At 36.7% G+C, this 144,179-nt stretch overlaps 1 protein-coding gene across 2 annotated transcripts; it reads left to right on the top strand.

Moving 5' to 3' along the window:
• The first annotated feature begins 12,593 nt into the window (after positions 1 to 12,593).
• LOC131067349 (uncharacterized) lies at positions 12,594 to 109,718 on the top strand. 2 transcript variants are annotated; one of them, XM_058002318.2, is made up of 14 exons: positions 12,594 to 12,767; positions 12,872 to 13,469; positions 30,236 to 30,304; positions 30,842 to 30,949; positions 32,689 to 32,754; positions 34,934 to 35,083; positions 35,659 to 35,742; positions 68,498 to 68,604; positions 68,704 to 68,802; positions 87,898 to 87,949; positions 90,716 to 91,395; positions 91,749 to 91,964; positions 92,059 to 92,179; positions 109,223 to 109,718. In XM_058002318.2, exons 2-14 carry the CDS (start codon positions 12,933 to 12,935, stop codon positions 109,292 to 109,294), a joined length of 2,361 nt encoding a protein of 786 aa, XP_057858301.2. In that variant the 5' UTR covers positions 12,594 to 12,767; positions 12,872 to 12,932; the 3' UTR covers positions 109,295 to 109,718. The 2 variants fall into 2 exon arrangements, with proteins under 2 accessions (XP_057858301.2, XP_059077609.1); XM_059221626.1 differs by having other exon boundaries at positions 12,594 to 13,469.
• Positions 109,719 to 144,179: the final 34,461 nt, after the last annotated feature.

The following is a 144,179-nucleotide window of genomic DNA, read 5'->3' on the forward strand; positions in this document are numbered from 1 at the left end:
TTTTCTTTCTCTTGTGAAGAAGACAAACTCATGATGCTTTGTGGAAGTCCCTGGATGGTAGGAAAGACAACCTTGGTTTTTCATAAATGGCAACCGAATCTGAATATGAAAGACTCTCTCTTAACACAAGTTCAAGTTTGGGTAAAGCTACCAGGCTTGCCTCTGGAATATTGGGCTGAAAGTATCTTCTTTGGAATTGCAAACTCTTTTGGTGAACTACTTTCTATAGACCCAGTAACAGCTTCAAAAAAGAGACTCACTCATGCTAGGTTTTGCATAGGGGTAGCCCATGATGCAAATATGTTGGATCAAATAGATTTAGTATCAAAGCTGGGAACATGGAAGCAACATATTGAATATGAATATATTCCCTTTGCCTGCTTCCATTGTAAAAAAATAGGGCACTAGGCAAAGTCCTATCCCACCAAACCCAAGGCAGAATCCAGGCAGCCTAAGCCCCATTCTGAGAACCAAAGGGCACCAGAAAAAAAGGTATGGCAAGTTAAAAACTCAGATAGTAAAGAAGAAAACTCAAATCGTTTTAATCCCTTGGGGGAGAAGAAGGAAGTGCCATTAGCCTCTATCTCCAGTCTTACAACCCAAGAAGCTCTGAGAAATGATTCAACCAAAGTCAACCTCCCGATTACTTCTCAAACAAGGGAGCAGAAAGATCAGACTGATTACCCAAATTATATAGTTGAAGTGGTGGCTGATACTTGTGAAGGAAATGAACTGCAAGAGAAAAATGATCAACCAGAGGAAGGGGAAATCCCTGTTTCCCAAGAAGAAAAGATTGATTCCTCTCTGCTCATGCCTAGTCTTGAAATACAAGATGCCCAAAAATGTTCAATTTTGGGCCTGAACCTCTCGGACTCAGTCTGGAGTTCAAAATCAGCTAACAATGATTTAAATGATTCAAATGCTTCTAGAACCCCTAACTAGGGAAATGAAGAAGAAATTTCCAAAATCCTAAACAACCCGATAGTGGCTCCTGAGATAGACGCTGAATGGAAAATACCAAAGCAAAGGAATAAGAAAGGAACTACTCCCTCAACTTCTCTTCTAAGGAAATCTAGCAGAATAGCTCAAGTGGATGTCAGGTATACCTCCTCCTCCCCAGGTTGTCCCTCTAATCACACAGTTGGAATCAAGGGGGCCAGCAAGAACATTGCAAATGGAACCCATAAGACTCTTAAGGAGTTAGGAATTGGTAAGTATCTATGAAGATTATTTCTTGGAATATTAGGGCACTTAATAACCCCCATAAGCATGACATTATCAGGAACATTATAAGGGATAGTAAACCTGATATCTTTCTAGTTCAAGAAACCAAAATGAGTAAAGAGAAAGTTGAATCATTGAAGTTTTTCAAAAATGGAAATGTTAGTGGCGGCAGCTCTGAAGGTGCTTCAGGAGGCATAGCAACCATTTGGAATCTTAATTCTGTCAAAGGGCAAGTTATCATCCAGGACAACAATTTCTCGTGTATCAAATTTGAGCACCTAAAAGATGGTACTTCATGGGTCCTCACCAACATTTATGCTCCCAACACTTTGAAGGCTAGAAGTTCCTTCTGGAAAAAACTTATTCAAGCTAGGGACAGCTTCAAGAATATTAGTTGGCTAGTTATGGGAGACTTCAATACTCCTTTGAGAGAGGAGGAAAAATATGGAGGAAGCCCCCCTCAGCTGGAAAGCAGGTTGGCCCTTGTGGATTTTATTAACTCTCAGGCCCTCAATGACTTGGAAATATAGGGATGTAATTATACTTGGACTAACAGAAGAACTGGTAATGATCTTATCCAAGTTTGTCTTGATAGGACTCTCATTTCCGATGACTGGTTTAGTCATTATTTATGTTCTCTGTCGGCCCACATTCGGGTTGGTTCGGATCATTTTCCCATCACCTTCATTGCTGATTCCATCAACAGAAGGAGAAACTTCCCCTTCATATTTGAAAAAATGTGGACCCTCCACCCAGACATCAAAAGTAATATCCAGAAATGGTGGAGCATTCAAGTTGAGGGAACTGCTATGTATAGAGTTGTTAAGAATCTTAAGAGTGTAAAGGACAACATAAGAATCTGTAATAAATCCAACTTTGGGAACATTTTTTAGCCCAAAAGCAAAGTCTAGGAAGACCTCAAAGAAATACAAACTCAAATCCAAAAAGATGGTTTCAGAATTGTGTCCATTGTTGATGAAAATGAGACTCTCAAAAAATATCATGATATCATTGCCAAAGAGGAATCCTTTTGGAAGCAGAGATCCAGATGCATCTGGCTTAAGGAAGGAGATAGGAACACAAGATTCTTCCACATGTTGACTATCAAGCATAAAGCAGTTAATAGGGTTACCAAACTCATGGTGGATAAAGGGGAGATTATCAAGGAGGAGGAAATTAGAAAGGAAGCAAAAAGGTTTTTTTCGAAACTGCTAAAGAGGGATAATAGATTGGATGTTGAAGCTCAATCTTCTTTTCTTCTTAACATCCCTTGTCTCATTGATGATTGTAAGAATGCCTCCCTCTCTTCCATTCCTTCTAATTAGGAAATAAAAAATGTTGTCTTCTCCTTTGATGGTAACAAAGCGCCAAGCCCAGATGGTTTTCCAATGTTATTTTTTCAAGATTTCTAGGACATTGTCGGGAAAGATGTTACTAATGGAGTCAAGGAATTTTTTGGGGCTAGGAAACTTTTGAAAGAAATCAATGGTACTTTTCTGGCTCTCATTCCCAAATATCAAGGCGCTGACTCTATGGAAAAATTTAGACCTATCAATCTTTGCAATTCCTTTTATAAGATTATCTCTAAGGTTCTTACTTCCAGATTGCTTTCTGTCCTTCTTGCTCTTATTAATCACCAACAAAATGGTTTTGTCCCTGGTCATCAAATTCTTGACTCTATTATTACTGTCCATGAGAACATCCACTCGCTTGTTAAAGCTAAGAAGCAGGGTCTCATCCTTAAGCTTGATCTCTCCAAAGCCTATGATAGGGTTGACTGGTCTTTTCTCTTGAAGGTTCTCATGTCTTTTGGTTTCTCACCCAGAGTTTGGGATCTCATCACCCAAGTTATCACCTCTGCTTCTTTTGCTGTCCTTATCAATGGTTCACCTTCTCCTTTTTTCCAAGCATCTAGAGGTCTTAGGCAAGGGGATCCTATTTCCCCCATCCTCTTCATTATTATGGCAGAATGTTTTGGAAGGAGTATGGAAAATTTGGTTTTGCAAGGCTCCTTTAAGGGTCTCCACCCTTCCTCTGTGGATCTTGTTTGTTCACATCAACAATTTGTCGATGATACTATTATCATGGGGGAATCTAGTATTTCTGAAGCTAAAATTTTGAAGAGTACTCTTTGTAAGTTTGCCTTTGCTTCGGGTCATCTTATCAATTGTGAAGTTTTTTTCATCAATACCCTGGAGAGAAGACAACAGAGAATTAGTAGAATCCTGGAGTGTAGGATTGTTGATCTTCTTGCAAACTACCTTGGTCTCCCTATGGGCACTGCCCCTCCTAACTCCTTCCAGAGTTCTCTAGTGGACAAATTCCAAAAAAAGTTAGCTGGCTGGAAAAGGAGCCCTCCTAAGTCAGGTTGGAAAGCTCCAACTTCTTAAAGCATCTCTTCTAAGTATTCTGATATATGCTCTTAGCCTTTTCAGAATTCCAGTTAGTATGCTGATGCTATTGAGAAAATCCAAAGAAGATTCCTTTGGTCTGGGGTTGAGGACAAGAAAAGAATGTCCTTGGTGGCTTGGGACCAGGTTTGTAAATCGAAGAGCCATGGCAGTTTGGGCCTAAGGAGGATCCGAACCCTAAATGAAGCTCTTATGTTCAAACAAGTCTGGAGAATGTTTCATCTTGATACCGAATGGTGTAAAATATGGCGAAGTAAGTACTCTCTTCAGTACTCTTCCCTTTCTTCTTTTATCAATTCGGATATCAGTATTAATGGTTCCCACATATGGAATTGTGCCTCTAAATGTAAAGAAAGTATAGCTAAAGGAGTGATTTGGAAAGTTGGAAATGGTAGGAAAGTTAAATTCTAGGAGTATTCTTGGCTTTTTGATAAACCTTTGATAGAAATCAATGAATGGGCCCCCTATGCTCCCTCTTGTATAAGATCTTTTGGCTCCTTAGTTGCTGAGTACTGGACTGGTAACAAATGGCAGAATATTGAAAGCATCCACCCAAGCCTTTCTAAGCTCAAGATCCATTTGTCTGCGGTTTGGTTGAACAAAGAGGTTGACTCCCTGATTTGGAAACATGATCCCAAAGGTACCCTAACTGTTTCCTCTTTGTATTATGTTCTATCCCCTGATCCTTTAGGTAATCCCTTCTGGTCTAAAGTCTGGATTAGAGGCCTTACCCCCAAGATCAATTTCTTCTTCTGGACCGTCCTCCATAATAAAATCTTGACCCTTGACAACCTGAAAAGCAGAGGCTTTGCTATCCCTAATAGATGTGCTCTATGCCTTCAGGAAGAAGAGTCTGTGGACCACCTTGCCATTAACTGCCCCTTCTCAGCCTCAGTCTGGGAAAGATTTCTCAATAGTTTTAGCATTGCCTAGGTGTTTCCCAATACCATCACAAATTTGTTTTCCTCCTGGAACATAAAATGGACTAATTCTTTTTTGAGATCTTTGTGGCAACTCTCACTTCCTCACATCCTATGGGGACTATGGAAAGAAAGAAATAATCGAATCTTCAGGGATGTTTCCCTCAATCAGGATATTGTGTTCCAGAAAATCCAATGGGCGATTCAAGAAAATATAGAGATCATTGAGGGTCCTTGTTTTTCGAACAATTCATTGGAAGCAAATATTTTAAGGGTGTGGAACATGAAGAGTACCGATGGTCCAAACCTCAACCATAATAAAAGGCTTGAAGCCAAATGGCAAACCCCCCCTCATGGTTGGTTCAAAGTTAATTTTGATGGTGCTGCCAAAGGTAACCCGGGTCCTTCAGGCTGTGGAGCTGTTCTAAGAGATGACAAAGGAATGTGCAAGGAAATGGTTGTTGTCCCTATTGGAATTCAAACTATTCATAAACTATGGCAGCTCTCCAAGGTATCCTCCTAGCAAAAAAATGGAATTGTCCCCACCTATGGATTGAAAGGAACTCAAACAATATTATAAATTGTCTTAAGGGGGTCTCAAAACCTTCATGGTCGATCAACAACATAATCATCTCTGCTAGAGACCTTATTAGTACCTTTAAACAAAGCTACATTTCCCACATTTACCAAGAGGCCAATGGCTCTGCTGACTGAGCTGCCACTGCAGCGGTTAACAAGGAAGCAATTACCACGTGGACGAGAGAACAAGGACTCCCCTAAGATGTCAAGCAAATCATTTTCTATGATCGTTATAAAAGTACTCCTAATGGACAGGATAATTATGAAAAGAACTGACTTGAGTACTTCGAGTCATTATAATAATGAGAGACTCATTCATTATATTACCAATGCCAAAAGTTCCCACGCTTTGTGGGTGACTTTAATAGTTCTGAAAAGCTCACCGACTAATTTGCTATGCAAGTTTCAAAATTTGGTGTTGAACAACGACAATATGGGTGGTAACAGGAGGCGATATGAACCAAGTAGCTGTAAAGAATGGAAACAGAAGGAGGAGGTTTGGGGTATTCTGCAGAAGGGTGGCTTCTCGAAATTCATGGAGAGACTCCACGGTCGAGATGACATGGTCACCAGTTTTTTCTGTAAAAATTGGAAAAAGGGCATGCTGAAAATGGGAGACCAAACTATAGAAATCAATGAAGATTTAATTGCCCAAGCTACGGGCCTCACAAGAGAAGGGTGCAACTTCTACAAAGATAGGAAAGTCAGTAGGGAAGCTATTGAAAGATACCCAGATACCGAGAAAGAGAAAAAACAACTGGTAAAGTTGAGCAAAACCTACTACCCGCCCAGGGCTTTTGCCAAACCCTAGCGGGAAGTCCTCTTTGTTTTAATGCGATACATCACTCTAGATGGCCTACAAAGAGAACCCACAGGGTGATACAGTCATGCATCAAGGTCTTATGGTATTAATCTATGACCATCTTAAGGCCAACCAAATTGCTCGGATGCAGCCCTCTATGGATTCCGAGGATGAGGGGTCTGACCCTGCCTTCTCAGAGGAAGAGGAGTCTGAAAGTGACCCTTTGACTGATACTGAGGACATCATGGATTTCTCGAATTATGAAAGTGGGAAGAAGAGGAAATACATCAAAACCAGACCCTCGTCCTCTAAGGGCAAAAAGCCTAAAGGTAGACCCCTGATTAGCATTTCTTCAGAAGAGGAGACTTCAGATGACTCTGAGGAGGAGAACCTTCAAGGGCGGTTGAAGAAGAAGGCAAAAGCTCACACCCAGGCCAGGAAAATGCATAAGAAGAAAGAGGAGACTGTTAAGGAACCGAAAGCCCACAAGCAAGTAAGGGCCCTAGAAGATGATCAGAATCTGGAAAAGGAGACCATGGAAGAGGCTCTTAGGGTTGTTGACACAACTACCATCTAGCACACCCCTAAAGAGGAAAAGGCAACCCCTAGAAAAGTTGACCCCCCCTCTAACCCTCCCCCTAAGGGTTTGCAAGGTTTCATGGAAACTATGGAGTGGCTTATCAATGGTTACAAGAAAGCTATGGATGAAAATGAAAAACTCTGTAATAGAATCTTGGTCTTGGAAACCATCAATACAGGGGAAGGGAAGACCATGGCCAACTTCATAGAGGACCTGAAAAGCACCATTGCCAAAGCTGAAGACATAAGAGATGCTTACAACCCCAGGTTCAAAAAAATTGAGAAGGATTTGCTAGAAAGAAAGAATCTTGCTGACACTAACGACCACACTCTCATGGAAACTGTCAGCAAAATTGGTAAAATTGAGGAGTGTCTGAAGAACATTTCTGAACAGAGCCTTAGCATCCTGAAGATTTCAGCCAACAACACCAACACTCTCATCAGCAAATTGGATGATGAAAAGCAAACCCTGGACATTGACCCAGAAACAGAAGGAACAGGGGAAGCTCAAGGCCCTAGAACCCGCACCAGAGGCAAAAAGAAGGACAAAAAACCTAACAAGGATCTAGAAGACCTTAAAGCTGTTGGGGCCACTTATGACAAGCTGGTGATAAAGGCAGAGGACTTGTTGAAGAAAATTTATGTGTAGCGCCTTCTTAGTTTCTTTGTTGTTGTTAGTTTTGTTGTCCTTTCGGTTCACTAGCTTTTTGCCAGCCTTTTTGTATGCGGTTCTTAAGCACTGATCTTTTTGGTGTCTTATCTTAATATCCTTTGTTAAAAGGTTTCGGGTCTTGAAAACCTATTTTTTTAATTAATTGGAATATTTAGTAAAGCCACTGATCCTTCTAAGTCTCCACTTGCCTTTGAACATGCAGTGCCTTGGCGGGCCTTTTGCAACAAATAATTCTTTTATCTCTTCAAAAATCCACAGCATCACCACATGGCACCCTTCGACAAAAACCTTTGAAACAAACATGTGTGAAGGCAATAAGTGGTGGTTGTGCATGCCTTTAAAGAATACTTGAGCCACAAACTCTTCAAAACTCCATTGAATTGCGAAGTGACACCTTGACATGTTCCAATTTGGGAAAATAAGTAAAACTCATAAAAGCCTCTTAAGGCTACTATAAACTAGTCTACAGTAACTAACACCAAAAGGAAAGGTCCCCCAACTATTTTGAACAAAAATAAGAGGAAAATGTTGTTATATAGTGCAAGGAGATGATTGTTGTTGGTTGTGGTATTGAAATAGAGAATTGAAAGATTGAAGCAGTTTAGATATGCCAAACAAGGATAATTTTAGCACAAGATTGACTACCTAGTAAGTCTTGGTGGAAGTTTCAAAAAATGATATCGTGATCTTAATTTGAGGACAATAAAAGTACTTGATAGAGACATTACATTCAATTTGAGACATGTAGTGGTTGCAGTGTTTTATGATCACTATCAAGGGATTATGCAACTAATCTATATGGTCCTTTCAATATTTAAAACTACATGATGATATCGACATTCAATCCAATAGAAATGGGGCAATGTGGGTGCTTGTAGAAATGGGTTAAAAAAGTGTTTCATACATTATATTCAAGAGTAGAGAGTGGATAACAATTTTATATTGTGTCAATGCTGGTGGACAATTTTTTTGGTTTTGACTTGTTTAAGAGCAATAAACAACTTAAACATTGCATTGCCAATTATAAACCAATTATATGCATGGCTGCTTAGCCCCGTGCATTGATGACAAAAGAGCTCTTTCTCAATTGGTTGCACCATTTTGCAAGATCTATATCTGGGGGTGTTTCGCCCATTGTAGACACCTATAGATATTTAATGCTCATGAAAGCCATGTTGCCTTCTCAACTATTTAATAGGAAATGCCACTTGGTATTGACCTACTAACCTTATGAGTCCACGTGTCCTATAAGTTACAATCACTAAATGCAAGTGTCTTTTTAACTTTCAAGACATATTTTAAGAGTGAAACAGTAACATGGACAACTATGTATCCCAATTTAGAGATGAAAAGGGTAGAGTTGGAAACATTTGACAACCTTGTATTTCACAAACCATTGATTGTTGTTAACATAAATATGACTTAAGAGGGTAGGTATTTGGCTTGTAAATCCAAATGCATTAACAAAGGATATAAGGCCAAGTGAGACATTTGAATTTACTCCCCTGAATGAAGCTTCATTTGAAAAAAAAAACTATTTTGTCTATTAAGAATTGACGTGACACATTCAAAGGTGGAAGTAACACATGCAAACCTTATAGACAAAAGAGTTGAGCCATTGATGGAGGACATATGTTCTCTAATAAAAACGCCTTTTGCCAGACCAACATACTAGTATAGAAGAACAACTTTCTCTACCTATTGAACAAAACCAACAATGATGGTTGTTGGAGGGGATGAATTTTTTTGTATTGATTTCAATCTAGATGAAGACCAAAGTCTTTCATTGCCATCGAGCCACCAAACAACATGGGATCATCTACCTTAGTGCATTTTTATGTTGATTATGGAGAATGTGAAATTGTTGAGTTGGGACGTGGTTGAGATGTGGATGAAAATATTAGTGAGGTGCAAGTTGAAAACAAACAAGAATCCAATGAGCCATTGGGAGGTTTTAAGTCAGTTCCAACATCACCCATTTTGAAACTACTTGTACATCTAGTGAAGGATATATTGAACCATCAAGTTGATTGTGGGATTCAATTGAGAAAACAAGCTTAGCTCCTCGCCAAAAATGATGACATGAAGCTATTAATGGAGTAAGAGGATGGGAAGAAGGAAATCCAAGAGTTGAAAGTTAGGAAGAGAGAGAAAATGGAATATAGGAAGCTTGAAAGAATTGCAACAAGAGACTTGAAGAAGCAATTGAGAATGGAAAAGACCTTTAATGACAAGTAATTAAGCTATAGAGAATTCAACAAAGATGAGATAAGGAATAGAAAAGGAGCAACTAATGATTATATATGAATAAGATAGACAAGAGAGAATTAGAAAGGGCTTAAAAAGAGTTAGAGAGGTAAAGGCATTTGAGTAATCCTTTAAGTTCCTTGCCTAAACAACATGCAATATTTAGAGACTTGGTATCTATTCACTACTCTTAGTATTGTACATCAAAACCTAACACAAATTTTTCGTTGGCTCATTCATGTAGCAATCTTACAATTTAGATAAATAACCATGGATGACCAATTGGTTGGGCAAGGTTCACCAAGCAACAACACAACAACAAACCCAATGCCCTCATCTAGATTCTCCTTTTCAACATGGTTTAAATAATAACAATGTTAGATTGTTATTTGGTTTGAATAATAATAATAATAACGATATTAGATTGTTAGATGGTTTAAATAATAACATCACCCATTTTGAAACTACTTGTACATCTAGTGAAGGATATGTTGAACCATCAAGTTGATTGTGGGATTCAATTGAGAAAACAAGCTCAGCTCCTCGCCAAAAATGATGACATGAAGCTATTAATGGAGTAAGAGGATGGTAAGAAGGAAATCCAAGAGTTGAAAGTTAGGAAGAGAGAGAAAATGGAATATAGGAAGCTTGAAAGAATTACAACAAGAGACTTGAAGAAGCAATTGAGAATGGAAAAGACCTTTAATGAAAAGTAATTAGGCTATAGAGAATTCAACAAAGATGAGAGAAGGAATAGAAAAGGAGCAACTAATGATTATATATGAATAAGATAGACGAGAGAGAATTAGAAAGGGCTTAAAAAGAGTTAGAGAGGTAAAGGAATTTGAGTAATCCTTTAAGTTCCTTACCTAAACAACATGCAATATTTAGAGACTTGGTATCTATTCACCACTCTTAGTATTGTACATCAAAACCTAACACAAATTTTTCATTGGGTCATTCATGTAGCAATCTTACAATTTAGATAAATAACCATGGATGACCAATTGGCTGGGCAAGGTTCACCAAGCAACAACACAACAACAAACCTATTGCCCTCATCTAGATTCTCCTTTTCAACATGGTTTAAATAATAACAATGTTAGATTGTAAGGGGTGAACAAATTTTTACGACTCATATGTAATTCTCGTGTTAGCATAGCATGATATATTACATGCTAATTTTGTTTTTGCCATTGTTTTAGAGGTAATCTGTTTATATAAAAAGAACCAAAATCTCTATTAAATACTTTTATGTGATTGATTGAATTGTTCTTGACAATACAATTATGTAATGTGACTAATTGAAATGTTTCTTAGAATACTAATATGTTCATCTTTGTGGTTTGTTTGATGTGGACAACCACATCAACATAGCACACACTACCATCCTTTTTCCATAGATTTATATATCAATATATGTAACCCTCACTAACATAGCACATGCTACCATACTATTATGACATTTGCAAGAGTGTTTATATAACCAACGTGCAAGGAAGTAAGAGTGATGGAGCACTTTGACACTATTGATGGGGAGGTTGGGGGCTAGCTATAGTGATGCATTTTTTTGTTTCACTGCATTTATCAACACATTCAACATCTAAGAAAAATGGATCCATCAATGTTGTATATCTATAGGTTGGATTAGTATAACATTTGTAGGAGTATACAACTAGCATGCAATGAAGGACAAGTGATGGAGCATTTTGGTGTTATCAATGGAGAGGTTGGGAGCTAGGCAATATATGTGTAAGTGTGTAACCAACATGCAATGAAGGACGAGCGATGGAGTACTTCCCATGTTGTTGAGGGGGAGATTGGGAGCCAACTATGGTGATGCAATGAAGGATGAGTGAGGGAGCACTTCGACACCATCGATGGGGAGATTTGGAGCTAGCTACGATGATGCATTTTTTGTTTCATTGTGTTTTTCAACACATTCAATATCATTTATTTCAATTAGCTTCAAATTAAGTTTTTTGGTTTTGTATTTTATTTTTCAATGCAATTTATATATGTTTAGTTGCAATTTTTTCATACCTCTCATTGTGCACACCATAAATGGCACAAAACCCATTTTGAAACCACTGGAAATGATCATATTTGCTCCATCATATGCTGCCCTTTGCATATATGCCTTGAGCGATACAAAATCTATTTCAAAACCACTTGAATGCCCCCCTTTGCATGTACATCATGAGTGACACAAAACCCATTTTGAAACCACTTGAAAAATCATATTAGCTCTATCATATGCTCTCCTTTGCGTATATTTCGAAACCAATTGAAATAAACATTTAATAGAGGATCATTACCATAGTGAGGTTGGAAGACAACCTCATTTGTCATGGTTGACAATTCCATTTTTCTTAGATGTTGAATATATTGTAAAACATAGTGAAATAAAAAATGCATCACTGTAGCTAGCTTCCAACCTCCCCATCGGTAGCACCAAAGTATTCCATCACTTGTCCTTTGCTACACTCTAGTTATTGAACATACAACCATATAATGGGGTTACAAAGAACTGAATAAACACTCTTACAAATGCCATACCAATCCAACCTAAGTGCAAAATGACCACTAACAAGTTGAAGATGCAAAGTTAGTGCAGTAAATGTGCATTTAGTATGTAGTGGCGTGGCAGTGAACAAGTAATCGAAGAACATGCATCTACCATTGGTCAATGTGACAAAAATCATGTGGCAAGAAGTGTTTTCGAAAAGTGAACAATTATTTAAGGAAATGGTAGGAAAGGACATTTGAAAAGAGATTTGTAGGTGGTTGACACTTGGCAACAACATGGACAATTGGGCGATTAGATTGCTATGTCATTCGATGATGTGAATAACCACCTCAACATAACACACACTACCAGCCTTAAAATTCCATAACCTTAAAACAAATATCGAAATAAACATGAAGATGACATAAATTTGGTGCCGTGTCCCTTAGACTGTTGATCTCGTAGACATTATTAAAATTCTTTCGTCCATTAATTCATCAACCCTCCCCTACTCAACTAAAAAAATTCTAATATCCAAAACAATAAAATTAAAAATAAAGGTCTCACAAAATTTTCGCAAAACAAATCACGGAAATTAAAAGAGAAAAAACATGTTCCAACCTAAATGTAGGGCACGTAAATCAAACAAGAACAGTGAAAGATCAGACCTTCAGCCAGAGTCGATCTAACAACGATATAAGATTTACCCAAACCGACAGCAACAAAACCTTGGAAAATTTGTTTGAACCTCCTAACAATTTTTTCAAACAGGATCGCAAAGGTCTCTGAGGAAAAAAGTACCGCCTTTACCATTCGAAAGCTGGTTGATAGCCACTCTACCCCAGAAAGATTTTTTTTTTCCTGTGTTTTTATTATAGCCATTTTACCGCAGAAAGATTTTTTTTTTCCTGTGTTTTTATTGAACAGGCGTTTGCATAACGAAGGCCGTGCCGTAGCAAAGAGTGAAACGCTTATATTATTCACGGCCATGGGTGATGACAATGCGAAGAAGGAGAGTAAAGATGACGTTTCGCCGTTCGGAAGCTTGTCTGCAGTTTCGTTTGATGTTTTTATGCAGCAGAAGGTTGAGGCCAATGTTCCCGCACCAAAGCCTAAATTCCAGCCCAAAGTTAAGATCAGAAATGCAGCGCAAAAGCCATCTGCATCTTCCAAGGTCAAAAAAGAGAAGGAGAAGGAAGATACGAAAACTGTTGTTACACCAAAATTGGAGGCGCCAGTCGTGGTCGTAAAACAGGAAGTGCCTGACGCAGATGATATTTTTGCGGTTGCTGACGGGGACACAGTCATGAACGATGTGGTGAAGAAAGAAGAGACAGAATATGATTTTGAAGTTAAAGATGTGGACATGGAGGTCAAATTGGAGGAGGGCGCTGAGGTGAAGATGGAGGAGGAGGTTGGAATTAAAGATGAGCCAATTTCGCCTGTGCTTGGTGATGCCGTGGAAGACAAAGTTGTGAGAGAAATCGACGTTTATTTGACGCCCTCTATAGACCCTGACACCAAGGTGAGAGATTGATATGACAATATCTTATTTTTTGTTCAATTATTCTTTTAATTGGTAAATTAAGTGTAGTCACTGAATCCAAACCCATGAGAACAGTGGTCCAGTCAGTGCACCAGACTCGCAAGTGCACATGCCCAGTGGGGGATTTGAATCTTGGTAGTCACTGAAACAATGGCTTACCTTAACCATCACAATATGCCCTTAACCACATTTTTGTTCAATTATAAACACCTTATTTGTTACAGCATTTGGGGAACCTCAATTTGGGATCGGGTCAAGCTCCGATGTGTACCTGCTCAGTTAGTGTTTGAACCTGGGTAGCCTCTTAAACAACATCATACCTTAACCATCACACTATGCCCTTAATGACATATTTGTTTAATTATTAATGCCTTAGCTGTCGTGGCTTCTTGGGGGCCTCAATTTGGGACTGTATTGCATCTACTGATCTTTCCTGACAAAAAGATTGCATATTTTAAAACCCAATATATTTTGTAACCAATGCAACATACGTGATCAGCCAGACAATGTCTATTCCAAGGATACTGAACAAATATCGATTAAATTCCGTTGTAATTTAATTGTCAATTTAAACTCTCAGGAGTGTTGTTGCTTGATAGCTTTCTGTTTTCAGGTGAGAGTGCTTCAAGCATTGCCTAGGTCTGAAACGCTAAGATTAGGGCTGTTATTTGAGATGAGACAACATTTAATGCCCTTAAGGCCAAATTCCTAGGACCTGCCAAGTTTTTTCTGCTGTAGATGGTTTTAGGTGGCTTGGTTTACCTATAATGCCCTTTAGGTCAAATTGGTACAGAGGACCTATCAATATTCTCCTGGTGTAGAATGATTTATTGTTGAGCTTAATCAAGAAGTTGAAAACAAAGAGGTTCAAAATTTGAACAAAAGTAACAAACCCTAATATATTTTGTCCAAACATAGCTAACATAGGAAATTCCCCTTTTACATTTACACAGTCACATTAAATACCCAATGTTTGAGTTTACAAACAAAGATGGATAAATAACATATTTAAATATAATTTTTCATTCATTGAATCTCCAAATTTACAAATTGGGTTTAGAAACAAGATAAATGTGTACAACTATTCATTTACATTATGCGGGATTTAAACCCATTACAAAATGTGGATAGGGCAACAACCACAACATGGAATCAGTGTTACAAGATTTAGAGTTGGCAAGCTGATTTTTGACTTGGGAGTTGGACTTGTCACTCAAACTATGCAAAAAATCGGCAAATTGAAAAACCCATGAAATTTAGAGATTTTTAGTGATTTAAAACTTGTTTCATGCACCCTTTAGTAAATAAACCTCAGAGATGCAACAATCTCATGAATAAAAGCTACTTTAAACACATAGAAAAGTATACATTGATCACATAAGTATAAATGCAAATTTTATCTGAAGGACATAACACATTAGATATATAAATAGAGTCAAATGTCTACAAAAGTCATGGAATATAAAATCCATGGCATCAAAAGTTCCAAACAAATATCAAAATAAAAGCTAGAAGTCTATTGTTTAGAGGAGCCTATATCACTCGGCATGTTGAGCCTCCTACGTGTGTGTCTTACATAGGTCCCAGATGATGTTGTAGCCATGACATCTGCACGTGTCTCAGGTTGAGGCTGAGGCTCAGTGAGATCCACATCATCCCCCAATGGGTTTCCTCGTGCTCAAACTTTCTCCTTTGCCATGGCTACTGCCTATGCCTCTCGTTCCACATGATCAACCCATGCCAAGTCATCATCACTGAAGACAAGATCATCAATCTTAGTGATCCACTCTAACTATGGATCAACCTCCTCTAAAGTGATAGGAGATATGTCATTGCCCAAGATTTGTTTGTGATGAATGTGAAGGTTGTAATGAACATACACAAGATCATTCAACCTTTGCACTGACAACTTGTTGCGCTTTTTGGAGTGTATGTGCTCAAACATACTCCAATTGCGCTCACATCCTGAAGCATTACATGTCTGGCTCAAGATACGAACTGCAATCCTTTGTAGATTTGGCACCTTAGCACTAAACATCTCCCACCATGCATCTGAAATGAGAAAAAATAAAAATCAATTCTATTCTTCAACTTTGAGTTTATTAATGTAAAATGGTAAAAGTTAGAAAAGTTTAGTATTTAAATTTTAAATTATGCCTTGATTAGATTTTTACCTAGCTACGTTTCTATCCGATTTTGCTTGCATATGTCTCGTGCAAAGAGGTCTCCTTGTGGACTCTTGAAGGTCTCCGTCTCATGTACTATGTGTGCTCCAATTGATGAATTAGATAACATTCGCTCTACAACTGTGTAGAGCCCACTCAACATGCTCTCTTCGGCCTTAAAATCTTGGTGAAATTGGAATCCTAGATTAAGGTAGAAGGCAGCTGCATGTAAAGGCTTGTGAAACTGATGGTCCCATCGTTGATCAATGATGTCCTAAATGGGAGCATACTTAGCCTCATCCCCTAAATAAATAGATATGATGACCTCATTCGCCCTATCCATGCCTTCATATATGTAGCCCATTGCAGGCCTCTCTTCATCAACAACTCGTAGGATGACAACTAGAGGCTCTGGGAATCGCAATCATTGTGAAATATTGAGTTTTAACAATGAACATAAGTAAGTGAACAAAAATAAGCAAATAAAATGGAAATAAGAACAAAAATATAATGAAAACTTACCTCCACAATCTCCTTTGCTAGGGGAAAGGACCCAGTAGTTGAGCATGTACCAATTGTTGTGAGGGTTGTTGATACCTTTTGTTCCAAAAATTGAACAAATAAAACCTATTGTTTGAAACAAAAAATATCAATTTTTGTTAGGAAATGTACCAACAGTTGTTAGGAAATGTACCAATAGTTGTTAAGAAATGTACTAATATTGTAAAAAGTAACCAATCAGGCGATGCCATGTCAGCTGCACAACTATTGGGGTCTCTTTTGCACGCCTATTGGTCTCACTTTTTTTTGGGGTTGTTTTGGACACCTTGGCAAAAAGCATGCTGATGTGGCATCATATTTGATGACGTGGCCCTGAAACCTTAGTTATTAGCAGGGGACTTGCCAAGTAAGCTGCTGTAAAAAAATCGGAGTGATTTGAAATTTCCAAGTAGGATTTTGAGAAGTGCGAAGTTAGGGTGCACAACTACTGGGTCCTTTCCCCTAGTTGCCAAAAACTTTGCTCAGCAAAAACTTGATCAACCACGTCAATCCTTGCAGTTGTCTTTGCATATGATGATGTAGATGACTCCTCACTGACAAACATGCGTCTCAAAGTGGCCTTGGATTGAAGGAAGAATTGCAACATGATTAAATTGGTTGCAAAGTGAGTAATTCCTAGATGAGTCAACACTTTCTTACTTGTGAAATTCCTCATAAGGCTGAGGACCCAAGTATGATTATATATGCATTTTCAAATATTTATTGCGTGCTCTATACATGTTTTGATCCAAAGAAGTTTGCCAAGATCAGCCAATATGAGGTCAAGGCAGTGAGCAACAGAAGGAGTTCAAAACAAGGTGTGGTGCCTCTCCATAAGAAGTCTGCCCACAAGAACATAATTTGCTGCATTATCTGTGACTATCTGTACCACGTTCACCTCACCCACCTCGACCAATATTTCCTCCAAGGCCTCACAAAGAAACTCAGTGTTTTTGTGTTTCCCGAAGCATCAATTGACTTCAAGGACATTGTGCCACTTGAGAGAGAAAAAAATCAGCGATCTAGTAAAATAAAAATTAAAAATCTCAATCACTAAATCAGTGGACTTTACAAAGTACAGTTACTTTAGGAAGAAACAAGAAAATTCAGCAGTGTTCTACTTCTTCTATCGGTCCAAGCATCAGTCATGATGGTGCAACCCTTCCTCCTCCATATCTCACGCTACTCATCAGTTGTGGTTTTGACATCAGCCGCCTTTTGAGTCAAAATAGCACCTTTTATCTCCTCATCATTAGGGACTTTGAACCCCACACCACAATCAATAATGGCGTCTATCATATTTTGCCAATAAGGAGACCTAATACAAATTAAATAAACAAAATAAGTATGAACTTTAAAAATAAAAATCTTCAATGCCACATACTCTTAAAATTAAAAAAATCAATAGATAGAGAAATCAAATTATGTATTTTAAAACAAAAATAATAATGATTACCTGGCTGCATGGAATGGAATGGCGTAGTAGAACCATAAATCTCCAAGTAATTTTTTAGAGCATCATGCTTCTCCTTATTCCAACCCATGCTTTCAAGTGATGTTTGGGTACCTAGAGTCGTGTGTGGAGCAAAAAGTAAATCCAATTGGGAAGATTTATTTTTACGAATCCGAGACCCAATACTCACACCGCACACTTGCACTATCACTGCCTCTACTCATAGATCCAGGAAATGGAGGAATTAAAGAACCCTCTCCACCAATCCCTGCCATTTATTCCCTTTGCTTTCTTTTTAATTTTTTTTCTCTTTAGAATCCTCTAGTTGACATTGTACTTCATGTACAACATCAAGGGGAGCTAATTTGCATGGTTTAGCATCAAGGCATGGTATGCGTGCAAGGTGATAGATACTTCAACCGATTAATACCTCCCTCATTGTATTTCGTTTTGTAATGAAGACATAATATTTGGCCTTTTTTTTTGTCCTGGGGATGGCATGTTTCCAACAAGGGTCCTTTCTAACTAGGGTAGACATTATGCTTCAAATTTTGGATAAATTTATAAATGAATGGTAAGCTGCAATAAATAACAAATGAAAAAAATAGCATTCACACTTTCAAATTGAATTAAAAAAAAAGGTTAAAAAGGAAAAACTGAGAACAATTAGGGTTTGCAACTAAAGAATTAACGAAAAAAATTAAAAATAGCTAGGTTTTTTTTTACATTAACCTAAAATGAAATATGTAATGTCCTCTATTTAATTACTTGGAAAGTGGGGACAATTAACTAACACTTTAATCACAGGTGACTACTTTTCTAAGTATTTAACACCAACCTTGAAATAGATAATAGTAAATATCCCTTATAATAAGAATTATAAGTCACAATCTGCTATTTGAATATATCTATTTCTCTAACTTGATGTAATTGACATCTGGAACAATATATATGCTCTGCAGCTTTTATTTGGTACAGTGGATATGATGTTCAGATTTCAGAATTTGTAATATCTATAATCCTTATCAAATTGGTATGATGTAATATCTTTGCTATGTTTGATATTAGGGTGGGAATCATGCAATGACTGTATACTATGAAATACCTTTCTGCTGTTTCTAATATGACTGTATACTTATGCCGTCAGTCTTCTCCTTGTCACCTATAGTGATGATAATTAATTATTGTATCTGATCGTTCCTTTGTAGTCTGCAAATAATGGTGCTGTGCCTAATAAACAAACAATCTTAGATGCCCCCTTGGAATGAATTCGTATGCCTTCTGATACCTCGTTTGTGGAATGATAAGCCACAATGTCAAGGAGACACGTCTTAATAGCATCTCCTTTCCTTAATGCTAATCGCACCATTTCGATACTAATTCACTGCATTATGATCCTTTATGTTAACCACTTCCTTTCATTATGTTATCGTTTAGCCTTCTTACTAATCGTTGTCTTCTTAACATATCGCTAACCATAATATCGATATTATTATGTCCTTTCTAATTATCGATTAGATAATATAGTTAATGGATGTGGAGTTGTAAACATCTGAGGGTAATCGACGTTGTAAGTGCGTAGCGGCCATTAGAAGAGATTGTCGCTGTTGATCTTATCAATATTCCCTTAATTCTGCATAAACAATCACTCTTTGCTTAAATCAATAGTCTTTATGACTAATCAATGATATTCAACGCTAATCTTAATCACTCCTAGTAATGTTCGAATCACTATTAATGTCTTTCCTATCAATATCGCTGCTTATGACAATAATATCATTCCTTACTTGCTGACCACATGACAATCGATCGCTGTCTATCAATTATATTAAAAATATTATTATAGCTGGTCAAGGGTGACATTCATTTGGTCATTCTCTTCAACATAGCTATGGATGATGATTCTGTAATGTCCCCAATGTATATTAGGCTTGACAATTCATTATTGATGATAATAATACGATCAGCCTTTTGAGGTTGATGAAGGATGTTGATGAGTTTGTTAATTCTTATGATTGTCGATACATATGTCGACTGAGCTATTTACTGTCTCTGTTTGAGACTCTTCCCTGGTCTTCGTAATGGTTTATTCATGTCTTCTAAGATAATACAAGGAGATTTCTTTAATTGTTTGGCTCTAGAGATATAGTATTGGGATAGGGACATCACAAAATAGAATAAAACAAATGTACAACAAAATGGAAATTTGAAATTAAAAAAAAAAAGCAACAAAAAATACATACTTACCTTCAAATTTGCTCCAAAAACGAAGAAATGCAGCTCCAAGTTAGTGGTGGCCTCCTCCAAATTCTTCTTAAGCTCCTCTAAATACATCAATGCAAGCTACTAACCTGCCCAAATGATTTCCAATCACTATTTTGTCTTCAATCAATCTGCTGGTTTTCTCTTCAATGGCATACTATTTTTGTTCAAAGGGCCGTTTTTCTCTCCTCCTTGTGCTTGAAAACAATAAGAATGACTCTTAAGGGTTGAGAAAACAATTAAAAGGGCTTTTGTTTTGAGACAAAAGTGTTTTTCTAAATTTTTTATTTTGCTGACTTTTATTTCCACCCAAGCAGTACAGTTAGGGGCTCAAGACTTGCTAAGTCTGGTGAGTCTGCCAAGACTCGGCTAGACTCAGCCCGAGTCTAGAGTCTTTGAGGCCCGGCAAGGTTGACTCGCTTCTTGACCTGCCGAGTCTGGGCGAGTCCTCTAACACTCCATGAAATACAATAGTGTGCCATAATAATTGAAATATTGTTTGCACAACCACAACACAAATTGGAAATGTAATGATTTACTACCAAGACAACTTTCAAATTGAATTTGGTTTGATATCACTGAAGATGTGCCACCAGTAAAGCTTGAATGTGCCTCAATGTGAGATTGCTCCTTTAGCTGAAGGGGTTTTGTCCTTCGACGGGATATCTATGGGGTTTCAGTCCCTTTAACTCCATAGATCTATGGGTTTTGTCGTAAAGGACGCTTTAACGACAAGTGCTTACAACAATTTTTGGTTAGGGTCTGTGTAGTTTTTATCGTGATTCATAATAATTTTCCATCTAGTCTATCAGCTTATTAGACATCCATAGAGATATCAATTTTTGCAACAATGGCTTCCATTTTGAGATGGGCATGTGATAGGGACTGCCCATACCTATCAGGCATAGTTTCCCATTGAATTGTGCTTGTAATTATGCTTATGTGTTTGGAAATGTGTTTGGGAGGCATGGAGGAATGCCTTGTGAACTGCAACTATCCTTGTCAATAATGGTGAGGGATCTTTTAGGGTTTGAAACCTAACTACCTCATTAATGAAAGCTGAAGTTGTTTTCTTTGTTTGCACGGTTGGGTATACATGTGCAACCACATCCTCATTATTGAATGATACTTTTGTGCCCATGGGAGCCCTTTTAGAAGATGTGTTCTAGTTGTTCAAGGAGGTAGATGGAAATGAAGTGAAAAGAGGTGGGAGTGTTGGAATTCAGGTGTCGGGAACACCCCATGACTCATGTTGTAAGTTGGGGTTTAGGGTTTGGAAGGGATGTATGTTGGTGAGGGGAAGTCTAACTCTTTAACAAGGGTTTGTGAAGGAGTGGGGTTTGGAAAAGAGGTACAACAGTATGGAAAACTTTGAAGTTTCAATGGAAGGGTGAGTGAGTGTGGGGAACCATAGGAGGGCATGATCGGATAGGGAAGTTTGATACCCTAATAGAGATACAAGAGAGAGTGGACTTGGGAGGAAAGTAATGCCGAGAAGGGAGAGCAACTCCGACAGCTTACACAAACTTAGAAGATTGGCCATGCCTTCGTACTTAGAAATTTTGGGTATCCTAGAAAGATGCATGGGGGATGAAGGGCAAGAACATATATCCAAGATTAAATTAGATGAGATGTTGGAGTTAGGAAATGGGCATTTCGGCCCACTGCATAAATTATAGAAAAAAGGGGCATGGCACTTATGCAGGTGGGTGAGATGCTCTAGGTAAGGTTTGATATTTTGTTTTACTCACATATCACAAATTGAGAAAAAACTTTTATTTCTTGTTTACAAGGAGATGTGTTAACAAAAAGGCAATCCTATTCATTAGAGGACACTGCCAATCTGCCTGCTCAAGATTTCTCTCATTTATTTCGAACTAAATACAGTTTTTGAAAAGAATTGAGACTGACCTTGACATCCAGAGCAAAAGGATTTTATTTTCTGGAGTTGGAAAGAGTATAATAGGGATAAATTAAAGGCATTAAACTGAAACATTCAATGGAATTGTTTCTTAGCAGCTTCATAAGATCCGTGCTGCTGTCTATGCACAGGCATAAACTAAAATTATCACTTTTATAAACCAATAGATGTTTAAACTTGAAAGCTAATAAATCAGGCTATATTAACAAAACAAAGTTATTTGCTTCATGATTTGATTTTAATAGGAATTCAAATATTTAATCATGTCACTTCCTCACATTTCCATGATAGCGATCTCATTGTCACCATTGGCTGCTGGCTTTAGACATAGTCACCAAGAAAGGCCAGTATAGGGACTAGTACCTTGTCGCTGTTCTTGTTCTCACATCCTCATGTGACTATATGTAATATCCCATTTAAATTTTTTTACTTAGACAATGAATTTCTATAGAATGGATAACCAAGTTATTAAACCCCAGCCCTTTAGGAGCAGTTGTATCTAAACTTGCTACATATTAAGCACACACATGAATTCTCATTGAATTGCAGCTTGCTTGGATAAGTCTTTATTGGTAGAAAAGGGATAGGTTCCTGAAAACCCTCGACTCTTCTCCTCAAGGATGAACCACTGATCCACCTTGGTTGCATGTTTTCTGCCTAACAGCAATTTGACTTTAATCTGTTGTTGATTTATTGGCTGCTGCACAGTGATACGTTGCTGGCCTTTGATGTGTAACAAGAGTCATGAATCTTGTGATGCGTTAGTGAGAGCTTCAACCCTCTTAAAAACTTTGAACTGTCCCTTGGGTGGATTTGATATCAAATTCAATCCTTGCACCAGTACATTGGAATTTGAACCATAAACCAACATAACCTGTGCTTTGTGACTACTGCTTAAGGGATAACATGATCAAACAGCCTTCACAATAAATTTTTATAGAATTTCTGATTTACAATATGCAGCATTGCTTCCTTCTTGTGTGTTATTGTCTTAGTTATGATGCAGATGCGAATCACTGTGTATAGGATTGCCAAATAATATCAATCTGCCTGTTATATAAAACTCATATGCAATCCGTGGGTGAGTTTGCTCAATTCTGGATTATGGGGGGCTTCGTCCACTATTCCAGTAATGGATATCAGCAGGTTTTTGTCCTCTAATTCCAGACCTAGAGGGGTTTCATCTTCAGATAAATTGAATTGAAGTTCCATGCTCCATAAGGAGTAGAAGGAAAAATATAAGTGTTTTATCCTTGTTATCTCTTGTCCTTTCTTGTTCTCTCTTAAAAAGTTTATTTTTCCAAGTGTCATAACTACTCAAATGTCTCTTGTTTAATATAAAAAATGAACTTCAGTTATAATCTAATTTTATCATATTACTTAATCCTTAATGGAAGTTGCTTTGATTCCTTTGATATCTGATTTCTTTCACTCTTCAATATCTTTTTTGTCCTCTTGCGCTTAGGATTAAAAGCTATGACTACCTTTTTGTTTTGACTTTGTTTTATTCAACCCCTCTCAACTTATCAGCTCCTCTGATCTTGTTAGGTGGCTGCTGGAATCAGCAGCGGCTAAAGTGTAAGTTTTCCTTTGTCCTATAGCAGCTACTCACAGTGTGTCCCTTTTAAACTGCCTTAATAAAATATTCAATAGTTCCGAATATTTCAAAATGAATTGAATGTGGCACTCTTGCAATCCTCAAATAGGATTACCAAATGATTTGGAGGGTTTAGTTTAGGTTTCATTTTGAAGAGGGGACATTATAGTGCACCCTTCCCAAGATTGCTTGTCCCTAAGTGATTTCAAGTTAGGATGTTCTTGGAAACACCAGGATCCCAAGTTAACCTTGGAGATTTGTAATTCCCGATCCTCATTCCCCATTGGGATGTAGTTAGCTTCTATTGTGCCACTTTGTTATAATTAGGAATTGAAAACTCTGCATCAAATGACGCTTCTCCAATTGTCTCAGTTATGCTTGAGTCTATATTAAAGTGATGTCCCTGAAGAGTCATTAACATGCTTGCCTCAATTTTTGTGCTAAGATAGTCCTTAATGCCATAATAAGTTTGATGCCATTTGTATGCAGTATCATACCACTGAAACTTTGTTATGCTGACTCAAATACCCTTGAGCCAATTGTACTGCCTTAGCCAAAATGTTCATGGATGCGCCACCATCTTGGAGAGCAACAAAGTATGTTTTGGCAATTCAAGCAATTAATCACTGTACACCTTGTTTGCCCATTTATGGAATGAAAACTCAGTACAACTGTACCCATGTATCCTCTTTTAAAGAAAAGTGTTGCAACCTTTGCAATTGATGCACACTTGCTAATGAGTTATTCAGTTCATGTGGTGAAGATGAATGTTATCTAGCATGTGTCATTTCTTCCAACATTCCTCAATCTAGGATTAGTGAAAACATCCCAATGAGACCTTTCCCCAAAAGTATCTTTGAAGTAGCACTCTCCTGGGTTACCTTTCTCTCATTGCTGGTTACTTGAACCAAAGTTCCCAGCTCCATAAGGTTTAGAAGTCAGATAATAAATGTTTTCTCTGTGTTCTCCCTTCCAACTTGCACGGTCTCTATATATAGATTATTTGTCCAAGAGTCATAACTCCTCAAATGCCTCTTGATTTATACTAATAATAATTTTTAAGTATAATCTCATTTTATAATATTACTTAATTGTTTTTGGAAGCAGCTTTAATTCCTTTAACTAATGTGATTTCTTTCACTCTTTTATATCTTCTTTTGTCCTCTTGTGCTTAGTATAAAATGCTTCAACAATCTTTTTGTTTTTGACTTTGACTTATCCGAAGCCTCTTAACATATCAGCACCTCTGATCCTGTTTGGCAGCTGCAGGAATCAGCAGTTGCTAAGGTGAAGTTTTCCTTTGTCCTGTAGTGGCTACTCACAGCTGTGTCCCTTTTCAACTGCCATAATAAAACATTCACTATATCTGAATATTTCAAACTGAATTCAATGAAGCACACTTGTAATCCTTGAATAGGATTACCAAATGATTTGGGGTTTAGTCTGTTTATTTTGAAGAGGGAACACTACACTATGTTAATATGGGATATTGCTGAACCTTTATTCACTTACATAACTATATCAATATGTATATATGATAAGGCTGGACGCTTATTCACTTACCTTGATACCCTGGTTTGAATGCTGTGTCCATACGTGTACCTGTACATGTACATGTATCCGTACATCTCCATGTGGCCATGCAGACTGTGGAGAACTGTTGAAATTATTGGCCAATCTCTTCAATGTCATTGTCCTTGGGTGTTTCTGATATGTTTTTGTATTTCCATTCCTTATCTTGGCAGCTCTGATGGTTGTCCCACTTTTGTTTGTTTTCTTGCCCTTCGTTTGTCCTATTGACCGATTCCTGATTTAGCTGCTCTTTACAACTCTATGTTACCACTTGCATCTGGTAAACCCCTCATTCAAGAAGTAATATCTATAATTGAGAAAGGTAGATAAACCTCACAGAGCCCTTGTTTCAAGAATTGACAATCTTGTATTAGACAACTCACTTTTTCACAGGAACTCCTTACACAATTAGATTGCTGAGATTACTGATTGGGTTTTTCTCACATCTAACACCTTGTGCAGCTTATCATTGCTGCCTCTCAAACCCTTTAGGGTCTGTACTCCCAAACCCCCACTAGTTATTGGGATGTCCTGTTGTATATGAAATTTGATTACAATGGGGTGGTCTGAAAGTGGAATTACATAAATGAGGTTAAAGTTGTCAACTAATTTCTTTTTTTGCCGAGTCTTTCCCGAGTTTTTTTCCAAGTCTGTGGAGAGTCTTGAGTCTTGTTGTGACGTTTTCACACATCGCCCCATTGCAAATGGGGACCCCCACTTTTTTTTGCTCTCTAGGATAGTGGTAGGGTCCTTTGCCATTAGGCTTTGCATTGAAGAGGTATAGTTGGTAAGGTGGCCAGAAGTTAATCAAGTCAAGAGTGAAGACAGCCAGTTATCAAGGCTTTTGGAATGGATGACTCATCTTTTGCTTGCAGGGCTAGGAATGAAATGAATTACTAAGGCATTATCAGCAACTTCCTTTGCCCTTCCTTGGCATTGATTGCCTTCCTTTGCCCTTCCTGTGAGATGTGAAATGAAGCGATGTGAGATGAGTCGTCAAGTCAAGAGGGTTAATTGCACTCTGTTGAGAGGTAGGTTGCATAGGGCAAAAATTGTCTAAGTATGGGAAAATTTCCATTGCCCTATGACAGGGGCAATTTCCATTGCCGAAGTTTTGGAGCGAACTTCCTTTGCCTTGGTTTTAGAGCAAATTTCTTCCTTGGCCCTTCCTTGGCATTGACTGCATTCCTTTGCCCTTCCTGTGAGATGTGAAAAGAAGCGATGTGAGATGAGGAGTCAAAGTCAAGAGGGTTAATTGCACTCTGTTGAGAGGTAGGTGGCATGAGGAGAATGAGGTTAAGGTTGATGAACTTCCATTGCCCCCTCCTAGGAGTGAACTTCCATTGCTCCTTTGGAGGAGCAAACTTCCATTGCTCCTTTGGAGGAGCGAACTTCCTAAATTGCTGATCTTGCTCATTAGCTTGGTATAAACAAGAGTTTGATAGAGGAGTCTCTTAGATCAAGTCTAGTCAACTATGCAAGTGTTTCCTTGTCATCCGGGTGATCTGATCATACTTCATTGAGAGGTTGCAGGAGGAAAATTTGACTAAGTATATGAAAATTTCCATTGCTCCTTCTTAGGAGCGAAATCCTCTTCCTCTGCCCCATTCTTGGAGCGAATTTTGCTTCCTTTGCTCCTTCTCAAGAGCGAATTTCCTCTCCAAGCCTTCTAAGACATATGAAATTCCCACTAGTCATCATATGATGTCTTAATCTGAGGAGTGAATGCAATCCTCAATCAACAATCTTGAATTTGGCTAAGTATAGAGGTCATTTCCTTTGCTCCCTCTTAGGAGCGAACTTGACTTCCTTTGCTCCTCTTCAAGAGCGAACTTGACTTCCATTGATCCCCTTTAGGAGCGAACATCCCTTCCTTTGCTCATTCATGAGAGCAAAGTCAACTCCAAGGCATTTGTTGAGGGTGATTTGATGACCTTTTGTGCATGGAGACTAAAACTTAAGACATGAGTTGATGGAGCATAGCTACGTGGCAAATTCGAGACTACTTCCTTTGCTCCCCTTTAGGAGCGAAATCTACTTCCATTGCTCCTCATTTGGACCGAATTCACCTTCCTTTGCTCATTCATGAGAGCGAAAATCTTTCCTAGGCACTCTTTAATGATGATTCAGAGCATTTCAAGACACAAGAGGGTAAATTGATAGCTAAGTGGGCTGAGATTAATGTCACTTCCATTGCTCCATCTTAGGAGCGAAAATTACTTCCTTTGCTCCTTAGTTGAAGTGAATTTTACTTCCTTCGCTCCCTTGAAGGAGTGAAATTCCCTTCATTGCATTCTAAAAGGAGAGTTAATGAACTTTGACACATGGAGAACAAACCTTGAGCAGTTCCTATGTTTCACCTTGCATATTGACATGGCATGAGCAAGTGAAGAGATCAATTGATGGAGAAGTGATGGAATGATGCTGAACTTCCTTTGCTCCCCTTCAAGAGCGAACTTGATTTCCATTGCCCTCACATTGAAGCGACTTCCATTGCCTATCCATAGGAGCGAATCTTTGATGCGCTTCCTTTGCTCCTTTGAAGGAACGAACTTCTTAGTTTGCCCATTAAGTTATCCAAGTTCCTCCTTGTGATCACGCTAAGCAAAGCAATGAGAATAAGCATTTTGGCAATTTCAACTCACTTCCATTGCTCCCTTGCAAGAGAGAACCTCCTTCCATTGGCACTCAAAAGGTCCGGAATTCTTCTTTTGGTGTGATAGGGGGTGTATTGATTCAGTTAATTTTGTTATTTCATCAATATGATTCAAAATGTTTTCTTTTCCAAGTCTGATTGGAGAATCAAAGCGAGGAGTGAGGAAGCACATTCAAGATTACATCAAGATGGGACTCAACACAAGGCAAGCATGACATTCAAGAGGAAGGATTTCACCGGCAAGCACAATGATACCAAGAAGGTGACTGCGCAAGGACTTCAGGATATTCAAAAGCTTTCATAAAAAAGAGAGATCATACAATCACCTCAAGGCAAGATAGGCAAGCAAGGGTAGAAGGTCAAACTTGATCATCATCACACCAAGCTTTGAGGCGTTGAATATCAAGGGATATTGCTAAGAGTATCAACACTTGCTTGAGATGAGGTATGAGGTCTACAAGTGCAGATTTAGGTAGCATCCCAGTTACTACTCCACCAATCAAAGAAGTTCTACATCAGCATGTCCGGATTCAATGAACCTACTCACCCATGGAGGCACAAACTCTAATGTACCTACCCCCACTATCCATTGGTCAAACACTTAAGAGATGACACGTGTCTCAATGTTGTAATTATTTCATTGGCCAGAATAAAGTTTGTTGTAACAAACCCTAATTAGGGTTTCATTGTAAAATCTCGGCCATTGATCTAAAATCAATTTGAGCCTTTGAATTGTAATTAGATCTCTATATAAAGCTTAAACTTATTATTTGTAAAGGTTAATAGTTAATAATAAATATTCTAGAAATAGTGAATAGGAAGTTAATAGCGAATAGTAGATAGCAGCTAGAGTAGACTAGGAGGAGAGGGCAAAAATTGTTGCCAAAGTTCTAAATAAACTTCCTTTTCATTGAAGTTATCATGGAATGTGTTGTTTCTTTACAAGCACATGGTTTGGATCTTCATGTTAGATGATGAGTAATTAGATGAATGAAAGGAGTTGTGAATGATTAATGATGAAATTCGTTTATCCACACCACTAGCAATTTGCTGATTGTAAGTTTGCCTTCTATGGTCAACTGGAATTCTCAATGAGTTTAACTTCAATTGCTATCCACACTTGGATATGCATTGCCTTGATGATGTCTTTGTTGTTGATAGTAATTTGAACATCACGTGTCTACCTTAGGAGATCACGCTAGCTTTGTAGAGTTGTTCTTTGATGGCGAAGCAAAGCTTGGTTGGATTCCATCTGATCATTCATTGTCTCTTGCATTCTTAGAAGTAGCGCAGTCTTCCAAAACCCTATGCCTTTTGCCCTTTTTTTTGTTCTCCAAGCAAGTAGATAGAATCTAAGTTCCAGCAATTCAAGCATTCAATTATTCAATGTAAGGCCCTTTGAAGAAACAACAATCACAATGACCAACTATGTTTATACACACGTCGTGACCTGACATTAGGAACCTTGGAATCTTCCAATTGATCACATAGTTTAGCATTTGGGAAGATTTTGTTCAAGAGAGGATAAGATACTTTGGTATTTTATTCTATGTTTGCATGTGCCTAAAAAACACATCAACAAGTCCAATTGAAAGTATTGGGCTGCCGAGCTGAGTCCAAGTATGAGTTTTCAAACTTTGGTCAGTGGCACCTATTTGAGTTCCCACCATATCCTGTCTAGCAAAGAGACTGGAAATTAGGTTTCCAAGTTGTCTTCATGAGTTAAGAGTTCATAATTTTCAAAATCACATTGAATGAATGAATGAATGTTTTAATAACATCCATGAGGCCAAACAGCCTATGGGACCCATGGGTCGCCAGCAAAACAAAGCATGCAGATTCCAAAACATTATGCTTACCAAACCTCCTTTTCCTTCCGCATCTTGGATCTTCTACTGTGTATCTTGATCAGGAAATCTGTAATTCTTATTATACTTTCTTCTTCATGAGATATTGCATAGGATATTTAGTCTGGGAAAGGGAGTTTATTAATCATCATCAATGCTATTAGAAATTGCATATTCTACATGTGCTGTCTTCTGGGTGGTATTTAGGAATTGTTCAGCTTATTGAGTTGATGAGAAATTTTCATGATCATTGTAAAGCAGTTTTTAACTTCTAGTGATTGATTAATTTGAAATTATGAAGAAAATGTTTTTTCCCTGATTCACAAATAATAAGTTGGTCATGTGTAGTTCAGACTTTTCAATTCATTTTCTTCTGTGTTCAGTGATAAATGCAGCTGCATCTATAGTGTTTGTTTTTACATTTATAAGAATGTTCTCTCTTGTATATTTGTATAAGTTCTTTGCTTATTATCTGGGTGAGGTTACGGGTCTCATTCTTAAGATCAAAGCTGCATTGGATTATGTCCCCTACTCAGGGTTATTAGCCACCTTATTATGGTGGGAGGCATTTGAATCTGGGGCACACTCTTGCAAGTGTCCTAAGTTATCATTGAGCCACTATCCTTGGACCCAATGCATTGTGCTATTGTCTTCCTCTGCCTTATGCATGTGATTATTAATTGTGGCTGGTCCAGCAGAGTACTTAATAATTTGATAAATTTGTTTTTACAGCTTTATCTGATGCAATATCCCCTTCGCCCTTATTGGCGGCCATATGGACTGAAAGAAAGGTGCGAGGAGGTATGCTTGTTCATCAATTTGCATTGCTATATTTTTGAATGTTATGGATTTTCTTATGATTCTGGACCAATGCTTACCTAATGGTCAGTGATTGTGCTTCTGAAAAATTCAGGACTTTTTTGCAGTAAAATGGTCTCATGGGAGCTAGAATTTTCAGCCACACCACCGCTTTTTAGAAATCTGTCTAAATTTACTGCTAAATGTTTTCAAGGAAAATTATTAAAAAAATAACATTATTTGCAGGTTACCATTTGGCAATAAAATATTACATATATCTCAAAGGGTCTTGAGCAGCTGCTGCAAATCTCCCTCTTAAATAGTAGCTACTTAATTTAATGTGAAAAGACTGATTCAATGGAACTGTCTGGGATAGAAATTGGAACAGTAGCTTCTTCTGACAATCAGATTTCAATCTTTAGTGTTTTGTCATGTCATCTATTATTTTCAGAAATTCGTGTTTGTAAAAATGGTTGATTGCCTGTATTTAAGCAGTTCTTTAGAATCCTAATGACGTTGATGTACAATTTACATGTCTAGGTGAGGGTAAAATGCAAGCAGTCAAGACTCGAAGTTGATCTGGTTCTAGATACAGATGAGGAAAATTATGACCATGATGCAAAGGAACATCTGAAAATTACAAAACAGGTTGGGCTTCTTTGATGCATTTACCTTCATTTAGTGGACTGAAATGTAACATGGCTTTGAAAAGGTTTTTTCATCAAAAGTGATGAAGTGTCTTTGATTGCTCCTATAAGTTGCATCATTAAAGTGCATTGTAGGAAGGGCAGTTCTTCTCGAGGCAACTTTTTTACATGTTTAATCCAATGGGAAAAGCTAAAAAGCATTTTTTAATTTTGTAACGCAACTTTCAAATTAAAACAAAGACTGTAGTTATTACATCTATTGATAATGTCGCATGCAATTGGCCCAATGTTTAAATCTGATGTACATGCCATTCAAGCTGATTGACTAACATTACTTTATTGGTTTGAAAATTGCATTTTTTTATTTAATCTATTTTTCTTGCATTGCTGTTTTTTTTCTTTTAAATTAGTTCTTTTTAACATACATAGCCAATCCCTCAGTAAACTTCTTGTTGGCATATTAGATTTTGAAAACGGAAGAATAGGCTAGAAAACTAATTGATAAGTGATGGTGATAGACACACATTTTTTTCATCAGTTTTAACTGTCAGTAGCACAAGATATTTTGATGTCAGGCAGCATTATTTCTCACATATATGTACACATATACAAATGCATTTATCCATACGATTCATTTATTCTTTTTTCTTTGGTTGTATAATCTCAAAAATCAAAAAGTGCATGATTGCTCAAGATTGCCTAAGTAGTGTTTTGTCGAGCTGAGAATAATATGTTCCTAGAATTTTTATAAACAATACCATTATCTAAGCAACTCTTTAAAGTAGCATGGCTTATGATGGGTTTCATACTTGGTATTATTTTTTCTTCTGTCAAAGATCCATATGAGCATATGAATGTGCTGAATATTTCCAAATGGGAGGGAGATCTGACCCACTTTATTCAAGTATCAACATGCTTATTGTCTCTACAATATTGGTATCTTCTTGCATGGATTACTCTGAGGAATTGCACAACTACTCATTGTATGATTCAAACTTAACAAGCCCTTATTTACTTCTTAATGATAAACAAACCCGCTTTGCTAATTAATTCTTTTATAGGCAGAATGTGTCAAAAATTTACCTTTGACTTCTTTTCTTTTTTCTCATTTCATCCCACTTTATTCTCTTCATTGGTTCTGTTATTCAGTTATTAGACATGGATAATTTACGTTCTAGATTGGAGATGTTTTTGTATGCTTTTCCCAAATATCTTCATATGGTTGTTTTTACTTGCTCAACTGACTACTTTTGGCTATCTGTGGACATAAATTTAAGCAATTTCTTTTCTTCCTACTCCATTAACCAAAACCATGTGATATTTAAACTTTAGATGGACTCATTCTGCTATTATAGAGCACAACTTATATTCAAAATTTGGTAGTAGAAAGAAAATTTCACCGTATTGTACCATAAATATTTAACCTCAGGGATTATCGATTGGATATATTTTGTCAAGAAAGGATGCTCATTCTTGTAGGAAAGCTTCTTTGTCAGTGTGGAAGGTGGATTGGCTTAGTTAGCATTAGCAACAATTTTCTACATGTTCTTGTATTCAAATGGTTGACACAAAGTCATTTATCTGTAAGTAGAATAAGTTCTAAATTGTGATCACATGTGATTTTCATGAAGTAAGAATGAGAAAAACTTGGGATTTAATGACTTCTACAGATTGGAATCAACTTATTGAACTCACTGCTTACAATGTTCTATTTGTTTTTTTGTTACATGAATGCCAAAGACATTGACTTCGTCAAAGACACCACTTTCAACTGGTCATGCTCTTGGGATATTACGAGGAAACAAGGTATTATATATATTGGAAGCTTAATAGTGAGGTGCATGAGAATCTTATTTTCTTTTCTTTCATGGGCATCTAAAAATATCTTCAGCTCTGAAGTCGTTAAGTCATGTCTTTTTAATAATGCTCTGAATTTATTAATTTGCATTGTAGTAAGGCAACACGATGTAATGACATCAGGGGCACGATCATTCTCTACAAGTTCTAAGTGCCTAAGAATTTATGGTTACTAACTCCTCAAGGGTTTTTGCTGAACCTTGAACTTCTTATGATGTCCAAACCTACTGGAACAAATATGCAAATGTCAGGTCAACACATTGACTGTGACATTAGCCATCATTTTTATTATGTAAACTCTGTTTTCCAGCCAGCATGCATTGAAAACCATAATGGACACAGTGAATATAGTAATGGTAGTGCATGTGTGATAGATGAGAGTCAGTAATAACTGTAATATTGTGTATTAAATTATCATTTATATGTTGACAAGCCAATAGTATTTTTTTGTTTTGTTTGTGAAGATGTTTAAATTATTATTCAAGCCTAGTGGCCCTAGGGCCTAGAATATGGAGATAGAGAGCAAGTGCCATTCTTCAACTACTGTCTGATAGTAAGATGCATCAAATTTTGAAATGTTGTGGACATAGGCATTGAAATATTTCTTTAATTCTTTTATATCATTTCATATTTATTATTGTAAACTTTGTTTTCCACCTGGCATGCTTTGAAAACTATGATGGAGGTAATGGTTATTATATTAATATTGCGCTGAGAGGCATAACCTACAGTGAGAGAAGCATCTGATGTCATGACCGTGAAAGGAAAAGAAAAACTATAGTAAAAAGAAAGTAAAGATACCAAACTTCTTAAATATGCAGTAAATTAAATAGCTTTTTTGTAAAATAAAATAAAGATGCCAATTTTCTAAAATATTCAATAAATAAAATAGCTCTAAAGTAAATAAAGTAACTCTTAAGTGAGCAAAAAAATGGTTGTCTTTTTTTATCTTAAATACATCTATCTCAAAGACTTAGAGAGATATATTCTTGAGGTACTTATCTAACCTAAATAACAAATTTAATATAGGCAGGTTGAGGGATCGATATCACTTGACATATTTTAGATAGATGTATTTATGGTGCTGGGTAAACATTTTAACATGACTAGTGATGCTGGCACGACACACCCTCGAGTACCACATGAAACACTTTTGACCTGGAGCGATGAACCGGTGAGGTCACAAACTGAGGACCTCATCCCCGTTTATTAATGCTGAGGCTCAAACACGCAAGCACATTGGATCAGTGAAGGCACAAGCCTGCTGTTGAGACATGGACCAGCTAGGACTCGAACCTAGGACCTTCCATACGCTGCTGGAGTGCTCTACCACTGAGCTACTGGCCCCTCTTGGACCAGTCCATCGTTGGTCCGGGTGTGGCTTATTTCCAACACCAACACCCCCCCTTAAGCCACACCACTCGTGTGCTTGGGGCTCCTAGCTTGGACCTAGTTCTGATACCATGTTGAGACATGGACCAGCTAGGACTCGAACCTAGGATCTTCCATACGCTGCTGGTGTGCTCTACCACTGAGCTACTGGCCCCTCTTGGACCAGTCCATCGTCGGTCCGGGTGTGGCTTATTTCCAACACCAACACCTGTGACCACAATGGCCTAGTGGGGGTTTGAACCTTGGTGGGAACAACAACAACACCACCACTTAATCAACACACCATGGGATGAACCCAATATATATACTAATATTTGTTATAATGATCGTGTAGCAATTTTTTATGTTGAAGATACTTTAGGTGTCATTTTTGAGTCTAGTGGCCCAGGGCCTAAACCATGGAGATGTAGAGAAAATGCCACTCTCTTAATGTTTTATGATAGTAAGATGTATGAAAGTTTGAAATACCGTGAAATTTGGGCTTTTAATTATTTCTGTTTTATATCTTTTTTATAGTCTATTTTTGCAATCTTACATATTTTGTATGTTATATAGCTTTGAACCTGTTGTAAGCTTTATAATTTTATAAAACTTTTCACTATCTCAACCCTACAAACTCTTTGAACCTTATTAGTATGATTGCCACTTTACACATGGATGGTCTGTTGAAATGTTAATTGTATTTGAGGTGTGACTCTTAAGAATATATTGAAAGTGTATTCTTTTTATCTTTCAGCTACACTTGAGTCCTGTGCATGCGGCTGTGCAGCTCCGAACACATTTAGGCTATGTGAACAAGGGAGAAGAGCATTGCAAGAAAATTGTTGCAGATGAAGAAAATGAGGAAGAACCTCAAGAGGCCAAACCAGAATTGGTTCCTTTGAAGGTAGGTTTGAACATTGACATTTTTGCTTAGCTCCAATAGAATTGGACGCTGTTAGCGAGTAATCCTATAGTTCGGGCACAAATTTGTTGCCATGCTTTCTAGATATTATCACATGCATATGAAAATGCTTTTGTTTTTCTTTCTGTTTATTTGGTTTTCTTGCCTAAAGAGTGCTGCATTGGTTTTTGGCCAAACATATTATGCATATTTTTAGTTGTCTCTTAAGTTAAAGATTTATAGTTGTGTTAGTTTTTGATCATTTTCTGTTTTCCCGAACATAATCATGCATCCTTATTAAACATTGTTGTCATGTTTTAAATGTAAGCATATCTTGATGATTGTATGTGATAATTCACACATGTTGAAATGCTGAATCTCTCAATGATTTGAATATATTTTTTATCCAGATAAAAGAGATTCTTGATACATTACTCATCACAATTGTATTGTTATTTGATAGTTTTTGCTGGTCTCAACCACTTGTTTTTACCTGCTGCATACTTATTTACAAATCATCCTTTACATATCTTTGGCTGTATCTACTAAACAAGCTGCATATTTTGTGATTCTTGTAGGTTGAGCTGAAGAAGGAAACAGAACGGCAAGAGAAAATGAGGCTACAGTCACATGCGTACATAAAGCAGCTAGATGAGGCAGAGGTGGGTTGCATTACCTATTCTTGTCCATACATATAAAAGCTTGATTTGAGAGTGATGCTCCTGACAATAGCTGAGGACTACCACTTGGTCTGTCTTCTTTATATTTTTGCATAAGTATTTTTAACAAAATGGATGTATAAAATATTTATTGTTGTCAGCTTGCAACTTCCTCTTACAAAAAGTACCTTCAAGCTCATAAGATGCAGTAATACAACATATATATGCATATGCCATATATGCGGGAGTTACTGAGAAGGGAGAGGAGATGTGACACAAGCTACGTGACTGTTGGCTATAGGAGACAGCCAATGGAACCTATTCAGTGCTAGTGCACAAATTTTGCATATCAAACCTGAATGTTATGGTCAGTGCCTAGCCTTTTCCTTTCACTATACACAACACCTATAGGATATGAAATATGGTGATGAGTATAAGACATGCTCCAATCTTTGTGTAATCCAACCCCTTGTTAACATTTCAATGGTGATTGTTCAATCTATTAATTGAATATACCTAGCTATTTATATATATGCCATTGTCACCATTTTTCTTTTCTCTTTGGTTTTTACTTTTCTGAAAAGAAAACCAAACTTGTAAACGTTACACAAAAGAACATATTCTACATCGACAGAACTGGGTATGACATCGATTTCTCTTCCTGAGCAAGCAAGAAGGGAAAAACAAACCTGTGAACATTTGTCACGCCCCCGCCATGACGCTTACATTCACACCATCCCTGAATGAGTCAAGAGACACATAAGCACAGAAAAATTATCTTATTTATAAGAACTTTGCAATTCTCAGAAAAGTCCGATCAGACCAGACTAACAGCAAAAGGAGGAAATAAATGTTTTACCTTATCGAATAGCAGCCAGGTCAATACACAAACATAAGACGCATATGCATGTATTATGGCCGAGGAACGAATCCATGATGGCAGCGATGTTCTTATTTACTAATTAGAATTAAGGAGGACTTCCTTAAGGCAGCAGTTGCACATGATTACAACAGCGATTAGTTAAGTTGGACAAAAGTAGTTGAAGGGACGCCACCCTTAGTATGGTTACAACCCGTTGGAAAGACATAACCTTCCATCTCATTGAGAAGATGGAAGGTTATGATGTGCTATATATATATAGCACATCATCCATTCAAGGAGGGCATTGAAGAAAGGAAATAAGCATTCGATCAAGCAAGAACTGGCAGTCTCACCATTATTAAATTAAACAGCAGTCTATATACTGATCAAAGGATTTTGGTATGCTGTATAATGCATGACATTATGAATAGGCTGAACTGTTATTTGTCTTCCATTTGATATGGCATAGGAATACTATATAAATAACACATATTGCTACTGTTATAAAGATATTCATCTATACTGTTATTCTTGCTACTATGTTCTCTATGCATAATAGAATAGATATAATGATTCCTTTAAAACTCTCATCCAATCTGCCATCCCATTATGGAGGGGGGATAGTGCATATGGGGAATGCAAGTAGCTAGGAAGCCATTCCGGTAGAGACACCCCAAGTGGGGCTGGGAGGCCGAATGACGGAGGTCATTCCATGCTTCTGGGCTGGATGGAACAGCTCGAGGCACCTTGTATGATCTCCCAAGTGGTGCTCCATATGGGTTGTTGGGTAGAACCTTAAGGGAATCCCGCATATATGTTATGTAATTTACAATAAATATTAAGATAATGTCCCTAATTCTAGTAGGAATGATTGATTTTATATCTGACATGATTACTTGGGAATTGTGATTTTAGGGCAAAAACTAGGGCATTGGAAAAGGGGACATTACAACATTACACAAACAAATTGTACATGAACGGAATTACGTATCACATCAATTCCTCTTCCTGTCCAAGCAAGAAGGGCAAGCGTATCTGGTAGTGGTATATCATCGTTTTAAAAAAGTTCACTTTGCTTTCTTTGAGACTATCAGCTGAAGCCATTTGAATAGAGTCATCCAAAAAATGCCTTGGATTTCAAAGGTACAAAATTCTTCCAGGAAGCCTATGTAATTCAAATTGTATCTAATTTTTCAAAACAATTTGAAGAGAATCTGACCAAAGCATATGCCATAAGAATCAAGTTGATTCACAATAAATCTGGGAATCGAGAACTCTGGTTGGTCTACAATGATCAGATCTAGAACATATTTTGGAACCACTGATTTGCATCAAAGTGAAGGAAGCTGCTTGCTAAACTTACGATCCCAGACAATATGCTTGGATCTTTTTGGTCTCAGTGTGTAAATTGTTTGGAAAATTTCTGATCTTAAAACAAATTTTGAATGGGGTATCGTTTTAATTTCCTTCGTATACAAGCTAGAAGGGCAAGTATATGTGATAGATTCCCATTATGAGAATCTTAAGTATACTTCCAAAGCAACAATCAACTTAAGACAAACTTGAATAGCCGAGTAATCCAAAAAATATGGTGGAAGTCAAACGTATACAAATCTTTCCTAGAGCCTTTGTAGTTCACATTACATTGAATTTTCCAAAAAGAAATATAGAGAAATTAAGTGAAGCATGTACCATAATGTTGGGTGACTGCAAATCTAGGGTTCCACAATTATAGTTGCTCTATAATGGGCAGAACTAGAAAACATATTGTGGAACTACTGAATGGCATCAAGGTAGAGCTGTTTGCTACAAATGATATGCTTCGGATATTTTTTTCCTCAGTCTATGAATTGTTAGGAAAACATCCTATCTAAAACAATTTCCTTTGTTCTTCTTGTTTTCTATGCACAAGTCATTTAAGAGGCTGGTTCTAGATCAATGCTTGACAGGAAATGTTATGGACTCAAGTCCTGCAACCTTCAGACAGAAGAAGGAATGTACACAAGGATAACCTAAATATTATTTTGATGATGTAGAATTCTGGTCAAAGTAATGGGTAGTGCACTGGCCACTTTGTCCATGGTTGGAATCAGCTAAAGGTTCATTTGCAAAACCTCCTGTGGCATCTTTCTAAGCAACACAGTCAACTCACTAAAGCCTGCCGTGGTTAATTCATTTGATTATCATTGATTATTCAGAATGTTTCAATATTTGTGTCAACCCTTAACCATTACTGAGAGTACTCTTATGATCTTATCTCATCTTTGTGCGCTTAATGTTGCCTAGCTCTTTGTTACTCCTTATGTCATGCCATCGCTATTACATAAGTTGATGATTTGTAACAGCCAAAAATGGATTATTTTCATTTGATCATAGGTGTTGTATGTGTCTATAGTCTGACATTTAAAAGTGTGTTTGCAATTTGCCATTTTCATTTTATATGTACAGATTTGTTTTGCATATCAAGGGCAAAATCTGATGCAGTAAGCCCCAGTGCCCAGTTAAAGACAGCTAGGGACCTGTAGCTCCACAGAAACAGTCAGTTGTAACAGCAGCTAGGAAGTACAGCAATTTAGAGGTTACAGCATAGAATCACAGTAATTCAAGTTTAAATGCTAACTTATTCAATTGTCAAATTGAGCTGGTACAATTGCGATACATGGTTGTGTATATCAGCAGTTCAGAATTTGAGAAATTATGGACTGCTTCAGAATTTAATGTCTTCTCAGGCATGTAGTCTATCCATAATTTGGTGTAAACTAACTCAGAAAAAACGAACAGCTTCTGACTGCCAGTGCATTCCCATGAAGACCTGCAACACAAAAAATTGATTCTCTATCTTCTATGACCTCCTGATGTATCCCTTCCTTGAACTGTTTGCATTTTTTTGTAGATATAGGTAGCTGGGATAAATAAGAGGGTCACAGCCCAGCAGAGTAAGTGCTGCCCACAAATAACAAACTCAAACTAGAATAGGCAAATCCAGCCACCTATCTATGTAACTATTGCCACCAGCAATAAGGGTTGTTCAGGTTTAAATGGGCAAGTGGAGGAAGGATCCACCAGAAGACTGGCATGTTTAATGCCTGGGTGGCAGTGGCTAATATAACCCCATGTCTAAATAAAGTGATTTGTTTGTGCTGAAGGAGCTCTAGGTGGGTCCCAGCACTAAGGAAATAATTTCAGAGAATCAACAAAGATGAGGTGGGCCCCAGCAGGGGCTCATCGCCCAGCGGAATATTTAAATAACCAAAGAAGGTGTGGTGGGCCCCTCTTCCATACCATATAGACGTTAGAGAAAATTTTTGTTTTATAGTTTCAGGAACAAGTCAAGACAAAAGGGACTGTTGGTCTCAGCAGAGAATCATCAAAGATTAAATCATCCTGCTAACTATCCCACGTCCAGCATAAAACAATCGACACATTATCAGGGATAGCCAATGATAGGCCTTGCACTGCTGGGGGACATGCCCAGAAACAATTATAGACAGATTACTTATTAGCACTTAAACAGAGTGCGTGCGCAACCCAACATACCAGAAAAAGACAAGAGTGCTCAGCATAAAGGAAAATCAAACAAAATCAAACTGCAGCACACAAGTTAGTGTTAATTTTAACACTTTCAGATTAATATAAACTCAGAAAATCAGAATTTAGTTTCTAACTAAATTGATTAGATGAAAGATTTATAGTTTTCCAGATTTAGGCATAACAAAGAAATGAACAAAATAAGAACAAGACACGGTTACCCTGGGAAAACCTCCTAGGAGGAAAAACTCAGCCAGAAAAGATCCTTAGATCTGATTATGAATTATGTTCATATGAGGGTTACAACACTTATCTCAAGTACTTGAAGGTGTTTGTACTTAGGACTGATAATGTCTTCCACAAAACTGCATTTTCACAAGCATCAAGTAGCCACATCTGCACCTTTAACCCTTCCAACAGCAATCAGGTCCAAACCCTAGGTTGGTAATGTATGAAGTCTGCTCTTTGATGGACAGCAACCTTATCCCTTAGTTCACTCTCTTTATTAATGAATTTCACACCACAACTGGCATGTGTAGTTTGCTGATATGACAGGGATAAATTTTTTTTAATTGCAGATGTAGTCTTCCTCTTGAATTCGCATTGGTAGGCACATATATTTCACATGGATGAAAAAACTGAAATGAGTGAATGATAGAGTGAAGTTGGAGTTTATTTATATGGGGAATAATAATCTTAATCATGTCGGCTTGCATTATGATTTAATGACTTTAATTTATTTATTTAACCGAAAGCATTAGGATAGGGTTGGCCCAATACATGGTGGCGTGTTGGCTTGAGTGTAACGTGGGATCTTCATTTGATGCCGTGAGGTATAGGGCCCAGCCCTACACGTTGGGGAAGGGTCTGGCCCCCTTGGGCGGATTCCAATGTTGCCCATGGCAATTGGAATCCGCCATCCCTAATTATAATCAACAGCTAGAGGAATAGAGAAACTAAAATTTGATCCAGCCAATATTTTGGGAAAAGCAAAACCATTAAAACCATTGTTCTACAAGGATGTGTTCCCACCCTGAGGTTTCCAGTCCTGAAGCTATTTTTCTTTTAATGTATGGCATAGTTTGCAGACTTGGACTTGGAGAGTACTTAGCGAGCCATAAAGTTCCAACTTGTAGAGTACTCGGCAACTTAAAAAACAATTTTTTATGTAAAACACAACTACAAAATGTATCAAATGAGTTTGGTGGGGAACTGGTGGCAACTATCCCAATGGGGTTGAGGGGCAGCACCTAACGAAGATCTTCAAAACCACACAGGCTTTCATGGTGCACACCATTTTCATAATTTTTTAAGGCAAAAAATAGGCTTGAGTTTTTGGAGCGTTTAACCCACATAGTTTTCCACAATTGGAAAAACTCGCCAAGTTTTTTCAAATACTCGATAAAAAAATTCAGCAACTAAACCTTGTGAGTACTTGGGTCACAAAAAATCTTGCGAGTACTCCGTGTTGTACACACCAAGTTTTGTGGACTATGATATATGGTTCCTAGGAATTTTGGGATATTCGTAGAAGTTAAATTTCACATTCATATTTCCTGTCCTGGGCCCCAAAAGGGGTCTTGCTGCAAATATAGATTGAAAGTTAAACTATATTTTGATGTCATATCTGTTTCATTGAATAGGCTTTATCTCCCACTCCTCTTGGACAAAGGTGGATTTATGCTCTGTATTTATCTTCATTTTGTATCATATAATCACTTTCTATGTACTTCAGCTTTTGCTTGTTGGTTTCTTGTATAGGTACATTGAAGCATAGTATTCTTCGAACATCATGTATATTACCAAAATCTCCTTATGCACCAAAACTTAGTGCTACACTTTGCCTGACACAGATTTCACCCTTCAAAGAGCACATGCTCTTTGCCTAACATGTCCTTTCAGTTCAATTCTTTATTCAACCACCAAAATCAAGATTTGATGGTATTCCAACCCTTATTGTATTCAAGAGATTGATGTGATTCAATATTGTTGTAGTCCTTTGAAGGTGATAATTGCATTGTACACATGCATTTGGAGGATAATTTAGCTGTAGTTACATCACATTCCAGATGCTTTACTGCATAGTTGTACATCATGCAAATGGTATTTTTTCCATTTAGGATTCTGCTTGCTACTAATGTGAATATTCATCACCTTGGTATATTGTCCATTTAGGCTGCTGCTTGTTAACAATGTGAATATTCATCAGTTGAAAACATCATCAACAAATTTGTTACATGAGGTTGAATCTTTGTTGTTTGGCAAGTCTCAGAAGTATTTCCATATGAACTTCCATTTGTAGTAGGAATTTTGTAGTGTCTCCTTGTGATGTCCCCAAACTGAACCTCATCAAATATTGTTGATATTGAGAAAGCTCCTTGTATTATCTTTATAATGGAGTTGATGCAATTGAAACCAAATGGTTTGATGACGATGTATTAAGAATGATCCAGACTATTAATGATGAATTTAAAGCATAAGTGAAGAGGGGAGAAATACAATTTAGTTGTGACTGAATGATCAACAATTATTAAGGAGACAGATATATTCATTACCCAAAAGTAAAGATTTATGAAGCGGTTAAGTCTTGTGCTGAAAATTATATTGGTCAATGATAATTTGATAAACTTTATATTTTCTGAAGTTGTCCCATTTTCATCGCATGAGTGGTGATTATAATCTACAAGACATCGGCTATGCAAAAGGACGATATAAAATTAAGACTGCACACAGTCACCATTTTCAGCCACGCCATCTTATGTTCCCATACGAAATCCAATATTAATATCGATCCATATTAATGATGGAAACTACAAGAGTAATATCGGTTCAAGGGAGATTGTCAGATGGTGAATAAAGGAAGTTCACAACCTTAAGGTCATCTATCACTCAACAAACAGTAATGGATACCAAGTAATGAAACAGAGCCATGCGAAATTGCATGATGCCCACGTCTTGGGTAGTACGAAGTCAACCACCAGATAAAGAGGTGTAGATGATCCAGATTTCCATTAAGCATCCTTAAGACTACAATTATGACAGGAAGAAATTATAAAGAGTAATCATCAGTTGGTGCCGAAGGAATAAACATCGATTGATACTATTATTGACAACGGTTACCGTAATTATTAACTTAATAAGGAATCGATAATTGTGATCATCATAAGTCAAGAATACAAGATTCGATTAAGGCTTGAAGAATAAATGATCAATCGTTCGAGTAAAGACCTTAACAATTCATCATTGATTAATAACTTGATTTCCTATAAAGGGGTACGATTTGCATAATAGACTAATTTGTATAATTCTTGGAGTGAAACAATTAAGGATCGCGACACCTTGGCAAACAAATCTTTATGACTCCGGAGAAGACATTGACATTGACATGGGCGTCAATATTGTTAGAAAATACAGCATCGCTGAAGGATGAATGTGATAATACTCTCATCATTACAAATAGTTGATACAATCAGATATTTAATCCCAAGTGATTAGGGTCTTTAGGCAGCGCTTAAACATCAATTATAGTCCATAGGGAAGGCCGCGCCTAAGGAGGAAATTAATTAAGTTTCAAAGGCAGCGACTTGAATAAAATAATTAATCATGAAGAACAGTAATTAGAATAATGGCAATTAATTATGAAGAAGGGGTGATTCAGATAACACGTTGATTAGTATAATTAATGGAAGGGTGTGATTGGGAAGGAATATGTCTATTCCAATCAAAGGCTGCAACCATTCCACACCCCGAGTATATTAAGGAGTGAAAATCAGAAACAGCATGGATCGTTCTCACAGGGGACATAAGGATCAAAATCAGAAACAGTGAATAGGCGGAGGCATATCTATTCATCCACCCATCACATGATAAAGAGAGACCACTCAGACGTAGCAATCTGATCATTAAATAATCAAAGGCACATTTTGTATTAACCTCAAAGGGAGTAAACAAGATATAGTTATATGTCAAGCCATCAATAAAGGACATTACAAGATGAGGAGAAGATCATTTGCAAAGTTATGAGGAGAACGTAAGAATTTCTACAGCAGACTTGTAAGGAGATTGTAATCAGTTTTGGGGGAGATTTATGACCAGCATAAGTTCCATTATAAGATCAAACAAAACAATCAAGATAAGTTCTATCTTTTCAATTGTTCCTGGAATTTTAAATTAAATATTGTAATGAAATATCTTTGGATTTGATAAAATTATATTTTACAATTCTTACCTTAAGTTGGGTTTGTTATCCCAGGACTAAATCAAGTTAATTCCCGAATGGGGACATTGCACTCCTGCATTGCGACCAGTTTGTACACTTCACAGAATGTTGAACAGGACATAAATATGGAAACAAAACATAAACTCAACAAACTTTATATGGGGTTTTTAAGTGCAGTTTTTACTTTCTGTCATGACTCATTATTTCTTTTCAGTATCATCTAAATTATGGTTGGAAAACTTGGATTTAGTGAGCCAAAATTTTGCGTTGGAGTTGGCAAAAATACCATGATTACCCCAAAGGCAGTGATTAATGCACTTAGAAAACATATTAGTCTATTCTGATTATCAAATTTTCATAACTCAAAAGATTACATGTCATATGGCCCTCAAATGCTCAAAATTTGACATTTCAAAGTTTCAAAGCCTAACAATAGATTGTATTACCAAAAAATTAAAAATAATAATTGTTTAACCATCAACACGTCATAAACAACCGAATACAATATACATCTTCTTCTTTCCCCTCCCAATACTAGTACATTTGAGCCTCAAACTAGAAGGTAAATTGGAATCATATGAGGAGTGAATGATTCCTCAAGAATGTCTTTAACACGTCATAAACAGCCAAATACAATCTACATCTTCTTTCCCCTTCTAATACCAGTAATTTCAAGCCTTGAACTAGACGGTAAATTGGAATCATCACGAGGAGTGAATGATTCCTCAAGTATGTCATTAACACATCATAAACAGCCAAATACAATCTACATCATCTTCTTCCCTCTCCTAGTACTAGTACTTTCAAGCTTCAAACTAGAAGGTTAATCAGAATCATCATGAGGAGTGAATGATTTGTCAAGTATTTCTTCCTTCAATTTCTCTATTGCCTCAATATCTCTCTCCAATTCAAGGATATCTTTGTCAATGAACACGACATCTGCTTCTTTGGCAGTTCAATCAACAAATTTTTGAAGATCATCCAATTTGATGGCATCATGAGAGGGACCCTCTATTAATTTTAGGCAATCGGATGTTATCTAACCAATTAAATTATGATCAGACTGTGAATAAACAGTAATAGTAATAAAACACAAGACACAAGACACCAATACCTTGGGAAAACCTCCCTCTTGGAGGTGAAAAACCCAGCCTTAAATATGATATAGCAGACTTATCTCAGATTGCTGTCCAAACAGCAAGTTGGCAAGGTAATGAAGGATGCAGCCCTAATCAACAGTAGATGACCAAAAGAGAAGATCAGCAACAGATGACTACAATAGGCTGGAGCAGAACTGCAGAAGATCTTGACAACTTCGCTCAACAATATCCTTGACTGAATTCGCACAAGTGAAGAGTTCGCTAAATGTAGGAGAGCAGATTGTATTTGCTAAGAATGATTGTGTAAATGACTTCATCTTGAAGTGGATTATATATCATCCTTTTGGCGCTAAACTTCCTCAAGTCGGCTTGCAAGATAATTAATTAATGTTGTGTTGTCATTATACATTTTCCCACGTTAGGTATTTGGGTCCAGCCCAATAATCCTTTCCATGTTACATTTGAGCCCAACCCAATAACATAGTTAATCGTTTCCCACGTTACATTTGGGTTCAGCCCAATAACAAATTAATTGAGCATTAATTGAGATAATACATATGAATTTTAATTGTCATTTGACAACATTAAAATCTGATAATAAGGTATCCGAACTTAGCCAACATTTGCAACACTCCCTCTTAGCTAGGGAGGATAACTGCCACATGTCATGATCCATTCATGACTTTCATCTTGCATTGCCCGCAAGAGCAAATGTATAAGCTTCATAGAGTATACCTGCAGTAAAACACATAAATATCATGAACTCATTTCATGATGTCCATCTTGCATTGCCCGCAGAGGATGGACCCACCTTGCATTGCCCGCAGAGGGTGGAAGAGGTCTTACACCCTAGCCTTCTCCCAGAGAAGGACACATTGTCACCTTGCATTGCCCGCAGAGGGTGACTCCACCTTGCATTGCCCGCAGAGGGTGACTCCACCTTGCATTGCCCGCAGAGGGTGGAAGATGCAAACTGAATTGCATCACTAAGATTGAGACTCCCTCTCAATCAATGCTGTGTTCTCCACCATTCCAAGCTTCTCTCTGAAGTACTCAAACTTCACCCGAGCTAGAGGCTTGGTGAGAACATCAGAAACCTGTTCATCAGTGCTGATATATTTCAGCTGGATAGCACCTCTTTGTGCCATATCACGAATATAGTGATAATGAGTTTCCACATGTTTTGACCTGTCATGAAACACGGGATTGCCAGACATTTTAATATAACTCTGATTATCACAATAAATAACAGTGGATTCCCAAGGTTGTCCAAACAACCCATCAAGAAGCTTGCGAAGCCAAACTGCTTCTCTAGTTGCCACACTTGAGGCAATGTATTTAGCTTTTGCAGTACTTAATGCAACTGAGGACTGTTTCCTACTGGTTTAAGAGATCATAGTGGAACCCAAGCTGAAACAGATTCTTGAAGTGCTTTTCTTGTTAGTAACACTTCCAGCCCAATCAGAGTCAGAGTAGCCTTCCAAATTGATTACTGTGTTGATCGGATACTTCAGCCCATAGCCAATTGTTCCACGCAAGTATCTCAGGATGTGCTTGGCTGCCACCAAGTGAACATGCTTTAGCTGGTTCATGAATTGGCTAAGTGCACTCACTGCATAACAAATATTTGGTCTAGTGTTAACTAGATACATCAAGGATCCAATCAACTGCCTGTACTTTGAAGGATCTGCCAAATCAGAGTTAGTTGCAAAAATACTCAACTTCTTCAAGTTAGTTTCCATAGGAGTAGACATAGGTTTACAATCCATCATGCCAAATCTTTTCAATATATCAATAGTATATTTACTTTGACTTAGCATAATTTCATTATGTCTTTGCCACACTTCTAACCCTAGAAAGTAATGCATTAGACCTAGATCCTTCATTTCAAATTCAGTAGCTAATTCTTTCTTACACCTAATGATGCGACTATCTTCACCAGTGAGAAATAAATCATCAACATATAAAACCAAAATTAGCATTTCACCATTAAATACTTTAAAGTAAAGGTTAGGGTCAACATCATTTTTATAAAATCCTAAACTAACTAGTACTTATCAATTCTTTCATACCAAGCTCTAGGAGCTTGCTTGAGGCCATAAAGAACTTTCTTCAATCTGCACACATGAGTCTCTGTATTATGAATCTCATAACCTTCAGGTTGTTCAATATATACTTCTTCCTCAGTAACATCATTAAGGAAGGCAGTCTTATTCAGTAGCTAATTCTTTCTTACACCTAATGATGAGACTATCTTCACCAGTTAGAAATAAATCATCAACATATAAAACCAGAATTAGCATTTCACCATTAAATACTTTAAAGTAAAGGTTAGGGTCAACATCATTTTTATAAAATCCTAAACTAACTAGTACTTATCAATTCTTTCTTACCAAGCTCTAGGAGCTTGCTTGAGGCCATAAAGAACTTTCTTCAATCTGCACACATGAGTTTCTGTATTATGAATCTCATAACCTTCAGGTTGTTCAATATATACTTCTTCCTCAGTAACAGCATTAAGGAAGGCAGTCTTTACATCCATTTGATGTAATTTCCAACCTTTGGCTGCAACAATAGCTATAATAGTTCTAATAGAAGTATAACTAGAACAAGAGCAAATGTTTCTTCATAATCTATGCCTTCTTTTTGAGAAAAACTACGAGCTACAAATCTAGCTTTATATTTCTCTATACTACCATCAACAACATGTTTAATTTTTAACAACCATTTGGAAGAAATGACATACTTACCTTTAGGTCTAGGCACAACATCCCAGGCATCATTCTTGATGATGGATTGATACTCTTCGTTCATAGCTAACTTCCAAGCTTGTTGACTCATAGCTTCTTCTGTGCTGGATGGTTCAGCCTCAATGATGTTGCACATCATTGCAATAGAGTTAGAGAGCTTCTGAGGTGTCTTACTTTCTTTGAAAGTGCCACTAGGAGCTGCAAACTTTTCTGCATCTTGAATTGTTCTTCTAACCCAAAGTGATCTTTTCTTGCTAACTGCAATATCTCTAGGTCCATCAGTTGGAACCAGAGGCTCAGGAGGATCATCATGCTCAATAGGTTCAGGAGACTCAATAGGCTCCCTCTGAATTTCAGGGTTAGTATCAATATCTATATCTTGATTATCATTAACTTCTTTATCATTATCAATAAGAGAACCCTTAGATTTCTTGAAAGCAATATTTTCTTCAAAGGTGACATCCCTACTTACCTCAATGTACCTTTGACCAGGAATGTAGATGCGAAATGCCTTGGAAGATTCACTATACCCAACCAGGATACCCTTCTTCTCGGAAGGCTCTAACTTAGTCCTCTTTTCCTTTGGCACATGGATATAGACAGGACTTCCAAAGATCCTTAGGTGGCTGATATCTGGTTTGACTCCTGTGAAGGCTTCCTCTGGGGTTATGTTCTTCAGGACACAGTGAGGACATCTATTCTGAATGTACACAACAGTCTTGGATGCTTCAGCCCATAAGAAGGTCTGCAGGTCCTGATCGTGAATCATAGCTTTGGCAGCTTCAACAATGGTTCTATTCTTTCGTTCAACTACACCATTTTGCTGAGGATTTTACGGAACGCAGAACTCCCTCTTAATTCTTGTTTCTACACAAAAGTCATTGAAGCTAGTTGAGGTGTATTCACCTCCATTGTCCTATCTTAACACTTTAATCCTTTTACCAGACATATTTTCAGCAAGAGCTTTGAATTCTTTAAACCTACTTAACACTTCATCAGATTCTTTAGATTTTAGAAATTAAATCCAAGTTTTTCTAGAAAAATCATCTATAAATGTAACATAGTATAGAAATCCGCTAGATGAAGGAACATACATGGGTCCACATAGATCAGAATGAACAAGTGCTAATTTTTCTTTAGCTCTACTTTCACTTTTATGAAATGGACTTTTAGTGTTCTTACCTAATGCACAACCTTTGCAAGCCTCATCATGAGTTTGATTAAGTTTAGGCATACCTTTAACCATCCTTTCAAGTGAAAGAAGTGCCTGATAGTGAAGATGACTGAGCCTTCTATGCCATAGCTCGCTAGATTCAGGAGCTTCATGAATGAGTGCTCAAACGGGGTTAGCTGAAATCTTATACAAACTATCATATCTATTTCCAATAACACGAGCAGATTTAATACTAGATTTCTTAGGCCATGCAAACACTTTACTTTCAGAAAATGCTATTTGATAACCTTTATCTTCTAGAGCAGAAATAGAAATTAAGTTCCTCTTAATTCTAGGGACAAATAAAATATCACTAAGATGCAAGGACATACCAGATTCTAAATTTAAAGAAGTACTACCAAAGCCTCTTACCGAATATTGCACATCATCACCAATTACCACATGAAGATTGGACTCTTTCTCCATCAAGTTTGAGAGATGCTCTCGATATCCCGTGATGTGTCTAGATGCACCACTGTCGATCAACCAAGTGTTGCTATCGGTTGGCACATTGCTAGATAAGGCAGAAATGAAGAGGTAGTCTTCATTATGCTCTGAGTTTGCAACTTCATTCAGGTTGGCCTCTCCTTGCATGGGCGGATTTTGACATTCTTTGGCATAATGTCCAAACTTGTCGCATCTGAAGCAACAGACACGTGAGAGATCCCTTGGCTTCTTCCTTGAATCGAAAGATGGGGGTCTGAAGTCTCTATCTCTTTTGAAGTTGTTCTTCTTCCAATGGCCTCCCTTTCTTCTAACATGTTGAGATGCAAGCACATGTTGATCTCCTCCATGAGAGCCTTTATGCATTTCTTTGGCAGCTAGGCGTGACTCCTCTTGATTGCAATTTGACCGAAGGAGATCGAAGGAAGGGAATTCAGCTCTTCCACTTATGCTTTGAATGAAGGGATCCCAAGAGTCGGGAAGACCATTCAACGCAATTATGACAATAACCTTGTCCACAACCTCGCTTCCAATGGCGCTGAGTTGGTCCTTCGATTCTAAAATCTTCATGAAGAAGGACATGACTGAATCTCTTTTGCACATTTTGACTTGAAGAAGTTGCTGCCTCAGTTTGAGTGTCCGACTGATGTTGTTGATCTCATATATCCCTTCCAGATGTTTGAACATCTCTCGGGCTGTCTTCAATTTGGAGATGACTGGAACAAGATGATCCTTCACGGAATCAATAAGGAACTTCTTTGCTTTGAGGGCATTCTTCTTGAATTGCGTTCAGTCAGATCCATATCTTCCACAAACTGTAGCAGCTCTAATTCTTCAAGAGCAAGGAGGACACATACCTTCCATGATGTGAAATTGAGGGCACCTTCAAGTCTATCGTCTACTTTTAGACCTGTAACCATCTTGCAAAAACTAAAACAGCAAATTGAAAGTGAAGGGCAACTAATAATTGATTATTTGAATGAACCTAAAGCTCTGATACCATGTTAATTTTAGGCAATCAGATGTTAATCTAACCAATTAAATTATGATCATACTGTGAATAAACAGTAATAGTAATAAAACCCAAGACACAAGACACCAATACCCTGGGAAAACCTCCCTCTTGGAGGTGAAAAACCCAGCCTTAAATATGATATGTATTATCTCAATTGTAGGCAATTACAACATAGCAGACTTATCTCAGATTGCTGTCCAAACAGCAAGTTGGCAAGGTAATGAAGGATGCAGTCCTAATCAACAGTAGATGACCAAAAGAGAAGATAAGCAGTAGATGACTACAATAGGCTGGAGCAGAATTGCAGAAGATCTTGACAACTTTGCTCAACAATATCCTTGACTGAATTCGCACAAGTGAAAAGTTCGTTAAATGTAGGAGAGCAGATTGTATTTGCTAAGAATGATTGTGTAAATGACTTCTTCTTGAAGTGGATTATATATCATCCTTTTGGCGCTAAACTTCCTCAAGTCGGCTTGCAAGATAATTAATTAATGTTGTGTTGTCATTATACATTTTCCCACGTTAGGTATTTGGGTCCAGCCCAATAGTCCTTTCCACGTTACATTTGAGCCCAGCCCAATAACATAGTTAATTCTTTCCCACGTTACATTTGGGTCCAGCCCAATAACAAATCAATTGAGCATTAATTGAGATAATACATATGAATTTTAATTGTCATTGACAACATTAAAATTCGATAATCAGGTATCTGAACCTAGCTAACATTTTCGACATCCTCCACCTTTTTGTTTTGAAGACAAAGGTTGCATAGGATGAAGACAAGGTTGTTGAGGTGCTCACATGCCAACATGTTTCTCTTCTTGGTGTGAATGCTCTCAAATTGGTACCAATTGATCTCATACTTGGAAGCACTACAAGGTTGGAACTAAATTTGATAGCTAGTGTCTAAAGATTTGTTGTGCACACACCCTAAATCTACCAATAATGCTACAATTTTTTGTCTGTTTGAATAATATAAGTATTAAGGAAAAATTCAAAGCTTAAAACTTTGAAGTTTCCAATATCAAGCTAAAAATTTAAGAACTAGTTTTTCTATTTGGCTGCTGGGTTTTCCCTCCTTCAAATGGTTTGAGGTGAAGAAAAGAATCATTTCTCCACACCCTTGTAGGCCTGCAGCTCATCTAGAGTTATTTGTTTGAGGCCTTCTTTTGGTCTTATCCTTTCTATGCATGTAGTAAGGCCTAACATAACCTCATCAGCCTTAAATGTCCTAGAGAAGTAAAGTTTTGGGCTTAGGGAGTATGCCATGCATATATTGGCTGGTGGAGTTGATTTATTTATCTAAGATTAATGAAGCAACAAATGATTTCATAATTTCTAGGGTTACCACCGTGATAATGCAATATTGCCTCTTTTGATCTATCAAGTTTGTAAGTGGGCATGCCATGGCATGTATTGGTTGGTGGAGTTGGTTTGTCCATTTACATCAATGATGTGCCTAATTATTTTATATTTTTTGTGGTTACCACCATAATATTGCAAAATGGCATATTTGGCCCTATCCATGGCCTCATATAGATAAACCATCAATTTGCTATTTCCATCCACCAAATGCATAATCTTGACCAAAGGCTTTGTTACCTAAAAAATTGAAAAATGAGATTTAAATTATTAGAAGATAAAAAATATAAAAAACAAATAACAAAGAATCAACAAATACAAAAGTCCCTATAATACTTTGTTTCTAATTGCTACTTGTTGGTTTGAATGAGCTATTTTACCCAACTAGCTTACTGGTAGGTCCTATTAACATGTTAAGTTTACTTAGGGGGACCTAGGAAGCTTTCTAGAAGGTCTTAGTTGTCATCTAATCTTATCTTATTTTATCACTAGTTGTCTCATGTCATAAGATTAAGACACTTGTCTTGATCTTGTCTAACCCTACCTATCAATTTTGCATACATAAGCAAGGTCTCATACATACATTGTGATGAATCCAATTCAATCTAACCATTGTGCCTATAATCAAACATTGTTATGCTCCTGCTGCTCTCTTGTGGAAGACATCTTTTGGTTTTGCAAGTGATCTTGGATTCTTCAGTCCATTAGTGACTCTAATTTGGGAGATAATTAGGCTTGAGCTTTTGTTGGGTGCACTTTGCTGCAAATTGGACCTCACCATCGGGGTTTTTCTTGTCGCTTTGTATTATAAGGTTCATTTTGGAGCATGCTGGTGCAAATTTAAGCTCACCATTGAGTTTAGAGTGTCCAAGAAAGTCAGATTTGGCTTTTGTTTCACTCAATTTGGCCACTATATGATATTGCTGTTTGTAAATGTTATTGTTGTTTGAAGTCGGATCTTTATTTTTTGTTCTTGGGCTCATAGCTTTTTGTTTAGATCTTTTGATTTTCATGATTCTTGTCGTGTTGGAAAGGTATTCAAGAGCTCTATCAAGCTATCCATGCATTTTTTTCAGGTTTAGTCCCAAATACATTTTATTTAGTTTTTTCCATATTGGCATTTTGAAGGATTACTTGGGCATGTTGGCATTTGGGAAGGTATTTCTTTGATCAAATCATTTCATTTACAACATACATCATATTTGAGTTTCTATTTGCCATTGAGGGTTTGTGTCCTCGTAATTTTTTGGAGATATTAACATTTGAGGAGTAAATCACGTGTAAAAGTTGTCAAGGTGCATATTGTGGAGCAATCAACATGGGAACAAATTATGTCCTCATATCTCAAAACAATGCTATCCAACTCTTGCTTGAGTGTGCATCTCTTCCATCACTTGATGCTACATCCAAATCTCAAGTTGTTTCTTCACCTATAGAAACAATTGTTAATCCTTCACCTTTGGTGATTCCTTGTACAAAGTCATTGATTGAGGCTCCCATCATTCTTGTTCAATGAGACAATCCATCTTTTATTGCTACATTAAGTTCTAGAGATGCTTCATCGATCTCTTCTAGTGGTTCTTTGTAACAGGTAAATTATAGTTTTCTAGATTCATCTTTGTGGGATGATTACTTGATAGGTATTTCAAATTTGTTTTTGGAGTCTCACATTTCAGATTTGGAGGACAAATTTGAGGGGTTATCTCTCCTCTTTGATGACAATCCCATCATAATTGGTGTCACATCATCTTTGTCTTTGGATCTAGCTCAACATTAGTTACTAGTTGATCCTAGTTTGTTACCTTCATCTTTGATTAGGCATGCACATGATTTGTTTGGGGCATCTTCATCTACCAAGAACATGGTGATGCATGAGGAGATTTTAGAGACACAATCTTCATACATTTGGAGTCTTCTTCCTATCAATTCCTATCCGAAATGGGAAGCATTCTTGGATTTTTACTTGGTCAAAGGATTTGGGAAAACAAGATTGTAGGCATTGGATCATGTGTTGTCTTCAAGCATTTACCATTTTTGCATGACATTATACATTATGGGGGCTACACAGTCTCTCTCTTTTCTTCCTATGGAGGGACAATTGCTTGTATATTTGTGATGGATGTTGTCCATGAGGGGTCTTGTGTTCATCCATCACTTGTTCATATTTGTTTGTATCTTTTCTCTCTTTTGGCGAGGAGTTTTGTCCCACCGTGTTTTCTCCTTTTCTTTGCTTTTGAGAGATTGCATTTGTAACTAGGTACCTAACATGGCCTAGTAGCCGGGACCCATAATCATCATCATTATGTTTTGCATTTGTTTACTTCTCTCTATGTTGCACTTAAGGGGGTTGTTGGTGTGAATAAGGTATTTTACCTAATTAGCTCACTAGTAGGTCCTATTCACACGTTAAGTTTATTTAGGGGCTTAGGAATCTTTCTCAAAGGTCTTAGTTGTTATATAATCTTATCTTATCTTATCACTAGTTGTCTCATGTCATAGTATTAAGACACTTGTCATTATCTTGTCTAATCATACTTATCAGTCTTGCCTATATAAACAAGGCCTCATTTTTACATTTTGTGATGTATGGAATTCAATTTAATCCATTCTGCCCATAATCAAACATTATTTAGCTCTTGCCGCTGTCTTGTGGAAGGCATCTTTTGGTTTTGCTTGAGTTTATTGGCGACTCTAACACTACTTACTTTGAGTATCTCCTTTGCATGTTTGAAGAACACCTCATGGAAAATTGTTTTCATAGCAGCCTCCTCATTTTTTTTTTGGAATATGGAGTGTTCATCTAGGCGTCTCTTGCAAACATTTGCTTGAGAGAGGGGAGTGAGGCTACAATGCATTGCAAAGTGAGGAAGTTGGTGGCAAGTTGTGTCACCCCTAATTGCACAAGCTCCTTGCCTTTCATCAAACTAACTATGCAAGTATGGTTATAAATAAATTTGGTAATTATCTAGCATCTTCAATCACATTTTAGATTCATTCAATCTTCACAATGTCCTTAAGCATTAAATATCAGTGATGGGCCATGCTTGTCTTGAATAAGTCTCCTCACAATTACAAATGTTGTTGCTGTGTTGTCTGTTATAATTTGGACAACATTTTTTACCCTAATCTCCTAGATCACTTCCTCAAATAAATCACTTAAAGTTTCAACATTCTTGACTTCATGCAAGGCATCTATAAACTTCAAGAACACCAATGTGCAACTCAAAGCCACTAAAAAGTTAATTGGTGTCTTGTTTCTGCCATTTGTCCATCCATTTGATAAAATGTTGTAGCCTTTTCTCCACCACTCTTTCCTTTGATCATCTACTACAAGCCATGCAGTTTTTATGACACCCTCTTGCAATGGGCTGCTAAAATCCGTATTAGTTGGATTTTTAAACTCTGTATGGGTATTTGTTATTGTAGTTTCCAATCTTTCCTAATGTGGGTTGCTTGTTTCATTAAATAGTATATTATTGTAAAAATTTGCTGCTAATATCCTAGCTTCTTGGTATTTCTCACAATACCAAGGGACATCTTGGAGTGAAGGTTGTTCTTGTAAAACATTGCAAGGAACAAAGTAATTTGGTGGAGAATGTGGATGGCCAAAACTCTCCCTAGTGGAGGAATGTTGACTCCCTAGGCCAATAAAAGAATCTCTAGAATGTACATGGGTAAAGGGATCACTTGAGACAACTCCAAGGTTCTCGATGTCAGGTCTTGACGTGTTGGATAGCTTCAATGGTGTGATGTGATTTTCTGTACCTGCGAGGGGACTTATGTAGTTGTTCTTTATAAATTTAATTCAAACTCAATGGAATGACGTTCTTTGAATGATGTTGCAATATCCCTCTCTTCTACTACTATTGATCTTTGATTAAAAAAATGAAAAAGGAGCAAGGTTTAGGAATGCTATGCTAATACTATGAATGCAAGACAATGGACAATTTCAAGTGAGCTCAACTAAGCTTTTCTTTGACATGCTATGATCATCTCCACAATGTTAGTGCAATCTTCTAAGGATAGCTTGGTGATTTCCAAATCACTACCACAAGCATAGATACCTTCAGGATGAAGCATATCAATGATGGAATAGTAATTGAAGTTAAGCTTTGGCTAAGATAAGTTTAGTTGACTTCACAAGATACTTCACCGTTGATGGAGTACTAGTAGTATGAACAACGAGCTTCACTATCAATCATGAACATGCATCTTTCACTCATCTTAAACACTTAAAGCAAATTCTATTCTAATTTTTTTTTTCTTTTCAAATATTAACTTCTCTCATAAAGGATGAAGAAACAAGCAAATGCTCCAAAACAAAATAAGTCACCAACACTTGAATGGTTTATTAATTTCTGCAGCATCGAACAATTCTTCAAAACTCTTCTAATCGATCCTTTGCACATGAAACGAGTTTAGCTTATATAGAGCTCTCAATTACAATGAATGGCTAAGATTGAATTAGAATTGAGGGCCTAGATTTTGCCACCTAAACCCTAATTAGGGTTTGTAACAACCAAAACAACTAATTATTAAATATTAGCCAATGGGAATATGACATCCATTTGGCACAAAATATGAGGAAAAATTGATGCCACATAAGATCATAACAAACTATCTTCTAGAATCTTGTTGCCTTGATCCTTTTCTAATTTTGCAAATTCAACGAATCTGGACGCCATGAATTCAATCTCCTTATTGAAATTGCCGGTAGGTTCTTCAATGGTTCTTCCAAGTAACTGACTTCATCCTGGCCTAAAATCTCTCGTCTTGTTGGCAAGTATTGTGAATGAATGGATATCATCCAGCTGCCTTTCAGAAGGTGATTCATCTATTCTAAAGAAGATGATCTTCACTCTTTCAGCTAGCTGATCGACATCAATATCAATTCCTTCATTCTTCTCCTTCTTAAGAATGATCTCAACTACTTCCAAGATTTTGTCATGTATCAAGTTAACTACCTGATCAACTTGAGTGCATCCATCGCTGATATCTTCAAATATGACCTTCCTCATGCGAAGCAAATTACACCACTGCTAGAAATCAGGTGATTGTCCATCTTCCAATATTCCTTCGTTCACCGACGCCTGCTTTGGCATATTCTTCATTGCTTGCAATATGGGTATGGTGAAGTCTCTCGTGTAAACAAAAGTATCATATGTTGCCATGAGTGCTTGGGTTCTTTCATGAATCTCCATAGCTCTGTGGAATATCTTCACTAGTTCCTTTATGAATGCATTCGCCTTTGGAAAGTCTTATTAATCCGAGTGTCCATCAAGTGTGACGAAGCTTTCATTTTTTCAAAATTGTCAATTGAGTCTAGAGGAGGCAATGGTGGTGGCATAGCCAAAGGATCATGCTATCTCAACGGTTGCTTGAATTGCTGGAGATGACTTCTCAATACACTGTTTTCTTTCTCCAACTTCTTATTCTTCTCTACTTCCAACTTTAGCTTGTTATGGACCATCTTCACTGTGTCATTCATGTCTTCCAATGCTTGATCAGTGGTGGGAGGACCTAAATCAATAGTCTCCAAATCATACTCCTCTGCTATGATCTCGTCTTCAGGCTTATCTACTCTTGGAATGGCAATCTGTATTATTCGAGATCCTTCACCATCTCTTGTCATCTTTGACATCTTCACTGCGTTCTTTTTTTCAGTCTCTTGAGTTCTATCCAGGAAATCAATAGGATCTTACTCTTCTACTATCACTTCCTTTTCGATTCTCTCTGTAAGTCATGTAAGGATAGCTGATCTCTCTTCTCCTACTTGTACTTCATTCAATTGAACTAATCTTCTTGGGGTTATGTAACTTCTTGATCTTCATCTTCAATACTCACAGATGTGTCATTGCTTGCCTTATTGTTGACTGGCTTAGGTGAGATTGTCTTGTCTTGACTCAATAGTTGCTTTCCCTTTATGTCCTTCTGCACCTATTGTTTTGAATTGTAGATTCTATGGACTCATTCATTGTATGATCAATGCTCCCTCTAGGTGGGTGATTTTCCTGGGTAGCTGCTTGATTCATTTCCATTTCATGCATGGAAGAGGTACTGGTAGAAGGGCGGTGTCTTGAACTTAACTTATGCTTCTTCTTTGGAGGCTCCTCTTTGTTGGTTTCTTTCCTCTTGGATCCTTTGGAATGAGCTGACTGGGTGGCACTTCCACTCTGTCTTTCACTTTCTGTCTCATCATTAGAAGAATCCACCTCTCCCATCAGTTCAAATGTCAGTTGAGTGCCTTGACTCTTCAATACACGGGTTTGAGCATCTACCCATCGCTTTGTGTATGATAAGACTGACTTCATTAAGTCTTTCAAATCAGTGCTCTCCACCTCAATCCAATTGACTTTCACTTCTTTGTCTTTCTCTTGCTCATATACTGGTAGGAGGTGCCTTCCACTGTCTTGTGCTTGAGCGGGAATGTCGAAGACCTTGCATGCTCTGACGATGTCAATAGGTAGCCTCAAACACATTCTTTTTCTTATGTCGAGATTGTCTTTAGCATTCATGAATTGATCTTACAATTGTAACTTATGCTTGTGTCTTCTTCCACTTGATCTCTTGATTTTTCTATAGGGATCAAAACTATCTCTAGAAAAGTATGGAATGAGAAGGAGGGACCTCAATTCCTCATGCACATTCTCTGCCGCTTGCAAGGGTGTAGACACTTCCAATGATTGTCCAATTGAAATGGTAAATGGAATCCTCGACTTGTGTTTATTCTTTTGTACTTTCTTGTATGCCATCAACTGCCTCACCAACTCAAGCAACACTAGCTTGTTGGTAGGATATCTCGGTAGCATGTAAGGCGGACAAGAGCATCCCTGTACTCTTATGTAGGTGAACTTGGGAAACTGGATAAACCAAGCCCCGAACTTATTTACTAGCTCTTTCGCTTGTGGGGATAGTCTTTGATGAATACCACCTTGCAAAGTCCATGTTATATGCATAGTAAAAGCATCATTCACTCTTATGTAATGTGTCTTGCTAGGGTAATGTAGCCGTGTGTATGATTCACATGCTCTCAATTCTCCAACTCCAATTCCAACTAGACCTCTATAGATTAATCCTACATATTCATGAGCTCTAGCAAGTGAATATATGATGTATGAACTCATGTAGAACGCTCTAGTTCACACAAGTTTATTGAGTTGTATATCAATGTTATTGCTAATAATCCTTGCCCAATTGATTCTCTCCTTTCCAGTCGATATGATCTCCATGAAGTAGAACATCTAATTCTCGAATTGAGAAGCTTGAGGAGCCCCTACAATTCGGTTGAGTAGGGTGATTAAGTCACCGAAATCCTCCTTGAAGTCAATCCTATGGAGCTTGACGGGTATCTTGGATAGGCCAAGCCTGCTCTTCAATAGCCAGTACTCGTTGATTATGCCGAGGCATTTGTTGGGATCGTCATCGTAGACAACTTGTGCTGCCTCCTTGCTCTTGTAGATCATTTTGTTGAATTCAGGTATATGGAAGGCTTCGCTAATAGTCCTCTCGGAAAGCTAGGCAAGTTCTCTACCATCAGGTGCCACTATCATCCTTTTGCTTGCATCATAGTGCTTGGCACATTCAACGATCAACTCATTGCATTGCACAGTTGGAGGGAAACCTGTTGCTTTCACTATTCCGCTCTCTATCATCATCTTTGAATCCGGAAGGCTTGGTGGTGTTCAAAGGTCCTTGGAACTTCTTCATGTTGATGTGGCCAAGGTTGGTATCCCCTACATTGCCCCAAAATGATGTAATCTTGGACTCCATCATCTCTCCCTTTGAGTCCTTGCTGAAAGCTTGCCGTACTCCTGCCATGTTCTACCTGTGAGAGTTGTTCAAGTTAGTTTTAGGATATGATATTAATGCTTGCAAGTAGAAATTAATCGCCTAGGTTAAGAATTTCTGCCCTAGAGCTGATAATTCATCAAAATCTTCAATATTGCTTAAAACCCTAGCTTGCAAAACCTGATCCTACATGAACATGACCATCTAAGCTAATGAATTAGGTTTTGAAATGTTCTTAGATGTTTAGAATGCAATGAATCAAAGCATCCTATGATCAAAATCACATGAAAATAATAAGCAAGAAACTGGACCAGCACTTAAACGAAGTCTGATTTTCTGCAAAAATGATCAAATAAACCTATTTCAGACCTGCAAATTGCTTCCAAAACAGACTGGTTACTTTAATTTGATTGTTCTTTTGACAAAATTGTCCTTTTATATCAATGCGCCCTTGATGTCAATCACTGGATTTTGTCAAGTTGCTGATGTAAATTTGGTGATCTTCCTCAAATTTTCTATTTGATCAATTTGCTGATGTGGGAAGTCAATTCACTATGCTTTACGGACTTTGCCTAACCAAAATCAATGAATGGATTTGCTGTGGTTTGCAATAACAATCTTGGCGATATCTGTTTAGAAGTGGAATCACTGCCTTTGATGACAAATTTGCTGCTAATTGGGATCACTCTCAAATCAATTCATATTGTTAATCAAATGCAATGATCAACTTACCTTTATAGTCGCTGCAAGGGAGATCGTATCTCATCACAAGGCCAACTTGTGATCATCATTAAATGATTTGCAAATAGAAATAAAAGGCTGACCTGAATCTTCAATTCAAAATTTTAAATAAAACGTCTTTCCTCCATCATAGTGGGGTCCAATTGAGGTGGCACTCATATTAAATACATACCCTTCGCAAGATCGCATTCATTAAATCGCACTACTCGAGTGTCATTAGAGGTAACATTCCCTAGGTCACACCTTGTCATTGCCAAGGGAAGTCTTTCAAAGCTTAAGTCGCTGATTGTCATTGCCAAGGGAAGTCTTTCAAAGCTTAAGTCGCTGATTGTCATTGCCAAAGGAAGTCTTACAAAGCTTAAGTCGCTGATTTCCATTGCCAAACGAAGGAATGAAATCCTTATGTCACTGATTTCCATTGCCAAAGGAAGGAATGAAATCTGACACGTTAGAAGCTTGATTGAAAATAAAATCCCTTAGTTTGTTGATCTTGACCATCAAAGGAAATGAAAGGTCTTAAGTTGGTGTCCTAGGCAATCAAAGGCAATGATGGAAATGTCTTGTCGCTTATCTAGGCAATCAAAGGAAATCTGATCTAGGCAATCGCCATGTCCTAATCTGCTTTGCACTCCATTCCCTACCAAAACAAGCAAAAGATGTGAATCGTTAATTCTCAAACTGCTGTATGCGCTATCAACTTCAAACTCACTCACTCCAAAGGATCGCTCCTAGCAAACTAACCTAACAAAAACCTAAGACTAAAAGCAAAAGAGGGGGGTCCCCATTTGTGATGGGGTGATGTGTGAAATGGTCACAACACAACCCTTCCCAATATGGGTTGTTGCCACATTAAACAGTAATTATTTGTAAAGTTTGTTGCTACCTTCTTAGCTTCTTGGTGTTTTTCTCTACACCAATTGGCATCTTTGAGTGAAGGTTGTGCCTCTAAAACATTGCATGGAACAAACGAATTTGATGTAGGATGTAGATGGCTAAAACTCATCAGTGGAGTAATGCTGAATCTGTGTGACAATAAAATAATCTCTAGATGATTCAGGGTGGCTTAGGAATTCATAGCTGATGCCTTTGCTTCCTTTGTCTTTTTCTGTCTCTTTTTATTCTCCTCATAATTGGAAAGTAGGGTATTCATTTCTTCCCCCACTTTTTCTGGTACTTTAGGACACAACTTTACATCCCAGCCAACATTTCAAGTAAGGTGGATTTTAATTTAATAATTTCTCCTCATAATCAATCCATAAAAATTGCAGGTCATTGTACCCTTGTTCTCACCCAACTTGCCATTTTGTTGCTTCCTTTCATTACAATTGCTGATTTTGTATATTGAAAACAAAAAAAGTCAGCAGGGTTTTGAGTCTTTGACAAAGAAATTCCAAAAAAAAATGAAAGGAAAAAAAAGAGAAGATAAATAATTTAAAACACAGCACTAGCAGGGAAGGTTGGGAAATCTTAATAACATAAAATTTCAGCAGCATAAGCAGCGTGGTTTTCAGTGTTTGAATTTTGAAATTCTGGAAAAGAAGGAAAAGAGAAAAGAAAAGAAAGACAACGTTTGCTAGGTGCACCTTGATATAATCTTCAAATCCGCCTGCAAATTTCTTTTCAGTTCATTCCTCTCTACTTGATTTGCACTTGTTGAAGACCAAATGCCAGAAATAATGAGAAAAATCATGTCTAAGACACTGATTTGCCCTTTTTGGGACAGCCGAGTCTGTGCTCAGGACATGTGAGTTCAAGCCCAGGAGTCACTAGTCCAAGTCTGGCACTTCTTGAGTTCTGGTGAAACAACTCACCAAAAAATTGCTAGAACTTGATCCACAAGTTTTTGATGAGGAGTTTGTTTTCTTTCACGACTCTCAATTTTTGCACGAGTCTGCACAAGTCTAAATAAGTTTTCCAACTATGTTGTATATTATAATACAGATTAATATTTTATTTCCTGCAAGTTAGTCATGTTAATAATGATGGATTAACAACCTTGGTTCTATGAAGGGCTTTTGACATTCCCATTTTTCGATGATCCTTTTGCTTAGTGGCTATATTTCTACTCCTAGAAAATTCCTTTGTCTTGGATAGCCAATTTGCTTGTTTTCCACATTCTGGTAGACATCTTTGAAATAGAAATTTTGATTCAGTGCATTTCCTAGCACTGAGAAGCTCTTGGTTCTTTTGGTAAGTTTGGTTGAATTTACTTTATATGTGGAAGTCACTTAAATTGAATAACATTGCAGTTATGTTTTAAGTGTTGCTGTTGTTTGGTTTGCTCTGAGATCTGCGCTTTTTAAGTAAATATTAATTATATTTTTTAACGATTCTGAATTCATTTGATTGGAAGAAATACCTCAAATTCGTCAAGCCATAAAATCACAGTACTCATTACATTTAGAATAGTGTTGAAACTTGAAAGACAATAGGTAGGAAGGGTTCTATGATTTCTAATTAATTTTTTGAATATTGTGGCTGAGTGATTCATACAGGACTTCATTTTATATTAGTTTTCTTTCTATTGTCTACATCTGATTCAAAGTTGGCTACATTACATAATTTCTTCGATTAGTTAAGTGTCTCTCGATTCTTCCTAAATGCCTTTTTTAAATGCTTTTGTCAGGTTCTAATGCAATTAAATTTCACTTAGCAAGAGTAGGGTCATCAACTTGCAGGAAATCTGCCCATGCAGACAATGGATCCCTATAGTTACCAAAGGACTTGCACAATGTTGTTTAGATCTAGATTCCACAACCAGGTGTAAGGCCTGTGAATGGTGATGAATATTGTCATAACAGAATGCAGATTGGTAATCTAGTAAAAAGATCATATCCAACTGGTAGTCCTAACTTGGATAGGCATAGATCATGACCTTGGAGACTTATTTCTTAAGTTGATGGAACACACAAATGTAAATTGTAGAATGGAATGGGGATGTGATACATTAAAAGTAACACTTAAAATCACTGGCAAACATTTGATTTTCTCTTAGTATGGAAGACAAAGGTGTAGGAAACTGAACTTTGCTCTTGTGGACCTTGGAAGTATTATTTGCAAGCCACACCACCAATATATTTCCCTTGAATAACTTCTCCTTGCATTTCTTTTTTAACTATTGTTATGGTTTGGAAGTCGTACTTGCAATATTTTGTACACAAAGATCTTATTAAAAGGATGGAGATAAATGTATTTCTAATATGGCTCTGATGCCTTATTCATTTTGGTTTGGAAGATGACAGGGACAGTACACAATTTGAAGGGCATCAGACATGGTTGATATTGCACTTCCTGGATGCTGAAGGTAGCCTTGTAGCATCCTCTTCTGTTAACTACTTTTGATAATGTCCAGGAATGTAGGTATTTCTTTGTAAGAGCATTATGCCCTGTAGGTCATTGGGGAGCTCATCTATTTAAGGAACAAGAATCTATGTTTTATGTGACCTTATTCAAGATCTGATAAGCAACACAAAATAATTTTTTTTCTTATCAGTATGACTTCGCTTCAAAACAATCTTAATTGGAGCTATGGCACTTAATTCCCTGAGGTCTTTTTTATGTTTCGATTTCCTTCTTCATGAAGTGAGGATACTAATGCAGTGGGGTAATGATATGTTGTTTTAATTTTAATAACATGATCTGTATCCTTGTCTAGTGGAAGATCCTCAAATCATCTTAATTACTCAACGAGCATCTTGGTGCAATCGATTAGAGTGCATTCATTTATAATGCATGAAGAAGTTCATCCTGCCTGGAAGTAGTTAAGCTTATAGTTTGTACTACATAGTTATCTATTAGATTATTTGTATTGTATTCATGAATGTGATCCATCTCAAGAGTGCATTCATTAATATGATATGTGTATTTTAATCGCCTTTGCACGGTTAAGTGCATCCTGCCTTGATAGTATTATAGTCAGTGTTACATAGTTATCTATTAGTTTATTAGCATTGTGCAAAACCACCTTTGCACAAAAATGATTAGTTTCATGCACAAATATGGGTCAAAGCATAAAGACAACCTATTGACCCCATGTTTAACAACACTAGATGTTTGCAATTGATTATTTGCCAAACGAAAGACAAGGTCCTGTGTGACATACTCTTGTTTAATATCTATGCTGTTATTTGTTGCAAGCTTCGGATGTGGGAGAGATAAGTTTGGATTAAACATCTCGGACTCTGACGTGGAAAATTCTTTGGTAATACTTGATGCCAAGATTCTGCAGTACTTGTCAATTAATGAAAATACTATCAAGATAGCAATTTACTATTCTCCATTCTAATAAGTTATTATCCAAAGGTGAACTATAAAGATGAGGGGATTTGAGGGGCAGTTTTTTGTGGAGATTTTCTGTTGACTTTATCAGTGGAGGTTCGACTGATAGCCACTTGCTTGATTATAAGAGGACTATAAGAAATTAGCTGACCATGATTTACGTGTCATTGGTATACGTTCCTTTTATGATCTGAACTTCAGTGACATAACTTCAATCTTCTGAGGCTGTATCAAACTTTTTTCGTAAATAATCTAGAAACTTAAGATGGATTTTCTCTTAATAAAATTTTAAAATGTTTAACACTTACCTGGTTGCTACATTTTTTTTTCTCTATCTACAATCGTCTTTTGCAAGATTAAAGTACTTTTGTCCAACTTTTTATTTCATTTTATAAAGCTTCTTCATCTTTCTTCTTGTGTTTTATGATTACTCAATATTTTATCTGGATCATGGTCCATATCTTCTAGGGTTTTAAAATGTAGGTCTAGCACCTTTTCGCATTTTCTTGTTCCTGATCTGAAAGGAACATGTAGCTAGTTTATAGATAAGTATTCTACTATACATACATAACCATTGTAAAGACCCCTTACTGGTTCTTACCCAATTTTTTCAGAATTTGCAAATCGCTCCCCATGAAAACTAATTCCCATTAATTAAATGCTTTTGCAACACATTATAATTTAAATCATATAACAGCAGACTAGTATAGGAATCTGAAATGAAATATGAATATTGTCATATAGAAAATATACATATATGGCACCTTATTTAGCAGCCTCAGAATGCAGAGATAGTCTGATGAACAATAGCAGAGTCTCTGATAATCTTATTATTTTGCAAATTTGTCTATTGAAAAAACTTAAACAAATTTCCAAAACTCCATAAATTGAATTTAGTTGCGAAATCTGAGTGACTCGGCCAACATCAGCTAGGGAGGAATCTTTCACTCCTGAAATTGATCTTCACAAGAGGGTTTTCGTCTTCAAGAGGCCGAGATGGAACAAGTTCCAAACTCCAAAACCACAAGGGTTTCAATCAAGAAGAAGAATATCAATTAACTCAACATACCCAAATGAGCCTTTACATGCTCTTCCCTTCTAGGAAACTCTTCAAATCCACCCTTTCAGCTTTCCTCTCCCTTCATATTTCCCTTTCTTTTTAATTTCACTTTAGCTTGGGAAATAATAAAGTGGCCTACTTATAATTTCTCATTGACATAAAGTGGTCACTTAACTTAGGAATTAATTACCTTACTAAATAATTAAAAAAATAATTCTAATTATTTAATTATATTTCTAGGTAAGTTAAAAGGGGGACATTACAACCATTTAGGCAATGCAATGACTGTTAATGTTCCCTATCATTTAATATTTCTTTTAAACTACATAATAGGGGAAAATGTTATTATCATTATCTGTAATAACCACCTTCCAAATTTTATTTGTTTTTTAATAATGCATAAGATTGCATGCTAATTGAAACAATGATATCTCTGCTGTTATAAGTACCAATTTAAATTAAGTTTACAAAGCTGATGCATGCTGGTATAGAATAGCTCAGAGAAAAGACTTTCCAGATTGTCCAAATTGCATGAAAATAATACCCAGCAGGAGATAATAAACAAAAATACCTTGTAATGAGAGCTGGAATAATCACAGCCAGAAGGAAACACACATTCTAACCCACTGTTTGCAAAAATGCAGGCCAGTTTTTTGGAATATGTGTTGCAGGTCCAAACAGTCACCTAAAACCTTCCAGAACTCATTCTATGCAACCAAGCTCGCCTCCAATAAAAACCGATCAATAAGGGATATACCTCCAAACAGCCCTGAAAAACCAAGGAGAAGTCAGTTTGCAGACTTGATATTACATTAAACCATTCAGTGCAGCAAGTACCTGGAGCTTTACGGCTTCATTGTGACCCCAACAACAAGAAATCCACTCCATACAGCCAAGTAAACCCTCTAAAAGGGAAGGGCTTTGCTTCTAGCTTCCCAAGCCATGCTTCAAGAGTCTTTTGAATTTGTGGTAGGGCCTTTCTAAAAAATTGTGAATCCTGCAAATAGTCTCAAAACCCTCTGCAAACGAGTCACTGAGCTATAGAAATCACAAGTGACACAACCTCTATTTATTTTTCAATCCCTATCAGCAACTTTCCCTGCAAACAAGAGAGGTAAGGCCTGTTTTAGAAGGATGGTATGGCCAGCGAAAAACCCACTGGAAACACTTTCAAACACACCAAAACAACTTTTTACACCCAAAAATATGCACATCAGAAGACTTCAAAAATCTTCATTTTAAAACCCTAGAAATTGGAACTCTATTGAAGCACAACGGTGATTCCTGAATAGAACCACTCAAACTAGCTAGAGATTGTCTTCCAAATCAGAAACTAGTAATCCCGTGAGGGTTTTTGTCCTGAAAAGATTCAAGGAAGGACATGCAGGTTCAATCTAGCAACATAACGATACATGTAATCTTCAGCATATGAGCAAATGAGACCTCCAACCTCTTTTTACAGCTTTGGAGGGAGGAAAAACCAATTTGAAAATATAAAATAATTTATTTCCCACCAAAAAGCCTTTTTTTGAATTATTAAAATGATTTTCATGTGCAAGTCCCCCTTCACGTTCTCTAGGCGTCCACTTTTGAGGGGACATAAAGGAAATTTATAAAAATATAACAATCAAGTAAATAATTTAACATTAAACATTAGAACTTAAGTGTATATTTTAAATATTCTCATTGGAGTAGTGGAAAGCACTATCGAGGCTTCGTAATCCAAATCTGTTCATGCCAAGATGTAATTGAAGTAGTGGGATGATGATTGGTGCCAATTTAGAGACTGACTAAAAATAGACATGCTCTCCAAGAAGTTTGGAGAACAACCCAAGAGTCTGAAAACACTTTTGGAAATGTCATTACAATCTATAATGCCAACTAAGCTCAATGCCATCAATGGAAACCAAGAAAGGATGAAGTGGTGCACTCCAAGAATTTTGGAGTTCCCCTTCCAATGCCAATTAGCCTATGAGAACTCAAGAAATAGGCTAATGGTCACCTCTGCCGACTAGGCCTGACAAGGAGACATTACATTATCAAACCTCTAAATAAAACCCATATAATCAACATCACTTGAGGATGATTGATGCCCATAAGTGTGATGATGATTAGCATTTGTGCCTTGGAGATACCCTCACCAAAGATGACTCTAGCAAACCAAAGGAATTAGGTTCCTCAATCAAATTTTAACTGTTACTCAGCAATAGAATACCCTGTTGCATTCTTTGACTCCTAATTACATGGATAAAATCATAAATACATGCAAATGAACTATCCACTAACCTTAATCATTTTGGTAAAGCACAGGGACCATTCTTGTCTTGTATTAAATTATAGATCGATATGTTTATTTGCTTCTATTATTTATCTGATGGATGCAGTGATTCTGCAGCCTTGGATTCCGTTGGAAGCACATGGTATTGATAGTCCTGTGACAGACACAATTCGACAGAAAATGGTTGCAGTTGAAAATTTTCAAATACCATTCAGCATGAACCCGTATGTACATACCTTGACTGTAAGGAAAATACAGTATGTTTTTATATTAAATTCGTTACTGAACCTATGCATTAGTAACACCTTTCTGTTGAATTGCAGGTATGACTATGTCAATACACTCGTACCAGGGAGGACAAGTACCAGTTTAAATGAGGCAAAAATTAATGAAGACAATGGAAATGAAGGATTCTCAAGAAGGTATGGAATTGTGTCCTTGCCTCTGGCTTTCTTATGATTAATCTGTAAAATTTGTTTTTGTGCTATACTTTTTCTGAATTTAGTGTGATAGTTGCTAGTTGGCAAAAGGTGGAATACTATTGTCTGTTAGTTTCTAGAAGTTTGTTTATGCATTGGGTTGTGGATATCTCATATTACTTCCACATAAGCAAGACATAATTTGAAATCATAAAGGAATCTGGCATATTTTCATGTATGCTTCCTATCAGTTTGGGAGCTCCAGCAGATCCGAGTTACATGTTTTAAGGGCTTCCAAATGGTCATGTGGAATCTCAATGACCAAAACCATTTGTGTAGTTAAAGAGATAGGCGCCTTTGAGATTTCATCTCCCTTTTCTCTGAATGCTATCTAGTTTATCATGCGCTTATTTATATTTCCATTGTAGTTAGAGCAATTGCATATGATTAATCTTCTCTCTCTGAGGGTCGTAGTTGCAGTTTCAACTCATCCCTTTTTATAGAAGTTGTTTCTAGCTTACAAAAGAATCTTAATAAGATAAAGGCTACATTTGCATCTCTACCTATCAACTCCAGGATCATGTGATTAATCAAACTATCATTTTAGGTTGTCTGGCTATAGAGTTTTATGGAGAACTTGTCAATGGAGAGGGTACTTTACTGCTTGCTGACTTAGTTGTTCAAGGTTGTTGCCTCAAAACATTGTTTCTCTGATATATATCTTATGTAAACATTGAAAAAGATTTTACGTATCTTTGTGGTCACGGTGCCTTAATTATGTATTTGTCCCACTTTCAAGGTATGCATGCTATACTGTTTAGCTTATTAATTTATGATGTATTGTGTTACTTATATAAAGTCAGATGCTTATGCAGTTCTAAGTATTGCTTAGAAAGAGGACTAGGTCTGGAATAGAGCTAAATAAATTTGGGTTTACTTCTCTGCAGTAGGTTCTATTTCTAATTTTGTTGCATCCTTAGTGATGGCCTTGATTGTGACCTTCCTTTGGTAGGCTTCTTGGTTTCATGGAGTTTTTGGGGTACTATTGTTCATAATCGACAAGCACACAACGCTGTTAATAAATTATGACTGTGCAGGATGGTACCACAAGGCACAATCACAAGCCACAAAGGGAGGGACTGATCAAACTAGAACAAATGTAGAAACAAACAACTCACATTGGAGAATAAAGAACACAAAAAAAGTGGCAACATTGAGTCATTTGAACAAAAATCAAAGAAATAACCCATGTTGGGTTATGACATGGATACCAATGGAAAATTAGAAAGATTGATCCTTAAATTGTAAGTCCATAAAGCAGTAGGAGACCCTGTTGGCCTGTGACAAGTACCCAAACTGAAAATTGAAAAAACAAAAGATATTAGATTGTTGTTCACGGATGCCGAGAGTATGTCAATGGGACCTAAAAGTATATTTGTAGAAATAGCACGAGGGAGCAAAAATCTCCCCACAAAGGCAACAAGCTAAAAAAATTTAAAACACAACAATGAAGGATTCTTATTAATAGGGGGCTGAACTCAAAGGAGGAAATAAACTTCTAAATATTTCAAGAAGGTAAAATGCCAACCATTACAAATGTCTTGGTTGCAATTGAAGGTTTCTCCTAATCTGAATCAGGAAATGGAGAAACAATACAAACTATAGAGTAAGAAAAGTAGGATGAAGGTACCTAGTTAGTTGTAATGCCCCAAGCCACACACTAGAACAACTCCGAGGACTCACAAAAACAAGATCACAACACAAATGAACTCCAAAAATGATTGAAAATGATGAGAGACCAAGAGGGACAACCAAACCTGATTTCCAACACCCAAGCAAATGAAGGAGTATCTCCCCACAAGATGGGAGGCCTACAAGGGACTCCAACTTGAATCCAAGGACATGCGGGACAAAGGGAAATGTTTCCAACATGCTCTACTTGTCCTTTGACCAAGAGAACTGAAACATCACCTTCCCATGGTTGGTCCTCATATATGCCTCCCAAAAATAGGGGGAACAAGACAACACAAGATCCAATGAAGCTAAAATCGAATGTTCTCCAACACACCATATTCAATTTAAGCCTAAATCCAAATGTGCTGTAAGTTCTTACGAACAACCATTTAGCTTACAAAACACTATGCCCATTCAACACCAATGTTGACATGGGCTAAAACCAATAATAGGATCCTCACCAATTATATGGGAAAAATATGATCCAATATTAAAACATACATAAACATAATTGAAACATTAAATAGATTGAAGCTAACATAGCCAACTAACATGATATCGACATTCTAGACATGCCAACATCCATCTAAAATGAGGTGTGGAGAAATATAAAACTGCATCAATAAGTCATACTTTCAATGGATTTCATCTTAAATGTGGATGGATCATAATCCACATCAAGAATTAACAAGATACATTATTAGAGACATTATACAATAGTCTCAAGGACCCACTTTACATTACTTACAATTTACAATAATGAGTGATACCATTTGCAAGGTTTTTTGAGTCTCTCATGCTCTTCAAGAAGAATCCTCCAAGTCTACCGATCTTTAATGGTAGTTGAGTGCCACCCAACCGCGTGGTACCCTTAGGTCCACCCCATTGTGCTAGGAGATAGCCAAAGTTGGGCACAACAACACATTCATGCAATACAAGGGAGTATAGATCGCAAACATGCCAATCAATATGAACAACCATCATATCATCCACATGGAAACAAATAAGATCAACCAACATAGCTTACATGCCAACAATCATGATCAAGTAAAAGTAACATGCTGAGGGGGAAAACCATCTATAGCAATGAGCATAAGAAATAACCACATCATGCATCGTATAAATGCCACCACCAAGCATAAACCACATGTATGAACATGAAATACAAATCTATTCTCATCAAATCACATACATGGCCAAAGATGGGTCTCATGTCAGATGTGAAACTCAACAACATCAAAGACGGGTTTCCTAGAAATAAGACAAGGAGTGTCATTGCTATAGCTTGTGATACTAGCTAAGCGGGATTGAGTAACCTCCAATATACAAAGCAAGGGTACTGTTGATGTGTTTTTTATGCACATGCGAACACAGAATAAAATACCTAAAGGTACCTTATCCTCTCTTGAATAAAGCTCCCGAATGCTGAAGATATCGCAAAAGGATCAATCGGAGAAGCTTCAAGGTTCCTGTTATGTAGGATCTCTACTCGTGGATAAGCTCTTTGTGGTATGATGTGATTTTGCTGGAATCACAAGGGGACTTACACTTGACGACCTAAATGTCTGATTTGCTGGAATCACAAGTCCTATTAACTAACTGGAAGACAAACAAATGACAAAAGATGCAGGGTTCAGGAAGTTTACTCTACTACCTAGAATGCGAGAAGATGGATGAATGACTAGGTGGAGTCCTACTGGGCTGGGTCTCACCATCAGGTTGAACAATTCAACACCAACTCAGTGCGATCTTCTAAGGGATGCTTCCAATACGTTCAAATCGTACACCATCTGACAATGATCACCATTCAAGATAATGCATGAACAATAGACGTGTAACGACTTAAGATTAAGCTCATTTTATGCCAGTTGACCATGCAGGGCGCACTTACCATCAGTAAGAGGCTAGTGGTATGGACTAGACAGATTTCACACAGGCGCATTCAACAATTTTCTTCACTCAATCTAATCATCTATCATCAAAAATGAAGATTCAACAAGAGACCATGCACATTGCAAAGAAACAACATATTCCACCATATCTTCAATGAAAAGAAGTCTTTACAATTAAGGCAACAATGTCTTGCCTTCTCTTCTTAATCTACTCTAATTGCTATTCTACTATTCTGGCCTCTATTACTAACTATTAATTATTAGCTATTATTGACTAACTATTAGCCTTTACAAATGAGGAGCTAGGGCTTATATAGTGCCCACAATACAATTCAATGGCTTAGATCAATTTGAGATCAATGGCCAAGATTTTACAATGAAACCCTAAATAGGGTTTGTTACAACAAACTCAATTCTGGCCAATGAAATAATTGCATTATTTGGACACGTCTTCTCTGGAATATTCGACCAATGGAGAACCGGGGTAGGTACATCGAAGTTTGTGCCATCTCCCATGAGTCAGGTACATTGAATTTGGACACGCTGAGGTGGACCAATCCGACTGGAGGAGTGATGACTGGGATGCCACCTTGTCTGACACTTGTAACTTGGTAGATATTCAATTTGATGTTGCTGAGAAGCTAGCTTTAATTAACTCTTCTGAAACTGTCTGCTTCTTCAACGAACCCTTGCTTTAACTTCCTTTGTCTTCGATGTGCAAGATGGATGGTGTACCTTTCCTTCGAATGCTGGACTGGAAGAGGTCGTCCCTGATGATGCTGGGCTGAAGGAGGTCGTCCTTGATGATGTCTGCTCGTCTTTCATCTACAAAACAAATCAAGAGATGATTAAGGACACATAATAAATTCATTTCAACATAGCATTTCCTACCTTAAATCATCAACAAGAAGATATCAAAATGAAGTTTGCTTAAGATTCTTTCCAAGGACAGGCTCCATAAGAATTTCGCCCTGGACCCTTTGGAAGGGTCAGGAGCGAATTTTGCATTCCTGGCTCAAATTCTTCTCACCTTGTGATCATACTTCTCAACCAACACCAAGCTTGATGTAAATTTGGGGCAAAAATGGAGGTTTTAAGAATTTCGCTCTGGACCCTTTGGAAGGGTCAGGAGCGAAATTCAAGCTTTAGGTTTTAATTCCTCATCTCCTTCACTTCAATTCATCCTATAGGGCAAAGAAACATCATTTCAACCTCAACTACGCCTTAGGACTCAAAGTCTCGACTTGACACTAGGAGAAAATAGGGATTTTGATGAATTTCGCTCTGGACCCTTTGGAAGGGTCAGGAGCGAAATTCCTATTTTTGGACAAGATCCTCACTTTTCAAAACACTTCTCAAGGCAAGAACACATCAAGACTCACACACAATGCCTAATAAACCAACGCCCATCCAAAACAAGGAAGGAAAATGAGGGTTATAAGGATTTTCGCTCTGGACCCTTTGGAAGGGTCAGGAGCGAAATTCCTCTCCCAGGCTAGAATCCATCATCCCAAAGTCTAAAATCTCCTCTCCAAGGCAAAGTTGCATCAAACCTTCTCAATTATGCCTCAAAAGTCTACAAACCTGGTCAAGCTAAGGAGAAAAATAGAGGAAATATGAATTTCGCTCTGGACCCATTGGAAGGGTCAGGAGCGAAATTCACCTTAGGCCATGATCCTGACTTCATTTTTTCGCATTTCTTCATTCAAACAAGTGCTTTTGCCTTCATTCAAGCCTAGGAATGCATTAGTTCTAGGTTTTGGTCAAAGTAGAATGTCTTATGGAGAATTTCACTCTGGACCCTTTGGAAGGGTCAGGAGCGAAATTCCCTTTGAACCCTTTGGAAGGGTCAGGAGCGAAATTTGCTTTGGACCCTTTGGAAGGGTCCGGAGTGAAATTTGACATTTTGAACTCTCCGTCAGGATCATTTTATGGAATATAACATTTAAAGTTATATTCCATATATACTTTCAGGATACTTGAGAGTGGTTTCAGACCTCCAGGAGTTATATTGCAAAATCTAGTTTTTGGAGGATTCTTCAATTTTCCAGACTTAGTCAAATTTCAGGATCAAGACATTCCAAACTTAGCCAAATTTTAGGATCAGGGCATTCTAGACTTCATCACTCACCAACTCGACCTATCTCAGACCCTCAAGGATGATACTCGCTCGCCAAGCAAGACACAATTAGCAACAAGAGCAAAACCAAGCCCCAAGGAAGCCTTTCAAAGAAACCCTAATTCTGGGGCCCTGTGGACTCACCCTGGCTCAAGCAAAGCCTGTAATCCAACGATCCCCTCGACAACACTCATCCTGCAAAGGCTAACAGACAAAACCCTAAAAGACCTAGAAAACAAACCCTAGAAAGCAAAAAGCAGGGGTCCCCATTTGCAATGGGGCAATGTGTGAATACGTCACAACAGGTACCCAATTGACAATATCTAGTGATTGTTAAAGTGTGACATGTCCTTTATGGTCAAAATTGGGCCTATACAAGGCCTCCAATTGAGTCCAACTAAGTCTTAGAATTAGCATCTTAGTTTATTTTAGCTACCTAATGAAGGCTAATTATCACTTAATGAAGAACCCATAATCTGTTCTATCCTTGTATCACTTTGGATCTCGGCAAATCTTTTGAATATATGTTAAAAAAGTCATATTTGACTTTTGTGCATTGAATTCCATGCTGAGATACTGTTGTTGGATTTTGCATAAAAATTATAATGAATGAAAATACAAGATTTTGAGATCATTTAATAATTACATCCATAATCTAAATAGAGAAAACATAACAGATGCATCTTAAAGTATCAAGGAGTAAGAAATACAAAAAGTACTTGCAAGGATCTTGGCACGCTATTGTACATGCATATCAATGCAAGAAACAACTATAACAATATCTATAAATGAAAATGGTGAAGCTAAAATGCAACATGCACAAGCATGACCTATAGTACATAGTCAAAAACAGAATGTTGAAGCAACCATTTTGAGGTAGAACAATGTGTGGCATTGCATTAGTTGCACATAGAGGAGCATATTATATATAACCATGCATATTTGTGAATTGTATGTTTAACACGTCCAACCTTTGGAATAGTTTGGGAGGAGGTAATTAAGATAGTAGTCTTGGAGGTCCCTTTCTATACTTGATGCCCAAAAGGTGATTGTTTCATGAAAGGAAGGGTCAAGTATATTTTGATTGGAATGGCAAGAAAGATAGCTAGTAACCCTTTTGAACCCCAATACAAGTAATTTTTTCTCCCTCAAATATTGTAGTGGATGTGACAATTGCAACTAAAATGCTCGTCCATCTCCAACTTATGAAGAGTGCAAATACATCTTTTGCTATCACCTCAGGGAATGTAATGGCCAGTTTGGATTCACAATTGTGAGAGTAAGCCTTCAATTGAACAAGAGAATATATGGTCCAATGGTGTTGAATATAGTTGGGATGCTTGATGTTGTCATCTACATTCCATAAAAGTGCTCACTATATAATACCATCTAATGTTAGAGAGGTTGAGAGAGAGAGGTCCATGTGACCTAACTATGTTACCAATCCATATCCTCTTTAATTGCTTTAGCAAATGTCTCTTTTTGTGACGCGAGGGGTGGACTTTAGAGATTAAATGAAGCCAGGGTGCTAAGAAAGCAACTCACTTCAAAGAGAAAGGTATAAATGTTGATCTCTTCAAGCCCAAGGGTAGCTCTTCCTTGGAACTAATCATATGAAGATGATAAATGAGCCAAAATATACTCTCAAGACAAAGGGGCTGGTAAACAAACTTTATTTGAAGAAATGCACTATAGGAGTATTTATATGTGACGAGTCTTGTGTTGGAAGAAGTTAATGCTCGTTCTTCCAATCCATGCCATTATTTCGTACTCATAACACATTATGGGTTCAATCAAATTATCAAGGAATCCTATCTTCATAGGTGTATCTTGAACATGAATTTGAAAACATTGACACGCCAAACCAAAAAGGGGAGGTGTATCCCTCACAAAATTGCAAATAAGAAGTAAGCTTAAGTTCAAGAGGCGGATTCTCAAATTGGAGTCCCAAGTATGTTAGGGCATTTCCAATGAAGAATACAAATTTTTTTAGCATCAATTATTTGGCATCCATTTTGCTTACTGAAGCAAGAATGTAGACAAGAGGGCATCACTAATTTGAAGCAAGGAATTAATTATAAAGTACATAACAATGAATGGAAGTTAGGGGCTTGTTGAATGAAAAGCAAATTTGTGATCTCATCTTATTGGTGGTCAAGCGTTTATTTTAATGCCAACTAAGAGCCTCGTTCTAGATGGAGTTTAAGTCGATGTTAAAGTGACTTACTACTTATTATTTAAGCTATGAGATTTCCACAATCCATTTTGTATTCTAATGTATTTTTCTGGATTCGGTTGTGTGTTTTTTTTTCCATCAACGTTTCGAATCACACTCCATGATTCATCATCAGGAAAAAAATACACACAATCGAATCCAGAAAAATACATTAGAATACTTATTATTTGTTAAGACAATGTCTTCAATGTGTTAATAAGACTAGACAAACTTACACCAAGCAAGTAAAATTGAGTGCATCATAATTGAAACCATTTCAGATTAACATTGTATGGGCTCATGTTTACATTTTTTAGTAGTAATATATAAATGTTCATGTTTTAAAATTTCAACTTCTTATAGTTTGTTTAAGTTAATTTTGGTAATTTTAATCTACTTATATTAAAATTTTTTATTATTATTTGAATAGCTCTCATCTTGCTGTTTCCAAAATCTGGTAAAATAATTGCCATCCACAAAATCTAGCTCCCCATCCCCAAAACTCAAAGAAACACTTTATAATTCTAAGTTACTAGGTACGCCTATTTATGCCCTGTTCACATACTAGTCTGGATCGGGTATTGGTTCAGTTCCGGTTTGCCTCTAGGTACACCTAGGGTACTGCATGCGTGTACTTGGGCAGACCCTTGTGTACCTATAGTTGAGAATGCCCAAAAAAGTTTTTTTTTTCAAGTTTTCAATAATTTTTTCAAGTTTTGAATATTTTTTTGAACTTTTTATTTATATGGGTTATAATGCTGTTTTTTTCCCCCCTCAATTGTAGTGTTGTTGATTTGTAATGTTTTTTTATTTTAGGTTCATATAGAATGGCTGGAAGTTATAGCTTGGTTGCCTGAAATAAAGAGAGTTCTTTTAAATTTGATGTAGTGTAACCTCTTTGGCAACGTACAACAATGATTTTACAACTTCATGGTTGTGGGGGTTTTCTTTGGCATTGTAGCCAATGTGGAAAAGACTCAAGAATATAAGTGTTCTTATTTTCAAGTGAATGCTCACTTCTATGCCACTCCTTTACAAGGAATAAAAATTTGTCTTGGGCCAAATATAAAAGGGTTGCCAAAGGAACAAGTATTGGCTTATATTAAAGAACAAGAGGATGTCAACATGGCAAGTAATAGGTCAAAGGCTATTGAACATCCTCTTGCCAAGAGAAGTTCGCTAAAACCCTAGTGGCTTCTCACAAATGGCTGATCTACATCCTTTCATGCCAGCACCTATCTTCTATCGTTCCACGGAGTTTCGGGACGGGGACATGGAGATGGGTGGCACAAGTACATGTACTACTTGAAAAATTAGTTATAAAAAGATGTGTATGGAATGAGTATAAGAATTATAAATGAAACATGTAGATATTTGCAACCAAGGGAGTAGTACTTGAACAATTATTTATAAATAGATGTGTAAGGAATAAGTATAAGAATTGTAAATGAAACATGTAGATATTTGCAACCAAGGTATAGTATTATGTAGATTTTTATGATCATGATTCATCATTGGCCTATTACTTGCTTAGATTTATAGTTTCATAGGGGTTTGGGGGCAACACAAAAATGAGGTTGAGGGTAGGATCCCTTGTAGTAGTCAGGGGCTGAGAGAGAGAGATGTAGAGAGATAGGTCTAGATCTGGGGGGAGAGAAAAGAGAGTGAGATATAGTGAAGTAGAGAGAGAGGATAGATGAAGAGTGATAGGGAGAGATATAGGTCTAGAGTTCACGGGAGATAAAGAGAGTGAGATAGAGGGAGAAAAAGCTGATAGGAGCTTGCTGATTATTGAAATTTGACTATTTGAAAATTTATAAATCTTCTAAAACCTAAAATCTGCATTATAACTCCCAGAGATCTGAAACTACTCTCAAACATCCGGCCAATATATACATGAAATATAACTTAAAGTAGTATAATTTGACTTATACTTGAAATGTTATATTTCATGTATATTTTGAAGAAGAGAATGAGACTGACTTGAAGACAAGGATTTCATTTTCACCATTTTTTAGAACCATTTGCTTTTTCTCATGTCCTAGGACAAGAGACTTCCAACCGTCCTCGAGATGCTCGAGGGACGCTTGGGCATCGCTACTATCTTCTAAAGAAGAGAATGTTTTGGTTTTGTGAAAAAGAGGCCCATTGGACAAGGTTGTTGGGATTAAAGTGTCTCAACCTTAGAGTTCTAACATGTTTATTTAATTATTTATTGCCCACTTTGGAAGTCCTAAAATTTAGGGAACTAGTGTCATAGGTTGCTATGTTAGGATTATGGCAGTTTCTTTTAATTACTATGACAATTACTAGATCAGTGGAAGGGTCATGGAGAATTATTTTTTGGTAGCTAGTATTTATGGTGGAGTTCACTTTTGACAAGTGTGAGGTAAGGAATGTGCCCAAATTGGATTTGGCAATTTCTATTTACTAGGTGTAGTGCATATGGCAAGATAATTGTTAAGGTGAATTATGAGTTAGTGCTTGGAAAGTTGCTACGTGTTATGGAAATGGCAACTTGTTCTTTTAACAACACTTACCTTTTGAGCATATGAATTGGTTTTGGAATCCATGGGCGCTTTCCACTCATGTGTTGAACTCTATAATTTTGTGGCATCATAGATTGTATGATGAGGTTGAATATTTTTTGAGAAGTTGTTATGTGTCTGAATTTCTGTAGAGTTCTTTGTTGCTGTAATTACTCTTGAAGAGCGTTGGCTTTGTGCATTGTATTTTAAGTCTTGTTGCCGATAATACAAATTGAGCTTTGGCTTTTGGAGTGTCTTTTTTGTTTTGTTTTTGTTTTCTTACTTATTCTATTTCTCGAAAGGGTTTTCCCATGTGAATTTGGTGTTATGAGTTTATTTGTTTAAATCTGAATTTGTATGTGTTTATCTAATTTGTAACAGTTAAGGGGTTTGAAGAAGTTTTTTGCATTCACTCTCTTGTTAGATTTAGCATTTGGAAGCGGTATTCCGCACTTTGCCTCCTTTCAAAGGCCTTCAAAAATGAAAGGATGAAGGTTGTACATTGGAGCATTTCTCATTGCATATATGACGATGGGCTTCCTTTCAACATTATTAGATCACCTTATTGGCAAGATATATTGAAGACTCTTTGCAATACACCTCTTGATTATGCTAGTCTTGGGTATGAAAAGGTGTGAACCACCTTCTTGGCAAAGGAGAAACTTTCATAGAGACATCATTGAGAGTAATCAAGGATACATGGCTTGGAATAGTTGTGTCCATTATTTTTGATGGATGGAAAGATTGCAAAAATAGACCATTGATCAATATTATGGTAGTGTCCCCTAAAGGGGTGATGTTTTTGAAGGTAGTGGATTATGAGGGGCAAGTAAAAGATCCAAGTTTCATTGCTAATATCCTCATAGAATCAATTGAAATGGCGGGGATTGAAAATGTTTTCCAAATCATAATGGACAATGCTAAAAATTGTAAAGCAGTTGGGTCTGTAGTGGAGGGTACATATAGTTACATTGTTTGGACACCATTTGCAGTCCACCCACTCGATTTGATATTGCAAAAGATTGGCACACAAATTGAGTGGATCAAACAAATATACATGGCGGGGGAGGATATCCAAATATTTGCGATTAATCATCATCTGTCTCAAGGCATCTTCATGACCTTCTCCAAGCAAGAGTTTAAGGTAATTTAATTTTTTTATTTATTGTTGATACGTGACATTTGTTAGGGGCAATCTTTGCTAACTAAGTTATTCCTAAGAAAGAAGCTATATTATCTGAGGATGGAGGAAGGAGGATCCGTTGTAGATCACATGAATGCATTTAATATGTTGGTTGCCCAACTGGGTTTTGTCGGTATCAAGATAGATGAACAAGAGAAATGCATGCTTTTGTTATGTTCTTTACTAGAGTCGTGGGATCACCTTGTGATAGCCATTGGAAGCACAACAACTACTTTCAAGATGGATGATGTGGTTGCTTCATTGTTATTTGAAGAGATGTGAAGGAAATTTTCCGAGATGGCTAAGGAGGCCTTGGTTGCTCGTGGTAGAACGATGGAGAAAGGTAAAAAGGACAAGAATGGTAAATCAAAATCTCTCAGGAGACCTTATTCTCCTAGTAAAAAGACCAAGGTAAAAGGTTGGAACTATGGAAAATCTGGGAATTTCCGAAAAGAGTGCAAGGAGGAGAAGAAAAAGAAAGGTAAAAAGCATTTCTTTGATTCTAACTTTGAAAAATCCTCTCATGATGAAGTAGATTTTTTTGTTGCAGCCTCGGCAACACATGCTTCGAAAGATGTGTGGTCAATAGATTCAAGTGCCTCTTTCCACATGACCTCTCACAGAGGTTGGTTTTCAAAGTATGAAGAATTTGATGGTGGGAAGGTATATCTAGGTGATGACTGCCACGTGAAGGGTGTTGGCCATGGAAGATTCAAGATCCGATTCCCTGATGGCAAAGTGAAAGGGATTGATGGTGTCCTATCCTTGGTTTGGCGTAGAACCTACTTTCAGCTCGCAAGCCGAGTGATATGGGTGTGCTGGTTGTTTTCTCGAGTGGTGGATGCAAGATGACAGTAGGTTCTATGATGCTTGCTAAGGGTTTTTGGATCGACACCCTGTATAAGTTGACGCATGCACAATTCAGTGCAATAGTGCTTCCGTGAAGTCTAAGAAAAGGGCTTTGGATTCTTCATCCTCACCACCAGATCAAGTAGAGAAGAAGACTATTGTTTCTACATCTAATGGTCATGATTTTTGGGTACCTAAGGGTGCAAATTATTTGGAGATGAAGCTCCCAATGGAGAAGACAATGTTATGGCACCAAAGACTTGGCCATATTGGTGAGAAGGGTCTTAGAGCCTTGAAAAATAAGTGTCTTGTTAAAGGCCTTGTAATGTCCCCTATTTATAGGCTGTCAATTCCCAAAGGGAAACATACATTACTACCTACCATGTTACAGTAGTTACGAATTAATGACTAGGGTTGCTCATAGTACAGTTAGGCATTATCCTTATTCAGGCCTAATCTTAATCCCCTTCTAATCTCTAATCTTGAATGGGAGCCTTGCTTGTCTAGGGTGTGGTGATACCATCTCCCTAATGCAGCCCAGATTACCAGAACCTCAGTCCATTCACCCTTGGGGCCCACAGCCCAGATTTCAGGATCATGAGTTCTTTCACCCTTGGGGCTCATCTATCATGTGATGGTTTTACTCCACCCCTCCCTGACAGCATCACACCACTCCTCAGGAAAAAGGAATTAGAACTGGTTAAGAGCTTGGGACTATAAATTTGTCAATATCTTGTTGTACTATGGATGTATATTAAATAAAGTATGACTGTCATACATATTGCAGTCTATAATAATATTACTACTAAATTCTGCATAAGAACGTTATCAGGCTTCATATATTATGCATACATATTAAGCACATCCCCATGCATACCACCAAGGACAAGGATGTTCCTGCCTGTAACTTAATAACAGTTCTGATCTGATCTGATCCACGGTGCTGTCACTGGTTGCTTTTGATTCCTTTCCTTTATATCTCTCAATGCGAGGGAGAGGTCACGCCTCTTCATCATGTATGCACTTTGGCAAGAGACACACCCTTTCACCATTAGCACCCTTTGAAAGACTGCAACTCTTCATTGTTTCTGCCCTTTGAAAGGGACACAACCTTTCACAATCAGATCTGCACTTCTGACTCCCAAAATATCCCCCCTTCAAATGAGTTCTCTTCTCCCTTTTATACCTCATATTTGGGGGAGTCGCACCATATCATTTCATGCCTTTTGACCATTTATAAACTTAGTTAAATTTTAATTATATTTAATGATATTCTTTCATATTTTAATTTAATTTTTTTGTATTTTAATTTTATTATTATTATTTATTATCAAATTCTATTTCAAAGTGGGGACATTAAAGTCTGCCTCAGCTAAGATTGCTTGTCTTCAAGCGATGCCAATTTTCTCTAGCTAAGTCATCCGCCAAGATGACGATTCCCCAAATCAACCATTGGGAATTTGTAATCTTTCTCATGATGTAATTAGATGCTTCTATGTACTCTAAGATAATTTAGGAATTGTAGGTTCTATACCAAGTGTTGTTTCTTTCATTATCTCGGTTATGTCCACTTGTGCTAACATTATAGACATGTTGGAAATACATCAGATCAAACATGGAGCATACACATGAAAACAAAAAGCATACACATTAATATATGTAGACACAAAGCATACACACGATTACACGTATTGCCAGATTTCTTCTCATTGACTAGAATGATTCATTGATTCATCTTTAGCCTACAAGATGGCAGGATCAAAGCTCTGATACCATTTGTAATGTCCCATATTTATAGGCATCAATTCTCAAAGGGAAACATACATTACTACCTACCATGTTACAGTAGTTACGAATGAATGACTAGGGTTGCTCATAGTGCAGTTAGGCATTGTCCTTATTCATGCCTAATCTTAATCCCTTTCTAATTTCTAATCCTGGATGGAAGACTTGCTTGTCTAGGGCGCGATGATACTATCTCCCTAATGCAGCCCAGATTATCGGAACCTCGGTCCATTCACCCTTGGGGTCCTCAGCCCAGATTTCAGGATCATGAGTTCTTTCACCCTTGGGGCTTATCTATCATGAGATGGTTTTACTCTGCCTCTCCCTAACAGCATCACACCACTCCTCAGGTTAAAGGAATTAGGACTGGTGAAGAGCTTGGGACTGTAAATATGTCAATATCTTGTTGTACTATGAATGTATATGAAATTAAGTATGACTGTCATACATATTGCAGTCTATATTAATATTACTATTAAATTCTGCATAAGAACTTTATCAGGCTTCATATATTAAGCACATCCCCATGCATACCACCGAGAACAAGGATGTTACTGCCTGTAACTTAATAACAGTTCTGATCTGATCTGATCCATGGTGCTGTCACTGGACGCTTTTGATTCCTTTCCTTTATATCTCTCAATGCGAGGGAGAAGTCACACCTCTTCATCATGTAGGCCCTTTGGCAAGAGACACACCCTTTCACCATTAGCACCCTTTGAATGAGTGCAACTCTTCATTATTTCTCTTTGAGAGACACACCCTTTGAATGAGACACAACCTTTCACAATCAGATCTGCACTTCTGATTCCCAAATTAACCCCCCTTCAAATGAGTTCTCTTCTCCCTTTTATACCTCATATTTGGGCGAGTAACAACTTAACATTTCATGCCTTTTGACCATTTATTAACTTATTTAAATTTTAATTATATTTAATTAGATTCTTTTATATTTTAATTTTAATTTTTTTTGTATTTTAATTTTATTATTAAATTCTATTTCAAAGTGGGGACATTATAGACCTTGATTGTAATCTCGAGTTCGACTTTTGCGAACATTATTTTTATCGTAAACAACACTTTGTTTCTTTTTATTCTAGTTCTCATAAGTCTTTTGGGGTTTTGGATTATATTCATTCAGATGTGTTTGGTCTTGTTAATGTTCCTTTGGTAGTTAGATCTGTGTATTTTGTCTCTTTCATAGATGACTATAGTAGAAGGAAATTTGTGTATTTCCTCAAAAGTAAATCCAACGTTTTAAGCAAGTTTTTGAGGATTGACAGTGGTGGTGAGTATTGTTCAACATAATTCAACAAGTTTTGTAAGGACCATGGGATTGAGAGACACACGACAACTCCATACACCCTACAACAAAATGGAGTTGCATTGAGGATGAACAAAATGCTGATGGAGAGGGTTAATGAGTATGTTGAGTGGTGTTGGCCTTGAATTGAAGTTCTGGGCTGAAGCTGTAGCCACTGCATGTTATCTGATTTAAAGATCTACTTCAACGCTAGTTGAAAGGACAGCCATGGAGGTGTGGTTTGGTAAGAATCCCTTGATGAGGCATCCCAATTTCTTTGTTTGTGTTGCATATGCTCATGTGTCGAGTGAGAAAAGATCAAAATTGGAGAACAAGGTTGTGAAATGTATCTTCATTGTCTATGGTGTCGGTATGAAAGGTTACAAGTTTTGGGATCCAGTCACAGAGAAGGTGCTCTATAGTAGAAGTGTAATCTTTTATGAGATGAAACCTTCCACTGTTGATTTGCAACAAGAGAAGGAAGGAAAACAGAAAAAGGAGGTAGTTTAGATACCACTGACTCCAATGAAAAATGAACTATGCACTCTTGTTGTACTTGATGTTGAGGAGAGCTCAAACAACTTTGAAAGTTATGAAGAATAGCAGAAACCTCAACCTCAACAATTGAGGTCTACTCGTGATAGGCGAAAACCTGAAAGATTTGGTTATGTACCAGAAATGTTTGGCTATTCGTTGTTGGATTCTAGGTGCATATTTGCTTTGATTGCTAACATTGATGAACCTAGGACTATTAGAGAGCCTATGGGTATGCATAATGTAGATTCCTCGATAGAAGCAATGGCTGAAGGGATGGCTCGATTGAAGAAGAATGCTACATGGGATTTGGTACTCTACTGAAGGATGAAAACTTGTTGGATGTAAATGGGTGTTCAAGAAAAAACTGGGTCCAGATGGCAGTGTTGAGAAGCATAAAGTACAAGTGGTTGTGAAGGGGTATTCTTAGGTGGAGGGAATTGATTTTGGTGAAAAATTCTCTCTTGTAGCTAAGTGACATCCATTCAATTTCTATTATCACTTGCAATAGCTTATGACTTGGAAGTCGAGCAGATAGATGTGAAGACAACATTCATGGTGGTTTGGAGGAGGAAATTTTTGTCACAGTCGGAGCATTCCGTTGAAAAAGGTAAAGAGAACCTTGTTTGAAAGTTGAAGAAATCTTTGCATGGTTTCAAGTAGTCACATTTTTTGGACACCATTTGCAGTCCACTCACTTGATTTGATATTGCAAAAGATTGGCACACAAATTGAGTGGGTCAGACAAATCTACATGGAGGGCGAGGAGATCCAAATATGTGGTTAATCATCATCTGTCACAAGGCATCTTCACGACCTTCTTTAATTAGGAGTTGAAGGTAATTTAAGTTATATTTTTTAATATAGTTTTTATTTTTTATGTTTAATTTTTTATTGTTGATACGTGACATGTATTTTTATACTATGTTAGGTTGTCGAAACTCGATTTTCATCTCACATAATTGTGTTAAGATGATTTATGAATGTGCAAGAGGCCTTGAGTTCTATGGTCATCAACAATGTCTGGAGCACATGGAGGCAGTCAAGCATAGAAAGAGCCCAAAAAGTTAATTGATTCTAGATGATGAGTGATGGGCTCGTGTGGATTATGTTTCAAATTTCACTGAGCCCATCATGGGCATGATTAGGTATGTTGCTATTGATCGTCCATGTTTGGGTGAAATTTATGATGGCATGGACTACATGGTGGAGAAAATAAGAGCAATAATAGAAGCCAAGGAACATTACCCAATGGAAACATTTTTCAAAATTGTGCGAGAATATTGTGATTGACCGTTGGAACAAGATGACGTCCCCCTTACATCTATTAGTATTTTCTTTGTTGCCAAAGTATTATAACAAAGAGTACTTACATTGCTGAGGAGGGTACCACCATACGGGGATGGGGAGGTTGCTATTGGCTATAAGGCTGCATTTAGAAATATATTTTCAGATGATGATATCCAAAGAATTGGCTTGAGTGAGTTTGGCCTCTTCATATCTTAAAAGATTATGATATTTTCTGCTCTTCTAAACAAATATAGGAAAAGCGCTGATGAGTGGTGGTATCTACATGGTCAAGGCTCTATTTATTTGAAGCCTCTTACAATTAAAACTCTCCCAATTATGTATCTGTTTATGTTTTATTTCTTTCGTTTTTCATTTGATGCTATTTAGTATTATGCTATATATTATATTTTATAATAATATAATTTTATAATAATATAATTTTATAATTTATGATTGAAGTTTTGAATTCATAAAATTAAATACTAAATGTTGTGTGCAAACTTAACAAGTCGCAAGTTCTTATTCAGCTGAGCGGAATTGAAGTACATACTCCTCCATCCACTCAGTCAAGCGCAATTGTTTGGGTGCAGAAAAAGAAGAGAGTTTGGCTATATACACTCCAACCTTCATCTCTTGTCACATAAGAAACCTGAAAACAATGAGGCTGTGACAAAAAATTGGAATCTAACTCCCGAGTGTGTTGATTTAGGTGCTACAGTTTCATAGCTTGCCGATGTCTCTATAGATGAGGCAAGTTCCGCACTTGACACACCTAGTGGAAGTGTCAATTTAATTGATTGTGGTTCAAATGAAACTGAACCAAATGTTGACCTTGATGCTTTTGATGAAGAAGAACGTGAAGTCTATTAAATACAGTGAACCACTGAAACGTGTCTCCCCCCTCCAAGCCCCACGTATTGGAGACTGGGACATCTCAGAGACTTAGAGACGGGGACAACACGTCCCGCCACTACCACCGAGATGGCCAAGATGGCTGGAGACGGCTAGAAGCCTCCGAGATGTCTCAGAGATGCCCAGGCGTCCCTCGAGCGTCTCAAAGACTTCTAGGCATCTCGAGGTTTTCATTGTGGCAATTTTGTTTTTGCATTTTTGGGCTATTGACAAACCCTAATCTTATGTGGGCCCCATGTATTCCTTCCAAAGCTTACAAAACCCTGTCGAATCCTCTCATTATCTCACATTTGGTTTTCTAATTTTTTAACCAGCTAGCTGAAGCCCCCCCCCGCGTGCCACCGTCCCCAAACTTAGGCCCTTTGCCCCTTTGCTCCCGAAATCCGTCCCCCTGCCCCCTGTCTCGAAATGTGGTGGAACAATGATTAAATATTGATTGTAATCTGAATTTTTCATTGTGTAATGACATTTTGAGACTTGAGTATTTTCAGTTTTGCAAATCACACATACACACATATATATTCTTGTACTTGTACCCAAGGAAAAAAATGGCTGTACCACCATACCAGGTTCTGGTACTTGCATCCATACCTGAACCGACAACTTAGTTATAATTCACTTTCTTAAGACACAAAAAGCAGACTTTGAAAAGCTTTTGATTTATGATTGCTTTGAAAAGAGTTGATGGATTTGTTAATTTTATAAGGTTTCTCTGCCAACAGCATACTCACTAGTTTTGATTTCTTGGCTGCAGTTTCTTGGATACATTACCACTGGAACAACGGTTTGAAGTGTTGCTTTCAAAGGTTAGTGTTTCTTTTGACAGGACCAGCAAATGGTTTTGTGTCAACACACTCTGTGTTGATCTGTACTTTGGCGCATTTAACTTTGTATTATAAACTACATTTGCATCATTAATTCTTGTATTATCTAGGATGACATATGTTGAAGAAGTACTTCTACTGCCATTATACATAGGTGGAAGTTTTGAATGATATTGGTAACGTCATGGTTATACAACTGTATTTAATTTTCTTGACTTTAGCTTTGTTATTTGTATGGTTGGATTATATATACTTTCAGATTTGTTGGTAAGAATCGTACTATTGCATTGACTTATTGGATCTTTCTTGCTCCCTGTTAAATGTGACCATGCAGATGTTTTTATCCAATGTAGCAGTATATTATTCTATTGAATGTGATTTTAGAATTTTTTTAAATTGACTGTGTTGCTTAGATAAGTTGCAATGATAACTGAGAGTAATTTGTTTTGGGTCTTAACAACAAATTTTTCAGTTTACTTTAAAGGCACTCTGTTATGCTGCTTTCCAGTGACTTCTGGGGTACACCAAGGTTTCCCTATTTACCTTTTCCCTTACATAGCTTCATTTGAGTCTCTGTCTAACATTAACTATCAGCATGCATGCAGAAGATATCTTGCATTTTCTATCGATGTGCTCTTTTTCAACATAGTTAGAGTGAAAAGTATGTCCTTAGCTTGGTTGCCCAATGTTCACTAGTTACAAGTGGCCATTAATTGTGAATAGATTAGAATTTCTCAATCAGCTTAGGAGTATGGTACCTGTATTTTTGTTGTAAGATCTAGATGAATCAGAATTATGGAATATTCCGAGGACCTAGCAAGAATGCTGAATCTGTAATGACTGATATTGGCAAATCTTTGGATGACATGTTTTTCAGGGTCTTTTGTTTAAAAAAAAGGTAAATTTTCGTCTTAGTGGGGGAAGGGGGAGGGAAGGGTGTTCGGTCGGGTCCCACAATAGTCGGGGTGGGTTAAACCTAGCACAAACCTGGCTCAAACTGGTCCAAATATAGGCTGTGTATTGAAAGAACCTGGTAACATAGAAAAAAATTAAAAAAAACAATAGTAAGCAGCAGCTGTACCAATAATGTAAACTCAAAGCCCTAATTAGTTTAAAGAATATAGCTATAGAAATACAGCCTTATGAGATGCATCATCAGATTCCTGGTCTTTATCAGTACCAGAAAGAGCATATATAGCCAAAGGAGGCTATGCAACATTGTTACCAACTTCCGTCAATACATAGAGCATTTCACAATGGAGCTGGCTAATACATAGTACAAGGGATGAGTAGGATAATGTAACATCATATTGAAAATACTCTGTGTTTTGCTTTTGTTATGTCATCTCTGTCAGCTACAGGACAAGGAACTATTACAATAAGGTTGCAAACATTCTAACTCTTACCTGAAACTTTGATTCACAGGGTCAATATGGATATCTTGTCCATTATAAAAGAGAGAAATACGTTTCTCACTTGTAATGGCGGTAGATGTACAATGAAAGGATTGTTTGCAACTACTTTGGTCTGTGGAACCTTGTTAACTGTAGACCCTTATAAAGCCAAACAAAGTTGAATCAGATTATAAGATCTGTCTTAGCAAATGTTCTTCATATCCTCAGGCATTGATGCAAACTTTTTTCATGCTTTGGAATTCTTTGATAGGCCCTACTTTAATTCCAAAATACTCATCCCAATTATTAACCATACAATAAGAAGACAAATAATGTATAGGGTTGTTAGAGTAGGATGAAAAGCAAGAGAAGGGTAACTATATTGTCACTAGCATTTAGGATTTTAGTCCTACAAATAGCAACAAGAATGGGAGTTCTGTACATCGTTCTATCGTTATTGCCACTTGATCATTTCATGAAATATATTATTACTGCTACTATATTAATGCTGTATCTTTATTAGAGCCATTCCTAAACACTGCCGTGTTTATGTCTCTGACTCCTATATATCTAACCTTTTCTTTTCTCATGTTTGATCGCTGAGCCTATGATTTTGTAAAATACAAATTTTAAAAAATAAATTCAGTATTCTAAAAAAGGTTCAGGAACTTTATGTTTTAAAGCACATTACTTTATTCCGAGAATATCAGTGTGCTGGTTAAATATATCTACAGACAGCATGTCAAAGCAAATTGGAACTAATCAAAATCATGGAGGGCAATTGAGTGTCCCAAAATATAATTTTTTAAAGACATTTATATTTTCCACTTAGCTTGTAAAAATTTAAAATTAAGAATTAAGTGAATTGTTAATCATCAGTAGTGGAACAAAGTATTTTACCAGAAGCAATTTTTGCAAATAATCCATATCTGCCAATGGTGTGCCCACTCATTTTTCAATGACCGATGCAAACTGTTAGTTGAACCATTGTTTGCTACACATGTTGAGAGCAGAATACATTAATAAATGAGTACTAGGATATGCTAGATGTGCTATTCCTTTTATTTTTTCAATTTGCATTCAAGCAATTTATTCCTTGTACCACTTGCCTCACCAATTCTATATTTAGTAGGTTTTTCTTCAATGTGGAGTGATTTTAGGCTTCCCATCCTGATTGAATTGTTAATAAAGGCAAATTCAGTGATGAAAGGGAATAAAAATTTAAATCGAAGGAAAAATGTAAGCTAACAAATCTATGAAAAAGCTTCTGAGATATATTTGCTCAGTATTTTGAAAAAAAAGTTCATCTAGTGATTGGTGAATAAGTTGGTTCTACCTGTGTTTTATGTGTCAGGGACGTGTTCAAGTTCTTCAGTTTGAACGCCTCATGCGGCTTGCCCCTGCTGGTTCAACAGAGCAAGAAGTACTTGATGTACTGCAGCAATATGCACTTCTTGTTCAGGGATGCTGGGTACCAGCTAGTCCTCTTCGTTACAATGGAGAAATATGCAAAGTTAGGGACTATATTCTTCTCTTGTTCAATAAGAATCGTTTAGTGCGCTATGAGCAACTGGAAGAACTAAAAGTTCCCAAAGAAACTTTGAGAGAAGTATTAGTATCATTGGCTATTCAGAGACCTGCAACCGGTGGCTGGGAATTTCAAGAATCTACTGATAGGTCCTTTATAAAGAGCCACCAAAATATTGTGAAGGAACAAAATCAGAGATGGTCAGAGAATGAAGACGGTATTAGGAATGCAGCATTGAATGTTGCAATAAGAAATAAAGATAAGTTGAAGTCTGCAGATGTTTCTCTACAAAATTCAGATAAAGGTGTAACTGGAAGCATGGGTTCAATGAAACCAAGCATGAATGGTGCACAGCAAGGTATTAAATCAGCAAAGGTTGCTGACTGTGGTCAAGTTGCAAGTAGGGGTGTGGGGAATGGAGATCTCTCTGTGAGGACAATGGCTGAAGAAACTCGAGCAGCTCTTCCTGGAGCTTTGCGTGAAATATTAGCCAACCGTGTTTGCAAGTAATTTTCACCTTCCAGACATTAAATAAGATTTATCTTTGCATTTATTCATTTCCAATTTTCACTGATAGGTCTATTTCCTTACAGCTTGTATGTATAGAGGTCAAACATGAATAATGTGGGTTGCATTTTAAATTTTGGTATCTACGTTGGCCCCAGTATTTATCAATGATCAAGTTTTATTCTATTCGTCTATTATTTGGCGTTTTTGCTTTTTATTCAACTGTTCCTAGCTAGGTGTTCTCTTTATTTGTACTGACATTTTGATTTTTGTGAATCATTTGTTGTTAAAGTTATTGGTTATGTTAAATGAATATTACAATTGAGAAAAAATCGTGTTATCATGTGCACAGCTTGTCACAAATTCGTCAATCTTTACAAAATTTGGCTAAAGAAAAGTTGTCTGCCCAAAAATTAAATCCAAAGGCAGTTGCAGCTGCTGTAGCTGCTTCAAAGGGGGCATCTGCACCTGAGCCTGAGTTAAAGAGTGTTATTGATCAGGTTGCTACAAATATTAATAGTGTATACTTCTTATCTTCTTTGGGGAACAAGGATTTAGATCCTTTCAGGTATAGTCTTGGATATTTTCATTATTCTTATCTTGTGTATTCCTTGAATGCAGGATTGTTTGCCTTTGTGTGCTAATGCATTGCTTTCGTGCAGGAATGTGGTTATTGCACTTCTTCGTACCAAGGGCCCTGGTACAGCCATTCGTAAGGTGGACATAAATGAGGCATGTAAGATAAAACTTGGAATTGAAGTTCCTCAACCTGTATATAATAAGGTGAGGACAGTATGAACATATTTATTTAGTCTCTTGGGTTTGCAGGTTTACACTGTTGGCATACAATTGTTATTGCATGTCAATTTTTATTGTTGGAGCTTTTTTAATGTGAATGACCAATACTTATTAGTATCATTTATTGATATAAAATGTCCAATGGCTGTATTGATTGTTGGGAAAGTGGAAACAGGGGTACAGAGTTGTGGAAATCTCAATAAGTCAAGGCAACCGCTTGGCTGTGCATCTCTGATATCTACCAACATCAATTTGTCTAAATCTTCATCATGACAATGAAAGGGATAATGCTTTTTATTATAATGCCTCTAATCTTTCATACATAACAGCCCATGAAAAAAAATAACTAAATATACATTACCAACTACACATGCACAACTACAAATTTGAGGCATCTGAAACAAAAAATATCTCATAGCATTGTTTTTAGAGAAGGAAAAGTTGCAACATTACAAAGCTTCAAAGCAGAGATATCATTTTTAGTGTATTTGTGCCTATTAAATAGATTTACAAAGGAAGCGAATTTGGTCATCTGTGAAACAACCTACACAAGCAAACAAAAGTAAAACCTCAATAAAGTAAACATCTCCTATTCTGGGTGCTATGCTAAACCATCAATATACCAGTGTGAAACCAGTACTGTCTTGTCCTATTAATCTATAGAAGAGTGAAGTTGTTATTGTGGACCAAGTTTAATATTGAGCAAGATCTGTCACAACAACATCACTTCACACCCTATGTTGATAGCTGCCTTATATTTTACTTTAGTGGGAGATAAGGCAACTGTATGATGTTATTTTGCCTTATATTTGTTATTTTATCTAATTGTCTGACTTTTTGTCTTTATCCGCCTCTTTAAAGAAACGCTGCCTTTTGGAGGATAAACAAACCACTGTAACGTTGAATTAATTTAAATTGCTGCATAGTATTGACTATTGTGTATCGCTGCACACTAGTGACTGCTGCAAATTAGTGTATCTTTAAATCTGCATGTTAATTGGCTAAATCACCACCTTTGTGATTTCAAGATACTCGATCATGCCCAGTTGCTGTATGCAAAGAATATTCATTATCCCATTATATTGCTATCGGTTCTATTGTCAATAATTTCCATGCATTAACTAGTAAGTTTAAAACTTTAATTTAAACTTCAATATCTTTCACTAATCTTAATTGTTGTCATAACATGGAACCAATATGCTTTGTACCACCACCTTTGCCTTGTAGCAAATTGCCATTATAATATGGCTGTTGATGCTTTTCATTATACATGAATGACTGTTTCTTTATGAAGTCAGCCTGCACATTATGTTGTTGCTCCACATATATCAGCGATTATTGCAATCTTTCGAACCATAGCTGTCTCATAACCAAGTTGGCAATGTTTTTCTGTAATGATGTCTTAAAGTCATTGTCTTAAGTCTTCTAGGTCTTCACTTCATTATTCTGAAATATTTCTAGCTACTCAAATGGTAACTCTTCTTTTCTCCTTTATTACCTTCAAGGCAACATCGATTCTTTGAAATCCATATGCTTTTTCATCTGTATTAATTATCCACAATAGATTTGGGTTGCTCATAGCCTCATATAATACCTTTCCTCCCTTGAACCTTGAAGCAGTTTGCTCCTTTTATGCTAAGGTTTCTTTTGAAGATCTCTCCTGTAGTTCCTCATCTTGACATTGATTCTTTTTCTCTTCACAATATGGTAGTCTTACAATACATAGTTTGCTGCTATCAAATCATAATCACAAATTCTTTCATTGCTGCTACAGTATTATTCACATTTCAACCATGACTTCTCTTCTTCATTTTTTCTTTTCATGTTTCTTCTTGAACTTGTGCATGGTGATTAGTCCTACATTCATCCTCTTTACTCTTCTTATCATCTTGGTCTGGTTAGTTTCTTCATACCATAGTAGGTCTTCCTTTTTGTTTGATCATGCTGTCATTTATCTTGTACTCTTTATGTGATTTCACAAAACCATGTCTGCAATGTTGCGCTATGTGCCCATAGTTATTACACCTATAGCATACAATTTTTGATTCACTTGAGGAGGATATGAATTATTATTTCTACTTCTCCATCTATGAAGGTTTCTATTTTGTGTTTTGCACTCTCTTGCCTTGTGGCCAAAACCATTGCATGTATGGCAAAGCCATAAAAGGTACACTTGATCCTATTAATATGATTGTGTCTTTGTAATGTCCCCTACTAAGGTTAGGCCTGTTTAACCATAATTCATCTATTTCTATACATTTTGACTTAAAACTAACTTGAGTAGGAGACAAATCTATTTTAACATGAATCAAATCAGTGATAACATAATCTTTTCTATTTATTGAATTGATAATTCAATCTGACTCATAATTCAGATTTATTTTATTCATTTAAATTACTAATTATATATATATATTTATATATTTATTTTCAGATAGTATTAAACCATATGTTTTACTGCCGAGTAATTCTTTATAAAATATTATTTGTTTGATCAACCCTTGTTTGTGTATATATATATATAAATCAAATTATATTTTCTATAATATAGATTACTAGCGCTGCCATTTACCAAAACACTGATCATTATTTTACCTAATGGTTGTGATGGCAGACAAATTTGACGCAGATCTGGTCTGCCACATTATGTGAAATTAAGTAGGAATGCCTTTATATTAGTATTACTATTATACATATTGTTGTATTCTATGTTAATATTATTATTATTAAATTCTGCATACAAACATTATTGGGCTACATATATTAAGCAATCTTTATTAAAACATATCCCCTATGCATACCACCCAGAACAGGGATGTTACTGCTTGTTACTTAATAACAGTTCTGATCTGCTCTGATCGGTGCTGCAGATGATATACCTTTTCTCCTTTATTTCCATCGTACCTCTTTTTATATCGTTCGTGTGACCTTTCAAAGAACGGTTATGTCTCTTTAATATGAACCGTTGTATATTTCTTTTGAACCGTTTTGTCCTTTTTATAAAATCCTTCATTAACGAAAAGTTGCCTCTTTTTAATACGTGTTAATTTTAACTTGATCATAGTTTAGTTAGTCATCGCATTATGATGAAGCTTGCTTTCCTATACTTTGTAGTTTGTAATCTTGACTGTGGTTATTTTTATCAACTGCTGTGATGGATATTATTATATTTGTTTATAATTTAATATTAATGTAAATATTTCAAGAATATTATTATTGATAAATAAATATTAATTAATTAAAAATAAATATTTAAAATATTCATTCATTGATAAATATTATATTAATTAATAATTGCTTCATTTAAGTTATATATGACAATTAAGGAGGGGATATGATAGTCTTGGAGGGAATGTCTTTTTGTCCTTATTGACCTTGGGAAGATTGCTTGAATTCTGTGGAACTCGACTCTTCTTGCTGTCTTCACTTTTGATAGGGTTTATCAAGACTTCAACATATCTTTCTGCTTCTTCCTCTTTTGATAGGGTTTATCAAGACTTAAACATATCTTTCTGCTTCTTCCTCTTTTGATTTCTTAGGTGACTCTTCTTCTACTTTGCCACCTTCTCCTTTGATGGGACTTCTGAGTTTATCAGCATAGCTTGTCGACTTCTATTCATAACCTAGCCCTAATTTGTTCGATGTTGATCTCTTGCTATCAATAATATCTTCCAAGATTTTAGAGGTTTTCTCAAATTTGAGATTTGTATTCATTTTGATGGTTGTTTTCTCTAAGTCATTCCTTAGAGATGCTATCTTAGATTCAAGTTGATTACAAGTTTCGTCCTTTGCCTTTAATTGTGATCTCATTTCTTCTTCTATTTTCTTTGCCTCTTCAATTTGAATTTTCAAATTTATGGTTTCCTTTTCTGCTTCTTCAAAATATTTGGTCTTAGTGCATTCTTCTTGAAACAGGTGCTTGTATTTTAGAACCTTCTTTCTAAGTCTCTCTAGTTCATCTATGGCACAGTAGAGCTCCTCTTCAAAGCTATCTTCATCATCTCTTTCAAGATTTATGTTATTATTCTCATCAAATTATTTTGACTCCTCTTCTTTACTCACAAGATGGCATTCATCTTCTATTTCCAAGGGTGTTCTATTAAACACTTTAATACTTGTACTAGGTGCTTTGTTAACAATATCTTTCTTGGCACTTTTTCCTTTATTACCTTTTTTCTTTCCCATAGTGTTCTCTGATACCAAATGTTGAGATCACGGCTATATTGAGGAGGGGAGGGTGAGGGGGGGTGAATCAGTATAACGTCAACTTTTTACTTTTTTAACTTAATAACAAAAGTGCATAACTTAATCCCAAAGCATATTCAGTTCAACTTCATACAAACATTCACATGAATTTTAACTACCATGTAACACAAGTAGAACACATGGTATATACATGGAAACCCTTACAGGAGAAAACCATGGTAAAACAGCTTCAAAACAACTTCTTTTGAATCCGGAATTCAGGAGCCTTCAAATGTTTGTAAGATGAAACCAAATCTTCTTTCTTGGAACCCTTGTGGCTGCATCATGTAGAGTTCCTCCACTAACTCTTCATTCAAGAAGGCACTTTTGACACCTGTTTGATAGACTTTCCATCCAATTGAGCAGCAATATTTATTACTTGTCAAAAGGCTAGCATCTTTAAAATAGGGCCAAATGTCTCCTCTTAGTTCTTCCCTTGCTGTGCATATCCTTTTGTGACAAGCCTAGGTTTACATGCCCAAAGAACAATCTGATTTACATTTAACCTCAAGTACTCACTTGTGATTGATGGGTTTCTTCCCTTGGGTAATTCAGATAACACCCAAGTCTTATCATACATCAAGGCATGAAATGTCACCTTTATGTCTTAGGTACAAGGTTCAAATATGTGCAAAGATGTAAAAGAAAAGTTTATCTACTCACGACCTTGCACAAGTTGTTTACTTGATCATGCAGATCAACCTTACACTGTCATCTTCTTGGACATCCTTCAATGTTGTATACTACCACTTTGATCTTCAATTCTTGTTTTCTTGAGCTTCCTTTGAAGGCCACGCATCACCCTTTTTGCCATCCAATTCTTCATCCTCCCAAGCATGTAAACTATTGTAATGCTATTTCCATTTATTGTGCTGGTTGTCCTTTGGGTTTTGAGTGCCGTCATTAGAACTCCAACCCTTTGTTGTTCTCAGCTGTATGCTTTTCTCTGAGCCCTCTTCGATTTTCACACTAGATTTATTCGTACCAATTTCCTATATAAGACAATTTGTAGATTTATCATTATCTGAGAAGAATGACATCTTCTCATCTACACTACATCTCGTTTAATGTCCATCTTATTCATAGAGATATCAAGTAAATCCTATGCTCCCCCATTTTTCAAGGACGAGGATGACAAGGGACAGTGGGACATGTTTCTAGTATGGGGTACTTTTTGGCCATTTTTTAGGTGACAGCTATTAAAAAAGGCAAAACTTTTAAATTTTTTAAAAAATTTCAAATATTCATATCGGAATATTGATAAAGCATTCATCATAGACATTATAGAAGTGTAATACCTAATAGTAGACTTGAATTGAGATTTCATATGAGAATTGACTTTAAGTGTTTCCATGGAATACAATGTTCTTAGGATATGCACAAAATAGATTTATTGAAAGGGATATATAAACTTAAAACCATATGCCATAGAAAAGTCTCCAATCTTATCAGTTTACACTTACCAACTTACTCCTAGCATGTGGTAAATGGGGCTTAGACTAAAACATAAAATATATATAAATTCAATTGAAGTTGCAATTGGCCTAGGAAACATGAATGCAAAAATTGAAGCATAGACTAGTTCACAAACCTGAAGGATTGAAGCATAGACTAGTTCACAAACCGGAATGATTGATTTCCTCAAGAAATGGAGTAACATATATGGTAAAAGATTGTAAGGTATAAATAATAAAAATATAAAAATAAGAGAGATGGAAACCAGTGTTCCACGGGGACATGGCCCCCCCCCCCCTTTTGGCCATGTCTCGGAGACGGGGACGCGACGTCCCCCGCCGTCCCGCCACCGCCACCCAAGCGTCGCCGGAGACGGGGAGACGTCTCCGCGTTTCCGTGTCTCCCAAGGAGACGTCTCCACGTCTCCTTGGGAGATGTTTGGGCGTCTCCCCGTCCTTCGAGAGGTGTGCAGACGTCTCCCATTGCCCCCACGTATATGCAATGTTTAAAATTAAAATTTAATTTTTTTTTAAAATTGACTTTTTTGGGGGTTAAGGGGTAACCCTAATTGGACGTGGGCCAATAGAAAAATAACACCCGACGCCTTTATAAAATAATAACACGCGATGCCCCCTTGACTCCAACTTGGGGGTGCTGCCCCCAAACCCCCGTCGAAAAATATAGGGGGAAACCACACTAATGGAAGTAGGGAAAATTTAACCTCCGAGTTTGATTAGGCTCCATATAACAACATAATTAGCATTGAAGAAATTTCAAATATTGGTATTTAGATTTAGTATTTCAAATTTCCTATAGTTTCATTTGAAATGTAATTCTTATACTATTATACTGTCATACATCTTTTCAAAACTAGTTTTTCAAGTGCTATGTGTATATGTATAACTATATCAGCACCACCACCCCACCACCCCCCCGCGGCCGTCCCCCCGCCGTCCCCAAACTTAGGCCCTTGGTCCCCCCGTCTCGGAAACCTGTCCCCGCGTCCCCCCGTCCCCAACGCTCGTGGAACACTGATGGAAACACAATAAGCAATTTGGTGCTAAAGAGCCCAACTCCTCAAACCTTTTGTTAGCATCTTAACCTCTGTACCATAGTGGAAGTATGGACATTCTTGGGCATAGTAGAAACCATATTTGTTTTGTAGAATGAAAAGTAAAGCTCTATGTAAACTCTAGATGACATGCATGCACAAAGCGGAAACATAGATATGGGAGGAGAGTTGATTGAGAAACATTGTTATAGAGAAATATCTCCCAATATAATTCGATACCAAAATTGAATGTAGCCTAGTTGTATGTGATTATTATTTTCACAAAATGGGCTTGATGGTAGAGCTTTTGAGATTTTGAAAATAATTGTGTATCTCTCAAACTATTCCCAAATCAAATGTTGGAATGTAGTACAAGGATCCATAAATACTTTAAAACCCTTTCACCTTCAAATATAGATTTTACTACAATCTAGACATGTATGAAACTGTACAAGTGCTTAATATTCTAAGAATCCTTCAATAATAACTATCCTTCTATTGCTAGATCATATCTAATATTAATAAAAAATCTGTGTTTTTTTAAAGCATGTCAAACTTTGTTGGGCTGTAGGGGACGGCTAGCCGTTCTTTGATGTCCCCTAAAGGTTTTGAAACATTTCCTACAAAGGGTACGGAAGGGGGACGGGGAGGGGGCGTTTCCTAGGCATCCCCAAAATGTCCCCCACAAGAAATGGGGGTGCTAGGATAGGAGACACGTCCTTGGGGAGCACTGAGTAAATTGTATGCCTTTGACAACTCACTATAGTTGACAAACATTTGCCTTTAACTCTTTGCATTTAATTTACTCCTATTATTTAGAAATCTGTTCAAAAGCAACATAGCCAAAAATACAAAAGGAACTTATTGATGGTCTCCTTGACCATACTTCCTTAGAAGTGAAATTCTATTATGCCTTAAAAGGGCTTTGGTTAAGGATGTGCATAATTATATTTACACCTTCAACCCAATATCAATAGGATATATTCTAATTATGTACCATGCACCTTGTCATCTATATGATCATCGTATTAGTTTGTTACACAATTTCGTTTTCTTATGAAGTGTATGGAGTAGTATATTTTGTGTATATCATTCTCCTTGTAGAATTCCTTGAACTGATTGGATTTGAATGCCAATATTTACTTTCTACTAGGTCTATTTACTTTCTTTTAACTATGGATTTGAATGCCAATATTTGAGAGAAACATTTAGATTCCTTTTCAAGAAGGAGAGCCACATCTTCCTCAAAGTAATCAACAATGAGCTAGAGAAAATTGGTTTTAGACATTGTGAGTGTCTTCATTGAGCCACACAAATGAGCTCAAACTAGGTCAAGGCTCCTTTGATCCTCTATGCTTTATTGGTATTGAATGGGTATGTTCTTTGTCTTCCCATTTGGTATCTTGTACACACCTTGACATTCTTGTATGGGTGGAAGTCTATTCATCATATTACACTTGCTTCATACACACAAATGCCAATTATTTAAAAGCCCATACCTTTCATGCCCAAGTAACTCTACCATCTTGGTATCAACAAGCTCTTACAATCCCTTTGTCACCAATACCGATGGCAATCACCTTTCCATTGTGGGGAGTTTTGATGATACATTTGGTTCCTTGAAAGTTGTGTTACATATTTTGTCATTGATGTCAAATGATGACATTTAAGGTTGTACATTTTTTGGAGGATTACTCAAAATAATAAAAAGTTGAAATGAGCTGCCTGGTTGTCTGCTTGAGCTACTTGCCTACCTGATTGAGCTACTTGCCTGCTTGGTTGAGCTACTTGCTTGCTTGGTTGAGCTACTTGGTTGTTTGTTTAAGCTATCTGGCTGTGTTTGAGCTACTTGGTTGTCAGTTTGAGCTGTCAAAGTCAGCGGCTTGTCTATTCTTTGTGCCAAGTCATTGACACATCACTAGTTGAATATTCAATAATTCGAGGGTCTGACCTTAATATTCTTTTCACGGTTTTGGATGAGTATAGACTTTCATAAGTGGTGATTGTTACAAGTAGAAGTCGTGGCTTTTATTAAGACCCGTTGCTTTTATTAAGACTTGTTATATTCTAAATATGTGTGTGCGTTGCTTATCAAAGGTCTATGATTTGTATTAATTCTATTCGCAGGATCTAGAAAGGTAAACACAATAAATGAACCGTGGAACTAGTGCTAATATAAGGTGGTGTGTGTAGCAGATCGTGGGTAAAAAGTAAGTGGAGGCGGTGGCTAAGTTTAGTCTTTTTTAACGGCTTTGTTCATGATATCTGACGGATGTCAGATCAGAAATTAAAAGATTTTCTTTCAAATGTTTCATTGCAACTTTTCAAGGCCAGCAGCATATAGTGTGTAGGAGTTACTAACGGTTGTAGAAGATTTTATGAGTGTATGTGCTATCTTTGATGTAACACAAGGAGCATAGAGAGTGTGGCACAACATGCAGATTATAGTGCGTAGCAGCTCATCATGTCTTGCAACTAATGGATGATCTATTAGTGCAGACTACATATATGATGAGCAGCATACAAAAGATATACGGTGGTATGTTGTGTGTTTTTAATTATTATTGAAGGATACACATCAAATTTTTGTAGCAGATTCAAGAACTACAGATGGTTAGCAAGCTGAGAGGAGTTTGTAGCAGTTTCTAAGAGGAACGTGAAGTTCTGACGTATGATGTAAAGTTCTTTTCTATATTTCTATGCATTTGAGATGGTGAAAACTGAAGTCGGTGCTTCAGCTGATCAGAGTTGGTGCTCACTTTTGTAATTTGGTTTGGTGTCCATTTGTTAATGAAAGCTTTGTGTGCCATGGTACTTTAATGTTCCGGTTCCTTCTGCTTTTGATCCATGCACTGAATGTAATTTTTGTAGATTTTGGAGTCCATGCTTTTGCTCGATCCTGTCTCCTCTCCTTTTGCTAGATAAGTCTGGATACCTTCTCAAAATCATGCATTTGTGTCTCTGCAATCAAGTTTAAGGATTCAAAAAATGAATTGTATGATGATGGCAAAATCCATACAACCAAATCTATCATGTCTTCATCATCCACTGACTTTTGGATAGCAGACAATTGATTACTCAGATCCTTCAGATGTAACAAGTATTCTGAGATGGATCTTCTCTTTTTTCAGTTTTGAAGAGAACACTAGGTTCTTCAAATAAATGGTCTTACAGTTTACTAGTCTCCAAAGTTTAGAATTTGGTCTTTAGATTCTCCCAAAGAGGGCTTGTATCAGTGGCATTAACCCTTTCTTATGCCTCCTGTCATGTCCCTCTAGATCATGATTTGGTCTTTTCTCCATCAACATGATCTGATCAAGGCCATGTTACTCACAAATGGTGAGTATTTTATGACTCCATAGGCTGAGTTCTTTCCGGTCAGCTTCTAAGGGTTGAACAAAAGAAATGTTTTTATTCCTCCCATTTCAGGACACAATACTAGATTCCAGTTCTATAGAATCAATTAAACTGAGAGTTGTTAGTGCTGGAGAAATACAATTTCACAAGAAACTTTATATGGTTAGTATATAATGTGGCAAAGTTTCAAGCAAAACTTATAGACAGAGTTATGAAATTACCTTGTCCTACAACCCAAAATGACAAAATATTTAAAATTTTAAAACTAGATAAAATACAATTATATCATATGCACAATGCTTCTTTTCACGCCTCAACCACACTTCTCTAGTGATCTAAGCACTCGATGATTCTGTTCTCCCCGGTGGGCCATGCAGCTGATGACATCAGTGCTGGAATCTGCAAATGTGATTTATCCTTAAACAGATGGCCCTTTTCTTTTCCACCACACAGTAGAGGGATACTTGTTCTTGATTGCTGAGAAATGTTCAGTCCTTCCCCTGTGGCCTGGAAACATGTTGTTCCTTAGAATCAATGTCTGCAGCTTTGACAGTGTGGTGAGACACTCTGGCAGTTTATGTGAAAGCCAGTTTGATGTGGAACTTGGGAATCATGCTGATCAGTTTTAATTAAAGGTAGAAACGTAACATTTAGATAATCAAATAAATTGATTTGGAAGCAGGCAGCTGTGTCTGCATAGAAGACTTTCTCCGTACCAAACCAACCAAAACTGGTGCTTCTTACAACACACTACTCTGAAAATTGTTGCATCCATAAAGGGACCAGGATACACTTTCACGCTTGGCTTGCAACCTCTTCACAGAGCTCAGTCACTGACCATGCAATTGTTTACATAGAGGAAGTGTAATACCCGAGTAATGTTTTTTGATATATTCAATTTTTCTTTTCTATTGTATTTTGAAATTTTCTGATTAGGAACAAACTATGAAACCAAAACTTGATTGCCAACCACTCCAGATACACAAATCACTGATAAATGCTTCAATTGAAATTGTAAATTTGCAGATCTGAGAGATATAAACAGCCACATTGCTTATATCAACCACCAGAATTCTGAGTAAATTGTTAGGTATAATCTGCTGATTTCTTTGGAAAGTTTACAAGCTGAAAGTAAAAAAAATATTTGATTGTTTCATGATAAGCATACAACCCCCCAGATCTACCAATATAGTGCTGATATGCAGAAACTGAAATTCTACTCCATAATGCAAATATGAGAGGTACACTTCAAATACGATAGAAGCATGTTTATTGTTAACTTGTCAATTGCAGGTGGTGCTGAAACCTGGCAGTGATTTGAGTTGTCCTTACTGTCGAAGACTGCTGTCATAAACTTTCCTTAACATTATCAGAACTGTAGGCTGTGGGACATATGAGCAACACCAAATATTATCAGTTCTTACTTGTGTAGGTTCTGTGATCAGGAAAAACATGCCCTGTGATGACCTGCACATAGGTAAATCTAGTCTTCTAACAGCAGCAAACTACTCTTAAGAAGGTATTGATTTCCCTTAATACAGGTATTGATTGGATTTGCTATGCAAATGGCAGTCTTGGTAATCCACAGTGGCCAGATCTAATTCCTTTGAATTTGCCTGGGTGGAATCGTTGATTCTTGTGAATTGCCTATATACACAAATTGGCTGCCATGATGACTGGTAGTGATGGTAGCTGCATGTCAACATGTATCACGTGGTGGATTCAACACATTATCAGCAAACCTTAGTAGCACCACAACCTAGATGTGAGTAGGCTGTCAATAATCCTGAAAGTCTACAGGCACGGCCTGCACAGAGGTAAATCTAGTCTTCTAAGAGCAGCAAATCACTCTTAAGAAGGGTGTGAAAGGGCTGAGACAATATCCAGTTATTGATAATTTTAAGCAATCAGATGTTAATTTAACCAATTAGATTATAATCAGACTGTGAATAAACAGTAACAGCAATAAAACACAAGACACAAGACACCAATACCCAGGGAAAACCTCCCTCTTGGAGGTGAAAAACCCAGCCTTTAAATGTGATATGTATTATCTCAAATATAGACAGTTTACAAGGCAATGACTTATCTCAGATTGCTGTTCAAGATATCAGTGATGAATGGAACCCTTCACTAACAGCAGGTGATAAGGAGGAGCAGCAGATGTCCAAATCAGATTTGCACAAGAGACCTTATGGAAGGGTTTTGCTTAACTGCCTTATACAAGTTCGCATGAGAAGAGATTTTGGTAGGAGAGCAGATCGCATTTGATGATGATTGTGTGTTGAATGACTTCATCTTGAAGTGGTTTACATATCTCCCTTTTGGTGCCAATCATCCTCAAGTCGGCTTGCATGATAATTAACTAATGTTGTATTATTAATTATACATTTCCCATGTTAGATATTTGGGTCCAGCCCAATAGACATTGAATTTCCCTTCCACGTTATATTTGGGCCCAGCCCAATAACATAATTAACTTCTTCCCATGTGCCCAATAAAAACTTAATTGAGATAATACATATGAATTTAATTGTCATTTGACAACATTAAGAATTCGATAATCAGGTATCCGAGCTAGCTAACATTTTCAACAGTTATGCGATATAAACTTCTGAAAATCAGCACACTGCAACATTCGTCTGCCATATTAATCTCTAGATCTCGGAAAGAAACCCAAGAGAGTTTTCGTCCTCCTGAATCACGGAATTGCAGCCAAGGGTTTCCATCCTTGAGTGCAAAATTGAATTCAAACTCAAAATGAAGAATTGCTCAAATGAAATTGGAAGATACAAATGTTGAGTGGCATCTTCAAATGCCCTTTTCACTTTAGGCCTTAGGATCCAAAATTCTCTATTTAAAAATATTTTTATTTTTATTTAATTTAATCTTTTATCTTATTATTATTATTGTAATGTCCCCATTTTTAGATTCTCTAGTAGTGCAGTTGTCATTGGTTTGTGTTAGCTTGTTCAGAGGGGTAATTTGATGTTACTAGAGAGCTTAGGTGGTTTGGACGAGGCATATGACACTTTCAGATGTTATTTTCGACTTCCAATTTGGGCTCCAAGATTCTTGGAGGGAGCATTTATTCTTGGTAAGTCACCTAGTCAAGTCTGTTTATCATCTATTTGAGATCACTTCTACGTAGTTAGATTTCAATTTCGATGCATTTCAGTCATTTTCATTAATTGGGTGCATTATTGAGCTATATTTAATTATTTTCACCAAGGTTGCCTTTTTTAATCAAATTTATTTGTTGGGCACCTCAGTGTTATAGTTTGTTGGAAAGAGAATGGAAAGTTTTTAAATGATGGGACGCTTAAAAGTGACTTTAAGTGCCAAAAGTGTTTTAAATGTAAATTAAATCACTTTTTGGATTTAAAAGGCTTAATAAATTAATAAAGTGATGTTAAAAGGGAGTTTTTGGAAAGTTCCCTAAAAAGCTTATAAATAGGGGAATTGAGAACTCATCCAGTATGTTGAGTTTATTGTTTTTAATATTTCTCTCTGACAAAACCTTACGTTATTTCTTAAGTTGGATTTGGTTCAGCTACTCAGGGATTTCACATAGAGATCACAACTAGGCTTCATCGTGAAATATTTCAATTGTATTTTCAGTCTTGATGGAGTAGATTGAAAGAATTATTTGTAGGTTTATTTCCTTTATTTTTATTCAAAAAGGGGATATTGTAGGAATTGTTTAAAACAAAGAAGTAATAATCTTAAAAAAATCACGATTATACCTGATTAATCGTGGATCGGGAAGGTGGATGATTTTTTCCCTTAATTAATCGAGATTCATGAAAAAACCGTTGACCAGATTGTCATGAAAAAATGCTTGAAAATAGTGTTAAAATCGCTTAAAAATCATGTTAAAATGGCCGAAAAATCAGGAATAAAATGTGAAAAGTTGCTGTAAAAATCTCGCAAAGAAAAACCCATGAAACCCTAAAAAACCCCCTAAATCACTATATAGGAGCAGAAGGCTTGACGGGAGGAGAAAACTGCGCAAATGGAAAACTGCATCACTTGGTCGAGACATAAATCCATATAAATCCGTTAGATGCACTCGACTGCCATATAAATCCGCATTAGATAGTCTAGTCGTGGATGGGTATAAATTTTAATAACATAGTTTATAGATATGATTTTATTTATATTAAAAATTTGACATTTACGATATCTCAATTTGATATTGTTTGTTTTATAGTTTTATTTTTAATTATTTTTTTAAAATATAAATATTTAATAAATTAAAATTTAGTATTTTAAAATATTTAATTTAATTTTTCAATTATTAATGTATAAAATTTAACAAATTCAAAATATTAAAATTAAAATTTAAGATATATAACATTCTTTTATTTTAAGATTCACAAATTTAATCATTTAAATTAAATTTTAAACTTATTAATATTTTAAATTTATCATGTATAAATTTAATAAGTTAACAAATTCAAATTTTTACTCCTAGGACTCGTCAGAAAACTCAGTTGATACCTCTAATCCCTCTGATGGATCCCAATCGTCTCACCCTACCACTGATAGAGAGAATAGGCCTAGATTTCCTAAAGACCTCAAACCGGATGACTATTACTTTAAACCGGACAGGGAGTTTCGAGATGATGTCTTGGCAATTGCTAGAAATGGTGCAGTGGACCTCTTTAGGGTTTTTAAATGGGTCTTTCATGAAATTAAAGGCAGTTGCTAGCAAACTGGACGAGCTGATTGAAAAAGGGCAGCCTCAAGACGCTGAAGGGGCAGTTTGGATCGAGGAAGAGAAGCTATCCATGGCATAGTGTCTACAAAGAACCATGGAACTTATGGAAAAGATTAAAAAAGAAAATGAGAAAAAAACCATGCAGCTTGAAGGGGAAGTTGGTAAAATCAGGGAAACTATGAATGCTATTATGAAACAAAGCCACAAGATTGTCAAAAACTCCGCGGCCACTATGAATATGCTGGTGGATAAGCTGGATAAGTCCCAGCAGGGTTCCCTGATCGTGGACCTCGATGCTGACAGAGAAAAAGGCCAGAAAGAGGAGTCCTGTCCCTCCAATCAAGAGCTCCAGGACCTAAAAAAGGCGGCCCAAGAGATGAATACTTTGGAAACTGAGATAGCTGAGACTTTAAAGTCTTTAGGTTAATGTTTATTTGGTTTTAGCTTCTGCTATCTTTTTGTTTTTTTTGCTGTCCTTTTGTCTTTTTGACAACTTTTCCGTTATGGTGAACTTGACTGTTTATTTTATTTTAGGCTGTATCTTTGTGGTTTCGGGTTCTGTGAAACTCACTTTTTCCCTAATAAAAAACAAACTCAAAATTTTAAATTAAAATAAAAAATTTAATATACTATTTAAATGAAATTAAAGCTTATTAAGCTATTTTATTTAATATATTGTAATTTATTAAATTATAATATATTTTAAAGTATGTTATTGTAATTTATTATAGTAATATATATTAAAATATTAAATAAATTTGCAAAAATAGAAAATTTAATATACAATTTTTTTTTCAATATAGATTATTTATAATTAGTAATTTTTTAACAAAATACAGTTTATATTATAGTAATTTATCTTAAAATATTAAATCATAAATTACTGTAATATACTGTAATTTATTTTATATTATTGTAATATTACTGTAATTTATCTTAAAATATTAAATTATAAATTATTGTAATATACTGTAATTTATTTTATATTATTGTAATATCACTATAATATTAGATAAATTACATTTTATTTAATATTTTAAGATATATTATTGTAATATATTACAATTTATTTAATATTACTAAGTGAGATATTATAGTGATATATCTTAAAACAAATAAATATTATTAAACGAGCTAGGACGTGCTCTCACCCAAGAGTTGTCATCAAGGCCTCCTACCCTGTAGCATGTCATTGGCCACATTTAATTTTTGACATTTTGATAATTGACACAATCTACTTATTATTTATGTTGTGGTATGTTTTGTGCAATGTAATCAGTGATATGAATATAAACAACAAAAATCTATTTTCAACAATTCATGTGTTGAAGTATATTTTATTTGCTTACCATGGCATGATCTACTTATCATATGAATATAAAAAAGAAAAATCTATTTTCAACAATTCATGTGTTGAAGTCTATTTTATTTGCTTACAGTATCTCAATGTTATGGAAATACCCTTAAATATATTTAAAAAAGTAGTTTTTGATTGTTTTTTTGCAATTTTCTACGTTTTTTTCAAAAAATCTTATACTTTTGTTTTGCTGATTAATTTGGGAGCTGATCAATTCCCCAAATGATTAATGCTTCTTTGGTTTAAAAGAATAATGTGTCCGGTACCATTTCAGAGAAGAAGAAAGATTTGTGGCATCACATTGCATTAAACTAGCAATATATTCTTAGTGTATTTGTACCTATTAAATATGCTTACTATAGGAAGGCAAGTTGTTATCTATGGAACAACCTACGCAAGCAAGTAAAATCTCAACAAAGTAAGCAACTCTCCTAATCTGGGTGCTATGCTAAACCATCAGTGTGTGAATTGGAAACCAATGCCAGGTGATATATCCGATTAATCTATAATATATCTAACAATCGTAAACTTAGCTTTTGAGTTTTTAACTGTGCTATAGTGGCACTTTTTTGTGGGAAAACTGAATATACTCTCTCTCTCTCTCTGCTTTGGCAACATAGAAGTTGTTATTCAGTCAGAATCAAATATCCTTATGAGATTTATTTAAATGTTGTTCAGGGAAATGGGTTGTTCTTTGTTTATATCCGTGCATACTTTTTGTTATCTGAGGATATTAATATCATCTCACGTCGGTTTCATGGAACCCCTCTTGATTGATAACAGCTTCTTTACTTAACAATTTTATTGTGTAATCTGACATGTTATTTTCTTCATATATAGGTGATGAAGGAGCTATGTATTTCGAAAGGTGGTGGTTGGGTGCTAAAAACAGGAGATGGAAGACCAGAATAGTACTCTGCTCAGTTTTCTTCCTTGGGATAAGTTGGTGAGAGATGTAGTTCCATCGACCGGAAAGAAGCGCATGGACTACACCAAACCCCTTGATTATTCTGTAACTGTAAGAAATCAATTCATGTGGTATATTGTTCAGATTGAATTCAGTTACAGTGCGATAAAGTGTCAATTTTGTCTACAATTGTAACATATAACAAACATTAATAGATCCCATTACAAGGGTTAACGCTTACTAGAAATTCATTAGAAGAGGTCATAGTTGATTATTTGTGTAGAATTAACTGACAGCCATAATTTATCTGGGAAATCTATATCATTCAGGATGAAGATTTGTGCAGCAGAAATGAAATTCTAGCATGAATTCTTTTCTTATGTTTATAGCAACATGAATATATTCAGTGATTAATCTTTTGGCAGTTCACCTAAATCTGTTGGACTTTCTATAAGATGCAATTCATACGTTAATACATAAAGAAATTTTTGATGTAATTATAAACTTTGAATAAATTGTATTTTTTGGAGCTGGCTTTAAATTTAATGTTTTTAATGCTTTGAGCAATAATCGCATCTTATGTTCCATGAATGATTTCCTCGTAAGTGAATGTTAGATCACACACTTTTAAATTCATTTTTATTTGTTTTTTACCAAGATCAAAAACCATTTCGATTGCAATTATAAAATAGATGGTAATTGACTATATATGGAGGAAGAGCTATCTGTCAAGAGCCAAACGCAGCAGGTCATTATATTTTGCTATTCTGTTAAATGCGTACCATTAGCGTACACGTATGCTGTATCATTGACAATGACCTGTTATTTGAGTTGTTCGATACTAATTTGCTCGAGGCATGCAAAGAATAAATCAGTCTCATTATGAAGTCATTCGACTCACGTACTGCTAGATTAATGAGAGCCTAATTTGTGGCGAGACATATTTACCTCTATGCAATGTGCCTTTTGGTGCAAAGGACTGCCTGGATGAGCTCAAGGCATTCATCATGATCAATAGTGATGGGATATGATGGTTAATTTTGGATTCAATAATCACTCGGCTTCTATATCTTGTGAGGAGACTGGCTTATTTAGATGGTTTTGCATGAGCTATCTCGGGATACTTTTGCTTACTAATTTTCTTTTGAGAATGGCCAAATTTTGTTGGGACTATGTCTGTAATGGGTAACAATGGTAACATTACATCAGTTGACAACTTGACACTATCAGTCTCTTTGCTGCTACCTAATATAACTGATATCTCTTTTTTTGTGCTAGCATTTGTACACGAACATTCGAAGCGTAAACTGATAGGGAGTTATAGAAAAGGTAGTATCAAGAGATTTGTAATACTGCGATTTGCATTTACAGACCTATGATTTTCTGGTTGCATAAGACTCCTCCCTTGTAAAAGAACCTCCAGTTATTTGTCATATTGATCCTTTCACTTGCTTAATAAATATAAGTTTGTTCCTCCACGTCAAGCTATTATTTTCTGCCAATGGGATGTTGCATAAGAGGCCTTTCCTTAAAAAGAACATCTAATTATTCATCCTTTCACGTTTGCACAATAAATAAAAAATTGTCACTCCATGTACCTTTTTTCTAGTATATTTAATTTTTTGAGATTATCGGCTCAAGGTAACCCTCGTTTTACCCAAGAATATGTGTGAATATGCTTCCTTTGAATGCCATCTAACTCGATGTGTGATTGTTCCATTTGTCCACACATAATTTAATGGTTTTTGCAATAATACATAGTTTATTTCATTAAAGATAATGCCTATCGATATAACAGGAACAATTTAACATTCATGGCTACTAGTTTTATGCTTTCTTTATCATCATCAAAAGACACAAATAATATGCTTTAAAATGTTAATAATTTTGGTTCATAATATATATATGCTATACTTAACTGTTATATATTAAATAAACTATTTACTTGTTTGTCTAAAATTTGTAAAATAAAAGTTGTACTTGTCATGTATAATTTTTCTTCTTTGAAAAAAAAGTATAATTCTTTTACTTTAAGTACATTTTTTGACATTATAAAACATGTTATTGCAAGTATATAATTCTTTTTCTTTTAGTACATTTTTTTTTTGACTCTATAAAACATGTTATTACAAGTATCAATTTGGGAAAAAACCATAATATAAACAATTTTTTTTTATAAAATTATTATGTTACAATCTAACAACTCAAAATAATCATTGAGCATCCAAAAGATTAAAAAATATTGCAAATCACCTAAACACTAGGACATAAATTGTGCTATATAGTCATGAAGCTCTATGATAAGTGTTATAAAGAAAAGTGCATACCATAATGCTTTTTCACTTAGTTTATGCTACCTTGGATCGATGTATTAGGTGCATGATTTTAACATACAAATTGAATATTTTAACACATTGATCCAAGACTTGATCCATTTCTCAACAATCCATTCATCTTAGACAATATGACAATAATTGCATTCTTTCATGACAAGATCTATAGCACGAGCTCATCCCATGCTTTCAAAATTCAAAATTTTGCATTTGAAGGCTAACACCATGAGGATTTGACTATTAATTGTTAGCGTGGGTACTAGTATAATCAAATCTCATGCAACTTTAATTATGTAAGCCATTATCTTAGGTCATTTACACATGAGAACACATCACTAGACAGCATTCAAAAATCATACAATCTCTTTTCCTATTGTAGACACATTAGCCATCAATGATTCCTTTGTTATACATTAGCAAACAATCAATATCTCTACATCGTTTAACATCCATTATCAAGACACATTTGAAGTATACTCTCTAGTATAACCCTAGATAAATTTGCATCAACAAATTCAATAATCAACCCAACATCACTAATCTACACACATCAATGTTCAATGCTACCCAATTATCCATCTTCTACTTTTATTAAGTAAATTAATATTGGAACTTGATTAAGGGACAAAGAAATTTGGACTTCAATCCTTATATATAAAGTTACATGATGCTCTTCAACACTAACCTTGTTTTCCTTGCTCTAGATACCACCAGGTGAACATTGTTTGTCCATACCAAGGATCCATTTTTATAGAGGGTAGGATTGGCAAAATTAGATATGATAATGTATTCGAAGGATATGATCACTACACCAATTTTATTCAAGGTACCTAATTTCTCAAAATCCATTCATCACAACCTTCTGATTCATAATCTAATCTCAAGTCTTAAGCATTAGTCCTTTGTCATTTGCTTAGGCAAAGTTCACTTTACAAAGTGTACAAACTCTAAACCATCTTATTTCAATTTAACAGATTCAGTTTTTGACTTACCTTATATAAGTCAATTTATTAGGCTAAGCTCTTAATATCTCTAGAGTTTTATGCAATTAATTTAAACATTTTTGTGAACCTATAACTTACATGCTTATCCCCTTAAGATTAGATATTTGTTTAATGTTAAATTTGCATAATCTAATATCCTTATTTTTATAAGTTTCATTTTGCCTTGTGCTTATAGTGTTTCACCTAGGGTTTACCCCTCATTGCCTAAGCAAAGAGAGAAAACATCCCCAAAAGGAAAAGGGAAGGATTAGGGAGCTCCTCCTAACAAGTAGAGTTCTACACCCATAACAAAACTTGTCAATGAATTTTTTTTTCTATAGAGGGTTTGGTGAAAAAGTTTACAATTCGCTTAGAAATCAAGAAATAGTGGGTATTAAGGACCCAACAATAAATAAGTTCCTAGGTCTAGTGTATGCAAACTTCCATGTGCTTGGTACCTTGATAATGACTAGGTTCCATGAAATAATGCTATGCTTGCCATAAAAAAAATACTAATTAATGTTTGAACTGGATACCAAACTCAATGCAAATTTTTTGAAGCCAAATGACCATGTTGCTGATGGTATGATGAAAGAATAAGTATCCGGTAGAATACTGAGAGGTGGGGGGGGGGGGGTGAATCAGTATACTGAAAAACTGATACAAAGTTCCCAAACTCAAATTCAATCACACAAAGTAAACATATCACAATCAAGATCAATATTCATAAGAATAATTGACATCAACCAGTTTGACTGTTATGACAACTTAATAGTAAACAACTCCAATCTTGTAAACATCAACAATGCTTAATCATATCTCGACATATTCATCTCTCAATGCTTCTAGTTATCATGCCTTATAAGAAGTGAATCAAATCAACAAATACGATCATAACCACAAAAACATTCACCACTTGACACAAATGTTTATGCGTGGAAAACCCAAATAGGTAAAAACCACGGTGAGATGAGACTCACAAGGATAGCTACCTGAACTCTTCTGAAGTTCGCCCTATTAGGAGCCAAGCCTGTTAAAGCTTTACAATAAGTCCTGTTAAGAACTAATTCCGGTTAGGAATCACCCGGTTAAGGGATTTACAAATATGCTTTGATGAAAAACACAATACCTTGTCAGGAGTAACCTCGTTGGAGGATTTAAGAATCCAAGCTAATGGACCACCTTGTTAGATCTGCCTTTACTCAAAGTGCAGATCCATTCACCAGTTAGGCAACTACACACACAACAGGTTTCTGCTAATCTCACCAACAACTTTTACAAACAACTTCATCGACCTTAAATACAAATCAATTAGGTCGGTAACACAACAAAAACCTAATTCTCATCATCAAGATTACAAACAAGTTGGTACAATCTTGACCGTTAGAAATCATAACAATCTCTTCACATTCTTCAAGAAAATTCCAACCGCTCCATGATCACCGCTTCATCGGACTTTGTAACTCATCACACGCTATGCATTAGATGCAATCCACTTTGCTCCTTCCCTAGACAACAAACAAACACACCAAAACAATCTGAACTTATCCTCATAAGATGATCACACATGTCTCTATCATTACCGCTCATCAAATAATAAACCAACAAACTTGATCGATTAGGGTTTAACAACTGATAGGGTTTACCAGTTACATTGCATATAAAGGTTTAACCCTTTACACCGGTTTACCGGTTCAACTCACAATTTTAACATACCGGTTTACAACATCTTCCATAAAGCTCTTCCTATCGGTTACTAGCCAATATCAAAAACAACAATATCAACAATAACATGAATACCATTACTGGTTTAATTGACCTCAATGACAACATATCATTAATGCAATCTATATGCAAAATGCCAACAAACTAAAAATTCCAACAATCTCCCCCTTTGGCATTGATGGCAATACAAATATCAACGCCTCTGATTGCTACTGAGATTGGTGAATAGGAATCTTGGTTTACATTACCAAGTATTCACCTTTCTCTGTCTGTCTTCAGCTTGCCGCTGGTTCACTATTCAAACACATAATTCATCTCCTCAATCACATAATTCTTCTCCCCCTTTGACAACAATGCCAAAGTGAAAGTAAAAACATGTAATTCTGCTCTCACTATGCATCAACAACATACTGCAACTTGATGCTCCCCTTGTGGAATACATCCACTTCTTCATCAATCCATGTAAGATTCTACAAGTAATTCAGGGACTGATGCAATCAACATCATGCTCAACTAACTTCATGAAGAGAGACAACCCCCAATTGACTTCTAAGATACTCAAAAGTGGTCTTAGGCAAAGGTTTGGTAAAGATATCTGCAAGCTGCTCCTTGGTAGAAACATGCTCCAAGATAACATCTTTACTTTGAAGTTTTTCCCTCAAGAAGTGATACTTCAATTCAATGTGCTTAGTCCTTGTGTGCAAAACAAGATTTTTAGAAATTCTTATTGCACTTGTATTAAATCACATAAAATCTTTATTGGTTTTGAGATTTTCATCTTAAAACCTTCCAAAATGTGTCTCATCCAAATAGCTTGTGTGTAATTCATATAAGCTGCTACATACTCAGCTTCAGTAGTAGATTGTGAAGTACAACTCTACTTTTTACTACATGAAACTAGCCTTCCTCCTAGAAAGAATGCTCCACTGGTAGTACTCTTCCAGTCATCAATATTTCCTGCCCAATCAGCATCCGTGTATGCCTTCAAATCAAAATTTCCACCATACGGATACCATAACCCATTGTGAACAGTACCTTTTAGATATCTAAAAATTCTTTTGGTTGCCATTAGATGTGCTTCCTTTGGATTCTTCTGAAATCTAGCAACAATACCAACTGCATGGGCAATATCCGGTGGACTACGAACACCATAGTGTAATTTGCCAATCATTGACCTGTATTCCTTTTCATCTACAAACTTAGATGCATCTTCCTTGGACAACTTACAACCTATAACCATTGGGGTTCCAACTGGTTTACAATCACTCATACCAAAAGTCTTCAAAACCTCTTTCACATACTTAGATTGAGTAATTAAAATACCATTCTTCATTTGCTATATCTGCAAGCCTATGAATTTTTTTATTTCCCCTACTAATGACATCCCAAACTCATTCTTCATTTCATCTTCAAAGCTATTGCTCATGTCATCATTACCTCCAAATATAATGTCATCAACAAATACTTCACTGACCAGTATTTCATCTCCTTCAGACTTGAGATAAATGTTGCTGTCATCACTGGTGCTAGCAAATCCTATCTTCATCAGATGTGTATGAAGCCATTCATACCATGCTCTGGGTGCCTTCTTTAATTCATACAAAGCTTTATGCATTTTGCATACCATGTCTTCCTTATCGGTCAATGCATAACCATCAGGCTGCTCTATACAAACCTCTTCTTCCCATGTCCCATTCAAAAATGCAGACTTAACATCCATCTGGTATACCTTGAACTTCTTATGAGCTACAAATACAAGTAAAGTTCTGACACCTTCCAGTCTTGCTACTGGTGCAAAAGTTTCTCCATAATCTTCTCCTTCTTCTTGCGCATAACCTTTGTAGACTAATCTTGCCTTATTGCGAACTACAACACCATCTTCATTTAACTTGTTTCTGAACACCCATTTAGTACCTATAACATTCTTGTTTACCGGTCGGGGCACCAGGGTCCAAGTGTTGTTCTTCTCAATTTGATCCAATTCCTCCTCCATAGCTTTAACCCAATGATCATCACCAAATGCCTCCTTAGCACTTCTAGGTTCAAAGGTGGAGATCATGCAAGAGTTTTCTCTTATTCTCCTTCTAGTTAGTACTCCAACATCCCTATCCCCAATAATCTGATGAAGGCTGTGATTCAGTCTCACATACCTAGGAATAACATGATCATTCTCTTCAGGTTCAACTTCTTCATTATCATCTTCTTCTGAATTTATTTGTTCCGGTTGAACAAGTACATCAGGATTTGCTTTACCGGTTTCTGATTTAATAGTTTCAGGTTCCAAAAGCAAAATGTAAGGATCTTCATCCTTTTTCTCTGAACTAGTTCCTTCAGAGACTTCAGGACATTCATCTACATGAACATCAACAATCAACAATTCTTTGTGTCCGGTTGTTGAATCATTTATAGGCCTTACTCTTGGTGGAATAGCCAAGAAATATGCCTTCATCACTCTTAGCTTCAAACTTTCTTATGTAATCACCTCTTTTATTAAAACATTTGCTTCCAAATATCTTAAAATAGCTAACATTAGGTGATCTCCCATACCAGTATTCATAAGGGGTTTTGTCCTTACCTCTTTTCACCAAAACTCGTTTCATTGTGTAGACAGTTGTACTTACAACTTCTTCCAAAATGTTTTTGCTACACCTCCTTGTATCAACATAGTCCTAGCAGCTTCAACCACTGTCCGATTTTTTCTCTCTGCTATACCATTATGCTGTGGTGTCCTTGGTGTAGAAAACTGCCGCTTGATACCATTCTCATCACAATACTTAGTGAATTCCTCAAAAGTAAATTCACTGCCTTGACTGTTCTCAGACATTTTATCTTTTTGCCACTCTCTTTCTTAGCTAAGGCCTTGAATACCTTGAATTTACCAAAAGCTTCATTCTTATCTTTCAAGAATGTGACCCACATTATCCTTGAACAATCATCAGTGAAGATCATGAAATATCTATCACCTTGAATGGTTCTTGTTCTTATTGGTCCACATAGATTTGTATGAACCAAATCTAACAAGTGCTTTGTTGAGAATTAGGACTTGCTCTTGAAAGTTGAAGAAGTCATATTTCCTAACTGACATTCTTTACAAAGAACATTAACCGGTTTGTCTAGTTGAGGTAAACCTCTTACTGTCTTAGACTTGCTCACTTTAACAATATTGTGAAAATTTATATGACAAAATCTCCTATTCCAAATCCAACTATCATCTATCTTTGCAATCAAACTGTTGCTAACTTTAGGATTAAGATGAAATAGATTACCTTTGGTCTGTTTCCTGGTTGCAATCAATTCACCTTTGTTGTCAAAGATTTTGCACATACCATTTCTAAACTCCAGTGGGTATCCTCTGTCATTAAGTTGTGCCAAACTCAAAAGATTGTGCTTTAGGCCTTCAACCCAATAGACATCGTCATCACTGCTCTTCCCATTAAGAGAAATAGCTCCCTTACCTTTAACCATACATGGTGAGTCATTGCCAAATCTGACACCGCCATCAAATTCCTTCAGGGAAAGAAATTTGCTCCGATCACCGGTCATGTGATGTGAACAACCACTATCAATGATCCAATCATCAAAGTTATCCATCCTGAATACTAGTGCCTTCTGATATGATATTTCTTCCTTAATAGCTACAAACACAATATCTTCACTAGCATCATCATCAGATTCTTCATCACTAATACCACCGTCAATAGCTACAAGACAATCTCTCTTGCCTTTACCCTTATACTTCTTAAATTTGTCTCTCTTGTATTCATTTTCACCATTAGGGCAATTAGCTGCTATATGACCAATCTTGTTGCATGCAAAACATTTTAAAGGTAGCTTACCTCTATATTTACCAATGCTTCTAGGCAGTTGTTTTGACAACAATGCTTCAAGTTCCACTAAGATGTCTTCATCACCAACATCTCTACTGTATCTAGATTCATAGCTATGGCCAATATCTCTACTTCTTCTCATAGATGGGTTAGAGACAGAAGCTCTGAATGCAGATTTTGATTTTTGTACATTACCATTATAGCCATTTAACTCAAAAGCAACAAGTTTGCCAATAATAGAGTCAAGAGTTACCTTTGTCTTGTCAATGGATTTCAGCTCCTGAATAGCTGCAACTCGGATAGCATAGACTGATAGTAGGGTTCTCAGTACCTTACTGATCATTGTGGAATCTTCCAATTTCCCTCCTGCACTCTTTATTTCACCAACTATCTCTTTTATCCTTTGACCATACTGCTGGATATTCTCACCTTCAGACATTCTCACATCATCAAACTTTCCTCTTACACTCTCCTCTTTAGCAATCTTAACATGTTCATCACCGCTATAAATCTCTTCAATTTTTTTCCATACTTCATATGCAGTTTGAAGACCATGAACATCTACATATTCAACATCAGACAAGGAACTAATAATAGCCTCTAATGCTTGATGATTTTCTTGCTGTTCTTTCTTCTGATCATCAGTCAGGGTTCCAGTCGGTGTAATATACTTAGTTTCTATATGATCCCAATACTGACTACCAAGACTCTTAATGTAAATCTTCATTCCGTCGCTCCATATTCTATAGTTATCTTGGTTGAACTTCAGACCTTCTTTCTTCATCATGATCTACAAGATCTTTTCCTCAAGCTGTTAGGCTTTTAGATTAAAGAGGACCTGAGACCCTTTGATACCGATTGATGGTATGATGAAAGAATAAGTATCCGGTAGAATATTGAGACGGGGGGGGGGGGGGTGAATTAGTATACTGAAAAACTGATACAAATTTCCCAAACTTAAATTCAATCACACAAAGTAAACATATCACAGTCAAGATTAATATTCATAAGAATACTTGACATCAACCGGTTTGACTGTTATGACAACTTAACAGTAAAAAACTCCAATCTTGTAAACATCAACAATGCTTAATCATATCTCAACTTATGCATCTCTCAATGCTTCTAGTTATCATGCCTTATTAGAAGTTAATCAAATCAATAGGTAAAAACCACGGTGAGATGACTCTCACAAGGATAGCTATTTGAACTCTTATGAAGTTTGCCCTGTTAGGAGCCAAGCCTGTTAAAGCTTTACAATAAGTCCTGTTAATAACTAATTCCGGTTAGGAATCACCCGGTTAAGGGATTAACAACTATGCCTTGATGAAAAGCACAATACCCTGTTAGGAGTAACCTCGCTGAAGGATTTAATAATCCAAGCTAATGGACCACCTTGTTAGAGGATTTAATAAGTAACCAAGCTTGTTAGAGCTTACCCGGTTAAGAGATTTCACTTGTGTTGTAATTTTTAGAAAACAACAGGTTTTCTTGATCTATCTGAATAGCACTACATTTGCTTGATCAGATCCTTTTAAGCTTCAATCTGCCTTTACTCAAAGTGCATGTCCATTCACCGGTTAGGCAACTACACACTCAATAGGTTTCTGCCAATCTTGCCAACTTTTACAAACAACTTCATCAACCTTAAATACAAATCAATTAGGTCGGTAACACAACAAAAACCTAATTCTCATCATCGAGATTACAAACAAGTTGGTACAATCTTGACCGTTAGAAATCATAACAATCTCTTCACATTCTTCAAGAAAATTCCAACCGCTCCATGATCACCGCTCCATCGGACTTTGTAACTCATCACGCGCTATGCATTAGATGCAATCCACTTTTCTCTTTCCCTAGACAACAAACAAACACACCAAAATAATATGAACTTATCCTCATACAATGATCACACATGTCTCCATCATTACTGCTCATCAGATAATAAACCAACAAACTTGATCGGTTAGGGTTTAACAACTGATAGAGTTTACCAGTTACATTGCATAAAAAGGTTTAACCCTTTACACCGGTTTATTGGTTCAACTCACAAACTTTACATACCGGTTTACAACATCTTTCACAAAGCTCTTCCTACCGATTACTAGCCAATATCAAAAACAACAATATCAATAATAACATGAATACCATTACCGGTTCAGTTGACATCAATGACAACATATCATTAATGCAATCTATATGCAAAATGCCAACAGTTTCTTCTTGCTTGACCAACACATATGACCTACACCAAGTGAGAAGCTATAACATGAAGTTGACTTGCGACCAAAGAATCGCCCACCTAGTTTGAATCATATACTTAACCATGTCAATATCAATACCTATTGAATAATGAATCCCATAATTGAGTACTTTGTATGTAGTTGATAACCACTTGGCTTTGTTCTATTTTAGCTCATGGGTCTCTCACATAATTTGAGAGACCATGCATAAAAGTATGAAATGTCAAGAGGTGTATAAGTTAGGTAAATTAGGTTGTCAAAAAATTGTCAATACAAAAGTGGCATCAACAAAAAGTGAAGAATATTATGCCTAAAGTTTGTTTCCTAATACATAGTGAGTTTGGGCAGGTTTATAGTTAACCATTCGAATCTATGAGAGAAAAAATGTATACTTGGACTTGACCAATGGTAATCCTTGTAGCAAATTTAGATACCCCAATATTGAGAAAAAAATACAACAAACCCAAGTTAGTTATTTTTGGGTGAATATTTTGTCACCAGCGTACTAATGACAAAACATAAAATTCACAAAATGTTATGCTAAGAAATTAATCTCTCCTCTCATCAAGGGGAGGTTCCCTATGAAATTTCTACTCTAATTAACAAGAAATTAAATTTGTGGGTTGGTGTTGGGCATATAACTCTCTTTTTCAGAGTTTATGTATTCTCCCTTCACCTAGTTACAATTTCTCTACCTCTTCAGATACTTAAAGAAAAGAACTATTAATCTAACAAACTACACAAAGAGTTACTTTTAAGCAACACAAAGTCTCCTTTACAGTAACACTAATTCATACTGATCGTTAGAAATCAAACAATTAGAAACTTAGCTTAAAGCACAAAGTCTTCAAGTATAGATTTCTAATCCATTAAACTACTAATAACTGCAGCAATACAAAGCTTACTACAAGTTACTTCCTTTATCAATAGATTTCTCAAGTATGCTAAGAGCACAAAGTCTATTGAAAAAATTTGAGAGCTCTTTAACCATGTAGCAATATCTTAAAGATCAAATAAGTAAAGATAATATGTATTCAATAGACATAGGAACATTAAATAATATAAACAAATTTATTGATACAACACAAAGTTTGCAATCAACAAAACTATTTTCTTTATTTGTTTGATTGAATTCTCACCACAAAAGCCCAAAGTCTTAATTGGGATAAAAATCCAGCAGAGTTTCTCTAAGCATGAAAAAGATAAAAATATTTACAAAAAGGTCCTCCTTATATAGGAAAAGAAGTTGAGAAAAAGGTGGGCACAATTGACTTATTCAACCGCACAGTCCCATTTTACTACAACTACTACATAAAGAAAACATGCAGCTGCACAAAAATTTACAACATATATTGGTCCAGCTACATGAAGAAAGAGTGCCAAAAGAGGGTACTTCATTCTTGATTCTCTTCTTCGTTGGATTTCTGAAAACCTTCAAACTTAGTGAGGATGGCTTTGACCTCTGAATCGTTCGGCATCAAGGTAGAACTTGTGATGATTTGAACGCGGGACATTACATCTTGAATCTTCACGTGCTTCTTCTTAACATCCTTTAGCATGGATGCGAGTACTTCAAAGCTAACCTGAATTTCTAACAATTTATCAAATGTATCAAGCGAGAAGTCTTGTCCCGTGCATTGGTCCATCAAGGAAAGAAATTATTGGGCGACGACTTCAGTAGTGACGAGATTTTGATCACCATCATACAAATAGCAAGGGAGATCACCCGCTTTAGCAAAAAAAAGGTCAACCTCGTCATCACCTTCTTTCTTTTCACGATCCAGCTCTGCAATCATTAATTTCATTATCTCTTGTTTATGAGACAATAATGACAAGATCTGAATATACTTCTCCCTTGTGGGAATTACCTTGTTCTCAACCAGGACATCTATCCTAAAATCCTCCATTTTGCTCCAAAGGGTAGTAATTTTCACAACTTCCTCAATTTCCTAGGATAAAGAGGTTTTGAGTCTTTGCATCCGACTTTGGATCACTTCATAATCAGACAATAGTTCCATCGTTGAACTCAGAAGATGAGAGCCTTCTGACCTTACCCTTGAGATCCATTCATCCATGACCCGACCTTTAGCTCCTACCTGTTCAATCTTTTTGAGAGCTTCGGTGTCTATTGGTGACCCTATAGGTTCAACCTCTTGAGAAGATTGTGTTACCTTTAGAAGGACGTTGGTTAGCTGTTCACACTTCTGCTTCAAGACATTTTTCTCATCCCTCTCTTGATCCAGTCTTCTTAACAAAGAATTAAGGGCTGTCTGAGAATCTCATTTCACACTTTCATGTGTCTCCACTCCGAGCTCCACAACCTGCATGGTATAATCTTCTGATCGTATGTTGCCTTTGTCCTTGTCTGACGATGGCACCATAACTTCAGCGTATTTTCTTTTGGAAGCTGGGTCTACTACCACCCGAGATACTGTCTTTGGCTTCTTCGTTCCCTTAGGCTTTGGAGGAACCAAAAGTTCAAAGTCAAATTCATCAGGAGATATTACTCATTTTTTCCTCTTAGGGGCGGGGTAGTTCGGGATTGGATGATGGAGTAGTAGCTCCTTGCTGACTTGGGGTCAAAGATTCTAGAGTAGGTTGACTGGAACTTGGAGCAGTTGTGAGTGTAACTGATGGTGCTGATATCGAAGCATCTAGTGGAACATTTGTTGCTGCTACCTCTTTAGTTACAGGTGGGAGAGTTAAGGGTGCCGCGAGTGTAACTTCAACACTTACCAATGAAGGGATTGTTGTGACGGTGGTAGTAATGGCAGGTAAATCTACCGAAACCTGTTCTGCAAGTGCATCTTGCAAGGTTTCATTAAAATCCATCATGGTAGACTCAAAAGTAGATGAAGGGATATCATCTAAAGTAGAGAAGTTGGTTATTGTAAAAAATTGACCAGCGGTCTCTGATTGTGGCATGACCATACTTAGATCTCCATCTTCATGAACATCTTCATCCTCTTGATTAGAGTTAGAGTTAGAATCAATAGAGTGAACGACTACTTGTGAGACAACCGGGGCATCAACTTCAGCTGGGCGTGATACTTCTTCTGCGTGTACTTCCTCTTGTTGAGGAATTTCACCTTCTTCGACCTCTTTTCCCTTTCCAGCTTCACTGGTAGGAGGTTGTTCTGACTCTTTCATCACTGCTTCCTGTGATGTGGATGATGATTCACCCTGCTTTGACCCTTTGACTGAAAATTTGATTTTAGGCCCTTTACCCTTTGATTGTACCACATGAGTTGAAGATAGTGCTTGTGGGTCTGCCCTGCTCTTGGTTCTTGTTTCAGTTGTCGCTGTCTTGCCCAATGGACCATCACTATTGTCATCATCTCCTGAACTAGTGGGAAGCTGTTTCATCCTGAGATTCTTCTTTAGCAACCAAGCATTGGTGTTTGCTAAGATGGGAGAGATCCTTTGAGTAATGGACTTTCTTTCTTTCTTTGACCATTGCACAAGTGGAAGTGGGGAATCGACAATCTTCTTCTCATAATAAACAGGATCCACTATGTCATCTGTGTCTTCCATAGTCATTGGGATCTTAGCTAGATCCAGATTTTCAATTTGTTCTAGAGTAAGGCGGCTGAAATCCATCCTTCTTATATCCTCCTCATTCTGACAATCTGCCCAAACATCCTCAAACCTATAAACATGAGTGTATGTCCTTTTGAGTTTTCTCTTTATACTTTGAAAATCAAAATCGGTTCGGGCCTTGAATCTTCTCATGGTATTCCACCGCATTTCCTCCTCCATATTTTTGGCTTTGGGATTGGTTAGCACGGAATACCTACCAATTGACTCTGGGAATTTTAGCCCAGTTTTATGTGCTTGTGATTGTTTCTCATGCACATTAATCAGTTGTCTGCACAACTCAATAAGGATGATTTTATCTGAAGGGAACCTTGGAAGAATGAAGAGCTCACCTGAGAAGAATCCAATTCGGATATAGGTGAATGTGGGAAATTGTAGAAACACACACCCAAAATGAGACACCCTGCTATAAGCAGCCTCTGATATTCTTCTCTTCTGTAGGCCTTTATCAAAAATGCACTTCCATACAACAAAGAAGGCATCATTAACCCTCCTGTAATGATTACCTTGATTTTTGATAGTTAGCTAATCATAGTACTCCCAAACGGGCACCACTCTTCTGTCACTCTTGGTTGACAAACCTATATATTGCCTCATAGAAGAAGCTGCGTAAACCAGGTATGAGGTCATATAAAACTTCAGTGTTACCTTGACCTCTTTCAATTGGGCGCAAAGCGCATCATTGATTTGTTCTCCCCAATCAATTCTTGTAGCTCCCTTTCTGATTATATTCATGTAGTAAACCATCCAGCTTTGGAAATAATGAGAGTCTTTTAATCCTCTCACTCTGGATAACATGGTGACCATGTCATTATATTCCTCATTAAAATCACTCCTATGGAAAGACTTAGGCCATCGTGAGGTGAGGGAAGATCTACCAGTAGATAGATAAATAGTATTGATCACCTTTTTCCATTTATCCTCATGTTTCTTGTAGTACTCTTGAGCACTCTCTTGAGAAATATCAACTACTTCTTCAGCTGATGAGGCTTTGAAAACACTATTGAAGAATACACTATCTAGAGTCATGATGACCTTCTGATCATCATCTTTTACTTTCCTTGTGCTTGGATCAAAGTGATCAGCCATTGCTAGTACAAATTCAGGATCATGAGCCGCGACTGGGAAAGATGCATACTTATGTAGCTCAGATTTGATTAAACTGGTCAGGCATGCAGGAGCCTTTTGAACTCGGTCAAAAAACTCTTACATGTCAACATGCCCAATTTCGGTGTCCCTAATCTCCTTAATGTTTGAGTCCACTAAACTCTCATGGTACATATTCAAGTACCTGTCATACTTGTATTTCATCTTTTTTGATGATGCTTTACTTGGAGACGGTTGTCCTGAGGAAGACTCAAGCTTGTTGTGAGAGAGCTTTGACATTCGTGCACTATGACTGCATTCAACACTAATGATTATCCATTCATCATTATCAAAAATCATTTTTTCTCAAATGGATCGAAAAACGGGACTTAGAACAGGCTTAGGAGTAAAACTGCCAAAAGCAGCAGGTCGGGGAAAAAAGTCCGAACTGCTCTTTTGAAAACAAAAATTGCACATTGGACTTTAAAGTCCGAAGTGCAATCTGGGAAAAATAACCTGCACAACGGACTTTAAAGTCCTATGTGCAGACTCCGGGGAAATCAATAACACATCAGACTTTAAAGTCCAATGTGTTGGGGGAAATTAAAACAAGCACATCGGACTTTAAAGTCCGATGTGCAATTTGGTATGCTTAAACTGGCACATCGAACTTTAAAGTCCGATGTGCACCATGGGAAAGATTAAGGAGCACATCGGACTTCAAAGTCCAATGTGCTTGCTTAAGGGAAAAACATCTAGTTGACATGTCGGGTTTTAAAACCCGACATGTCAACCCCTACCCCTCCGCATATCGGATTTTAAAGTCCGATATGTGGAGGTTAAGATCCCGCATATCAGACTTTAAAACCCGATATGCGGAGATACATTTCTCCAGCCGTAGACCGGACTTTAAAGTCCGAAGCATGGCTGTAGAAAAGAGCTTCGGAAGGCAAGAAGGGAGGAGCAATCGGATTTTAAAGTCCGATTGCTCTTCCAACACACACAAAGCAAAACAACAAAAACAAAGAGAAAAACAAAAATAAACAAGGAAGAAAGCAAACGCAAAAAAGAAACCCGAAATAGAAAAAAAAATGAGACCTTACCTCTTCCAATTCGCCGATGAAAAAGGATCCAACAATAGGGCAAGGGAAATCTGAATCACGATGAGCAGGAGCAGAGGAGGGCGTGCGGAAGAAGAAAACAAAGCATAATTAAAATGCGCAATATTAACTTAAAAAACAATTTAAAAAAACCCTAATTAGCAATAAATGCTAATTAATACAACTCACAGTTGCATGTCGGGTTTTAAAGTCCGACATGCAAGCCAGGGACACTTGCAAGTCAGACTTTAAAGTCCGACATGCAACTTAGGAAGAAAATCACCTGCAGTTTGAACTTTAAAGTCCGAATTGTAGGCAAAGACAACCTGCAATTCGGACTTTAAAGTCCGATCTGCAAGCAAAAAAGCTACAAATACATACCGGACTTCAAAGTCCGAAGTGTATTGATAACAAGGAACCCTGCAGTTCGGACTTTAAAGTCCAAATTGCAGGAAAAACTGCAGTTGCATGTCGGGTTTTAAAGTCCGACATGCAAGCCAGGGACACTTGCAAGTCAGACTTTAAAGTTCGACATGCAACTTAGGAAGCAAATCACCTGCAGTTCGAACTTTAAAGTCCGAACTATAGGCAAAGACAACCTACAGTTCGGACTTTAAAGTCCGATCTGCAAGCAAAAAAGATACAAATGCATACCAGACTTCAAAGTCCGAAGTGTATTGATAACAAGGAACCCTGCAGTTCGGACTTTAAAGTCCAAACTGTAGGAAAAACTGCAAAGCTAAGAAACAAGGAAAACAATAAAAACGAAAGGAAAAGAATGAAACGAACTAACTGACCGAGTCGATTAAGCTCTCCCGGAGACCATAAGGTATGAAACATACCAGTTTCGTAGGGTTGCCTCACGATTTTAGCCATACTGAAATCGAGGACAACAGTTATATAAAAATAATCATGAAGGAAAAATTTCACTATTTTAATGGAGGATGATAAATCATTAGCATATAGAAATAGGAATATGATAAATCATCCTACTATTGCAAATATATATGTTTGAAAGAAGGAAGGGATGCATCTTGGTGTACCAAGCCTAAGGGGCCCATTTCAAGTCATATATACTTTTTTCAAGTATACAAACTGTCATGTATCTGTGAAGTGTGTACCTGTTATACCCGCCGCTGCAACACAAAACACTCAATAAATCATTACAAACAATGGTTAGAAAATTAATCAACGAAAGATAAAATCATAGCTAATTGATCTATTGCCTCCTAGTAAATGCGAGTATGAATTTCGCTCTCAGATCTGGTTATGCAAATTCCAGTGACTTGACTACACTTAAATGGAGGATTTAAATAATGAAGATGCATGATCTAGATGAGATAATGATTTAGGCTATATGATTCTATGATATTGCTATGAAATAAGCTAAAATTTAAGCTAAAATTGAACATGATAACATTGCTAAAATGATAAACTAGAAGCTAGATGCCTATAGTAACAATGCATGAATGTAAATGAGATGAATCAATCGGGGGTGTTTTGAATTCCAAAATGGGGTCTATTTATAGGATTTTCCAAGGCCAGGGGTGATGTGGCAGGAATCAATGGTCAAGATTGATTTGAAGATATCAATGGTTAAATTGGAGGTGATTGGAGAAGAGGTTGGATTAAAGGGAACAATTGGGGTTTGGTAGGAGAAGGGGTTGGATGAAAGGGGACGATGTCATCTCCATGGTGACAAGTGTCAAGAAGCTTCTAGAAGAGGCTGGATGAAAGGGAACACTTAGTGACAAGTGCCACAAAGCTTCTAGAAGAGGTTGGATGAAAGGGAACAATTAGTGACAAATGTCACAAAGCTTCTAGAAGAGGTTGGATGAAAGGGAACACTTAGTGACAAGTGTCACAAAGTTTTGCTCATGAGAGGGCAAAGTGTTCAAGGAAAGGGGACATGGTGGTTAGGATGTGCAAGCTAGGATGGGGTTAGGCAAACCCAAGGTTAGATGAAATGGGTTAGGCTAGGTGGTTAGAAGTTAGGAGAATTTAAATTTAGAAATTCAAATAATAGAAAAAGGCTAATTAATTTCAACAACTCATTAATTGATTCATTTTAATTAATTAAACGATTTAGAAGAAATGAATTTGATGGAAGGAATTAATTAATCAAAGGGGATTATTGAAATGAACCTATTAAATAAATCCTTAGATTTATTAATAGGTAGATGAATGGGGAGAATTTAATCAAATTGTTGATGAATTCAATTAAATTGGGGAGGAGGATTAATTAAATAATTGCTTATTCAATTAATTATATTCAGACCATTTTTAGGTGTATACACAAACCATAGAAAAATCCTATATAAACTACTATGGCTGTTCTATATGTATTTTTTCCTCAAGGTCTCCATGAAGAAAAGAACTCCAAATCCATTTGGTAAACTTCCCAATGATGTGTTGTAGTGATCATGAACATGTCATACAAGTTAACCTTTGCAATTGCCACAAAGGATTCATTATAGTCAATGCCAAGAACCAAGGAAAACCTCTTTGTGAGTAGTTGCACTTAGAAACTTATCAATCGACCCATCTAGAATTTTTGTCTAATTTATTCATTGACATCAAACAAAGTTTTCACCTAGGAAGGGGGATTAAATCCCAAGCATGGTTCCTAACTAAGTAATTGTACTTCTACATAGTTGTATCCCATTAAAAAATGCTAGATGCCTCTCAAAAAGATTGGATTAGAAGTAGAGGTGATGTGAATATATAGATGCCCTCATAATTGCACGATCTTATCTTCTTAGTATATAAAGGATCCAAAAACCTAATTGTCTATATACTATAAAGATTCTAACCCAAAGAGGACTAGAAGACAACTAACTACCTAGAGATTCTTGAATCTTATAATGATAGGTGGGAGAGGAGGTAGGTGAAGCATAACTCTCCATAATCAAATTAGAGAAAAAAATACTCATCATTAGGGATGTGCCTATGCGGATCTCAACCCTTAAACAATTGCCATTAATTTTACATGAATTTAATATGAACTTGGAATGAGAGTAGAACTCAAAGAGCCCTCCCCGAATGAAATATTTCTCTCAATAAATAAATCATGCATAGAATAGTGGAGATGCTAACACCATTTGGATAGTTGACAAAGATGAAAATCCTACTTTGTAGATTTGTGTTCTTATTTTTCTCCACTAGAATGTTGGCCCATGCTAGAGACCAAAAAAATATGAAGTGCTCAACCTTAGGCTTTTGATTGTTCAAAGTTTCCAAATGAGTGAATCACTTCAAGGATTGATGAGAAACATGGTTTTGGATATAACTTGCACAATTAATGGTCTCCACCTAGTATTTGTGGCACAAGAGATTTGGAGTGAATCAAGTAATTAATCATTTCCTTAAAGGATATGTTCTTATTCAATATCACACCATTCTATTGAGGATCGTATGGAACCAAATGTTATAAAGTAGTCTCCACTAAAGTATAGAACTACTCAAAATGATGGTTAACATATACACATTATTAGTGTGTATAACCTTAATGGATTTCCTTGTCTATTTATCCAAAAGTAATTTGAAGTCCTAAGAAAACAACTCAATGAAGTAGAGGGTGATTAAAGTAGTAGTTGAAAAGGGGTTTCAAGGTATTTTCTATTACCTTAATCTCACATTAGAATTGGACATTAAATTGTGCCCTCAATTTGTTGTTAAATAATGTTAGGTTTTAATTACCACACAAATTTGAATTTCATTATGAAATTGGTCTAGGAAGAATTAAAAAGGGTTAAAATTGAAGTTGTTGTAGGAACACCCTAGTGTTAAAATGCAATTATCTTCAGTTTAAATGATCAATTAAAACACAAAATTAGGGTAAAATGAAATATAATTGTATATGGTGAAAATGGATAACAATAATAACAATATTGAAAGGCTAAATGAATTCAACCACAAAACCCTAGCCTAACAACAACAAAGATCCACCATAACATATGAAGATTACCTAAGACAATGCAAATCAAACGAAATCACAAAGATTATACCATCACATGTCCAATAGGGTTTTGATCTCCATTCTTCCTATCTCCATTGATCTTGCTTGATATATTTGCTCTCAGATTTTATGTGTGCACAAGAGCTCAACAAAGAACAAAATGTGGTTGTAAGTAGGATCATAGTGTAGTCAATTGCATAAAAGATGATTAGGATGCATTGAACGATTAGGGTTTGATAATGAAGGAAGCATCTCCTTATATAGAAGACACTATATGAAATGGAGGGATAAGATTAAGAGGTGTAAAAGGAGGTCGGCTATGATTAGAGGGTAGGTAAAAGAAATAATAAATTAATGAAAGGGGTAGGTAGTGTATGAATTAAGAGATGAATGACATGTGTCATGGATAGAAAAGGTTAATGAATTAATTAAATAAATAAAGATTTATTTAATTAATAGAAGAAGTGGGATAATTAAATAAATAAGATATTTATTTAATTTAGGAAAAGGACAATTTAAATAAATAAATGTATTTATTTAAATGAGAAATAAGGCTAGAAGAGGATAAATGAATTAATTAAATAAATAAAGATTTATTTAATTAATAGAAGAATTAGGCTAAAGTAATTAAATAAATAAAATATTTATTTAATTAGACTGGACAATTTTAGGTGTCTACATTTTGCCCCTCTTTGAGACAATGCGGCTTGTCGCGTTGTTTCAAAGAAGATAATATGAACTGATACAGATTTGCCCCAGGATGGGAATGATATGCCCCCTCAAGAGATTGGATGAAAATATCTAGATAGATCGCAGGCAATCTCTCGATAAGAAAGAAAGGCTAGAATGGACTGACCGGATAAAGTGACAAAGTCACGGGATAAAGAAGACTGACTCGGGAAACGAGGGCGAGGGCTAAGGTAGGCTATAAGATAGACCACGAGGGGAAAATACATCCTCATTGTCATCTACACATCCACGAGAGCATATTGCAGAGCGAAAATAGAGCAACAACAGTCAACAGCGATGGCCTTCATTCATAGATTCGACCGCGTTCGCCGATTTCAGAGGCCAGTAGAGGTAGGAGAGCCGGTAAGTACCACCAAACCTCCTCGTACTTTGATGCATTTAATATTTTCACTAATGCATGGTAGGTAGAGCAATAAATGCGCTTAGACTAGGGTCCAAAAAAATGTCCAAAAACATCGAGGCACGTCTGCGTTGGTGCCAGGCACGTCTGTGCTTGCGAGGCACGTTTGTGTTTGTGCCAGGCGCGTCTGTGTTTGAACCCGCGTCTGTGTCAAATGCGGCCGCGTTTGTGATGGTCAGTCACGTCTGTGCCAAGAAGGCACGTCTGTGTCACCCAGGCACGTCTGTGCAGAGCATAGGCACGTCTGTGTTTTTCAGGCGTGTCTGTGCAGTCTTCAAGCGCGTTTATGTCAGGTAAGCGCGTTTGTGTTTTAAAAAGTGTGAAGTTGCGTCTTCTAGGTCAAATCGGCAGTTCTGTGATGAACATATGCTGTCGATTGGATAAGCTACTGAGAGGATACACTCAAGCAGGTCCTCTAAGAAGACTAGAATAAATCAAGGCACTTTGTGATGAACAGTGAGTACCAAGATATAGTACTTTGTGATGAACAGGGAGTACTAGAGTATGAGTAGCACTTTGTGATGAACAGGGAGTGCAAATGTGAGTAACACTTTGTGATGAACAGGGAGTGTCACACACGTAGTACTTTGTGATGGACAGGGAGAAGCAACACTTTGTGATGAATAGTGAGTGTCACGAGGATAGATAGCAACACTTTGTGATGAACAGTGAGTGTCACTAGGATAGAATGCCATATGCATTTAGATAAAAAGTAGCATTTTGTGATAAATAGGGAATGCCACTATGACTGACATGAGTGATTTGCTTGACTGCAGGAGTATTTGCTGATGCTGGAGTCACGGGAGAGATTTTCGTCTACTCAGAGGTTGCGACCTGAGTTGTCCTTCGAGGACCGAGTGGCTATTGAGGAGATGGGATTGAGACACGTTCTGTATGTACCTGAGTTTCGGGCGAACATGGGACTGTTGACTGCGCTGGCGGAGAGATGGCACTCCGAGACCTGTACTTTTCATTTGCCGTTGGGTGAGATGACAGTCACCCTTGAGGATGTATATAGGATTCTGAGGATACCGATCGATGGGGAGCTGATCCCATATGATCGAGATGGAGACAGGGAGGCCCTGAGATGAGTATTCCGGGACCCAGGACTGGAGATGAGGGCAGGACATGTGGCGTGGGACATCATGATAGCCACAGGGCTAGCACTACCAGCAGTGGTAGGAGGAGCGATTAGTGGGTTCCTGTGTCTAGATAGGGCAACATGAGGGTTGGCTGTGGGTTGGGGAGGAGCACTGGAGACACTGGTGACGCAACACACCAGATATGCTTGGGGACCATGTGTGCTGACACACCTCTATTATGAGCTGCATCAGTTCGTGTACCATGGATCAATGGGATTGGGCTGTGGGGTGACATTGCTGCAGGTATGGGCTTACGAGCATCTGCCAGTGACGAGGCCGATACACTTCAGAGGCAAGGGACATGGACGCAACTTTGTGCACTTATATGATATGATCACGTCGCAACCACGGATTGGCAGGTTGGAGCACCTTGCAAAGTGATTTTACCTAGATGAGTTATGACATTACATTCAGAGGTAGGTTCGGAAGAAGATCCAACACCTTTTAAGACAATCTTGGGTCTCTGGGTAGAATTCTCAGGGTTTTTGTCCTTGATGATAATGGTAGAGACATAATTGTCCATCGAGATGTGATTGATGGTTGAATCATAGTTGTAAGATGCTCTGGTATAGTTGGTTTGATCCTCTGTGGCTTTAGCTTTTCCCTTGTCATGTTTTGGGAATGGTTCCTTAAACATCTCATGTTCTTGATTAGATGAATGTCCCTCAATCTCAATGTCACCTCTATCAATGAGATCTTGTATGATGTTCTTCAGTCGATGACAATTTCCTGTCTTATGACCCTTGCTCTTATGAAATTCACAATACTCATCATCATTCCACCAATTTGGTTTAACCTTTGGTTCATATGGAGGAAAATCTAGAACTGTGATTACCTTGTTTGCCACAAGCTTCTTGAAAACTAACTCAAGTGGTTCTCCCAATGGAGTGTACTTCCTTCGTGATCTGGAAGTTGTTTGAGTATTCACTTGATTGTTTGTAGAACTTGATCCCAAAAAGATGAATTTGGGTCGCATTGTGTTGGCATCAACAACACCATCATTGACTGTGTTCTTGTTTTTATTCCAAAATCTTGGCTTGTCTTTTCCTTTAAAGTCATCTTTATTTTCCTTGAATATCTTGATGACTCCTTGTTCAATTAGGACCTTTTATGTTGCTAAGCCTTTTTCAATAACGTCCCTGAAGGTGGACAAACAAGCTTTTCTTAAATCATAACCAATGTCTTTGTTAACATTCTGGGTGAACATTTCTACCATTTGTTTTTGTGGAATTTCACAAGAGCATCTGCTGGCTAGATTTCTCTGTCTTTGTAAGAATGATGCAAAAGATTCTCCCTCTTTTTGCTTAGTGTTGCACAAAGTAGTGACTGATATGTCCATCTCTATGTTGTAGGAGAAATGTTGGACAAATGCCTCTGCTAGATCACCCCATGACTTAATACCAGGTGGAAGTTGGGAGAACCATTCCATAGCTTGATCACCTAAGCTCTGTGGGAATAATCTCATCAAATATGTCTCTTCTGCTGCTATCTCAATGCAAGCTATGAAAAACTGTCTTATGTGTGCCTTAGGATCCCCTTTTCCTCTATACTTATCAAATTTAGGCGTCACAAAGTGTGTAGGAAAAGGAGGCATTGGAATGCTCTTGTCAAATGGATAAGGACATATGTCTCTCATTGTGTATGTTGGCTTCGGTGTATTTATGTCCTCCATTTTCTTTTGTAAGTCCTTGATTTTTTGCTCCAAATTGCTCTTAGGTGGAGATCGACTTCTTGGACCATATCCTATGTTTGAGGTACCCATTGGAGGAGGAGCAAGTTGCATATATGGATGATATTGATCATACACATGTTCATATGGAGGAGGTCTATAGTGATGCTGCATATATGGACCACTTGGTATAGATTCATGTTGAGGAACACCATATCTATTTTGTGCATGTATACCATACTCTACAGGCATGTTATGTTCTAATGTATTGCCCCCAAATTTGATGCGGGGTTTCCTTGTGTCCAAATTTTGAGCATGCCTTTGAATATCCAATTGCTTTGGTGGTTGATCCTTAGCATTGCTATGTGATTGAGCATATTTCTCTCCATAAGACTTCCATAATGGTCTGCGAAGGTGAGTATCATATGTTTGACCATGTGTATGTGGGACCTTTGGTTTTTGAAGCAAAGCTGATGGTGATTCAGGTACCATATGTGGTCCTCTATTTCCTCCGCTATTAGGTCTCCTTTGATCCATGTTGGAGTGAGGTTGTTGCAAAGGTCGATTTTCCATTATTTGAGACATGTCAAAATCATGAGGTATCTTGGCTCCACTTTGTGCCATCATTTGTAAGAAGTATTGTCTATCCCTCCTCATTATTTCCTCCACCAATCGATTGAAATGAGGATTCATAATGGATTCTTCCACATCTGCTGAATGTATTGAAAAGTTGTCCATATCATCATTGTGTGTAGCATTGTTGTTTGTAGTGTCCATGTTCTCAACATTTGGAATGTTTCTATAGGCATCCATGTCAGGTAATGTAGTATGATCAGAATTGAAAAAGATATCATTGTCATACTCATAAGAACTTCATGTTTGCAGACTCTTGAGCCTCTTTAGTTTCTCTCCTAGATTTTTGAAGATGGGTTTCAACCATGAACTAGGTATTGACCGAGATGTGTGAGACTAGATGAAAAATGGAAAAAATATGAAAGACCAAGAGTTGGATGGAATGTAAATGAATCTGAGGTGTACTTGCAATGTCCAAAGTGTAAGACCAAGTATGTATGTAGTAGAGTAGGTGTGAATTCCAAAGAGAGGATAGTTTCTCTTGATGAGGTAAGTTGACCTTGACTCTAAGTAAGACCAAATGAGACCCAAAGGTAAGAAACCTTGATGAGGGACCACTTAGCAAAGTGTTGTTGTATGTAGTGTGTTGACAAAGTATGATGAGGACAAGCAAGTGACCTTTTGACTCAAGTTTAGACAAATGTGAATGTAATGCAAGGTGTAAAGCAATGATGGATTTTGTGAGACCCAAAGACAGGTTGAATGCTAAATGAAACCCTGGAGAAATGACCTAGGAAGCTCAAGAATTCCGAAACTGACTGTGTTTGTTTGCTAGACTGTAATAGTTTTTCAATTCTGGACATAGACGTGCCTGTATACTTCACAGATGCGGTTTCCTGACGCAGACGCGGCTCTGTTTAACACAGATGCGTTTCTGAGATTTTTTTGCAAAGTGTGATGTTGACTGTTGGAACACAGACGCGTTTATGCCCTTCACAGACGCGGTTATACCACACAGACGCTATTATGTCCAACACAAATGCATTTCTGTAAAATTTGTGCAATTTTTTCCAATCTGTGAAGTCGTTTTGTTGTGACCAAATCTGACTGTTTGACTATTTTTTTTTTTCGTGACAAGAGGACACAATGTTGATGAGGACTCAATGTTTGCAAGTGTCTAGACTCCAAATGACTCCAAGAAAAGTGTGTTGTTTGATGTAAAAAATGTTTTGCATACACTTGAAGACACAAAAGACACAATGTTTTGCTATTTGGTCTTGAATGTTTTCAATGTTTAAAATAAGTCAAGCACAATTCTTATGGCTGGCCAAGACAATAGTTGTTGATCCCACATGGGGTTTTACCCCCGGGGCTACGCTATTCAGAGCGGATACTTAGATGCTTGACCTCACTGGCTCCACCCTCGATATTCACTTCTCGGGTCAGCCAAGCATCAGTCCCCACGAAAACTCCCCGTGGCAAACTTTGTATCTCTACTAAGAACCGTATGTGTGTGGGCTGCTACCAGAGGTCCGACCTCCTGCCCCAACAACTAGAAGGATTTGGGCTTCTAAAACAAAAAGGTGCTAGTAAGGGCATCCGCTCGTGTGGCCATACATGTGGCACTTTCAACTCTGTAAATATAGAAGGCTCCCAGCCGGTAGGGGTTACGCCCTACAACTGATCAAATAAATTTGATCAAACGGGTTTATGGGGAGACATAGTGTCGGTATGAACTAATCAACACACATTATTCATAGTTTTCACCATGAATACATTTGTTTATAGTGGTTCGGAAGAGGTGGGTTTTCCTCGCTACCACTTGGGTCGTTCTCTTCTCACTAGTAGTCCTAATGACCACACGGGAAGACAGACACTCTAAAGATTAAACAAAAAGAGGCTATTGCTCAAGACACAAAAGACAATGATTCAATTTTAGTGCACCAATTGAAGTGTTTTCTAGTCTATGAAAGCAAAGCACACAATAAAAATCCAAAAACCCTTGCCAAGGACCTGCAACAAAGAGTTGTTAGTAGTTTGGATTGTTTCAAATGATCACCCCTTCCTGCAAGCACACAAGTTAGGTAAATTTTAAACCCAAAAGACTTTGTGAAAATAGGGGCCTTCAACCAAACGATTTAGCTTTCAAGACAAGCTGCACCAATTTCGTTAGCTAGATCTGAAAATGTTAGCTCAAAATAAACCAGATCTGAAACCCTAAATGCAAAATCCGAAAACTGAATCAATAAAAACCCAAAATTTGAAACTGGTGAACACAGACGCGATTACCCTCAACATAGATGCGACTCCGTGACACAGACGCGACTACAGAATGCAGACGCGTCTTATGGACATAGACGCGACTAAAATCAGCGCAGACATGACTTTATAACACAGACGCGTTTTCCTGGAACCTGCAAAATAAAATATTGCCAATAACACAGACGCGACTCCAGATTTCGTAGACGCGCCAGAATATCAAAAATGTGATCCGAAAGTACGCAGACGGGGAAATATCAAAATGCTGCCGAAAACGTCAGATCTGCAACTTCAAAATCCAAAATCTGCAACAACGAAGTTAAATGCAAAAGGGACAAGAGTCCCACCGGGCATGCCAAAATGTATATGGTGAAAATGGATAACAATAATAACAATATTGAAAGGCTAAATGAATTCAACCACAAAACCCTAGCCTAACAACAACAAAGATCCACCATAACATATGAAGATTACCTAAGACAATGCAAATCAAACGAAATCACAAAGATTATACCATCACATGTCCAATAGGGTTTTGATCTCCATTCTTCCTATCTCCATTGATCTTGCTTGATATATTTGCTCTCAGATTTTATGTGTGCACAAGAGCTCAACAAAGAACGGAATGTGGTTGTAAGTAGGATCGTAGTGTAGTCAATTGCATAAAAGATGATTAGGATGCATTGAACGATTAGGGTTTCATAATGAAGGAGGCATCTCCTTATATAGAAGACACTATATGATATGGAGGGATAAGATTAAGAGGTGTAAAAGGAGGTCGGCTATGATTAGAGGGTAGGTAAAAGAAATAATAAAATAATGAAAGGGGTAGGTAGTGTATGAATTAAGAGATGAATGACATGTGTCATGGGTAGAAAAGGTTAATGAATTAATTAAATAAATAAAGATTTATTTAATTAATAGAAGAAGTGGGATAATTAAATAAATAAGATATTTATTTAATTTAGGAAAAGGATAATTAAAATAAATAAATGTATTTATTTAAATGAGAAATAAGGCTAGAAGAGGATAAATGAATTAATTAAATAAATAAAGATTTATTTAATTAATAGAAGAATTAGGCTAAAGTAATTAAATAAATAAAATATTTATTTAATTAGACTGGACAATTTTAGGTGTCTACAATAATAATTATAGTTCTTAGAAAAAGACTTCATATGAATAGATGGGAAATTAATTAAAAGATTACATATGAATAGATGGGCTATCAATTAATAGATTAGGTAAAATACCCAAAATGATTCCCTAATAGTAGAACTAAAACCATATATTTAAAAGGTGGCATTTAATGTTTATAATTGTCAAACATCCATAATTTGGTCAAATTCTTGCAAAATCTAAAACAAAGAAGTTGTAGAGTTTTCTAATGTATGGAGATATTAAGAAATGATACACCTAGCATCCACTTCTCTACCAATTCCCTAGAAGTTTAATCTAAGTTATAAATTATATATATATATATATATATATATATATATATATATATATATATATATAGATATATTAGTTCTTTCTATTATTAATAAAATTTTCATTGACCTTGGTCACTTTTATCGAAAATTAGTCTACTATTATATTAAATTATTTAATTTAGTGCATTTATTAATATTGAGTTTATTTGATTTATTAGTTAATTTTTAATTTATTACAAATAAATAATTAATCAATTTCAACCTTACCCAAAATTTAATCAAATAATTTTTTAAAATATTCTAAGTGAGAGGGTTGTGAAATTCTCATCCTCTCTCTTCCCTCTATCCACTGCTATCTCTTGAGAAGATATTAGTATAGCTCTCTCCATTGTAAGTCTATCCCTATCAGTGATTATCTATGCTCACTTTGCCTCCCACATTGCTTTGTCTGTTGCTGTATCCCGAGAGGCCATTAAAGTATCCCTCTTCCCCAATAGTGTTGTTGGTTCCCAAATCAACAGATCCTAATTCCTAGAGAAAAAACCACTAACTCATGAATAGACTCAGGATTGGATTTGGCCAATGAACAAGATTCAACATGGAAGCTGCAATCTTCTACTCTTTAGGCTCTGCAAGACCTAGGTGGGTCTTCCTATTACAATATTGTCAATAATTTAGCCTTATGCTCACCAACATTGCACTGTATAGAAGATGTTTTCAATGGAAATATACCAAAGAAAAGTATAATATACTACAAATTCAGGCTTGAACCTTAGCTTTTGTTACTCTTGCTTGCATTGAAAGATGTCTTTGTTCTATTTCTATTCCTAATACATAAGAACTAATAACTAAAATATAAAAGGTGAAATAAGAATGAAAGGATGATCCACAAACTTAAGAAGTATGACCAATGCCTTCTCTAAGGGAAAACATAGTCAAATAACAGTCCTAATGATGAACAATATCACATTACCAACATTAAAATTCAATACTAAACACTTAGGACTTATTTGAAATTCTTGGACTGAGAATGCATTCACAACTTCCTCACACTCTCTCACAATATTTTGCATTTTTCAAGCCATAATTTAATTTATTTCTTGAAATTAAACCCATCAAAGAATACACATTCCGCATAAGAGAAGACAATCTGCATATGCCATTAACATAGCAACTCATACAACAAAACATAAGAGGTAGGAGCAAGAAGATGAATGTGTTAATCCTAGAGGATCCGGTTAATACTGAGAGGGCGGGTGAATAAGTATTAACAAAAACTGAAACTTTCAACACCAAAACATACTTATCTTAGATTTGAAAACATTCAACACTTAAACCAATTCTTCATAATAGATTTCCTTATCAGATCTAGATAATCATTTCCTCTTATGCAAACTTATTTATCAGATTAGCCATCAATTTAATATCATATCAACAAACACTTTTACCAACTTATTAACTGATTAGAATGCTTCATCAACCTTTTAACCACCAATATTGGTAACCACTTTAAGATCTCTGATAAACAATCATAAATTGTTTTAACTGGTAATTAGAAATAAAACATGAACATCACAAGAAAATCATTCCACACATGAACAACATGATTTTCACATGGAAACCCAAATAGGGAAAAACCACGACGGGAATTGGTACCCACAAATATTTTGCACCCTTTTGGAATGCGCCCTATTAGGAGCCAAGCCCGGTTAGAAGCTTACAATGATGCCCTGTTAGGAGCCGCCTTGTTAAGGGATTTACCTCATCCCTTTTAGGATCTTTGATCTATTAGGATCAACCTCACAAGAGGATTTATAACTCAGATATTAAGTCACCCTGTTAGGGGATTTTACAATGTGAGGCCTATTAGGATATACCTGGTTAAGGGATTTTAGCTGATGTAATTGGTAGAGAACAACAATGAATGATCTGTGTATAGCACTCAACTGCTTGCTTGATCAGATCCAATTAAGTTCTAAGTCTGCATCACTCTAGCAGATCTTCTCACACACCCTGGTTTGACTTCTCACACTTCTCAAAATCACCGACACTTCAAAACATCAACCTTGCCAAAATAAATAACCTTTACAACTAGGTTGACATCAAAAACCCTAAGACTTACTACATAGATCATCACAGATATTTACAACTTATTATAGATCATCATATGGATTATTACAATCAATTACAAATCAATATCAGCTGTTGAAAGATCATAAATCGTTACAAAAAGTCGATTTGGTACAAAGTCAAACCCTTAGCTCATTCTGCTAAGCACTTTGCACATTCCCAAGAATTTCACTCTCCGAACACGCCAAAATATATTTCAAACACATCACACAGTTTGTGTCACGTTACCATCAACATGTGAACTTGATGTAGATCACCCCCAAACCAAAACTCATTACCGGTCAAGAGAATTCTTTACCGATCCCTAAACCCTTCTTAAACCCTGGGAAAAACTCAACAAAAATTAAAAACATGCCTTCTAGTAACCATCATAGGATGCGGTTCCAGTTACTTACTCAAATCCATCATAAAAGCTTATGTTTCAAACCATAAATCACCAAACATCTCCAATCACCCGATTCCATCAAAAATTATCTGCTTTACCTGTGAAGGTCCTAATTTCCAATCTTGCTGGTAAGCCTTGTCAAATTGTCAAACTCTAACTCTGGTAGACCAAATCACTAAGCCAACAAGTCAATCATCGAAAACCAACTGTAAACATTATCAAACATCAGTTGACCCTGGTTGCCATCAATGACAACACAAATAACTGATCATGTCATCTTTCCTCTACCGGTACAATCATCCTTCATCATCTCATCTTCATCAGTTATACCAAAAATGCCAACAAAATGTTCTCTTTATTGATTTGCAAAATAAGATTTCAATACATTGATGAAAATGTTGCCAGACTCATTAAAACAGTAAAAGAGTATCTGTCATTATATTTCTTCTAGAGGCTTTTTAATACATACACATCAAAAGTTCAAACCCTTTCTTCTTGGCCCTAAATTCCCTTTTATAACACAAGGGTGAAAAACAAGCTTCAGGCTAAGAAAATACTTGTCAAAATTTCATTTCATTACAATGTATGCCCTAAGGTCTTTGTCGTTCAGAATATACGTGCAATCTTCCTAGTCTCATTAAATGCAGGTGACCGGGAGGTCATCATCCTAGAAGCCTTGGGCTACAGGTCCACAAAATCCACCTCTAACTGGTACTCTATTATCTGCTTCTATCAAAATCTGAAGTACATCTTGGTGCTTGGTAGCAGGTGTCTTCGAAAATGAGCATTGATGATCGAGTACTTCCATCAATCCAACCATAATAGACAATCTGCACAAAGTTTACAATCAACAAAATAGAAAGACTATGACTATTCTTCTCCCTTAGGCTTCTCTTCTTCCAAGGAGCAGTACCTTCTATGCAGTGCTTCTATTTCATCAACCGACCAAGAACATTCCCTCAAACCTTACAATTTGTTCATTGCCTCCTTTGTTTTATGGACGGGTATAGTTGTAGCTCCCAAGGTAAATCTATGGTACATCTGATCCACCTCCATAATCTTATCAATAATATTAAAAGAGGCATCCCCTTGGTTTGGATCAGTAGCTAAAGATGTTGACTCTACATTGATTTCATCTTGGAAACCCCACCTCCACTCTTCTAGGCCTTTGATCTGTCCATCATCTATCAAAATTGTGGGGACATGCCACTTTTTTAGCCCTTGGAAAGAATTGATCATTCCCAACGATGCTTTCTTTTCTTCTTCTATGTTGGACAACTCCTTAGTCAATAGATTATAATTCTTCCAAGTGACCCCTATAATTTAGGGTGGTTGGGCCACCTTTTTTACTGCCAACATGACCTCCTTCAAATGTTGACCCTTTGGTAGCCAAGTGACTCTAATTGGTTGAAAGAATGAAATACTTTCATCCAGCTCACTCAGGAGCTGAGATGCCAAAGAATATGAAGTATGAAATTCATTCAATTTATCAATAATTTTATTTGAAATCCACAAAAATGAATGTTTCTTGATTTCAAAATACTTATTTTTAGCTTCTTCTTTGACCCTTTGCAACTCTTTGTTCATTTTTTCAAGCTCTTCAGGTCTGATTCCTCCAGAAGAGTCAGCTGCAATCTTCTTTATTCAATCTTTCAATGCAATATTTTCAACAAATAATTCATTGTACATTGCATTAAGGGCAACATGCATGTCCTTTAGCTTTACATGCTTTTTATCTAAATCCTCTACTACTAGTTAAGCAAATTGAATTGCATGTTTGGAGATCATCATAGCCTTTGATGCAGTAGTATCCTCAAGGCTTCTTACAATTGCATCCCCTATTTTGTGTTGCCCTCGCTGCAAAACTAGGGGATCTTGACCATAAAGAAAAAGACTTAAAGCTTATGGTAACCCTAGAGCGATGCTCTCCAAACTCTCTTGCAGAATTGGGGTCTTTCTGCTACATTATTTGATCCACCAAGAATATCCTCTCAAAATTCCACCCCGGGACAAGGAGCATACCATTGTTCATTACAATTTCTCTGCCTTCTTGAGGGGTGCAATTAAAACTATCCCTATCAAAATTTTTGATCTCCTCATAAAACATGCTCTTTAACTTTTCCCTCAGCCAGAATGATTTGAACTCTGAAGAATTAACAAAATTATCATCCGCCATGAAATTATTTGTGGCAACAATCCTTTCATCATTTGCTTCTTCTATAGGGATTGTTCTTGGGATGATAGCCATTTCCAAATCATTGAAGACCTCAACATTTTCATCTTTACAGAAGGTCTCCTTTGGAGGAGGAGGTGGTGCTACAGATGTATCAAAATCCTCTTGGATATCCACAAAGTCAGATATTTTTTCTTTTTCCTTCTCAATCCTTCTGACTTTCTTAGTTTCCACCCATTTCTCCTTTTGTGTATCCCTTTGAGAAGTCCCTGCAAGTGTTTCTTCAACTATAATAGTTTTCCCTTTTGTTTTGTATAATTTAGGGGATGGATCAACTAGTCTTTCTTCAAATTTGACTCCTTTATCCTTGGCCTCCTTTCTTTATAGCTTGCTCTTAATTATGTCATCTGCCTTTCTGAGCATGAAATACATCCCAGCAAAATCATTTTGAAAATTCCTGAAAAAACCTTCAAAACCAGGATCCTCCTGCTTCCTCTCCCTTTAAAACTTATTCATGAGGTCCCACTTCTTTCTTCTTTGATCTACTTTAGTAGGGTAGGCATTTCTGATTAAATCTTCCTTTTCAATAAAATAGTGAAAAACCCCCTTCTCCTTTAATTTTCTTATTCTTATATCAGTCATGCACCCTTTAGGGTCAAAATATCTGGCCTGGGCAACTTTCAGTCTGTAATTCTTTACCAAAAAGCTTTGGACCTTCTCCAATGCATCACAACCCACGGTAAATTCATTAAAAGCTATCACCCTGGGGAGAAATCTTCCCTTTTTATCGGTTTTAATATGTTCCTTCTCCATCCACATTGTCTTCCAGATGAATTCAATGAATGCTAACCTTTTGGGAGACAAAAAGTGGCAACACATGGGGTGCCTGCTTACACCCATAGATCCTGATAATTGTGTAGTTTCTATAGAAGTAGGAATCCCCAAAATTGTGGGTGAATGCACCCTCAAGATACACAAATCCATCAACCTTACAACCGTTTATTCTCATTATAAATAATGACCTCCTTGGGCAACCTTGGCAACTTCACCCCAAGCCTTGTCATAATATTCACAACAAAATGATAAAAGAATACATGGTAATCACCAAATTTGGACCCTTT

This window comes from Cryptomeria japonica, chromosome 5 (assembly GCF_030272615.1).
Source record: "Cryptomeria japonica chromosome 5, Sugi_1.0, whole genome shotgun sequence".
Classification (NCBI taxonomy): Eukaryota; Viridiplantae; Streptophyta; class Pinopsida; order Cupressales; family Cupressaceae; genus Cryptomeria; species Cryptomeria japonica.

Bases quoted from the DNA above. Each gene is read 5' to 3' on its own strand.
- LOC131067349 (XM_059221626.1), top strand. From the start codon at position 12,933: ATGGGTGATGACAATGCGAAGAAGGAGAGTAAAGATGACGTTTCGCCG. The intron at 35,084-35,658 runs GTAGGTTTGAAC...TGATTCTTGTAG, and splicing joins CAGAATTGGTTCCTTTGAAG to GTTGAGCTGAAGAAGGAAAC. The intron at 87,950-90,715 runs GTTAGTGTTTCT...TTTATGTGTCAG, and splicing joins TTGAAGTGTTGCTTTCAAAG to GGACGTGTTCAAGTTCTTCA.